Raw genomic sequence first — 144,179 nt, forward strand, 5'->3', positions numbered from 1 at the left:
TGAAGACAAGTAGAGGCAGTGGGTGACGTATCTTATGATGGAAAGCAACAGAAGAGAGGTGACGGGGAGAGATAGTGGGCCAGATGCACTAAGCTTCTAAAGCGACCACCAGCCAATCAGCTCCTACATGACAGTTTTCAAACCCAGCCTGTGACATGGCAGTTAGGAGCTGATTGGCTAGCTGTTTATCACTCTCCATTTGATCACTTTTGAAGCTTAGTGCACCTGGCCCAGTGGGAGAGGTATTGGGTGAGGGGAATGGGTGATGAGAGAGGCAGATGATAACAGATACATAAAATATGACATTGGATAAGAACCACTTGGCCGCTCCCATTTACATATTCAATTCTTGTCAGGAGCCAACTGACATAACCTTCAACTATATTTTTGGACTGTGGGAGGACACTAGTGAGCTCAGCGAAAACCCATGGGGAGAACATACAAACTCCACACATTTAGGGCTGTGGTGAGAACTGGACCCAAATGCTGTGCTCCCTGACGCAGCACATCTCACTATTGACGCATCTGTACTCCCTGACGCAGCACATCTCACTATTGACGCATCTGTACTCCCTGACGCAGCACATCTCACTATTGACGCATCTGTACTCCCTGACGCAGCACATCTCACTATTGACGCATCTGTACTCCCTGACGCAGCACATCTCACTATTGACGCATCTGTACTCCCTGACGCAGCACATCTCACTATTGACGCATCTGTACTCCCTGACGCAGCACATCTCACTAATGACGCATCTGTACTCCCTGACGCAGCACATCTCACTATTGACGCATCTGTACTCCCTGACGCAGCACATCTCACTAATGACGCATCTGTACTCCCTGTCGCAGCACATCTCACTATTGACGCATCTGTACTCCCTGTCGCAGCACATCTCACTATTGACGCATCTGTACTCCCTGACGCAGCACATCTCACTAATGACGCATCTGTACTCCCTGTCGCAGCACATCTCACTAATGACGCATCTGTACTCCCTGACGCAGCACATCTCACTATTGATGCATCTGTACTCCCTGTCGCAGCACATCTCACTATTGACGCATCTGTACTCCCTGTCGCAGCACATCTCACTATTGACGCTCCGTGAGCATGTAACCCAAAACAAAGGAAAGCAGTGAATATTGAATACACATACACACACACACAAACATACATACATACATACATACCACACGTACATGCACATACAGCGTAAACGCTCTAATAAATACCCTATGATGGGGGACATAGCTTTGGAAATGGAGCTGGATTCCCATAGTTACAGTATAACCGCACAAGTCTCATCCTAATGTGTTTTACTAAGAAGTTCTGTAATTGCAGAATGACTCCGACCTTCACACATAGGACAGCAGGGATGTGCAGTCAGGGGAGGCAGGGGAGGCAGAGCCTCCCCTGTCATTAATGATTAACCATAATTAAAATAATACAAAGTGAATACTTATGACACATATTATGTGTCATAAGTATATGCTGTATATTATAATCATTTTTACCCCTTTAAAAAAAAATATATATATATTGGTCTAGGAGGCACCAAGTGCGGTGCCTCCCGCTAACAATGATAAATGTCTAGACTCAGGGGGCGGGCAGTGGGTGAAGCCGAGCACTGGGCTGTAAAAGCCCATTCAAAAAAGCTGTAGAAACGGCACCTGTGGCAGTGCCTCAGTGACGGGGACGTGCTTTTCTGCCTATATGAAAGTACGCCTCTGTCACTGAGGTAGATGTGATTGGGCAGGCACATCTGCCTCTGTGACAGGGACGTGCTTTCATAACGGAGAAAGCACGTCCCTGAAGTCTGTCACCGAGGCACTTCCAGTGGAGTATCTACAGGCTGGCATCCAAGGCTGCTCAACTGCCTTTGGATGACTGCTCCTCACCGCCTGCGCCGCCCGCTCCTTGTCACCACCGCCGGCTCAAGCGACTCTGACTGTGTGGATTGCAGCCAGTGGGGGCTGGCAGCAGGGAAGTTGGGTGGCTTACCTAACGACCCCGATGGGTGCCAGACGCCGGCTAGGCGCCTGCAGCAATACATATTGCACTAACCCAGCGTCACTAGTCCTGGCTGGGCTCCCATTAATTTTATTATCACCCGTCTGGCTCCGCCTTCTGCCCTTTAGGGAGAGAGCAGAGCAGCCACATCATGCGGAGTGCTGAAGACTAAAAGTAGAAGGTGCGTGGTATATGGGGTAAGGTGAAAGTTACTGTATATTGTACAAAAGGGGCACAGCGGTGGAGGGGTTACAGGTATATATTATATAAATTAGTGTGTGGGCGAGTGATAGGTATACAGTATTTGAGATGTTTTTTGGGGGGATAGGTATCTAGGATACAAGGGGTGTGTAGGGTTGATATAAATGTAGTATAAACTTAATGGAGGGGTCATATATACTGTATGTTGTGTTGGGTGAAATATATGTAGTATTTAAGTATACAGTATGTAGTATGTAGTATTTGTTAGGGGTGATTGTTATGTATTATATAAGGGGCTGTAGCCCACAGAGGTGGCATTCTGGTTGCCCAGAAACCCTCTCACAGCCACGAGGCTGAAGTTGGCTTCTTATTCGAGCTCCAGCTTCTTATTCGAGCTCCAGCTTCTTATTCAGAACAATCACTTTTACAAGGGTTAATGAATCATGGACCAAAAATGTGACTGCAGAAATCAACACAGGGGGGTTGCCTACATATGACCCACTTGCAATTTCTTTTGACCAACAATGATTTGGGCAGAAAATGGGCACAAAAATGGGCATGGGTCCCAGATATCATTTTGAATAAGTAGCTGGTGTCCTGCAAGGGTTAAACAGCGTTGGTCAAAAAATATTACACTGGAAACCCACACAGGGGGGTCACTTACATATGACCCACTTGCCATTTCTTTTGACCAACAAGGATTTGGGCATAAATAGGGCAGTAAAGTGGGCATGGGTCCCAGAATCATCATTTTGAATAAGTAGCTGGTGTCCTGCAAGGGTTAAACAGCGTTGGTCAAAAAATGTTACACTTGGAATCCACACAGGGGGGTCACTTACATATGACCCACTTGCCATTTCTTTTGACCAACAAGGATTTGGGCAGAAATAGGGCAGTAAAGTGGGCATGGGTCCCAGATTTCATCATTTTGAATAAGTAGCTGGTGTCCTGCAAGGGTTAAACAGCGTTGGTCAAAAAATATTACACTGGAAACCCGCACAGGGGGGTCACTTACATATGACCCACTTGCCATTTCTTTTGACCAACAAGGATTTGGGCAGAAATAGGGCAGTAAAGTGGGCATGGGTCCCAGAATCATTATTTTGAATAAGTAGCTGGTGTCCTGCAAGGGTTAAACAGCGTTGGTCAAAAAATATTACACTGGAAACCCGCAGAGGGGGGTCACTTACATATGACCCACTTGCCATTTCTTTTGACCAACAAGGATTTGGGCAGAAATAGGGCAGTAAAGTGGGCATGGGTCCCAGAATCATTATTTTGAATAAGTAGCTGGTGTCCTGCAAGGGTTAAACAGCGTTGGTCAAAAAATATTACACTGGAAACCCACACAGGGGGGTCACTTACATATGACCCACTTGCCATTTCTTTTGACCAACAAGGATTTGGGCAGTAATAGGGCAGTAAAGTGGGCATGGGTCACAGAATCATTATTTTGAATAAGTAGCTGGTGTCCTGCAAGGGTTAAACAGCGTTGGTCAAAAAATATTACACTGGAAACCCGCAGAGGGGGGTCACTTACATATGACCCACTTGCCATTTCTTTTGACCAACAAGGATTTGGGCAGAAATAGGGCAGTAAAGTGGGCATGGGTCCCAGAATCATTATTTTGAATAAGTAGCTGGTGTCCTGCAAGGGTTAAACAGCGTTGGTCAAAAAATATTACACTGGAAACCCGCAGAGGGGGGTCACTTACATATGACCCACTTGCCATTTCTTTTGACCAACAAGGATTTGGGCAGAAAATGGGCACAAAAATGGGCATGGGTCCCAGATATCATTTTGAATAAGTAGCTGGTGTCCTGCAAGGGTTAAACAGCGTTGGTCAAAAAATATTACACTGGAAACCCACACAGGGGGGTCACTTACATATGACCCACTTGCCATTTCTTTTGACCAACAAGGATTTGGGCAGAAATAGGGCAGTAAAGTGGGCATGGGTCCCAGAATCATCATTTTGAATAAGTAGCTGGTGTCCTGCAAGGGTTAAACAGCGTTGGTCAAAACATATTACACTGGAAACCCACACAGGGGGGTCACTTACATATGACCCACTTGCCATTTCTTTTGACCAACAAGGATTTGGGCAGAAATAGGGCAGTAAAGTGGGCATGGGTCCCAGAATCATCATTTTGAATAAGTAGCTGGTGTCCTGCAAGGGTTAAACAGCGTTGGTCAAAAAATCTTACACTGGAAACCCGCACAGGGGGGTCACTTACATATGACCCACTTGCCATTTCTTTTGACCAACAAGGATTTGGGCAGAAATAGGGCAGTAAAGTGGGCATGGGTCCCAGAATCATTATTTTGAATAAGTAGCTGGTGTCCTGCAAGGGTTAAACAGCGTTGGTCAAAAAATATTACACTGGAAACCCACACAGGGGGGTCACTTACATATGACCCACTTGCCATTTCTTTTGACCAACAAGGATTTGGGCAGTAATAGGGCAGTAAAGTGGGCATGGGTCCCAGATATCATTTTGAATAAGTAGCTGGTGTCCTGCAAGGGCTAAACAGCGTTGGTCAAAAAATATTACACTGGAAACCCACACAGGGCGGTCACTTACATATGACCCACTTGCCATTTCTTTTGACCAACAAGGATTTGGGCAGTAATAGGGCAGTAAAGTGGGCATGGGTCACAGATGTCATTATTTTGAATAAGTAGCTGGTGTCCTGCAAGGGTTAAACAGCGTTGGTCAAAACATATTACACTTGGAATCCACACAGGGGGGTCACTTACATATGACCCACTTGCCATTTCTTTTGACCAACAAGGATTTGGGCAGAAAATGGGCACAAAAATGGGCATGGGTCCCAGATATCATTTTGAATAAGTAGCTGGTGTCCTGTAAGGGTTAAACAGCGTTGGTCAAAAAATATTACACTGGAAACCCACACAGGGGGGTCACTTACATATGACCCACTTGCCATTTCTTTTGACCAACAAGGATTTGGGCAGAAATAGGGCAGTAAAGTGGGCATGGGTCCCAGAATCATCATTTTGAATAAGAAGCTGGTGTCCTGCAAGGGTTAAACAGCGTTGGTCAAAACATATTACACTGGAAACCCACACAGGGGGGTCACTTACATATGACCCACTTGCCATTTCTTTTGACCAACAAGGATTTGGGCAGAAATAGGGCAGTAAAGTGGGCATGGGTCCCAGAATCATCATTTTGAATAAGTAGCTGGTGTCCTGCAAGGGTTAAACAGCGTTGGTCAAAAAATCTTACACTGGAAACCCGCACAGGGGGGTCACTTACATATGACCCACTTGACATTTCTTTTGACCAACAAGGATTTGGGCAGAAATAGGGCAGTAAAGTGGGCATGGTTCACAGAATCATCATTTTGAATAAGTAGCTGGTGTCCTGCAAGGGTTAAACAGCGTTGGTCAAAAAATGTTACACTGGAAACCCGCACAGGGGGGTCACTTACATATGACCCACTTGACATTTCTTTTGACCAACAAGGATTTGGGCAGAAATAGGGCAGTAAAGTGGGCATGGGTCCCAGATTTCATCATTTTGAATAAGTAGCTGGTGTCCTGCAAGGGTTAAACAGCGTTGGTCAAAAAATATTACACTGGAAACCCGCACAGGGGGGTCACTTACATATGACCCACTTGCCATTTCTTTTGACCAAAAAGAATTTGGGCAGAAATAGGGCAGTAAAGTGGGCATGGGCCCCAGAATCATTATTTTGAATAAGTAGCTGGTGTCCTGCAAGGGTTAAACAGCGTTGGTCAAAAAATATTACACTGGAAACCCGCAGAGGGGGGTCACTTACATATGACCCACTTGCCATTTCTTTTGACCAACAAGGATTTGGGCAGAAATAGGGCAGTAAAGTGGGCATGGGCCCCAGAATCATTATTTTGAATAAGTAGCTGGTGTCCTGCAAGGGTTAAACAGCGTTGGTCAAAAAATATTACACTGGAAACCCGCAGAGGGGGGTCACTTACATATGACCCACTTGCCATTTCTTTTGACCAACAAGGATTTGGGCAGTAATAGGGCAGTAAAGTGGGCATGGGTCACAGATGTCATTATTTTGAATAAGTAGCTGGTGTCCTGCAAGGGTTAAACAGCGTTGGTCAAAACATATTACACTTGGAATCCACACAGGGGGGTCACTTACATATGACCCACTTGCCATTTCTTTTGACCAACAAGGATTTGGGCAGAAAATGGGCACAAAAATGGGCATGGGTCCCAGATATCATTTTGAATAAGTAGCTGGTGTCCTGCAAGGGTTAAACAGCGTTGGTCAAAAAATATTACACTGGAAACCCACACAGGGGGGTCACTTACATATGACCCACTTGCCATTTCTTTTGACCAACAAGGATTTGGGCAGAAATAGGGCAGTAAAGTGGGCATGGGTCCCAGAATCATCATTTTGAATAAGTAGCTGGTGTCCTGCAAGGGTTAAACAGCGTTGGTCAAAACATATTACACTGGAAACCCACACAGGGGGGTCACTTACATATGACCCACTTGCCATTTCTTTTGACCAACAAGGATTTGGGCAGAAATAGGGCAGTAAAGTGGGCATGGGTCCCAGAATCATCATTTTGAATAAGTAGCTGGTGTCCTGCAAGGGTTAAACAGCGTTGGTCAAAAAATCTTACACTGGAAACCCGCACAGGGGGGTCACTTACATATGACCCACTTGACATTTCTTTTGACCAACAAGGATTTGGGCAGAAATAGGGCAGTAAAGTGGGCATGGGTCACAGAATCATCATTTTGAATAAGTAGCTGGTGTCCTGCAAGGGTTAAACAGCGTTGGTCAAAAAATGTTACACTGGAAACCCGCACAGGGGGGTCACTTACATATGACCCACTTGACGTTTCTTTTGACCAACAAGGATTTGGGCAGAAATAGGGCAGTAAAGTGGGCATGGGTCCCAGATTTCATCATTTTGAATAAGTAGCTGGTGTCCTGCAAGGGTTAAGCAGCGTTGGTCAAAAAATGTTACACTTGGAATCCACACAGGGGGGTCACTTTCATATGACCCACTTGCCATTTCTTTTGACCAACAAGGATTTGGGCAGAAATAGGGCAGTAAAGTGGGCATGGGTCCCAGATTTCATCATTTTGAATAAGTAGCTGGTGTCCTGCAAGGGTTAAACAGCGTTGGTCAAAAAATATTACACTGGAAACCCGCACAGGGGGGTCACTTACATATGACCCACTTGCCATTTCTTTTGACCAACAAGGATTTGGGCAGTAATAGGGCAGTAAAGTGGGCATGGGTCACAGATGTCATTATTTTGAATAAGTAGCTGGTGTCCTGCAAGGGTTAAACAGCGTTGGTCAAAACATATTACACTTGGAATCCACAAAGGGGGGTCACTTACATATGACGCACTTGCCATTTCTTTTGACCAACAAGGATTTGGGCAGAAATAGGGCAGTAAAGTGGGCATGGGTCCCAGAATCATCATTTTGAATAAGTAGCTGGTGTCCTGCAAGGGCTAAACAGCGTTGGTCAAAAAATATTACACTGGAAACCCACACAGGGGGGTCACTTACATATGACCCACTTGCCATTTCTTTTGACCAACAAGGATTTGGGCAGTAATAGGGCAGTAAAGTGGGCATGGGTCACAGATGTCATTATTTTGAATAAGTAGCTGGTGTCCTGCAAGGGTTAAACAGCGTTGGTCAAAAAATATTACACTGGAAACCCGCACAGGGGGGTCACTTACATATGACCCACTTGCCATTTCTTTTGACCAACAAGAATTTGGGCAGAAATAGGGCAGTAAAGTGGGCATGGGTCCCAGAATCATTATTTTGAATAAGTAGCTGGTGTCCTGCAAGGGTTAAACAGCGTTGGTCAAAAAATATTACACTGGAAACCCGCAGAGGGGGGTCACTTACATATGACCCACTTGCCATTTCTTTTGACCAACAAGGATTTGGGCAGAAATAGGGCAGTAAAGTGGGCATGGGTCCCAGAATCATTATTTTGAATAAGTAGCTGGTGTCCTGCAAGGGTTAAACAGCGTTGGTCAAAAAATGTTACACTTGGAATCCACACAGGGGGGTCAGATACATATGACCCACTTGCCATTTCTTTTGACCAACAAGGATTTGGGCAGTAATAGGGCAGTAAAGTGGGCATGGGTCACAGATGTCATTATTTTGAATAAGTAGCTGGTGTCCTGCAAGGGTTAAACAGCGTTGGTCAAAACATATTACACTTGGAATCCACACAGGGGGGTCACTTACATATGACCCACTTGCCATTTCTTTTGACCAACAAGGATTTGGGCAGAAAATGGGCACAAAAATGGGCATGGGTCCCAGATATCATTTTGAATAAGTAGCTGGTGTCCTGCAAGGGCTAAACAGCGTTGGTCAAAAAATATTACACTGGAAACCCACACAGGGCGGTCACTTACATATGACCCACTTGCCATTTCTTTTGACCAACAAGGATTTGGGCAGTAATAGGGCAGTAAAGTGGGCATGGGTCACAGATGTCATTATTTTGAATAAGTAGCTGGTGTCCTGCAAGGGTTAAACAGCGTTGGTCAAAACATATTACACTTGGAATCCACACAGGGGGGTCACTTACATATGACCCACTTGCCATTTCTTTTGACCAACAAGGATTTGGGCAGAAAATGGGCACAAAAATGGGCATGGGTCCCAGATATCATTTTGAATAAGTAGCTGGTGTCCTGCAAGGGTTAAACAGCGTTGGTCAAAAAATATTACACTGGAAACCCACACAGGGGGGTCACTTACATATGACCCACTTGCCATTTCTTTTGACCAACAAGGATTTGGGCAGAAATAGGGCAGTAAAGTGGGCATGGGTCCCAGAATCATCATTTTGAATAAGTAGCTGGTGTCCTGCAAGGGTTAAACAGCGTTGGTCAAAACATATTACACTGGAAACCCACACAGGGGGGTCACTTACATATGACCCACTTGCCATTTCTTTTGACCAACAAGGATTTGGGCAGAAATAGGGCAGTAAAGTGGGCATGGGTCCCAGAATCATCATTTTGAATAAGTAGCTGGTGTCCTGCAAGGGTTAAACAGCGTTGGTCAAAACATATTACACTGGAAACCCACACAGGGGGGTCACTTACATATGACCCACTTGCCATTTCTTTTGACCAACAAGGATTTGGGCAGAAATAGGGCAGTAAAGTGGGCATGGGTCCCAGAATCATCATTTTGAATAAGTAGCTGGTGTCCTGCAAGGGTTAAACAGCGTTGGTCAAAAAATCTTACACTGGAAACCCGCACAGGGGGGTCACTTACATATGACCCACTTGACATTTCTTTTGACCAACAAGGATTTGGGCAGAAATAGGGCAGTAAAGTGGGCATGGGTCACAGAATCATCATTTTGAATAAGTAGCTGGTGTCCTGCAAGGGTTAAACAGCGTTGGTCAAAAAATGTTACACTGGAAACCCGCACAGGGGGGTCACTTACATATGACCCACTTGACATTTCTTTTGACCAACAAGGATTTGGGCAGAAATAGGGCAGTAAAGTGGGCATGGGTCCCAGATTTCATCATTTTGAATAAGTAGCTGGTGTCCTGCAAGGGTTAAGCAGCGTTGGTCAAAAAATGTTACACTTGGAATCCACACAGGGGGGTCACTTACATATGACCCACTTGCCATTTCTTTTGACCAACAAGGATTTGGGCAGAAATAGGGCAGTAAAGTGGGCATGGGTCCCAGATTTCATCATTTTGAATAAGTAGCTGGTGTCCTGCAAGGGTTAAACAGCGTTGGTCAAAAAATATTACACTGGAAACCCGCACAGGGGGGTCACTTACATATGACCCACTTGCCATTTCTTTTGACCAACAAGGATTTGGGCAGTAATAGGGCAGTAAAGTGGGCATGGGTCACAGATGTCATTATTTTGAATAAGTAGCTGGTGTCCTGCAAGGGTTAAACAGCGTTGGTCAAAACATATTACACTTGGAATCCACAAAGGGGGGTCACTTACATATGACCCACTTGCCATTTCTTTTGACCAACAAGGATTTGGGCAGAAAATGGGCACAAAAATGGGCATGGGTCCCAGATATCATTTTGAATAAGTAGCTGGTGTCCTGCAAGGGCTAAACAGCGTTGGTCAAAAAATATTACACTGGAAACCCACACAGGGGGGTCACTTACATATGACCCACTTGCCATTTCTTTTGACCAACAAGGATTTGGGCAGTAATAGGGCAGTAAAGTGGGCATGGGTCACAGATGTCATTATTTTGAATAAGTAGCTGGTGTCCTGCAAGGGTTAAACAGCGTTGGTCAAAACATATTACACTTGGAATCCACACAGGGGGGTCACTTACATATGACCCACTTGCCATTTCTTTTGACCAACAAGGATTTGGGCAGAAAATGGGCACAAAAATGGGCATGGGTCCCAGATATCATTTTGAATAAGTAGCTGGTGTCCTGCAAGGGTTAAACAGCGTTGGTCAAAAAATATTACACTGAAAACCCACACAGGGGGGTCACTTACATATGACCCACTTGCCATTTCTTTTGACCAACAAGGATTTGGGCAGAAATAGGGCAGTAAAGTGGGCATGGGTCCCAGAATCATCATTTTGAATAAGTAGCTGGTGTCCTGCAAGGGTTAAACAGCGTTGGTCAAAACATATTACACTGGAAACCCACACAGGGGGGTCACTTACATATGACCCACTTGCCATTTCTTTTGACCAACAAGGATTTGGGCAGAAATAGGGCAGTAAAGTGGGCATGGGTCCCAGAATCATCATTTTGAATAAGTAGCTGGTGTCCTGCAAGGGTTAAACAGTGTTGGTCAAAACATATTACACTTGGAATCCACAAAGGGGGGTCACTTACATATGACCCACTTGCCATTTCTTTTGACCAACAAGGATTTGGGCAGAAAATGGGCACAAAAATGGGCATGGGTCCCAGATATCATTTTGAATAAGTAGCTGGTGTCCTGCAAGGGCTAAACAGCGTTGGTCAAAAAATATTACACTGGAAACCCACACAGGGGGGTCACTTACATATGACCCACTTGCCATTTCTTTTGACCAACAAGGATTTGGGCAGTAATAGGGCAGTAAAGTGGGCATGGGTCACAGATGTCATTATTTTGAATAAGTAGCTGGTGTCCTGCAAGGGTTAAACAGCGTTGGTCAAAACATATTACACTTGGAATCCACACAGGGGGGTCACTTACATATGACCCACTTGCCATTTCTTTTGACCAACAAGGATTTGGGCAGAAAATGGGCACAAAAATGGGCATGGGTCCCAGATATCATTTTGAATAAGTAGCTGGTGTCCTGCAAGGGTTAAACAGCGTTGGTCAAAAAATATTACACTGAAAACCCACACAGGGGGGTCACTTACATATGACCCACTTGCCATTTCTTTTGACCAACAAGGATTTGGGCAGAAATAGGGCAGTAAAGTGGGCATGGGTCCCAGAATCATCATTTTGAATAAGTAGCTGGTGTCCTGCAAGGGTTAAACAGCGTTGGTCAAAACATATTACACTGGAAACCCACACAGGGGGGTCACTTACATATGACCCACTTGCCATTTCTTTTGACCAACAAGGATTTGGGCAGAAATAGGGCAGTAAAGTGGGCATGGGTCCCAGAATCATCATTTTGAATAAGTAGCTGGTGTCCTGCAAGGGTTAAACAGCGTTGGTCAAAAAATCTTACACTGGAAACCCGCACAGGGGGGTCACTTACATATGACCCACTTGACATTTCTTTTGACCAACAAGGATTTGGGCAGAAATAGGGCAGTAAAGTGGGCATGGGTCCCAGATTTCATCATTTTGAATAAGTAGCTGGTGTCCTGCAAGGGTTAAGCAGCGTCGGTCAAAAAATGTTACACTTGGAATCCACACAGGGGGGTCACTTACATATGACCCACTTGCCATTTCTTTTGACCAACAAGGATTTGGGCAGAAATAGGGCAGTAAAGTGGGCATGGGTCCCAGATTTCATCATTTTGAATAAGTAGCTGGTGTCCTGCAAGGGTTAAACAGCGTTGGTCAAAAAATATTACACTGGAAACCCGCACAGGGGGGTCACTTACATATGACCCACTTGCCATTTCTTTTGACCAACAAGGATTTGGGCAGAAATAGGGCAGTAAAGTGGGCATGGGTCCCAGAATCATTATTTTGAATAAGTAGCTGGTGTCCTGCAAGGGTTAAACAGCGTTGGTCAAAAAATATTACACTGGAAACCCGCAGAGGGGGGTCACTTACATATGACCCACTTGCCATTTCTTTTGACCAACAAGGATTTGGGCAGAAATAGGGCAGTAAAGTGGGCATGGGTCCCAGAATCATTATTTTGAATAAGTAGCTGGTGTCCTGCAAGGGTTAAACAGCGTTGGTCAAAAAATATTACACTGGAAACCCACACAGGGGGGTCACTTACATATGACCCACTTGCCATTTCTTTTGACCAACAAGGATTTGGGCAGTAATAGGGCAGTAAAGTGGGCATGGGTCACAGATGTCATTATTTTGAATAAGTAGCTGGTGTCCTGCAAGGGTTAAACAGTGTTGGTCAAAACATATTACACTTGGAATCCACACAGGGGGGTTGCCTACATATGACCCACTTGCAATTTCTTTTGACCAACAATGATTTGGGCAGAAAATGGGCACAAAAATGGGCATGGGTCCCAGATATCATTTTGAATAAGTAGCTGGTGTTCTGCAAGGGTTAAACAGCGTTGGTCAACAAATATTACACTGGAAACCCGCACAGGGGGGTCACTTACATATGACCCACTTGCCATTTCTTTTGACCAACAAGGATTTGGGCAGTAATAGGGCAGTAAAGTGGGCATGGGTCATAGATGTCATTATTTTGAATAAGTAGCTGGTGTCCTGCAAGGGTTAAACAGTGTTGGTCAAAACAAATTACACTTGAAACCCACACAGGGGGGTTGCCTACATATGACCCACTTGCAATTTCTTTTGACCAACAATGATTTGGGCAGAAAATGGGCACAAAAATGGGCATGGGTCCCAGATATCATTTTGAATAAGTAGCTGGTGTTCTGCAAGGGTTAAACAGCGTTGGTCAACAAATATTACACTGGAAACCCGCACAGGGGGGTCACTTACATATGACCCACTTGCCATTTCTTTTGACCAACAAGGATTTGGGCAGAAATAGGGCAGTAAAGTGGGCATTGGTCCCAGAATCATTATTTTGAATAAGTAGCTGGTGTCCTGCAAGGGTTAAACAGCGTTGGTCAACAAATATTACACTGGAAACCCGCACAGGGGGGTCACTTACATATGACCCACTTGCCATTTCTTTTGACCAACAAGGATTTGGGCAGAAATAGGGCACTAAAGTGGGCATGGGTCCCAGAATCATCATTTTGAATAAGTAGCTGGTGTTCTGCAAGGGTTAAACAGCGTTGGTCAACAAATATTACACTGGAAACCCGCACAGGGGGGTCACTTACATATGACCCACTTGCCATTTCTTTTGACTAACAAGGATTTTGGCAGAAATAGGGCACTAAAGTGGGCATGGGTCCCAGAATCATCATTTTAAATAAGTAGCTGGTGTTCTGCAAGGGTTGAACAGCGTTGGCCAACAAATATTACACTGGAAACCCGCACAGGGGGATCACTTACATATGACCCACTTGCCATTTCTTTTGACTAACAAGGTTTTGGGCAGAAATAGGGCAGTAAAGTGGGCATGGGTCACAGATGTCATTATTTTGAATAAGAAGCTGGTGTCCTGCAAGGGTTAAACAGTGTTGGTCAAAACATTTTACACTTGAAACCCACACAGGGGGGTTGCCTACATATGACCCACTTGCAATTTATTTTGACCAACAATGATTTGAGCAGAAAATGGGCACAAAAATGGGCATGGGTCCCAGAATCATCATTTTAAATAAGTAGCTGGTGTTCTGCAAGGGTTAAACAGCGTTGGTCAAAAAATATTACACTGGAAACCCGCACAGGGGCGTCACTTACATATGACCCACTTGCCATTTCTTTTGACCAACAAGGATTTGGGCAGAAATAGGGCACTAAAGTGGGCATAGGTCCCAGATGTCATCATTTTGAATAAGTAGCTGGTGTCCTGCAAGGGTTAAACAGCGTTGGTCAAAAAATGTTAAACTGGAAACCCGCACAGGGTGGTCACTTACATATGACCCACTTGCCATTTCTTTTGACCAACAAGGATTTGGGCAGTAATAGGGCAGTAAAGTGGGCATGGGTCACAGATGTCATTATTTTGAATAAGTAGCTGGTGTCCTGCAAGGGTTAAACAGCGTTGGTCAAAACATATTACACTTGAAACCCACACAGGGGGGTTGCCTACATATGACCCACTTGCAATTTCTTTTAACCAACAATGATTTGGGCAGAAAATGGGCACAAAAATGGGCATGGGTCCCAGATATCATTTTGAATAAGTAGCTGGTGTTCTGCAAGGGTTAAACAGCGTTGGTCAACAAATATTACACTGGAAACCCGCACAGGGGGGTCACTTACATATGACCCACTTGCCATTTCTTTTGAGCAACGCTGTTTAACCCTTGCAGGACACCAGCTACTTATTCAAAATGATGTAATCTGTGACCCATACCCACTTTACTGCCCTATTACTGCCCAAATCCTCGTTGGTCAAAAGAAATTGCAAGTGGGTCATATGTAAGTGACCCCCCTGTATGGATTCCAAGTGTAACATTTTTTGACCAACGCTGTTTAACCCTTGCAGGACACCACTTACTTATTCAAAATGATGACATCTGGGACCTATGCCCACTTTAGTGCCCATTTTCTGCCCAAATCATTGTTGGTCAAAAGAAATTGCAAGTGGGTCATATGTAGGCAACCCCCCTGTGTGGGTTTCAAGTGTAATATGTTTTGACCAACACTGTTTAACCCTTGCAGGACACCAGCTACTTATTCAAAATAATGACATCTGTGACCCATGCCCACTTTACTGCCCTATTACTGCCCAAATCCTTGTTGGTCAAAAGAAATGGCAAGTGGGTCATATGTATCTGACCCCCCTGTGTGGATTCCAAGTGTAACATTTTTTGACCAACGCTGTTTAACCCTTGCAGGACACCAGCTACTTATTCAAAATGATGACATCTGGGACCTATGCCCACTTTACTGCCCTATTTCTGTCCAAATCCTTGTTGGTCAAAAGAAATGGCAATTGGGTCATATATAAGTGACCCCTCTGTGCAGGTTTCCAGTGTAACATTTTTTGACCAACGCTGTTTAACCCTTGCAGGACACCAGCTACTTATTCAAAATGATGACATCTGGGACCTATGCCCACTTTACTGCCCTATTTCTGCCCAAATCCTTGTTGGTCAAAAGAAATGGCAAGTGGGTCATATAGAAGTGACCCCTCTGTGCGGGTTTCCAGTGTAACATTTTTTGACCAACGCTGTTTAACTCTTGCAGGACACCACCTACTTATTCAAAATGATGATTCTGGGACCCATGCCCACTTTACTGCCCTATTTCTGCCCAAATCCTTGTTGGTCAAAAGAAATGGCAAGTGGGTCATATGTAAGTGACCCCCCTGTGTGGATTCCAAGTGTAACATTTTTTGACCAACGCTGTTTAACCCTTGCAGGACACCAGCTACTTATTCAAAATGATGATTCTGGGACCCATGCCCACTTTACTGCCCTATTACTGCCCAAATCCTTGTTGGTCAAAAGAAATGGCAAGTGGGTCATATGTAAGTGACCCCCCTGTGTGGATTCCAATTGTAAAAAAATTTTTACCAACGCGTTTTAACCCTTGCAGGACACCAGCTACTTATTCAAAATGATATCTGGGACCCATGCCCATTTTTGTGCCCATTTTCTGCCCAAATCCTTGTTGGTCAAAAGAAATGGCAAGTGGGTCATATGTAAGTGACCCCCTGTGTGGGTTTCCAGTGTAATATGTTTTGACCAACGCTGTTTAACCCTTGCAGGACACCAGCTACTTATTCAAAATGATGATTCTGGGACCCATGCCCACTTTACTGCCCATTTTCTGCCCAAATCCTTGTTGGTCAAAAGAAATGGCAAGTGGGTCATATGTAAGTGACCCCCCTGTGTGGGTTTCCAGTGTAATATGTTTTGACCAACGCTGTTTAACCCTTGCAGGACACCAGCTACTTATTCAAAATGATGATTCTGGGACCCATGCCCACTTTACTGCCCTATTTCTGCCCAAATCCTTTTTGGTCAAAAGAAATGTCAAGTGGGTCATATGTAAGTGACCCCCCTGTGCGGGTTTCCAGTGTAATATTTTTTGACCAACGCTGTTTAACCCTTGCAGGACACCAGCTACTTATTCAAAATGATGATTCTGGGACCCATGCCCACTTTACTGCCCTATTTCTGCCCAAATCCTTGTTGGTCAAAAGAAATGTCAAGTGGGTCATATGTAAGTGACCCCCCTGTGCGGGTTTCCAGTGTAAGATTTTTTGACCAACGCTGTTTAACCCTTGCAGGACACCAGCTACTTATTCAAAATGATGATTCTGGGATCCATGCCCACTTTACTGCCCTATTTCTGCCCAAATCCTTGTTGGTCAAAAGAAATGGCAAGTGGGTCATATGTAAGTGACCCCCCTGTGTTGGTTTCCAGTGTAATATGTTTTGACCAACGCTGTTTAACCCTTGCAGGACACCAGCTACTTATTCAAAATGATGATTCTGGGACCCATGCCCACTTTACTGCCCTATTTCTGCCCAAATCCTTGTTGGTCAAAAGAAATGGCAAGTGGGTCATATGTAAGTGACCCCCCTGTGCGGGTTTCCAGTGTAATATTTTTTGACCAACGCTGTTTAACCCTTGCAGGACACCAGCTACTTATTCAAAATGATGATTTTGGGACCCATGCCCACTTTACTGCCCTATTACTGCCCAAATCCTTGTTGGTCAAAAGAAATGGCAAGTGGGTCATATGTAAGTGACCCCCCTGTGTGGATTCCAAGTGTAACATTTTTTGACCAACACTGTTTAACCCTTGCAGGACACCAGCTACTTATTCAAAATGATGATTCTGGGACCCATGCCCACTTTACTGCCCTATTTCTGCCCAAATCCTTGTTGGTCAAAAGAAATGTCAAGTGGGTCATATGTAAGTGACCCCCCTGTGCGGGTTTCCAGTGTAAGATTTTTTGACCAACGCTGTTTAACCCTTGCAGGACACCAGCTACTTATTCAAAATGATGATTCTGGGACCCATGCCCACTTTACTGCCCTATTTCTGCCCAAATCCTTGTTGGTCAAAAGAAATGTCAAGTGGGTCATATGTAAGTGACCCCCCTGTGCGGGTTTCCAGTGTAAGATTTTTTGACCAACGCTGTTTAACCCTTGCAGGACACCAGCTACTTATTCAAAATGATGATTCTGGGACCCATGCCCACTTTACTGCCCTATTACTGCCCAAATCCTTGTTGGTCAAAAGAAATGGCAAGTGGGTCATATGTAAGTGACCCCCCTGTGTGGATTCCAAGTGTAACATTTTTTGACCAACACTGTTTAACCCTTGCAGGACACCAGCTACTTATTCAAAATGATGATTCTGGGACCCATGCCCACTTTACTGCCCTATTACTGCCCAAATCCTTGTTGGTCAAAAGAAATGGCAAGTGGGTCATATGTAAGTGACCCCCCTGTGTGGATTCCAAGTGTAACATTTTTTGACCAACGCTGTTTAACCCTTGCAGGACACCAGCTACTTATTCAAAATGATGATTCTGGGACCTATGCCCACTTTAGTGCCCTATTTCTGCCCAAATCCTTGTTGGTCAAAAGAAATGGCAAGTGGGTCATATGTAAGTGACCCCCCTGTGCGGGTTTCCAGTGTAATATTTTTTGACCAACGCTGTTTAACCCTTGCAGGACACCAGCTACTTATTCAAAATGATATCTGGGACCCATGCCCATTTTTGTGCCCATTTTCTGCCCAAATCCTTGTTGGTCAAAAGAAGTTGCAAGTGGGTCATATGTAGTCAACCCCCCTGTGTGGGTTTCAAGTGTAATATGTTTTGACCAACACTGTTTAACCCTTGCAGGACACCAGCTACTTATTCAAAATGATGATTCTGGGACCCATGCCCACTTTACTGCCCTATTTCTGCCCAAATCCTTGTTGGTCAAAAGAAATGGCAAGTGGGTCATATGTAAGTGACCCCCCTGTGCGGGTTTCCAGTGTAATATTTTTTGACCAACGCTGTTTAACCCTTGCAGGACACCAGCTACTTATTCAAAATGATGATTCTGGGACCCATGCCCACTTTACTGTCCTATTTCTGCCCAAATCCTTGTTGGTCAAAAGAAATGGCAAGTTGGTCATATGTAAGTGACCCCCCTGTGCGGGTTTCCAGTGTAAGATTTTTTGACCAACGCTGTTTAACCCTTGCAGGACACCAGCTACTTATTCAAAATGATGATTCTGGGACCCATGCCCACTTTACTGCCCTATTACTGCCCAAATCCTTGTTGGTCAAAAGAAATGGCAGGTGGGTCATATGTAAGTGACCCCCCTGTGTGGATTCCAAGTGTAACATTTTTTGACCAACGCTGTTTAACCCTTGCAGGACACCAGCTACTTATTCAAAATGATGATTCTGGGACCCATGCCCACTTTACTGCCCTATTTCTGCCCAAATCCTTGTTGGTCAAAAGAAATGGCAAGTGGGTCATATGTAAGTGACCCTCCTGTGCGGGTTTCCAGTGTAATATTTTTTGACCAACGCTGTTTAACCCTTGCAGGACACCAGCTACTTATTCAAAATGATGATTCTGGGACCCATGCCCACTTTACTGCCCTATTTCTGCCCAAATCCTTGTTGGTCAAAAGAAATGGCAAGTGGGTCATATGTAAGTGACCCCCCTGTGCGGGTTTCCAGTGTAATATTTTTTGACCAACGCTGTTTAACCCTTGCAGGACACCAGCTACTTATTCAAAATGATATCTGGGACCCATGCCCATTTTTGTGCCCATTTTCTGCCCAAATCCTTGTTGGTCAAAAGAAGTTGCAAGTGGGTCATATGTAGGCAACCCCCCTGTGTGGGTTTCAAGTGTAATATGTTTTGACCACACTGTTTAACCCTTGCAGGACACCAGCTACTTATTCAAAATGATGATTCTGGGACCCATGCCCACTTTACTGCCCTATTTCTGCCCAAATCCTTGTTGGTCAAAAGAAATGGCAAGTGGGTCATATGTAAGTGACCCCCCTGTGCGGGTTTCCAGTGTAATATTTTTTACCAACGCTGTTTAACCCTTGCAGGACACCAGCTACTAATTCAAAATGATGATTCTGGGACCCATGCCCACTTTACTGCCCTATTTCTGCCCAAATCCTCGTTGGTCAAAAGAAATGGCAAGTGGGTCATATATAAGTGACCCCCCTGTGCGGGTTTCCAGTGTAACATTTTTTGACCAACGCTGTTTAACCCTTGCAGGACACCAGCTACTTATTCAAAATGATGACATCTGGGACCTATGCCCACTTTACTGCCCTATTTCTGCCCAAATTCTTGTTGGTCAAAAGAAGTGGCAAGTGGGTGATATGTAAGTGACCCCCTAGTGCGGGTTTTCAGTGTAATATTTGTTGACCAACGCTGTTTAACCCTTGCAGAACACCAGCTACTTATTCAAAATGATGATTCTGGGACCCATGCCCATTTTTGTGCCCATTTTCTGCCCAAATCATTGTTGGTCAAAAGAAATTGCAAGTGGGTCATATGTAGGCAACCCCCCTGTGTGGGTTTCAAGTGTAATATGTTTTGACCAACACTGTTTAACCCTTGCAGGACACCAGCTACTTATTCAAAATAATGACATCTGTGACCCATGCCCACTTTACTGCCCTATTACTGCCAAAATCCTTGTTGGTCAAAAGAAATGGCAAGTGGGTCATATGTATCTGACCCCCCTGTGTGGATTCCAAGTGTAACATTTTTTGACCAACGCTGTTTAACCCTTGCAGGACACCAGCTACTTATTCAAAATGATGACATCTGGGACCTATGCCCACTTTACTGCCCTATTTCTGCCCAAATCCTTGTTGGTCAAAAGAAATGGCAAGTGGGTCATATGTAAGTGACCCCCCTGTGCGGGTTTCCAGTGTAATATTTTTTGACCAACGCTGTTTAACCCTTGCAGGACACCAGCTACTTATTCAAAATGATATCTGGGACCCATGCCCATTTTTGTGCCCATTTTCTGCCCAAATCCTTGTTGGTCAAAAGAAGTTGCAAGTGGGTCATATGTAGGCAACCCCCCTGTGTGGGTTTCAAGTGTAATATGTTTTGACCAACACTGTTTAACCCTTGCAGGACACCAGCTACTTATTCAAAATGATGATTCTGGGACCCATGCCCACTTTACTGCCCTATTTCTGCCCAAATCCTTGTTGGTCAAAAGAAATGGCAAGTGGGTCATATGTAAGTGACCCCCCTGTGCGGGTTTCCAGTGTAATATTTTTTGACCAACGCTGTTTAACCCTTGCAGGACACCAGCTACTTATTCAAAATGATGATTCTGGGACCCATGCCCACTTTACTGCCCTATTTCTGCCCAAATCCTCGTTGGTCAAAAGAAATGGCAAGTGGGTCATATGTAAGTGACCCCCCTGTGCGGGTTTCCAGTGTAATATTTTTTGACCAACGCTGTTTAACCCTTGCAGGACACCAGCTACTTATTCAAAATGATATCTGGGACCCATGCCCATTTTTGTGCCCATTTTCTGCCCAAATCCTTGTTGGTCAAAAGAAGTTGCAAGTGGGTCATATGTAGGCAACCCCCCTGTGTGGGTTTCAAGTGTAATATGTTTTGACCAACACTGTTTAACCCTTGCAGGACACCAGCTACTTATTCAAAATGATGATTCTGGGACCCATGCCCAATTTACTGCCCTATTTCTGCCCAAATCCTTGTTGGTCAAAAGAAATGGCAAGTGGGTCATATGTAAGTGACCCCCCTGTGCGGGTTTCCAGTGTAATATTTTTTGACCAACGCTGTTTAACCCTTGCAGGACACCAGCTACTTATTCAAAATGATGATTCTGGGACCCATGCCCACTTTACTGCCCTATTTCTGCCCAAATCCTCGTTGGTCAAAAGAAATGGCAAGTGGGTCATATGTAAGTGACCCCCCTGTGCGGGTTTCCAGTGTAACATTTTTTGACCAACGCTGTTTAACCCTTGCAGGACACCAGCTACTTATTCAAAATGATGACATCTGGGACCTATGCCCACTTTACTGCCCTATTTCTGCCCAAATCCTTGTTGGTCAAAAGAAGTGGCAAGTGGGTGATATGTAAGTGACCCCCTAGTGCGGGTTTTCAGTGTAATATTTTTTGACCAACGCTGTTTAACCCTTGCAGAACACCAGCTACTTATTCAAAATGATGATTCTGGGACCCATGCCCATTTTTGTGCCCATTTTCTGCCCAAATCATTGTTGGTCAAAAGAAATTGCAAGTGGGTCATATGTAGGCAACCCCCCTGTGTGGGTTTCAAGTGTAATATGTTTTGACCAACGCTGTTTAACCCTTGCAGGACACCAGCTACTTATTCAAAATAATGACATCTGTGACCCATGCCCACTTTACTGCCCTATTACTGCCAAAATCCTTGTTGGTCAAAAGAAATGGCAAGTGGGTCATATGTATCTGACCCCCCTGTGTGGATTCCAAGTGTAACATTTTTTGACCAACGCTGTTTAACCCTTGCAGGACACCAGCTACTTATTCAAAATGATGACATCTGGGACCTATGCCCACTTTACTGCCCTATTTCTGCCCAAATCCTTGTTGGTCAAAAGAAATGGCAAGTGGGTCATATGTAAGTGACCCCCCTGTGCGGGTTTCCAGTGTAATATTTTTTGACCAACGCTGTTTAACCCTTGCAGGACACCAGCTACTTATTCAAAATGATGATTCTGGGACCCATGCCCACTTTACTGCCCTATTTCTGCCCAAATCCTTGTTGGTCAAAAGAAATGGCAAGTGGGTCATATGTAAGTGACCCCCCTGTGTTGGTTTCCAGTGTAATATGTTTTGACCAACGCTGTTTAACCCTTGCAGGACACCAGCTACTTATTCAAAATGATGATTCTGGGACCCATGCCCACTTTACTGCCCTATTTCTGCCCAAATCCTTGTTGGTCAAAAGAAATGGCAAGTGGGTCATATGTAAGTGACCCCCCTGTGCGGGTTTCCAGTGTAATATTTTTTGACCAACGCTGTTTAACCCTTGCAGGACACCAGCTACTTATTCAAAATGATGATTCTGGGACCCATGCCCACTTTACTGCCCTATTACTGCCCAAATCCTTGTTGGTCAAAAGAAATGGCAAGTGGGTCATATGTAAGTGACCCCCCTGTGTGGATTCCAAGTGTAACATTTTTTGACCAACACTGTTTAACCCTTGCAGGACACCAGCTACTTATTCAAAATGATGATTCTGGGACCCATGCCCACTTTACTGCCCTATTACTGCCCAAATCCTTGTTGGTCAAAAGAAATGGCAAGTGGGTCATATGTAAGTGACCCCCCTGTGTGGATTCCAAGTGTAACATTTTTTGACCAACGCTGTTTAACCCTTGCAGGACACCAGCTACTTATTCAAAATGATGATTCTGGGACCTATGCCCACTTTAGTGCCCTATTTCTGCCCAAATCCTTGTTGGTCAAAAGAAATGGCAAGTGGGTCATATGTAAGTGACCCCCCTGTGCGGGTTTCCAGTGTAATATTTTTTGACCAACGCTGTTTAACCCTTGCAGGACACCAGCTACTTATTCAAAATGATATCTGGGACCCATGCCCATTTTTGTGCCCATTTTCTGCCCAAATCCTTGTTGGTCAAAAGAAGTTGCAAGTGGGTCATATGTAGTCAACCCCCCTGTGTGGGTTTCAAGTGTAATATGTTTTGACCAACACTGTTTAACCCTTGCAGGACACCAGCTACTTATTCAAAATGATGATTCTGGGACCCATGCCCACTTTACTGCCCTATTTCTGCCCAAATCCTTGTTGGTCAAAAGAAATGGCAAGTGGGTCATATGTAAGTGACCCCCCTGTGCGGGTTTCCAGTGTAATATTTTTTGACCAACGCTGTTTAACCCTTGCAGGACACCAGCTACTTATTCAAAATGATGATTCTGGGACCCATGCCCACTTTACTGTCCTATTTCTGCCCAAATCCTTGTTGGTCAAAACAAATGGCAAGTTGGTCATATGTAAGTGACCCCCCTGTGCGGGTTTCCAGTGTAAGATTTTTTGACCAACGCTGTTTAACCCTTGCAGGACACCAGCTACTTATTCAAAATGATGATTCTGGGACCCATGCCCACTTTACTGCCCTATTACTGCCCAAATCCTTGTTGGTCAAAAGAAATGGCAGGTGGGTCATATGTAAGTGACCCCCCTGTGTGGATTCCAAGTGTAACATTTTTTGACCAACGCTGTTTAACCCTTGCAGGACACCAGCTACTTATTCAAAATGATGATTCTGGGACCCATGCCCACTTTACTGCCCTATTTCTGCCCAAATCCTTGTTGGTCAAAAGAAATGGCAAGTGGGTCATATGTAAGTGACCCTCCTGTGCGGGTTTCCAGTGTAATATTTTTTGACCAACGCTGTTTAACCCTTGCAGGACACCAGCTACTTATTCAAAATGATGATTCTGGGACCCATGCCCACTTTACTGCCCTATTTCTGCCCAAATCCTTGTTGGTCAAAAGAAATGGCAAGTGGGTCATATGTAAGTGACCCCCCTGTGCGGGTTTCCAGTGTAATATTTTTTGACCAACGCTGTTTAACCCTTGCAGGACACCAGCTACTTATTCAAAATGATATCTGGGACCCATGCCCATTTTTGTGCCCATTTTCTGCCCAAATCCTTGTTGGTCAAAAGAAGTTGCAAGTGGGTCATATGTAGGCAACCCCCCTGTGTGGGTTTCAAGTGTAATATGTTTTGACCACACTGTTTAACCCTTGCAGGACACCAGCTACTTATTCAAAATGATGATTCTGGGACCCATGCCCACTTTACTGCCCTATTTCTGCCCAAATCCTTGTTGGTCAAAAGAAATGGCAAGTGGGTCATATGTAAGTGACCCCCCTGTGCGGGTTTCCAGTGTAATATTTTTTACCAACGCTGTTTAACCCTTGCAGGACACCAGCTACTAATTCAAAATGATGATTCTGGGACCCATGCCCACTTTACTGCCCTATTTCTGCCCAAATCCTCGTTGGTCAAAAGAAATGGCAAGTGGGTCATATATAAGTGACCCCCCTGTGCGGGTTTCCAGTGTAACATTTTTTGACCAACGCTGTTTAACCCTTGCAGGACACCAGCTACTTATTCAAAATGATGACATCTGGGACCTATGCCCACTTTACTGCCCTATTTCTGCCCAAATTCTTGTTGGTCAAAAGAAGTGGCAAGTGGGTGATATGTAAGTGACCCCCTAGTTCGGGTTTTCAGTGTAATATTTGTTGACCAACGCTGTTTAACCCTTGCAGAACACCAGCTACTTATTCAAAATGATGATTCTGGGACCCATGCCCATTTTTGTGCCCATTTTCTGCCCAAATCATTGTTGGTCAAAAGAAATTGCAAGTGGGTCATATGTAGGCAACCCCCCTGTGTGGGTTTCAAGTGTAATATGTTTTGACCAACACTGTTTAACCCTTGCAGAACACCAGCTACTTATTCAAAATGATGATTCTGGGACCCATGCCCACTTTACTGCCCTATTACTGCCAAAATCCTTGTTGGTCAAAAGAAATGGCAAGTGGGTCATATGTATCTGACCCCCCTGTGTGGATTCCAAGTGTAACATTTTTTGACCAACGCTGTTTAACCCTTGCAGGACACCAGCTACTTATTCAAAATGATGACATCTGGGACCTATGCCCACTTTACTGCCCTATTTCTGCCCAAATCCTTGTTGGTCAAAAGAAATGGCAAGTGGGTCATATGTAAGTGACCCCCCTGTGCGGGTTTCCAGTGTAATATTTTTTGACCAACGCTGTTTAACCCTTGCAGGACACCAGCTACTTATTCAAAATGATATCTGGGACCCATGCCCATTTTTGTGCCCATTTTCTGCCCAAATCCTTGTTGGTCAAAAGAAGTTGCAAGTGGGTCATATGTAGGCAACCCCCCTGTGTGGGTTTCAAGTGTAATATGTTTTGACCAACACTGTTTAACCCTTGCAGGACACCAGCTACTTATTCAAAATGATGATTCTGGGACCCATGCCCACTTTACTGCCCTATTTCTGCCCAAATCCTTGTTGGTCAAAAGAAATGGCAAGTGGGTCATATGTAAGTGACCCCCCTGTGCGGGTTTCCAGTGTAATATTTTTTGACCAACGCTGTTTATCCCTTGCAGGACACCAGCTACTTATTCAAAATGATGATTCTGGGACCCATGCCCACTTTACTGCCCTATTTCTGCCCAAATCCTCGTTGGTCAAAAGAAATGGCAAGTGGGTCATATGTAAGTGACCCCCCTGTGCGGGTTTCCAGTGTAACATTTTTTGACCAACGCTGTTTAACCCTTGCAGGACACCAGCTACTTATTCAAAATGATGACATCTGGGACCTATGCCCACTTTACTGCCCTATTTCTGCCCAAATCCTTGTTGGTCAAAAGAAGTGGCAAGTGGGTGATATGTAAGTGACCCCCTAGTGCGGGTTTTCAGTGTAATATTTTTTGACCAACGCTGTTTAACCCTTGCAGAACACCAGCTACTTATTCAAAATGATGATTCTGGGACCCATGCCCATTTTTGTGCCCATTTTCTGCCCAAATCATTGTTGGTCAAAAGAAATTGCAAGTGGGTCATATGTAGGCAACCCCCCTGTGTGGGTTTCAAGTGTAATATGTTTTGACCAACGCTGTTTAACCCTTGCAGGACACCAGCTACTTATTCAAAATAATGACATCTGTGACCCATGCCCACTTTACTGCCCTATTACTGCCAAAATCCTTGTTGGTCAAAAGAAATGGCAAGTGGGTCATATGTATCTGACCCCCCTGTGTGGATTCCAAGTGTAAAATTTTTTGACCAACGCTGTTTAACCCTTGCAGGACACCAGCTACTTATTCAAAATGATGACATCTGGGACCTATGCCCACTTTACTGCCCTATTTCTGCCCAAATCCTTGTTGGTCAAAAGAAATGGCAAGTGGGTCATATGTAAGTGACCCCCCTGTGCGGGTTTCCAGTGTAATATTTTTTGACCAACGCTGTTTAACCCTTGCAGGACACCAGCTACTTATTCAAAATGATGACATCTGGGACCTATGCCCACTTTACTGCCCTATTTCTGCCCAAATCCTTGTTGGTCAAAAGAAGTGGCAAGTGGGTGATATGTAAGTGACCCCCTAGTGCGGGTTTTCAGTGTAATATTTTTTGACCAACGCTGTTTAACCCTTGCAGAACACCAGCTACTTATTCAAAATGATGATTCTGGGACTCATGCCCATTTTTGTGCCCATTTTCTGCCCAAATCATTGTTGGTCAAAAGAAATTGCAAGTGGGTCATATGTAGGCAACCCCCCTGTGTGGGTTTCAAGTGTAATATGTTTTGACCAACACTGTTTAACCCTTGCAGGACACCAGCTACTTATTCAAAATAATGACATCTGTGACCCATGCCCACTTTACTGCCCTATTACTGCCAAAATCCTTGTTGGTCAAAAGAAATGGCAAGTGGGTCATATGTATCTGACCCCCCTGTGTGGATTCCAAGTGTAAAATTTTTTGACCAACGCTGTTTAACCCTTGCAGGACACCAGCTACTTATTCAAAATGATGACATCTGGGACCTATGCCCACTTTACTGCCCTATTTCTGCCCAAATCCTTGTTGGTCAAAAGAAATGGCAAGTGGGTCATATGTAAGTGACCCCCCTGTGCGGGTTTCCAGTGTAATATTTTTTGACCAACGCTGTTTAACCCTTGCAGGACACCAGCTACTTATTCAAAATGATATCTGGGACCCATGCCCATTTTTGTGCCCATTTTCTGCCCAAATCATTGTTGGTCAAAAGAAATTGAAAGTGGGTCATATGTAGGCAACCCCCCTGTGTTGATTTCTGCAGTGAAATTTGTGGTCCATCATTCATTAACCCTTGTAAAAGTGATTTTTCTGAATAAGAAGCTGGAGCTCGAATAAGAAGCTGGCCGAATAAGAAGCCAACTTCAGCCTCGTCTCACAGCCCAAGTTTTTTTGTGAGCTGCTGATGTTCTGCTGCAGCTGCTGAGGGGTGGTAGGTTTCTAGTTTATAAGGGTTATATAATATGTAAGTGGTACTACTAGTGGTGTAGCTTGTGAGGATAGTGTGAGAACATGGGGCCTAATTATTATAGGTAACATACTGTATTAAGTGCACTCTGGTGGCGGCTTGGTGGAGCCTGCGCTGATGGGGTCAGCGGAGAGCGCTGGGTCCAAGTTGCTTCTGTGCTGACAGGAAGGAGCTGCTCTGCCGGTCTCTGCTGCTTATGCAGGTGGCAGCTCCTACACCTGCCTGTCAGTGCAGAAGCAACCAGGACCCAGCGTTCCCCACGGAGTCCGTCGGTGCTGGCTCCACCAAGACAGTGCCTCACTGACCAGTAACCTCACCGCACGTCACTGTAGGACAGATTGTATCACTCCCCGAGGCTCCCATCACTGTACAAAGTAACAACATCGGGAGCTGCGCTCACATAGTACATACTGAGTCTACCATCGCTGCCCATGCCGTCATCGCCACTGTATTAAGAATGAAATACCTGTATATTAATATAGTATCATCATTCCATCCAATCACTAGAGAACGGGTTACTTATCATCCTGCTGAGGTGCAGAACAGCGATATAGGGGGGCACAGCACAGGACCTCACCTTTAAAACATCAGTGACGAGATTGCTATCCGGGCACAGGAGACCCTTACCTGCTACTGTCACCTGTCCCAGGTCCTCTCTGTGCTGCTGTCTGTGGATAGTAGCGCAGAGCGCTGTGACTTATATGTACATTGCCTACAAGCCCCTCCAGAAGCCGACTTCAGCCTCGTGTCGTTATGTCAGTGACGAGGGTGATCCCCGGGCACAGAGCACAGGAGACTTACCTGCTATAAGCAGCCGCATCGCTAAAGTCACCGCTCCCGCTGTGTGTCCTGTCTGCGCTGCCGTGTGCCGTGTGCCGTGTGCCGTGTGCTGCTCATCATCGGACTGTAGATGAAGAAAGTGTAGTGTACAGCACCGCCCACTCCCAGTCCCATCTCACTGTACAGCACCGCCCCGCCCACTCCCATCTCACTGTACATGACCGCCCCGCCCACTCCCAGTCCCATCTCACTGTACAGTGAGACAACTTTGTACATGACTGCCCCGACCGGCCACTCCCACATGTGCACAGGACACGATTTCACAGTGTACTGAGTGTGACTGTGCCTCTGTCATTCTTCCTCACAGACTGTCCCCATGCTGACTGTCTGTACTACATAAGTAACCTGCAGCCTCTATATTCTTGCTTGCAATATGTTCCATGGGTTTTAACAATTTTTTTCACTATTGGATAAAAACTGCATTTTTCTAGGTTTCTGGTGAGCAGATCTCTATTTTCCATTCATTTGGGAAACGAATGTATTTATTTCTGTATGTGATCCAGCACCCTAAGGATGAAACTGAGTGGTGTGCGGGATTTCTCTGACCTAGGCATATAGTTCATTAGACTTTTAATTGAAGAGATTCGGTTGTTACAGTGACTATTATATGCTCCCATGGGGTCTTCATGGCGATGTCCGAGATCTCAGAGACTGTGAGGCAGAGATTCATTTTGCCTGAGAGCAGGGCTGGAAGTGGTCCTAGGCAGGTGGTGGTTCTCATTACCCTCTGCCACCTAATCCCCCATCCCCTCATTAGGTCATGAAAACAAACAAACAAACACACACACACACACACACACACACACACACACACACCCACCCCCCAAGGGGCTAACATTCTGTTCTACAGACCTGTTAGACATTGGTGGGAGAACATGGAAACTCCACACAGATACAAAACCTATGCCTTCAGTGCTGTAAGTTGGCCATGATGCCATACTGTGGCACAATGCTGCCCAAATAGTGTATATGAAATAAGAATATATATTATATGTGTCCACAGAGAAGGATTTTGAAACTAAATGTATAATTGTACCTTACTATAAGCTCTGATATAGTATTAATTACCTCAGGTTATATAACAATGTAACAATCAGGGTGTGAAGAAATGAGAGTAATACAGTATGTACTAATAATGCCACAGTGGAGATTCTCTGCCCGTGTCCTGTTGGGTTATGGAATATAAAGTCCTAGTATCAAATATCTACTCCCGGTATACGCTGCCTAGTCTATATAATCTGTGTTTATAATCATAATGGTTACTAGTATTACTGCCTCACAGCGCTGAGGTCATGGGTTCCATTCCCACCATGTGTTATATATACGGGGCAGTACGGACGGTGTAATGGTTACATTACTGCCTCTCAGCGCTGAGATCATGGGTTCTATCCCCACCATGTGTTATATATACGGGGCAGTACGGACGGTGTAATGGTTATATTACTGCCTCACAGCACTGAGGTCATGGGTTCCATTCCCACCATGTGTTATATATACGGGGCAGTACGGATGGTGTAATGGTTACATTACTGCCTCTCAGCGCTGAGATCATGGGTTCTATCCCCACCATGTGTTATATATACGGGGCAGTATGGACGGTGTAATGGTTATATTACTGCCTCACAGCACTGAGGTCATGGGTTCTATCTCCACCATGTGTTATATATACGGGGCAGTACGGACGGTGTAATGGTTATATTACTGCCTCACAGCACTGAGGTCATGGGTTCTATCCCCACCCTGTGTTATATATACAGGGCAGTACGGACGGTGTAATGGTTATATTACTGCCTCACAGCACTGAGGTCATGGGTTCTATCTCCACCATGTGTTATATATACGGGGCAGTACGGATGGTGTAATGGTTACATTACTGCCTTACAGCACTGAGGTCATGGGTTCTATTCCCACCATGTGTTATATATACGGGGCAGTATGGACGGTGTAATGGTTAGTATTACTGCCTCACAGCACTGAGGTCATGGGTTCTATTCCCACCATGTGTTATATATACGGGGCAGTACGGATGGTGTAATGGTTACATTACTGCCTCACAGCACTGAGGTCATGGGTTATATCCCCACCATGTGTTATATATACAGGGCAGTACGGACGGTGTAATGGTTATATTACTGCCTCACAGCACTGAGGTCATGGGTTCTATCTCCACCATGTGTTATATATACGGGGCAGTACGGATGGTGTAATGGTTACATTACTGCCTCACAGCACTGAGGTCATGGGTTCTATTCCCACCATGTGTTATATATACGGGGCAGTACAGACGGTGTAATGGTTATATTACTGCCTCACAGCACTGAGGTCATGGGTTCTATCCCCACCATGTGTTATATATATGGGGCAGTATGGATGGTGTAATGGTTAGCATTACTGCCTCACAGCACTGAGGTCATGGGTTCTATCTCCACCATGTGTTATATATACAGGGCAGTACGGATGGTGTAATGGTTACAGAACTGTGGTCATGGGTTCTATCCCCACCATGTGTTATATATACGGGGCAGCACGGACGGTGTAATGGTTACATTACTGCCTCACAGCGCTGAGGTCATGGGTTCTATCCCCACCATGTGTTATATATACGGGGCAGTACGGACGGTGTAATGGTTACATTACTGCCTCACAGCACTGAGGTCATGGGTTCTATTCCCACCATGTGTTATATATACGGGGCAGTACGGACGGTGTAATGGTTATATTACTGCCTCACAGCACTGAGGTCATGGGTTCTATCCCCACCATGTGTTATATATATGGGGCAGTACGGACGGTGTAATGGTTACATTACTGCCTCACAGCACTGAGGTCATGGGTTCTATCTCCACCATGTGTTATATATACGAGGCAGTACGGACGGTGTGATGGTTACATTACTGCCTCACAGCACTGATGTTATGGGTTCTATTCCCACCATGTGTTATATATACGGGGCAGTACGGACGGTGTAATGGTTATATTACTGCCTCACAGCACTGAGGTCATGGGTTCTATCCCCACCATGTGTTATATATACGGGGCAGTACGGATGGTGTAATGGTTAGCATTACTGCCTCACAGCGCTGAGGTCATGGGTTCTATCCCCACCATGTGTTATATATACGAGGCAGTACAGATGGTGTAATGGTTACATTACTGCCTCACAGCACTGAGGTCATGGGTTCTATTCCCACCATGTGTTATATATACGGGCAGTACGGATGGTGTAATGGTTAGCATTACTGCCTCACAACACTGAGGTCATGGGTTCTATCCCCACCATGTGTTATATATACGGGGCAGTACGGATGGTGTAATGGTTAGCATTACTGCCTCACAGCACTGAGGTCATGGGTTCTATCCCCACCATGTGTTATATATACAGGGCAGTACGGATGGTGTAATGGTTAGCATTACTGCCTCACAGCGCTGAGGTCATGGGTTCTATCCCCACCATGTGTTATATATACGGGCAGTATGGATGGTGTAATGGTTAGCATTACTGCCTCACAGCGCTGAGGTCATGGGTTCTATTCCCACCATGTGTTATATATACAGGGCAGTACGGATGGTGTAATGGTTAGCATTACTGCCTCACAGCACTGAGGTCATGGGTTCTATTCCCACCATGTGTTATATATCCGGGGCAGTACGGACGGTGTAATGGTTACATTACTGCCTCACAGCACTGAGGTCATGGGTTCTATCCCCACCATGTGTTATATATATACGGGGCAGTACGGATGGTGTAATGGTTACATTACTGCCTCACAGCACTGAGGTCATGGGTTATATCCCCACCATGTGTTATATATACGGGGCAGTACGGATGGTGTAATGGTTACATTACTGCCTCACAGCACTGAGGTCATGGGTTATATCCCCACCATGTGTTATATATACAGGGCAGTACGGACGGTGTAATGGTTATATTACTGCCTCACAGCACTGAGGTCATGGGTTCTATCTCCACCATGTGTTATATATACGAGGCAGTACAGATGGTGTAATGGTTATATTACTGCCTCACAGCACTGAGGTCATGGGTTCTATCCCCACCATGTGTTATATATATGGGGCAGTACGGACGGTGTAATGGTTACATTACTGCCTCACAGCACTGAGGTCATGGGTTCTATATCCACCATGTGTTATATATACGAGGCAGTACGGACGGTGTGATGGTTACATTACTGCCTCACAGCACTGATGTTATGGGTTCTATTCCCACCATGTATTATATATACGGGGCAGTACGGACGGTGTAATGGTTACATTACTGCCTCACAGCACTGAGGTCATGGGTTCTATCCCCACCATGTGTTATATATACGGGGCAGTACGGATGGTGTAATGGTTAGTATTACTGCCTCACAGCACTGAGGTCATGGGTTCTATCTCCACCATGTGTTATATATACGGGGCAGTACGGATGGTGTAATGGTTACATTACTGCCTCACAGCACTGAGGTCATGGGTTCTATTCCCACCATGTGTTATATATACGGGGCAGTACGGACGGTGTAATGGTTATATTACTGCCTCACAGCACTGAGGTCATGGGTTCTATCCCCACCATGTGTTATATATATGGGGCAGTATGGATGGTGTAATGGTTAGCATTACTGCCTCACAGCGCTGAGGTCATGGGTTCTATCCCCACCATGTGTTATATATATGGGGCAGTACGGACGTGTAATGGTTAGCAGGTACTTATGTAATATCTGGGCTCCCGCTTTTCTTATGAGACCGCGTCCCCTCGCGGGGCTCGCTATGCTCGCCACACTATATAAAATCAACTCCATGCGTAGTTGGATAGTAGGGGTATGAAAAAATGGGGTGCATTTAACATGGGAGCCCAGATAATACATAAGTACCGGTTAGCATTACTGCCTCACAGCACTGCGGTCATGGGTTCTATCCCCACCATGTGTTATATATACGGGGCAGTACGGACGGTTTAATGGTTACATTACTGCCTCACAGCACTGATGTTATGGGTTCTATTCCCACCATGTGTTATATATACGGGGCAGTATGGACGGTGTAATGGTTAGTATTACTGCCTCACAGCACTGAGGTCATGGGTTCTATTCCTACCATGTGTTATATATACGGGGCAGTACGGATGGTGTAATGGTTACATTACTGCCTCACAGCACTGAGGTCATGGGTTATATCCCCACCATGTGTTATATATACGGGGCAGTACGGACGGTGTAATGGTTAGCATTACTGCCTCACAGCACTGAGGTCATGGGTTCTATTCCCACCATGTGTTATATATACGAGGCAGTACGGACGGTGTGATGGTTACATTACTGCCTCACAGCACTGAGGTCATGGGTTCTATCCCCACCATGTGTTATATATACGGGGCAGTATGGATGGTGTAATGGTTACATTACTGCCTCACAGAACTGTGGTCATGGGTTCTATCCCCACCATGTGTTATATATACGGGGCAGCACGGACGGTGTAATGGTTACATTACTGCCTCACAGCGCTGAGGTCATGGGTTCTATCCCCACCATGTGTTATATATACGGGGCAGTACGGACGGTGTAATGGTTACATTACTGCCTCACAGCACTGAGGTCATGGGTTCTATTCCCACCATGTGTTATATATACGGGGCAGTACGGACGGTGTAATGGTTATATTACTGCCTCACAGCACTGAGGTCATGGGTTCTATCTCCACCATGTGTTATATATACGAGGCAGTACGGACGGTGTAATAGTTAGCATTACTGCCTCACAGCACTGAGGTCATGGGTTCTATCCCCACCATGTGTTATATATACGGGGCAGTACGGATGGTGTAATGGTTACATTACTGCCTCACAGCGCTGAGGTCATGGGTTCTATTCCCACCATGTATTATATATACAGGGCAGTACGGACGGTATGATGGTTACATTACTGCCTCACAGCACTGATGTTATGGGTTCTATTCCCACCATGTGTTATATATATGGGGCAGTACGGACGGTGTAATGGTTACATTACTGCCTCACAGCACTGAGGTCATGGGTTCTATTCCCACCATGTGTTATATATACGAGGCAGTACAGATGGTGTAATGGTTATATTACTGCCTCACAGCACTGAGGTCATGGGTTATATCCCCACCATGTGTTATATATACAGGGCAGTACGGACGGTGTAATGGTTATATTACTGCCTCACAGCACTGAGGCCATGGGTTCTATCTCCTCCATGTGTTATATATACGAGGCAGTACAGATGGTGTAATGGTTATATTACTGCCTCACAGAACTGTTGTCATGGGTTCTATCCCCACCATGTGTTATATATACGGGGCAGCACGGACGGTGTAATGGTTACATTACTGCCTCACAGCGCTGAGGTCATGGGTTCTATCCCCACCATGTGTTATATATACGGGGCAGTATGGATGGTGTAATGGTTAGCATTACTGCCTCACAGCACTGAGGTCATGGGTTCTATTCCCACCATGTGTTATATATACGGGGCAGTACGGATGGTGTAATGGTTACATTACTGCCTCACAGCACTGAGGTCATGGGTTCTATCCCCACCATGTGTTATATATACAGGGCAGTACGGACGGTGTAATGGTTATATTACTGCCTCACAGCACTGAGGTCATGGGTTCTATCCCCACCATGTGTTATATATACGAGGCAGTACAGATGGTGTAATGTTACATTACTGCCTCACAGAACTGTGGTCATGGGTTCTATCCCCACCATGTGTTATATATACGGGGCAGCACGGACGGTGTAATGGTTACATTACTGCCTCACAGCGCTGAGGTCATGGGTTCTATCCCCACCATGTGTTATATATACGGGGCTGTACGGACGGTGTAATGGTTACATTACTGCCTCACAGCACTGAGGTCATGGGTTCTATTCCCACCATGTGTTATATATACGGGGCAGTACGGACGGTGTAATGGTTATATTACTGCCTCACAGCACTGAGGTCATGGGTTCTATCTCCACCATGTGTTATATATACGAGGCAGTACAGATGGTGTAATGGTTATATTACTGCCTCACAGCACTGAGGTCATGGGTTCTATCCCCACCATGTGTTATATATATGGGGCAGTACGGACGGTGTAATGGTTACATTACTGCCTCACAGCACTGAGGTCATGGGTTCTATATCCACCATGTGTTATATATACGAGGCAGTACGGACGGTGTGATGGTTACATTACTGCCTCACAGCACTGATGTTATGGGTTCTATTCCCACCATGTATTATATATACGGGGCAGTACGGACGGTGTAATGGTTACATTACTGCCTCACAGCACTGAGGTCATGGGTTCTATCCCCACCATGTGTTATATATACGGGGCAGTACGGATGGTGTAATGGTTAGTATTACTGCCTCACAGCACTGAGGTCATGGGTTCTATCTCCACCATGTGTTATATATACGGGGCAGTACGGATGGTGTAATGGTTACATTACTGCCTCACAGCACTGAGGTCATGGGTTCTATTCCCACCATGTGTTATATATACGGGGCAGTACGGACGGTGTAATGGTTATATTACTGCCTCACAGCACTGAGGTCATGGGTTCTATCCCCACCATGTGTTATATATATGGGGCAGTATGGATGGTGTAATGGTTAGCATTACTGCCTCACAGCGCTGAGGTCATGGGTTCTATCCCCACCATGTGTTATATATATGGGGCAGTACGGACGTGTAATGGTTAGCAGGTACTTATGTAATATCTGGGCTCCCGCTTTTCTTATGAGACCGCGTCCCCTCGCGGGGCTCGCTATGCTCGCCACACTATATAAAATCAACTCCATGCGTAGTTGGATAGTAGGGGTATGAAAAAATGGGGTGCATTTAACATGGGAGCCCAGATAATACATAAGTACCGGTTAGCATTACTGCCTCACAGCACTGCGGTCATGGGTTCTATCCCCACCATGTGTTATATATACGGGGCAGTACGGACGGTTTAATGGTTACATTACTGCCTCACAGCACTGATGTTATGGGTTCTATTCCCACCATGTGTTATATATACGGGGCAGTATGGACGGTGTAATGGTTAGTATTACTGCCTCACAGCACTGAGGTCATGGGTTCTATTCCTACCATGTGTTATATATACGGGGCAGTACGGATGGTGTAATGGTTACATTACTGCCTCACAGCACTGAGGTCATGGGTTATATCCCCACCATGTGTTATATATACGGGGCAGTACGGACGGTGTAATGGTTAGCATTACTGCCTCACAGCACTGAGGTCATGGGTTCTATTCCCACCATGTGTTATATATACGAGGCAGTACGGACGGTGTGATGGTTACATTACTGCCTCACAGCACTGAGGTCATGGGTTCTATCCCCACCATGTGTTATATATACGGGGCAGTATGGATGGTGTAATGGTTACATTACTGCCTCACAGAACTGTGGTCATGGGTTCTATCCCCACCATGTGTTATATATACGGGGCAGCACGGACGGTGTAATGGTTACATTACTGCCTCACAGCGCTGAGGTCATGGGTTCTATCCCCACCATGTGTTATATATACGGGGCAGTACCAGTGGTGCAAGTAGAAAAAATTTCTTAGTGGTACTGTGCCGCGCGCTGAAGGCGCGCGCCGAAAAATGGTTGTGGTTTTGGGCGTGGTTATGGGCGTGGTCATATGACACAAGGGGGAGTGACTACATTGTGAGGGTACGAGTTCCTCAATCACTCAGACACCGAGCAGATGAAACCAGAAGAATGGTTTATTTTCCACAGCACGCACAAATAGACAATAAACAGTGGCAAAGGTAAATTGCAGAGTAGAAAGATATTCAGGTAGCAGGCCCAAACAGACAGTCCTTGTATAGTCACAGTCCCAGATCAGTTTCACAGGGCAAACTATCACTTAATCCCCACAGCAGTGATAGCATATAAGTCCACACGATACCTTGTGTAAATCCACACAACACAGACGCTCCACACCAGAGCTTGGTAGGATGCCCCCTTCCCGGGCAAACGATGTGTTCCACAAGATCCAGTGAAGGGTAGGACCCCTGAGACCGGATTGCGACTAACATACTGAGCTGGCAGGTGTACAAGTCATTTTAAAAACTTCCAATTTCCCACGCTTCTCCATACCATCAGTGGGCTTGCACTCAATCCCTATTGGTGGATTCAAGTCAGGTTTATCCCCCCTCCCAGGTACTGCTGCTGCCCATCTGCTTCTGCCCCCTGCTGGGGTCGGTTCCAGAAAGTCTGGAAGTAGCCAAGATATGCATAGCAGAGTCAACACAAGATATAAAACACAGTCTGATTACATTATGTGGTGGTCACCCCCTGTGGACAACCCTCCTGTTGATAGTAGGGGAATTTGATCACCCCCTGTGGTGATTGTCCTTCAGCTATCCCCCTCATGTAAACAGCAGGAACAATAATCGGCTGATTACATTATGGGCTGATCACCCCCTGTGGTGGCCGGTTCCACAAAGTCTGCTAGAGCCCAGAGGTTTGCAAAGAATTGTAAACCCCCCTGTGGAGATTGCCCCTCAGCTTCCACCCTCCTGTGATAGCAGGAACAAAAGTATGGTAATGGGACATAACCTTTTGGTGACTTATTTCCTGGGTATTTCCTGGCAGACCATATTAGGGCGAGAGCGATCTGATCTGGAACTACACACACATATAGGGAGTATATAGACATATATGGAGAACAAGAGGGTACCGACGGACTAAAATAGTACATTAATTACTACACCTAATAAAATATAGTAATTACAGATTTACAGTGAATCTGATAACCTCACATACATGACAAAACTTTAGAACATGATGACATTTCTTTTTGGGCTTGTGCATTGCATCCTGAACACAAAATGTAGGGGCCAGGATCAAAGTGTAGGAGCCAGACAAACCGTAAATAGGGATTTGCACGCCGAAGTCGCGCGGCTAAAATCTACAGAGGACTGCCTGTTACGTCACACACCCAATACATATTACCCATGCCATAATGCCCGTTACACATTATGCCACACATCGTAAATGCCCATTACACATGCCACACACATGTTTGTCGGCCCTACACTGCGCCGGGTAGCACCCTCATTACACAATACCGTTACACACTGCGCCAGGTAGAGCTCCCGTTACACTCTGCCCCAGGTAAAAAGCCCTCGTTACACTCTGCCCCAGGTAAAAAGCCCTCGTTACACACTGCCCCAGGTAAAGCCCCAGTTACACTTTGCCCCAGGTTAAGCCCCCGTTACACACTGCCCCAGGTTAAGCCCCCGTTACACACTGCCCCAGGTTAAGCCCCCGTTACACACTGCCCCAGGTTAAGCCCCCGTTACACACTGCCCCAGGTTAAGCCCTCGTTACACACTGCCCCAGGTAAAGCCCCCATTACACACTGCCCCAGGTTAAGCCCCCATTACACACTGCCCCAGTTAAAGCCCCTGTTACACACTGCCCCAGGTAGAGGTCCCAAATACACACTGCCCCAGGTAGAGGTCCCAAATACACACTGCCCCAGGTAGAGGTCCAAATACACACAATGTTTAGCTCTGGTAGAAAAAAAAATGAAAACACCCACACACACACTTGTAAGTATATAACCAGGGTGTGAGTGGGTTAATACTCACTGGTGTGGTTGCTGGGCTCCGTGCAGCAGCATGAAAAGGGGGGGCTCAGTAACCCGAGTGCAGGGAGTAGAGTTCCTTGCCTCGTAGTCGTAGCACGGCAGGAACAGAAAGTATTTCATAGCAGGGAGGGAGGATGTCATGAAGCAGCACCAGCCCGTGCGCAGGGAGAGACAGGCAGTGATGTAAGCAGAAGCCCAATCCTGCCTGTGCTGCAGCTACTGAGGGACGGAGGGGATATTATCAGCTGCTGGACAGGGCTTCCGGCGTCGCTGCCTGTCAGGCAGTTTAACAGGCGTAGCGTAGTGGCAGGAGAGGAGACAGAAGACCCTGCGCGCCGCCTCAGGCACCGGCTGTGCAGTGAGTGGCAGGGGTCATTTGTTATGGCGGTACGGGGTACCGGCACCATATGTTTTAGCGGTACGCCGTACCACCCCGTACCGCCATACTTGCACCACTGGGCAGTACGGACGGTGTAATGGTTACATTACTGCCTCACAGCACTGAGGTCATGGGTTCTATTCCCACCATGTGTTATATATACGGGGCAGTACGGACGGTGTAATGGTTACATTACTGCCTCACAGCACTGAGGTCATGGGTTCTATTCCCACCATGTGTTATATATACGGGGCAGTACGGACGGTGTAATGGTTATATTACTGCCTCACAGCACTGAGGTCATGGGTTCTATCCCCACCATGTGTTATATATACGGGGCAGTACGGATGGTGTAATGGTTACATTACTGCCTCACAGCGCTGAGGTCATGGGTTCTATTCCCACCATGTATTATATATACAGGGCAGTACGGACGGTATGATGGTTACATTACTGCCTCACAGCACTGATGTTATGGGTTCTATTCCCACCATGTGTTATATATATGGGGCAGTACGGACGGTGTAATGGTTACATTACTGCCTCACAGCACTGAGGTCATGGGTTCTATTCCCACCATGTGTTATATATACGAGGCAGTACAGATGGTGTAATGGTTATATTACTGCCTCACAGCACTGAGGTCATGGGTTATATCCCCACCATGTGTTATATATACAGGGCAGTACGGACGGTGTAATGGTTATATTACTGCCTCACAGCACTGAGGCCATGGGTTCTATCCCCACCATGTGTTATATATACGAGGCAGTACAGATGGTGTAATGGTTATATTACTGCCTCACAGAACTGTTGTCATGGGTTCTATCCCCACCATGTGTTATATATACGGGGCAGCACGGACGGTGTAATGGTTACATTACTGCCTCACAGCGCTGAGGTCATGGGTTCTATCCCCACCATGTGTTATATATACGGGGCAGTATGGATGGTGTAATGGTTAGCATTACTGCCTCACAGCACTGAGGTCATGGGTTCTATTCCCACCATGTGTTATATATACGGGGCAGTACGGATGGTGTAATGGTTACATTACTGCCTCACAGCACTGAGGTCATGGGTTCTATCCCCACCATGTGTTATATATACAGGGCAGTACGGACGGTGTAATGGTTATATTACTGCCTCACAGCACTGAGGTCATGGGTTCTATCCCCACCATGTGTTATATATACGAGGCAGTACAGATGGTGTAATGTTACATTACTGCCTCACAGAACTGTGGTCATGGGTTCTATCCCCACCATGTGTTATATATACGGGGCAGCACGGACGGTGTAATGGTTACATTACTGCCTCACAGCGCTGAGGTCATGGGTTCTATCCCCACCATGTGTTATATATACGGGGCTGTACGGACGGTGTAATGGTTACATTACTGCCTCACAGCACTGAGGTCATGGGTTCTATTCCCACCATGTGTTATATATACGGGGCAGTACGGACGGTGTAATGGTTATATTACTGCCTCACAGCACTGAGGTCATGGGTTCTATCTCCACCATGTGTTATATATACGGGGCAGTACGGACGGTGTAATGGTTACATTACTGCCTCACAGCACTGAGGTCATGGGTTCTATTCCCACCATGTGTTATATATACGGGGCAGTACGGACGGTGTAATGGTTATATTACTGCCTCACAGCACTGAGGTCATGGGTTCTATCCCCACCATGTGTTATATATATGGGGCAGTACGGACGGTGTAATGGTTACATTACTGCCTCACAGCACTGAGGTCATGGGTTCTATCTCCACCATGTGTTATATATACGGGCAGTACGGACGTGTAATGGTTAGCAGGTACTTATGTAATATCTGGGCTCCCGCTTTTCTTATGAGACCGCGTCCCCTCGCGGGGCTCGCTGTGCTCGCCACGCTTCGGGCACGGTGGCTCGCTGTGCTCGCCACACTATATAAAATCAACTCCATGCGTAGTTGGATAGTAGGGGTATGAAAAAATGGGGTGCATTTAACATGGGAGCCCAGATAATACATAAGTACCGGTTAGCATTACTGCCTCACAGCACTGAGGTCATGGGTTCTATCTCCACCATGTGTTATATATACGAGGCAGTACAGATGGTGTAATGGTTATATTACTGCCTCACAGCACTGAGGTCATGGGTTCTATCCCCACCATGTGTTATATATATGGGGCAGTACGGACGGTGTAATGGTTAGCATTACTGCCTCACAGCACTGAGGTCATGGATTCTATCCCCATCATGTGTTATATACAGGGCAGTACGGACGGTGTAATGGTTACATTACTGCCTCACAGCACTGAGGTCATGGGTTCTATCCCCACCATGTGTTATATATATGGGGCAGTACGGATGGTGTAATGGTTACATTACTGCCTCACAGCACTGAGGTCATGGGTTATATCCCCACCATGTGTTATATATACAGGGCAGTACGGACGGTGTAATGGTTATATTACTGCCTCACAGCACTGAGGTCATGGGTTCTATCTCCACCATGTGTTATATATACGAGGCAGTACAGATGGTGTAATGGTTATATTACTGCCTCACAGCACTGAGGTCATGGGTTCTATCCCCACCATGTGTTATATATACGGGGCAGTACGGATGGTGTAATGGTTACATTACTGCCTCACAGCGCTGAGGTCATGGGTTCTATCCCCACCATGTGTTATATATACGGGGCAGTATGGATGGTGTAATGGTTAGCATTACTGCCTCACAGCACTGAGGTCATGGGTTCTATTCCCACCATGTGTTATATATACGAGGCAGTACGGACGGTGTAATAGTTAGCATTACTGCCTCACAGCACTGAGGTCATGGGTTCTATCCCCACCATGTGTTATATATACAGGGCAGTACGGATGGTGTAATGGTTATATTACTGCCTCACAGCACTGAGGTCATGGGTTCTATCCCCACCATGTGTTATATATACGAGGTAGAACAGATGGTGTAATGGTTACATTACTGCCTCACAGAACTGTGGTCATGGGTTCTATCCCCACCATGTGTTATATATACGGGGCAGCACGGACGGTGTAATGGTTACATTACTGCCTCACAGCGCTGAGGTCATGGGTTCTATCCCCACCATGTGTTATATATACGGGGCAGTACGGACGGTGTAATGGTTACATTACTGCCTCACAGCACTGAGGTCATGGGTTCTATTCCCACCATGTGTTATATATACGGGGCAGTACGGACGGTGTAATGGTTACATTACTGCCTCACAGCGCTGAGGTCATGGGTTCTATTCCCACCATGTGTTATATATACGGGGCAGTACGGACGGTGTAATGGTTACATTACTGCCTCACAGCGCTGAGGTCATGGGTTCTATCCCCACCATGTGTTATATATACGGGGCAGTACGGACGGTGTAATGGTTACATTACTGCCTCACAGCACTGAGGTCATGGGTTCTATTCCCACCATGTGTTATATATACGGGGCAGTACGGATGGTGTAATGGTTAGCATTACTGCCTCACAGCGCTGAGGTCATGGGTTCTATCCCCACCATGTGTTATATATACGGGGCAGTACGGATGGTGTAATGGTTATAGCATTACTGCCTCACAGCACTGAGGTCATGGGTTCTATCCCCACCATGTGTTATATATACGGGGCAGCACGGACGGTGTAATGGTTAGCATTACTGCCTCACAGCGCTGAGGTCATGGGTTCTATCCCCACCATGTGTTATATATACGGGGCAGTACAGACGGTGTAATGGTTAGCATTACTGCCTAACAGCGCTGAGGTCATGGATTCTATCCCCACCATGTGTTATATATACGGGGCAGTACGGATGGTGTAATGGTTACATTACTGCCTCACAGCACTGAGGTCATGGGTTCTATCCCCACCATGGCTATAACTGTGCTGAGTATATGTGCAGGGCAGTACGGATGGTGTAATGGCTAGTATTACTGCCTCACAGCACTGAGGTCATGGGTTCTATCCCCACCATGTGTTATATATACACCATGTGTTATATATACGGGCAGTACGGATGGTGTAATGGTTAGCATTACTGCCTCACAGCACTGAGGTCATGGGTTCTATCCCCACCATGTGTTATATATACACAATGTGTTATATATACGGGCAGTACGGACGGTGTAATGGTTAGCATTACTGCCTCACAGCACTAAGGTCATGGGTTCTATCCCCACCATGTGTTATATACAGGGCAGCACGGATGGTGTAATGGTTAGCATTACTGCCTCACAGCACTGAGGTCATGGGTTCTATCCCCACCATGTGTTATATACAGGGCAGCACGGATGGTGTAATGGTTAGTATTACTGCCTCACAGTGCTGAGGTCATGGGTTCTATCCCCACCATGTGTTATATATACAGGGCAGCACGGATGGTGTAATGGTTAGTATTACTGCCTCACAGCGCTGAGGTCATGGGTTCTATTCTCACCATGTGTTATATATACGGGGCAGGACGGATGGTGTAATGGTTACATTACCGCCTCACAGCACTGAGGTCATGGATTCTATCACCACAATTTGTTATTTACACGGGGCAGTACGGACGGTGTAATGGTTAGCATTACTGCCTCACAGCACTGAGGTCATGGGTTCTATCCCCACCATGTGTTATATATACAGGGCAGCACGGATGGTGTAATGGTTAGCATTACTGCCTCACAGCACTGAGGTCATGGGTTCTATCCTCACCATGTGTTATATATACGGAGCAGTACGGATGGTGTAATGGTTAGCATTACTGCCTCACAGCACTGAGGTCATGGGTTCTATCCCCACCATGTGTTATGTATACGGGGCAGTGCGGCCTCACAGCACTGAGGTCATGGGTTCTATCCCCACCATGGCCCTAACTGGGGCAGTACGGACGGTGTAATGGTTAGTATGTAACTTCCATATTACCTGCTGAATGTGGACTGTTCTAGTCCTACTCACCTGAGTCTTCTAAACCTGTCCCATGGTCTTCCTGCAGCATGGTCACACCTGGTGCCAATCACATACTGGCACACGGTCCTGGCTGGCAGGGGCACAGAGAATGTGACCATTTGCACCTTGCAGTATCGTGTCTGGTCTCCCATAGCGGCCATATTTGTGGAGTTCCATCTGTGTGAGTCGCAGTTGCTGATGTTGTAGTGTGCACGGTCCCTCCAGCAGATCTGCCCGGTACGGTGGCCATTTCCGCTGTTACCCAGCCCACCTCACACACAGACCTATATAATAAATACGCAGCCGATGTAACAAGCAGACGCGTCTCTTTGTGCAATAACAATGCAGAAGGTTGACATGTTTTTTTTAATTCCCCCCCCCCCCCCCCCTCTGTGGTTCCAGAACAGGAAGTAGTTCATGCCCTACCCTCCGCTAGGCCATGGAGGGAGAATACAATGCCGAGCTATACGAGGGGCTGCCGTACACTTAGGGTGATATTTAATAGAATGCGAGTAGTTTAGTAAGGTTCCGAAATCGCACCTTATCACATTTTTTGGAAGAACTGAACTACTTAATGAGATGCAAATTCGTGGCAAAAAAATGCGGTCTGGTGCGATTTTTTTCGTCATGAAAAATGTGCGAATTTGAGGACATGTGCGATTTGGGAGACGTGGTAATGTGCATTTTTGTGGGGGAAAAAAATGGCGTGGGATCTCCCATCCTGGCCATCCCCATGCTCATCGAGCCGAACTTGGTACTAAAAAAAATGGGGGTCAAAAAGTGTAGGGGTCCCCCGTATTTCTGAAACCAGCCCCGGACCCTTGAACTGGTCCAGGTTCCAAAAATACGGGGAGAAAAAAAATGGGGGTCCCCCATATTTTGGAACCAGCACCGGGCTCCAACAGCCAGTGGTGTCCTGCCACAGCCGGGGGGACACTTTTTACATAAGGTCCCTCAGCCGTACCATGGGCATCGTGGCTGGTCAGCCCTGGTTGGGGTACCTGGGGGAGTGGGGACCCCCCAATAAAGGGGTCCCCCCCCCCCAGGCTTCACCCGTCCGGGGCTGTACCTGGCCGGTTGCTTTTTGCAGGTTAACTACAAGTCCCAGCAGGCCTCCCACACATGCTGGGACTAGACGAACCACAAGTCCCAGCATGTGGGGCATTAATGGGACCCTCTTAGACTTGGCCACCTGTGACTGCGGGGTGAGCCAGCTTCCTCCGTTGTAATGAGAGCAGAGAATCGCGCTGTCAGAGAGCTATAGAAGCACTCAGCTGATTGGCTGTAGGCATCTCCATGGAGACGCCTACAGCCAATCAGGGCTGAGTGCTTCTATAGCACAATGACAGCGCGATTCTTGCCTGGATTGGTAAGTATAGTGGTGTAAACTTTTTTTTACAATTTTTTACACGTATCAGCGGACAACACCGGGTGGGTGAAGCCTGCAGGGTGGGGTGGGGGGAGAATGGGGGACATCCCCCTTTTTTCAGTGGGTCCCCAATCCCCCATCCAGGGCTGACATGGTATGGCCCTGTATTTTTGGAACCAGGACTGGTCAAAGAGTCCGGGGCTGGTTTAAGAAACACAGGGGACCCCTAGGCTTTTTGTCCCCTGTATTTTTGGAACCAGGTCCGGCTCAATGATCCCGGGGCTGGTTATGCTCAGGAAGGGGAACCCCACACCATTTTTTTTTCCCTTTAATTTTTCAAATTTTGGGGGACATAACCATGAACTGGTCTGTGCATGGTTCTGTCAAAATCGCTTGTTACAACCTGGTCTTTTTGTGTGGCGATTTTTGGCAATGTTTTTCCGAAATCGCATCCCATTCATTTTGTGATTTGTATACTTAATAATGGGAAAACATCTGGATGCAAATTGAAAAATCACCAGTTCAGAATGTGCGAATTCGCAGCAAAAAGTGAGATTTTTAGCGCAATACACATCCCATTAAGTTGGTGATTTTCTTTCGGTTTTTTGACTAAAAATCACAGAAAAAACAAAGTAGCATCCCATTAAATGTCACTCCTAGTGGCCAGTTAGACGACTAAAAAAAAATACAACCCATACCCATCCAGGCAGCAGTGTGCACAATACTAGTGGGCTGTGCTGCCATCCAGTGGCTGAAATTAGGTACAGCAATTATTGTACATTTTACTCTCTCAAAGGCCTGATTCGAGGTCTCATGCTCATGGAAACTAGCACGTTACTAACACTAAGGGGGTAGCCTGACTACAGATATCCCCACCATATATCCCCATCTATATATGGATAGCCGGGAGATAGTACCAGCTACACAGGATCTCCCGCTGGTTAGAGTAAAACATACATTTCTTTTATAAAGACAATTGTCCCCTAACTCAGGTAAATCCAGCATGCTGTTTTGGTATACACAGGCAGATGTATGGAGCCTTAACAAGAGATAAACGTGAGGGTGATCAATGTCCAGCCAATAAGCCCCTAACTGAAATTTAAAACCAGCCTGTAATGTGACAGTTAGGGGCAGATGGGCTGGGTGTTTCTCTCATCCATCCATCCCTGTTTGCTAGTAACTGTCATACAGAATATACACAGGAAATGTCACTGACCTATCAGGTACTTGTGTTCTCTCAGCTGAATCCTGATATTAGTTATGGCGTCCCCCGGCTCAGGTGTTGGCGAGCGTATAGTGATGTGTGGGGCTTATTACCCCGGTGCAATGTACGTTACTGTTCTATGGTGAGCGATGTAATGAGAGGGGGGATAACAGCAGCACATTTATTGCAGATGTAAGTAACAGACCTGGTCATTACATACAGTCAGGGCAGCAGAGAGGAATGCCGGGCCCCGGTAACATTTTGGGGGCGTGGCCTAAGTGTGGGAGGCGTGGGCACTGATCCATGATTATGACGCACCTGCAATGTGGCGGAGGCTGGCACCATCTGCACGGGTGACTTCAGTGATGCAATATGTGAGCTACGTATGATTCAGTCACACTTCCCGGGAGGCCTCGTCTTCTATCTCAGCACCTGTGTGCTCAGGAAGAATTGTGTCCGTTCCCTCAGTGCATCGTCTGTTGAACTTCCTCATTTGCCTAAGGAAGAACAGCCTCTGCTGCACTTTGCCAACTATAGTATCAGTGTTGGGCCCGGGAGATTGTGGTTCCTAGGAACATGAAAGAGTCCACTAGTGACCCCACACTGTCAGCGGAGGAACACCAATGGCCTTCTGTCACACTCTGGGGATTTGCAGGGACTGGCAAACGGGAGTTAACCTTGGAGGAGCCGGGACTCGGGTGGCGGAGGTTTGGCAGCGCATAACAGGTAATGAGGTAAATGCAATGGTAGTACAACAATAACAGTCTGTATAATGATGAATGGACTGGGATAGAGAATTTGCATAAACAACGGTAACGAGGTTGAAGATGATGAAGAGTTTGGAGACCGCTGTAAAAGTTCATAGTAATAATAATAAGGACCTTGAAGATGTCTGTAGAAACGTGGGGCTGTGAAGACGTGGGGCTGTAAAGACGTGGGGCTGTAAAGACGTGGGGCTTTAGCACTTTGAACAACTGTGATACTTGAACAAGACCGTGAATAACTTTAGCACTCTTGAATAACTTTAGCACTCTTGAACATGACTTGATAACTTTAGCACTCTAGTAAGACTTTAACACACTGTGGATACTTTACAATAATAAGGTAGTGTGCAAAGTGTGAAGAAGATTCGTTAAAGCGTTCGAGTTATCGTGGAACATCCATCCATATACACATCATTCCATTATACTTATGTAGAAAAGAACGGTCGCTGGGAGCGGCGCTGGCAGTTTTAGCAGATATTTTGAGGATCTCTCGCAGCAACGTCGGCACTCAAAGGGTTAATAAGTGCATCTTAGGGGAGGGTGGGGGGGGTGGGGTGTGAGGTCGTTGCCCCGGGCACCGTGTCCCCTAGCTACTCATGGAATCGGTACATCTGTCAGAATGAACTTAGGTCTACAGTCATTAGGTCGACCCCACTAGGTCAGTGAAAAACCCCATGTCGACCTTATGACCAGTCGACCTTCCTCATGTCGACCTTTATGCAAATTCGACCTTAAGTCATGTCGACCTTTGCCTATGTCGACCTTCCTTCCAGTCAACCTAAGTTCATTCTAGATGACCGCTTCATATATATATATATATATATATATATATATATATATATATATATATATATATATATATATATATATATATATATATATATAATCACAAATAGCAAAAAAATACTGACAGTTTCTCAAGGCACTCCTCACTCTCAATTCTGTTTTATATCATATACTCCTTATTTCTCAGTATACATAGAAAACAAAGAGAGAAAATATACATAGGGTGATATGGATTCTAGAAGAGAAAAGTCCCCAAGTGGTGAACTCTGACACTCTGAGCTCGAATGGGGGAGGAGTCAACTCCAAATCACGATCATCTATCCCAGAATGATTTGTCCACAGAACTTTAGACAAAAACAGCAAAAGCTGGAAAACCACAGGAGTCCCTGGATGCTGGATATAGATGTTATTCCTGGTGATAGGTCCACTGTGCGCAAGTCCCTACGGCCGTGGCGGTGATCAGAACAGTGGGGCGGGCGGTGGTGATCATCGGTGTCCAGCGCCGCAGCGGGCGGGCAGTAGCGGCAATTACAACTTTAAAATAACGTGTCAAATGACTCTCCGGCTTTTCATTGGCTGAGATAGAGCACTCTATGCCAATGCCGCCTCTACTGCCAACGTGGTATACAGTCATTAGGTTGACAAGCATTAGGTCAACAGTCAAAAGGTCAAGATGGGGTTTTTCACTGTTTTTTGAGCCGACGGGCGGTATTTCATGCATCCACTAGGGCCTGGTGGGAGAATAAAATAGTGTGCCCAAAGCATGGCGGGCGCAGCGACATGGACGCTGAAACGCGGTGCTGAGTTTGTGTCCATTTCGACATTTGGGTCAGAAAAACAGTGAAAAACCCCATGTCGACCTAGACCCATTTCGAACTGTCAGCATGTTCACCCAATGCTTGTCGACCATCTTCTTGTCGACCTAATGATCCATACCGGCCAACGTATTGCTTCTGCTTCTCCCCATCTCTGGATCTCACTCTCTGAAGAACTCCAAGCATGTTCCCAAGACCCACTTCTTCATACCCAGCCATCGCTCACCCTAAACTATGCATACGGTCTACCCAATATGTCACCCGTCTGCATGTCCCTCCCCTATAGAGTGTAAGCTCTTACGAGCAGGGCCCTCTCTCCTCATGTGCTTTCCCTTCTTCCTTATACTGTCATCTGGCCCATACATTGGCACCTAATCCTTAGTTTCTGCAGACCTGCCGTGTATGGAGTGTTATGACCACTGATGTTTATACCAGGTCTTGTTCTGTAAGTCAGCGGTTTTCTGGTTTCGTTTATTTGTACATGTACATCGTTAGGTGCTGCGGAACCCTTGTGGGTCACATTAATTAGGGGTAATAATCTCCTCCCCACAACATCACCGACCCCGTGGGTTTTGCCACCCTGCTGCATATTTGGGTATTAGGACCACCGATGGAGTGTATAACCCCACCCCATGTGCTACCATAAGTCACTGGTTCTTGTCCTGTGTAGGTGCGCTGCGGACACCTTGCGGCACCATATAAATATTACGAACGAACTTTCTGTATAATAAATCCAGGATAATATATACTTTAAGTTCACGTTATTGAATGTTTTTATTAATTTAACACATTTAAAACAAGCAGTAAAAACACAAAGTGTAACATTCAAACACAAACATAGTTAATGTAAGATCCTGTACAGTACTATACAACTAGGGCGAGCGTTAGACAACAGGCGTGGAGGAGGGGGACAGTAAGCTGGGCGTTCGTTACTTGCTGGGGAGGACCCCAAATACTTTGGCCTTCTCCTTATATTTCCCCAGTAGCTCTCTTAGATCCACCACCAGATTTTCCTTCATGAGCTCCTCATACTCGATCTCCGTCTTCAGACGCTTCTCCTCCAGGCATTTCTGAAAGACATCAGAAATCCACCAAGTAAACCCCCATCCGGGTATCGTCCCATTGGTTCTCAGAGTTGAAACTGTGTTTACCATAGCAACCCAACACACACACACACACGGTACACAGCCTGGCAGCCGATGACAACGGCGACCGGTAGTACAGACTGCGCACTGCAGAGATGGCGCACCAACTACTCGCCTCTACTGAAGAAGCGGGCGGACTTGGAGGCGGGGCCCAGGGCAAGACGCAGGTCCTTGTACACTACAGTACTGTAACACGCCATGCATATAGAATCTATATATAAATGATGTATGCAATTAAACGGGATGTCTAAGAAAAACCCAGTGACCTAGTGGAATGAGCAGCCCGGGGCAGGCAGATCCGCCACTGCATGCACGTGGTGGATGGCCAAACAGAACCATCTGGACACGGTCTGCTTCTATGCCAGCCAGCCTCGATTGCAAAACCCATTTAAAGGACAGTAAAGGAGTCAGACCTTCCAATTATGGAGTCTGGGAATGAAGACACAGCCGGGAGAGGATGCTCTGCCCAACCGAACATTCAAATCACATCTTTCATAGGGGCAGATGTATTAAGCCTTAACAAGAGATAAATCCAAGTGTGATAAGGAGAGATAAACGCCCAGCCAATCAGCTCCCAACTGCCATGTTACAGCCTGTGTTTGATAAAAGTCAGTGAGGAGCTGATTGGCTGGGCATTTATCTTTATCACCCTTGCATTTATCTCTTGTTAAGGATTAATACATCTGCCCCATTGTCTTATAACTGCGGCCCTGATGCTGGAGGTAGGCAACAGCTGTCACGTTGCCTGACTGTACCTGGATTGGATGAGGGCGAAGCAGAGAGCCCGGAACACCACTGAGGGGGGATTCAGAATAGATCTCAACAGTAAAATACTCTCTCTAATGGACAAAACCATGCTGCACTGCAGCTGGGGCAGATGCAACATGTGCGAAGAGTTAGATTTGAGTGGGGTATATTGTTTCTGTGCAGGGCAAATACTGGCTGCTTTTCTTTTACCCTGCAATTTAGATTTCAGTTTGGACCCCCCCCCCAAATCTAATTCTCTCTGCACATGTAAAAGAAAATAAAGCGGATTAAAGCAGCCACTGTAATAAGGTGCCCATTCCTCAAAACGACACTGCCTGGGGTGGGTACAGGAGAGGAGCCTGGACTGCTGGGAAGTAAAAGCTTTAACTGTTTGGTGCCCGGGGAAGACGGAGTCATGTCTATGGGGGTATGAGACTACATGCAATGTGCTGTGATGGGATCAGCTCCAGATCCCAAGGGTCATCGCGGACTGTATGGTCCCTGACAATCTATTTGCTTTAAATGAAGTCATTGGAACATTCCATATGCAGCTGTGATGTTGTTAGCTCCTATACTAGATAAGGGAACGTTAGCTACACCGGCCCATAATGCTAACACCAATACTAATGCCCCTGAGCTCCGGTAAATAATCTTTGTGGCTGTTTACACCACCTCCTCCCGCCAGATGTGTGACCGGGCTGCTGCCCCTGCAATGGCGTAGCGTTGGGCTAGTGGTTCCTCACCTCTATCGCCGCTATGTGGGAAGCCACCGCCGTCACCACCCGGGCCAGCTTACTCGCCACTTGTCTCATCTCCTCTTCCGTCTGGTGCTCAACAAGCTGCAGCCTGAGGAGACAAGAGGACAAATCAGACAACGTGTGCACAGGACCATGGCTTGGGGTCCTCTCAACCACCTCCGCTGAATTACACTCACTCCTGCTGGGCCTTCTGGAGGTCCTTCATGGCCTCCTCCAGGCTCTTGTTAACACCAGACTCCAGCAGCTGGCGATGTTTCTCCAAAGACGCGATTTCCGCAGCCCATCGCTTCTCTTCCTGGTCAGCTTCCTGAGAACAGGGCATGGGTCAGAAGGTAAAACATCGCCGAACCCTGTACCCGCCCCGCACTATGGCTGAGGCCTCACCTCTACTTTCTGCAGATTAAGCTCATCCAGCTTCTGAGCCTCTTCCTTGCGATGCTTCACCTCATTTCTCTTCTCTGCAATCAGAGAATTCAGCTGGAATAAAAAAGACAACATTCCCTTAGTTGCTGGTGTGGACCCATTACTGTACACCACAGGTGGTCAGTCAGCATCAGGGTCCGAGCCCTAGACCCCCATCCTTTTCCCTCCGGGAATATCATGGTCTCTGTAGTTAGATGGGGCATCTGGGACTCACCTGCTCCAACATGTCTTCAGATTCCATTTGCTTGTTGGTGGCATGTGCGATCTGTCCTTCCAGCTGTGTTAGGATCTCCAACAGTGGAATCTGCATCATAAAATGTAAAATAAATAAATAAACTGAACACTTTCTGTGATAGTTGAGAACAATGCCTACACTCCTCTGGAATTAGCTACAGGAGTACTTCCAGAGGATTGGAAAGTAGCACAGGCAGTCCCACTACACAAAAGGGGAAGCAAGGAAGAGGCATGTCAGGGCTGAAACTAGGGCTTAGGCAGCAATTTGGCTCTGCTGCCCCACCCACTCCCCCCTGCATGTATGGGTACCACATCCAGCACCCGGGCTCATGCAAACTACTTTGCCCTACTAGTTGTGGGACATTTTTGGAAACACTTAACAGAAACTATAGAATCGCAATTCGGAATTTCAGGAAGTGGGATGGATGCTGCACTTAATACTTGCCTCAGAGGCCACCCCACATAGATCAATTAAGGTAGAACTTAAGCTGGTTACACACTAGTAGATATATCTGCAGATATAGTTAAACAGATCAGTCAGCGTGTTCGCCATACACACTGCCCAATCGTTTGTGATTGACATAACTGGGTGGAAGAATGCCCAGTGAGCTGTCAATCACCAGCGTCTCCTGCAGTGGCTGTATGGGTGGTTGGCAGATCACCCGTACACACAGAACTATGTCGATATATCTTAGATATAAATTGTCTACAAACACAGGGGGCCCAGCACTCACTGCAACAAACTGACTCACCTTAACATTCAAATAATTAAATAAATAATGGGGTTTTAGTTGCAGTGAAATGGGGTTCCTTGGCGATGGGCTGCAAGCTTTAATGCATTGATCAATTCATGAACTAAAACCCCATTATTTATTTATTTGATTATTTGAATTTTAAGGGGAGTCAGTTTGTTGTAGTGAGTGCTGGGCTGTGTTTGTATTTACTAGAGTGTGTGGTCACAGGCCACTGCACCCCATCCTGGGAAGTGTGGGTGCTGTTTGCACCCACACTGTGTTGCACAGCCGACGCGATATATCAGACCGACGGCCTTCAGATGTATTGATGGTACACACTGCCGGATGGTCAGTCGATATATCGGCCATTCAAATCGAACAGTGTGTACGCAGCTTAAGGGTGTTAAATGCTATAAAATACTAACTTGTGATATATTATACTTTAAAAAATACAGGCAATGAGCTTTTTTGAGGTTGGTAGTGCTCCCTAGAGTCAGATATATATAACAATTCAGCGGCCAGAGTACATAAAGGAACAAAGAAAACAGTAACTAACAGCTGAATACAATATAGGACAGGTACAGGGTATAGGACCATAGCTGCAGTGATCACGAAGTTGAGGTCCCACATCACTGTTTCTGGGTCCCATCATAGTATGCTTTTATGCTCCCCATATAGAACCAGTCCACCTACATATCCACAATAGATAGGATGGAAGTTGGGGCAGTACTGGGGGCAAAGTAGGGGGTTAGGCGCAGGCAATGCTGGGGTTAGAGAAGGGATAAGGTTAGATAGTATCTGGGACGGTACTGGGTGGGCAAGGAGGGGGTTAGGGGCAGGAAGTGCTGGAGTGTAATGCTGTGTACACACGGTCCGATTTCCTTTCCGATGTTGACGATATAGTCAACATCGGATCGGCATCAGACCTGAAGCAGATCGCAAGGGTTTTAACCCTTGCGATCCCAATCCGATCCCGATGCGTGTTCACGTATCGGAAGCCAGAAAGTCTTGGCTGCCTTGTCTATATAGTGCAGATCTGCACTATATAGTCAAGATTGGATGCAAATCGGATGTGCCTTAAGATCCTATCCGATCAGATCGTGGATAGGATCTTAAGGCACATCTACCGTGTGTACACACCATAAGGATGGGATAAGGGTAGTCACCTGGCCGGTGCTGTGTATCACCAACTGTCACATTTTAAAACTCCATAGGTGACCTGGAAAACATGAACTGCTGGGGGAACTTGAGGACCACTGAGCTGGAACACGGTAACTGGAAAGACTAGGACAGCTTTACCGGTATAGGGGCAGATGTATTAGGCCTGGTAAAGGGGAAGTGGATGGAGATAAATCACCAGCCAACCAGCTGTGTCCAAAAAATGACAGTTGGGAGCTGATTGGCTGGTGAATCATCTCCTTCCACTTCCTCTCTTTACCAGGCTTAATACATCTGCCCCAGTGTTTGAAGCAGAGGAGTGGAAACCTGATAGTACTGGAGTATTGAAAGTGGGATGGTTTTCTTGTGTTTGCAGGAGGAGCAAACCAAGGACAGTGAACGCTTTGTGGGCGCACTCTTTAAGTAATATCTTAAATGCGTATAATGGAATTATTTTAAAATTTAACTTTTAATGGAAACAGCTTAAAAAGAGTAGGGCGCAATGAAAATTATAGTATATATAATATTAATGGTTTTGTTGTGTGGTTATTTTTTTGATGTTAAATACTTACATCCAAATAAATCACTTTAAACCACACGTTTTGTGTATCATTTACTGCATGTGATCAACACAGGTATATAGACCTGGGTGACAGTAGGCTGCAAAAATGAGTTTTATCCCCCGGGGTAGGGATTTACTTCTGGGGGGGATTTAGGCTGCCCCACGTCACTTGTACGAAAAAATTAATAATAGTAAGGTTATGCCTAATGGCCGATTTTACAACACTGATAGTAGGCGGCTCCAAAGCTGCTTATCAAATGATCGTGCAACCCCAAATAGGTAATACCACACCTGGACTTCTCCAGGGGTCTCCCACCCGGATACTGCCCAGGCCCTTCACTGCTTGGCTTCCAAGTTCGGAAGGGTTTTGGGCAGACCAGTGAGGTATAATGGTATAATGGGTAGGGGTGCAAATCACAGACAGCTGCTCCAGTTAACTATCGATGTCATGGATAATTGCACAAACATGTAGTATCAGATTACCCCTCAAAACTAGAGTGACATACTGTGGTTAGATAGGTGGTATAACAGTAGATAATCTAGCACAGTGCAGACGAATACATAGTAACTTGATGATATCCAAAAGTAGCAATAGTAGGCTGGTATAGCACAATACACTTAATTGGGATCAAATATGCAAAGTCGCACTTGTGAAACAGTTATTCTGAATTGTACTTCCACAATTGAGTCACAAAGAAACAGTGTATCCAAAAAGAGCACTTAGACTGAGTGGTGTTTGCAGGGATTACTGATACCTGTATAGCTGACTAAATAGCTTTAGTTTAAGTCATTCAGTTCCGTCAATATAGTTAACTGGGCGGTATTGATTTCAATTGATCCATTTGATATAATCCACTCAGATATATTAGTTACTATCTCAGATTGAAGTTGGTGCGCTGTAATGTATACAACCAGAATAAGTCTCACGTATCTGGGTCATTACCATATTTTGTACAGTTGAGAGAGTGGGTGAATGTCTAGGGGAGCAGCGCTCAGAGGCAATGCCGTCCGAGATTGCTCCTGTACCTGAACCTGCTTTGATCCCGGCAGGTAACCGTGGTGTCCCGCGCAGAGCTGCGTGGCTGGAGGGGGCTGAGTGACGTCCGTCTCAGCCAGCGCCGAGCACTATTACGAGTCCTGCGGGGAATAGGTCAGGAGAGGCTGGCGTGGAGTCGTCCTGCTGTTGGACGCTGCATGACGAAGCCTGTCGTAGGCGAAACACATGTCCACAGCGGCCCCCCACGTCACCTTCTTGGAACCAACAGCAGGACAACTCCAAGCCAGCCTCTCCAGACCTATTCCCCGCAGGACTCGTAATAGTGCTCGGCGCTGGCTGAGACGGACGTCACTCAGCCCCCTCCAGCCACGCAGCTCTGCGCGGGACACCACGGTTACCTACCGGGATCAAAGCAGGTTCAGGTACAGGAGCAATCTCGGACGGCATTGCCTCTGAGCGCTGCTCCCCTAGACATTCACCCACTCTCTCAACTGTACAAAATATGGTAATGACCCAGATACGTGAGACTTATTCTGGTTGTATACATTACAGCGCACCAACTTCAATCTGAGATAGTAACTAATATATCTGAGTGGATTATATCAAATGGATCAATTGAAATCAATACCGCCCAGTTAACTATATTGACGGAACTGAATGACTTAAACTAAAGCTATTTAGTCAGCTATACAGGTATCAGTAATCCCTGCAAACACCACTCAGTCTAAGTGCTCTTTTTGGATACACTGTTTCTTTGTGACTCAATTGTGGAAGTACAATTCAGAATAACTGTTTCACAAGTGCGACTTTGCATATTTGATCCCAATTAAGTGTATTGTGCTATACCAGCCTACTATTGCTACTTTTGGATATCATCAAGTTACTATGTATTCGTCTGCACTGTGCTAGATTATCTACTGTTATACCACCTATCTAACCACAGTATGTCACTCTAGTTTTGAGGGGTAATCTGATACTACATGTTTGTGCAATTATCCATGACATCGATAGTTAACTGGAGCAGCTGTCTGTGATTTGCACCCCTACCCATTATACCACCATACCTCACTGGTCTGCCCAAAACCCTTCCGAACTTGGAAGCCAAGCAGTGAAGGGCCTGGGCAGTATCCGGGTGGGAGACCCCTGGAGAAGTCCAGGTGTGGTATTACCTATTTGGGGTTGCACGATCATTTGATAAGCAGCTTTGGAGCCGCCTACTATCAGTGTTCTAAAATCGGCCATTAGGCATAACCTTACTATTATTAATTTTTTCGTACAAGTGACGTGGGGCAGCCTAAATCCCCCCCAGAAGTAAATCCCTACCCCGGGGGATAAAACTCATTTTTGCAGCCTACTGTCACCCAGGTCTATATACCTGTGTTGATCACATGCAGTAAATGATACACAAAACGTGTGGTTTAAAGTGATTTATTTGGATGTAAGTATTTAACATCAAAAAAATAACCACACAACAAAACCATTAATATTATATATACTATAATTTTCATTGCGCCCTACTCTTTTTAAGCTGTTTCCATTAAAAGTTAAATTTTAAAATAATTCCATTATACGCATTTAAGATATTACTTAAAGAGTGCGCCCACAAAGCGTTCACTGTCCTTGGTTTGCTCCTCCTGCAAACCCAAGAAAACCATCCCACTTTCAGTCTAGCTACTGAACGCGGGGCGCACCACCAACACCACAACTACCAGCATCAGCCTGGAGTAGTTTTTATGTTGGTTAGAGATTATTCAACAAAATATTAAATCATTTATTTCTCAGCTGTAGCGGGTCCACTCCCCCTTTTTTCAGTACTGGAGTATTACCAGGGAGCAGGAGGGAGGCCGCCATCTCAGGAAGAGGTATGGCTCACAGACTGGACAGTATCTAGGTAAGCATGCACTGTCAGCATTGACACAAGCAAAGGACGACACAAGCAAAGGGTAGACATGAGCTTTTCACATTTGTGTGTTAATGTGGACAGCAGAGCCCTTTATTCCCAATTAGTGTGCCGCAAAGCATCCCATGGCTCGCCATCTCTCAGACCACTATACTGCATGAGAAACGTTGCCCCCAAAAAACCCGAAATCGTGAAAAAATAATAATAAAATCATGTCGACCATCGGCATTTTGTCAATGTACAACCCAGTGCATGTTGACCTTCTCACTGTTGACCCATCATCTGGATCCTGCTCAGCAAATGTCAGTTATGTTAGCGCAGGTGGTTACTTGTATAATGCGCCTCACTATCTCAGGCTGTGCACCAATAGCAGGATCCCGAGCACCCCTGCGCACCAATAGCAGGACAAGAGCCGAGAAGGAGGAGCTTTATCAGGGCTGGGAGAAAGGTGTAGTGAAGAGACTTAGAACCAATCAGGGGTGCCAGATGATGCTCCGACAGGCGGTACCCCCACTTACAGGGGCTATTCTCCCTCATGGCGGTCTAGGACCCCCACCATAGAGGGAGAACAGAAGCTGTGTTGAGCGCTGCGAGCCCACAAGGGGCGTCTTAGCACTCGTCCCCTTGTCGGAGTCCCTGCGGTCAAGACTACGATGTCGGGATACTGACAGTCGGAATCCCGACTACCGGTGCATCATACCACACCCTCAACCAGCACCCTCCATCTGTCAAACAGCCTGTAAAATGGCAGTTAGACACCGATTGGTTGGTAGTGTATCCCTCTCCAAGCGTTACCTCTGCCTTCAATACAAATGATCATACACCTTGTATAAAACAAACTCTGGATACCCAGTAAAACAAACCCCTCTATATATATAGTCAGGCGATTACTCCTTAGATACTCCAGACACATGGGAGTATGAAGTTCATTAAAAGCCCTTACGTTGATCTTGTTCCTACATTGGTTCAAGCTGCCCTGATCGCCGTCCAGGTTCCACTCAATCTGGAAATCGCGTCCGTTTGCATTCTCCGCCGTGGGAGGTATCAGCCGCGCTTTTCGCGCCACCTTGTGAAACTCCGCTATTTGTGTCTCCACCTGTAGAACAGACCGCACTGGATTAAGCACGGTTCCCAAATAAATGTACCCTTTATAGTTTACAAACCCCCCAAGCTCTCGGAACTGATTATAAAGAAAGGGAGGGGGAGGGGCAGGAACAGCGAACCCCAAAGAAATTTTATAGATAGAGAGATATTCTCGGCTGCATCTTGTGACACGGAGATAAACGTGGGAACAGCATTAGAACGTTATAGAGAAGGGAGACCATCAGTCATGGTGGGTACAGAGTGTGGGATATTAGGTGGCTGTCTGTACGGGGATATTGGCGCTTACCGATTCTTTGAGTTTAGCGAATTTCAGCTCCTCGCTCCACAGATGCTGTTTGTCATCATCCAGCTCTCTGGTCAGTTTGGTGATGGTCTCCTGCAGCTCCGTCTCCTCATACTTAATCCTCTCTATATCCGCTACAGAGTATTTCTGGTTGTCCAGAATGTTCTTCAGTCGAAGGTTCTCCTGCTTTATGGCCTCCCGCTCCAGCTCTGGGGGTGGACAGACAGATCACAGTAACCAGCCTCCAGGTGCAGCCAGGGACCATCACTGGTTCTGTGTCACTAATGCTACCAGTTACGCAGGTCATGGTTTGGTTGCGTCACTAATGCTACCAGTTACGCAGGTCATGGTTTGGTTGCGTCACTAATGCTACCAGTTACGCAGGTCATGGTTTGGTTGCATCACTAATGCTACCAGTTACGCAGGTCATGGTTTGGTTGCGTCACTAATGCTACCAGTTACGCAGGTCATGGTTTGGTTGCGTCACTAATGCTACCAGTTACGCAGGTCATGGTTTGGTTGCGTCACTAATGCTACCAGTTACGCAGGTCATGGTTTGGTTGCGTCACTAATGCTACCAGTTACGCAGGTCATGGTTTGGTTGTGTCATTATTGCCACCAGTTACGCAGGTCATGGTTTGGTTGTGTCACTAACGCCACCAGTTACGCAGGTCATGGTTTGGTTGTGTCAGTAACGCTACCAGTTACGCAGGTCATGGTTTGGTTGTGTCACTAATGCCACCAGTTACGCAGGTCATGGTTTGGTTGTGTCACTAATGCTACCAGTTACGCAGGTCATGGTTTGGTTGTGTCACTAATGCTACCAGTTACGCAGGTCATGGTTTGGTTGTGTCACTAATGCTACCAGTTACGCAGGTCATGGTTTGGTTGTGTCACTAATGCTACCAGTTACGCAGGTCATGGTTTGGTTGTGTCACTAATGCTACCAGTTACGCAGGTCATGGATTGGTTGTGTCACTAACACTACCAGTTACGCAGGTCATGGATTGGTTGTGTCATTATTGCCACCAGTTACGCAGGTCATGGTTTGGTTGCGTCACTAATGCTACCAGTTACGCAGGTCATGGTTTGGTTGTGTCACTAACGCTACCAGTTACGCAGGTCATGGTTTGGTTGTGTCACTAACGCTACCAGTTACGCAGGTCATGGTTTGGTTGTGTCATTATTGCCACCAGTTACGCAGGTCATGGTTTGGTTGCGTCACTTATGCTACCAGTTACGCAGGTCATGGTTTGGTTGTGTCATTATTGCCACCAGTTACGCAGGTCATGGTTTGGTTGTGTCACTTATGCTACCAGTTACGCAGGTCATGGTTTGGTTGCGTCATTATTTGATTTTGGTTCGAGAAATCTAAATGAGACCTTGAAATCAGACAGGGTTGCAGACTACTCACCTAAGGCTTCCACTTCCTCGCTGATGCTGCCGACCCGCTGGTCTAGCAATGCTGAATGAGACTCCATCTCCGTCAGGTAGTTCTGGTATTTCTGCATATCCGCCTGCAGCAATATCTTCATCTTCCTCTTAGAGGCCAAAGGGTCCTAAAACAGCAAACATTTACTCACTCTTATTATTCCCAACATCCAGCATGCGGTACCCCGGGAGAGGACGGTCTCATCTGACACAGGAGTGGAGTATACAGCCAAGAGGAAACACAGAAGAACATCAGACATGTGGGAAACAAATGTGTGTGTGTGTGTATGTATGTATGTATGTATGTATGTATGTATGTATGTATCTATCAGACATGTGGGAAACAAACGTGTGTGTGTGTGTCTGTGTATGTATGTATGTATGTATGTATGTATCAGACATGTGGGAAACAAACGTGTGTGTGTGTGTGGGTGGGTGTGTGTATGTATGTATGTATGTATGTATGTATGGGGTGGGACCCCAGAGCAGATCAGACACGTACCGGTTCACTCTCCTTTTCTCTCTCTATCCTATCTATTTCCTCCGCTAACCTCCGCGCCTCAGCGTGCAGCGACTCCAGGTGAGACTCATCCACAGCGTACAAATCCTCTGCCAGGGCAGAAGTCGGAGTGAATTAGACGTCCGGGGGTCACGGCGCGGACGCCTCTTACACATAACGTACAGTGAGGACACCAGACAGATTACAGCCACTTACTGAGTTTGGAGCACACTTCTAAATCAAGGTCCTCAAATGTATCCTCGCCCCCCATGAACTGCTCGTAGCACTTGGCAGTGTAATCCATAAATACCTGCAAGGACAGGACGGCATTTCCAGTCACCTCTGTGTAACAAGCTGCATGTCATTATAGGAAGGAGCAGGACAGTGCTGGTCACACTGGGTAAGTCCTTCATATCTCACAACACAGCGGTAATGGAGGGGAGCGGTAACCGTGTTCTATTGCCGTCACCTGCGCGGCACAGCCCACCTCACCCATACTGGGGGCACTCTATGAGAATTGCTCTGTTTGGTTTTTACTGCACGGTTATAGAATTGCTCCCAATATATCTGCATTGTATTATATTTTAGGACAAATGTCCCGTCAGATACAAATCCCATTCCCCTTAGTATTGTGGATCAGCGCTGAGGATGGCACATCTCTAGAATGCAGTTACCTGGTTGAAGTCAATTCCATTGTCGCTCTGTTCTCCCAACTGAGGCTCCTCAAACCCCTGCTCCTCGCCCCTCAGCACACAGCAGAACTGCCAACAGAGAACAGCGTCACGTGGGTGATTGGTGCACAGTATGTGTGTAATCGGGCACAATAACGCGTAACGGTGCCGATGTCGCATCGTTCAGAATATCGCCCAGTGTCCATGCTCCAAACAAACGGGAAACGGTCATTGGGTCGGAACAATTAAGGCAGACACACATTGGGACGTCCACTGACAGTCGACAGACAAAAGGTCGACACAAGCATTAAGTCAACACTGGGAAGGACAACAGTCAAAAGGTTGACATGGGGGTTTTCACATTTATTTGAGCCAACATGCGGTATTTCATGCCCCACCATCCACTAGGGCATGGAGGGAGAATATAACAGTGCGCCTGAAGAATGGCGAGCGCAGCGTCTGGACGCGGTACACCGGTATGGTGTCCATGTCGACATTTAAAAAAAAAAGACTGGGGAAAAGTCGACTGTCACAATGTCAGCTTAATGCTTGCGTCAACTTTAGGGATGTCAACCTTTTCCCTGTGTCAACCTTCAGTGGTCAACCCAGTGTATGTTGAGCTTAGTTTGGTTGACCCAATGACCCTGTGCATGCAGCTCAGTCCGACATGGTCAGCGGCTGCATCTCCCGGTGACGTCACTGAACAAAAGTTTCTATACCGTTTGTTCCGCGGCAGCACCAATATCATTCCCGATTGCCTAGTGTATGTGCACCGTTACAGCAAAGTAGTAACTCCACTTGGTAAATAACAAACGGAGGAGATGCGATATAGTATGGTAGATGGTAGTCTCATCAGGCCAGCGAGTACAGAATACCAGTGCGGTCTGTACTATTACAGCAATGTCACATAATACACATCGCTGTATTGGAAGTTACGTAGCCACCCTGGCACTGTAGGACTAAGGAAACCATTGCACAATGCAGGAGGAAATGTCATCATGGAAATATAGACATTTTAAAGAGACTCTGCCCAGGCAGACAGAAGCCAGCTCCGGAGGTGATCTGGCCAGCAAATAATAATGTAGGGGACAGCGCAGCAAGATATTGATCTCCAGGAAATGCTCTGCCCCCTAGTGACATAACTGAAGTACTGTCTTACTGGATTCAGTATGAAATCCCGGCGTTCAAAATCCCGACGCCGGAATCCCGACACACACATGGATCGCCCCCCCTTGCTGGCTCGCCACGCAGCTGGCACGCTAATTTATTCTCCCTCCAGGGGTGTCGTGGACACCCCTGGAGGGAGAAACTGTCGGGATTCTGAACGCCGGGATTTAAACTGCATCCCGTCTTACTTGCTTTCTCTAGTCACCCATGGTGCTTATCATAGTCCCTATCAGTGCAGAAATAATGACGACAGAGGGGTTTCAGTCCTCACTGGGTGATACTGCCATGGGGACCCCCCCCCCCCCCCACCTTACGCTAGTTACAGTTGAATATAGTGAAGGGGTGAACTATACACACCAGTTTATATTTGTCCCACAATCTGGGCTTTTGCCGCTGGGAACCTATCATGATGTGTATATAAAGGACTGGCTGCTGTCATTACACAGGACACATGGTCTTGATCTCCACCAAGTGGCCAAGTCTTTCTAGTCATTATTTCCCAGTGCGGCTGCCTTGTCTTAGATAGATGAGTACCGTTCTGTACTCTGTGCCAATCAATTCCCTAGGAATGTGTGACATCACTGACCAATGGGGCTGCCCACAGTACGGCCGCCTACGCTGTCCCAGATTCATCAAGAAGCCATGACTGAGAACTGTACCTTGACACAGTCTATTAACCAGACCAGGGCAGCAACGATCTGTGGCCACGTATGGGGGGCACCGACTGTATACATGGAGCTTTTTGACAAAGCAAATGGATACCTAGGGGCAAGAGAAGAGAAATCGTCGTGTTATTGTATTCATGTTACTCAGAACACTTCATTTCATCACTGCGTAGTGTCGGGAAATCTGCACCACCCCAGAGATTGAGATGTGACATAAACAAGGGATTGATCAAGGGTGTTTTGGGGAACTGCACTATATATTAGGGATAGATAATTAGGTCAATTAGATATAGCAGGGGATATACCGGATTTAAATTGCTTGAATTATTTTGTATATTATACACCACATACCACAAGGTCCTAGGTTGTAATAGTGGTGTTCAGTGGTGCACCCCCGAGTTGGGCCAAGTCATATTATCAAAAAAAAAAAAAGAAAAAGAAACTCGGGTGGGGTGCACTCTAAATCCCCTAACTAGTTGTTCTGTTAGATTCAATTATGATTTTTTGTATATTTTTTCTGCTGTGCAAATTTTATTTGTATTTTTATTATAATAAAACATGTTTTATACATATATTAGTGGTGTTTTTATTACTAATATTGCTGTGTAAAAAGTTGATTATTCAAAATCCCAGAGATTTATATAGAAATAATTAAATCAGACACCGGTGTCTCAATAGTGTGTGTCCACTCATCAATAAGCATTGGTGTGATAATAACCAAATAATTATTACTGTAATGACCATCATATCACCCTATCATATGCACCATAGAAACCCCACCCGAGTTTCTTTTTCTTCTTTTTTTGTTAACATAAAAAAGGGAACATGAATAAAGGAAGGTGGTGGAACTTAATAGCCCTCTTTCCATTTCCAGGCAAATTGGAACTTGGGCATGGAACTCAAATTAGCACTGGCTGAGCCGTTGGTGCACTTGTATATGCTGTACCTGTCCACATTCATTACATGTAGGTTAGTTACACATGCATGCAATACGTGTAGATACACATGTAGAGAAGAGACATGTACCCCAGTTCCTTAAATACTTTGGGGATTTCCTCCTCGAACTTAGAGTCTGGAATTTCATAGTTTGGGCAGATAAAGCTGTAGATGAAGGCAAAGATCTTCAGGAAGTCCTTTGTGGAGGGGCCTTGTAAGGACTTGACCGTGAGGGTCTGCGAGTAGCCGTTCTCGTTCAGGAACTGTGGGACACAAAACACAAGGGGTGGGAGGGAACGTCAGCAGGATAAACAGACCCAGGTAGTCACAAGGATATAATGGGAGAGCTAGGCAGGGCGCACCTCACACAGCTGGCGGATACACTGCTGGATAAAGGATTTGTCATGTAGAGGTCGGGGGTCTTTTATCTTTTCAGAGACCCCAAATGCTCCATACTGGCTGTTTCTGTTACCGCTGGCCCTACATAAAGGAATAAATGAGACATGGTCAGTGTACAATAGTCCCCCAAAGAGGTAGTAACTTATACACCACACTGTAAAATGAAACTGCTGACTGCACCCATTGGAGACAGTTGTGTGCTCAAGTAGTCATAAAATAATTAAGGCAATACATTGGCTAGGCACCAGTGACATCACCGAGTGCAGCCTATCCACTCACTGAGATCCAGTGACATCACGGAGTGAGCAGCCTATTCAGCAGCTAGAAGACATCACTGAGGCAAGACAATGAAACACTAATATGGGCTGTACCACATAGGGATGCAATGATTGTACCTCTTGCCGAAGAAGCTGGTCTTTCTTTCAGAAGATGCCGAGTGTGACTTGGTCGTACTTGGTCTAGTCAGCCCAGGACGCTCCTTACTACAGGTGGAAGTGTAAAAATATATCTTTATTTAGGAATGAGACGACGGCATGATTCTACCATACATGGTTTGCGATACAACGCAGTTTCTTCATAGAAGATCTTATAATAATAGAAAAAAACAAAATTACTGCATGCTCACTCCAGGCTGCAAACTCTGCATACAACGCTACTTGTACTTACATCTGAACCCATTGGGATCACTGAGCCTTCATTACAAGTATCAGACAATCAGTAAAAATCTTCATTTGCTGATGACACCACCGTCAGGTCTAATGAGGGGCTGGAATGAATCTGCCTACAGCCGGGAGGTGGACTGGCTGTCACTGTGGTGTGGCAGCAACAATCTTGCCCTGGACTCACTTAAAACATTAGAGATGATAGTGGACTTCAGAAGGAACCAAACTGTTATGTCTCTGCTCCTGATCACTGACAATGTGGTGTCATTAGTGGACTCCTTCAAGATCTTGTGTTCCAAGATCTCCCGGGGCCTAAAATGGGGGTCCAGCTCTACCGCCATCATTGGGAAGGCAGCAGAGACAACTCAGGAAGTACAACGTCCCACAGAAGCGGTTGCTCCTCTTCTACTCTGCGATTGTGGAGTCTGGTACGGATCCACCAGTGAGGGGGACAGACGCAGGCTACAAAGGGTGGTAAGGCAGGAAAGATCATCTGTACTGACCTCCCCTCTGTATGCTTCCATCTGGCAGACACTTCAGGACCTTTACGCCACACTAGAAGCTTAAAAAGCCTCTTTCCCCAATCGGTCCACCAACCGAACATAGCATGCCCCAAAACCAAATAACTGAGGTAATATACACTGTGCTCCCCGTGGTCTATGTATCTTGGATGTCTCCTGGCAGTTGCAATGTTAACTGGAAACATATTCCTAGTATACATAGGTATATCTGACCAATAAATCCAATTCGGATTAATAACCTCCATTATCTTTATAAGCAGGACCGCAGCAACACTAGCCTGTCCGCAAATTATCAGAGCCTCCATTACACACAGGAAGGAAATCCCATAGGAAGAAATAGGCGTTAGCAGGGCACATTGTGAGTCCCACCAGAGTCTCTCTCCTCCTTCTGGTATGACTGGGACACCATTGAGTCATTGTATGGCCAACTCCATCCGTCCACAATCTTACGCGTGACCTACTCTCCTGGGTGCTGGAGTAGTCGTTCTGCCTGCACAAGTCCACGACTGCTTACTTCATTACAGAAGGTCTTTGCAGCTCTCTAATGGTCAATGTTGCCAACAATGGTGATGTCACCTAACAGATGTGTGTATGGGTTTCCCCACAACAGAGACTTCCTTCAGCATTGCTCTTAATGCTAGGACTTTGATCACTAGTTTGACTCCCAATTGGAAACACAGATTCCAAAGCAGGTAATGAAGAGTCACGGCCTCCAAGCCTGAAGGCAATGGCGAAAGAAAACTATCTGTTAGGACAGCATGGTTGGTATATAGGTTAGCATTACTGTCTCACAGCACGGAGGACATGAGTCCTGTTCCCAGGCATCTCTGTGGAGAGGTCTCCACGTGTTTTGGGGGGAGCGGGGGGGTAGGGACTGATACACTTTATACAGCACTGAAAAACAGGTGTGCACTGAATAACTGGTAATGGTAGTTATTTATATAAGTAACATACATTATCCCACCCTTTTTATCTGAGGCAGGTGATCGGCTGTTGCCCGACAGCTGGAACACTGCAGGGGCTTATGTCGGACGGCTTCCTGGCAACAGGCACTCAGTGTTATGGTCCCAGCTCTTCCTAGGCAGCCGGGACACTGTCTGTTGGTGTATGAAGTCGCACAGCTGTGCTAACGTCACCATTTGATGGCTGGTCTGGCTGTGAGCTCCCGATTGCTGCTTCTCCTGTTACTCATCATTCAGCCGGACCCTCACTTGCTTGTGATAGTTTCAGTCTGCAAATGGTTGCTGTAGTGTATGCTTCCTGGCTCAGTTCTATGTCCTGCCCTAGTTTGGGTGAACACTCCAGACTATTCCTGTGGATGCCTGCGCCTTGTTCTCTAAATGGAATTGGGAACCTCAGTTAACCCTGCATAACCTATAGTCTGTCAATTAGATCAAGTTCTTCAGTATATTTACTCTGCTCTGCTCTTGCCATTCTTCCCTGCTGTGGATTTGGGATCCTGTAGCCACTCCTGCTGCTACCTAGTGATCACCTGATCATTGTATAAGCCCCTAATGTTGCAAGTGTAAGACCAGGCAGCATCCTAAGTACCAGCAAGTGAGTCATATGCTAAGAAAACTACAAGAGGCTATTATTGGCCAAATACCTAGCTTGTATTACTCTAGGGATCTTATACAATAGCTCAAAAGTTTCCTTCTGACATGGACACCCAGCTCTAAAGCATGTGCAGCCCTAACACATACAAAATGCACTCCATAAATGGGATTACCACCAGTCCCAGTGCGTCTAGATGTCATTTTTTTCAGTAAATAAACCATCTTTTACATATGATAAAATTACGATACTGCTGTCTGCGTGCATATACAACATCTCCATCACTTTGGCACACAAATAAATGTATTGTTCATTTTGACATGTGACTCGTTACATTTCTGTCCCCAGTCTGAGGGCTTTGATACTAATGGCTCACCTGCAGAAAACACGTGACGGAGTAATGGGGCAGTTTCAGCGCATTTTCTAATTGTTCTCACTAGGTCGCTTAGAGCAGTGGTGTCAAACTCATGGCCCTCTAGCTGTTGTGGAACTACACGTCCCAGCATGCCCTGTCAAAGATTTAATATAATTGATAGCTAAAACTGTGGAAGGCCATGCTGGGACGTGCAGTTCCACAACCGCTGGAGGGTCATGAGTTTGACAACACTCAGTGTGTAGGGGCTATAGTGATGCGTGGCTCTGTGCGTCGCTATCGCCCGGCGATTAATATCCAGCATGCTGGATAACTCTGGTTAAATCGCCGGTCAGGGACAGTGGTCCCACCGGAAAACACTGGCCCTGAGACATCGCTCAGAACACAACACTGACAACGCTGTGTGCTGAGCAATATCTCCCCGTGTGTAGGCCCCTTATGCGTATGTCTGCTGGTCTTCCTGAGTAACTGAGGACACAGATCAAATTCCATCTGGTGATAATGGGCATTCCCAGTCGCTGCCAGCTTGCTCCATCACTCATGTCCTTGAGATAGGTCAGTGTTGTGTTGTCTACCCTCCCGGAATGGCCAGGAGTCTCCCGAAAATCAGGTCCACCTCCCGGCCTCCCGGAAAAATGGGCAGCCCTCCTGTATTCAGGGGGACCCCCACTGCGCCCCCCGATCGCAGCCATCGTATCCCTACCTCGGCATTTTAATGCCGCAATCCGCGAGTCTCAGAGGAGGGGGCGGAGCCAAAATGGCACAATCGCATCATTTTAATTAATGCCATCACACTCAAGCCCCGCCCCCGAACGGCTGCAGAAAGTCTCCTCTCCGGGCTTCTCATGGAGAGGAGAATATAAAAGTCGGCAACGTAGGTAAAATTTCCATCATAGAACTGGTCACCACCATTACCTGTCCTACACCATCCTACATCACTGTGACTGTTACATTATGCTCATCAGTAGCATAAATACACTGAAATGTTAGTTATGTGAAGTGTAATTTGTATGTATTATGTCCTATATATCATGGAATGACTCATTTCAGCCACAACGGACACATACTGTAGGGGCAGTTTGCGGTAGGTGTTTTCCCACCGTTGGGTTCTTCCAGGCATAATGTTAGTAAATATCCAATTAAGAGACCAGAGATGAGCCTGTGAGTATCGACGGAGGGAGCGGCTAACGTGGATACACCGGGGATCTACCAATTGCTGTGTGACAACCATAACCCACTCCATAGGTGACAGGTGGGCTCCAGTATGGAGAGGCTCACATGCAGCGGTCCAGGGACTTACGTCTGGGGGGTGGTCAGACACCTGTTGGTATCTTGGACCCGTAATGGAGCCACAGATTGTCTGCTGGTCACCGAACTTCTCCGCATGGTGGCTGTAGAGAAAAAGGTTATAAGTTACAGTGTCTGTTCTATATGGGGCTCTGCCACTCAGTTACCTGCTAGCATGTGTAAGAACGCATTGTCATGTACCTGATCCCACCCTGTACCCCTCTACACACCTGCCCCCAGCATGTACCCCTCTACACACCTGTCCCAGCATCATGTACCCTTCTACGTACCTGCCCCCCAGCATGTACCCCTCTACACACCTGTCCCAGCATCATCTACCCTTCTACGTACCTGCCCCCCCAGCATGTACCCTTCTACACACCTGCTCCCACCATGTACCCCTCTACACACCTGTCCCAGCATCATGTACCCTTCTACGTACCTGCCCCCCAGCATGTACCCCTCTACACACCTGTCCCAGCATCATCTACCCTTCTACGTACCTGCCCCCCCAGCATGTACCCTTCTACACACCTGCCCCCACCATGTACCCCTCTACACACCTGCCCAGCATCATGTACCCTTCTACATACCTGCCCCCATCACATCAACTTCTATGTACCTGCCCTCCATCACGTCCCCGCCCCCCTATCATGTACCCTTCTACGTACCTGCCCCCCATCATGTACCCTTCTACGTACCCGCCCCCCCTATCATGTACCCTTCTACGTACCCGCCCCCCTATCATGTACCCTTCTACGTACATGCCCCCCCATCATGTACCCTTCTACGTACCCCCCATATCATGTACCATTCTACGTACTCGCCCACCCCATCATGTACCCTTCTACGTACTCGTGCCCCCCCCCCCTATCCTGTACCCTTCTACTCACCTGTTACCCCACAACATACCATTCTGTCCCCCTCCACAGTAATAGATTGTTAGCTCCTAGGGATAATCCTGCACAATAGGACACCAGACCCCTTTATACCTCCCTAGGTGACCATTACCTCACACAGTAACATCAGAGTGTCAGCTCCTGGGACTAATCCTGCACAGTATGATGCCAGACCCCATACTTCCCTAGGTGACTGTCCTCACTCACAGTAATATTAGAGTGTCAGCTCCTGGGACTAATCCTGTGATGCCAGACCCCATACTTCCCTAGGTGACTGACCTCGCTCACAGTAATATTAGTCAGCTCCTGGGACTAATCCTGTGATGCCAGACCCCATACTTCCCTAGGTGACTGACCTCGCTCACAGTAATATTAGAGTGCCAGCTCCTGGGACTAATCCTGCACAGTATGATGCCAGACCCCATACTTCCCTAGGTCACTGTCCTCGCTCACAGTAATATTAGAGTGTCAGCTCCTGGGACTAATCCTGCACAGTATGATGCCAGACCCCATACTTCCCTAGGTGACTGACCTCACTCACAGTAATATTAGAGTGTCAGCTCCTGGGACTAATCCTGCGATGCCAGACCGCATACTTCCCTAGGTGACTGACCTCGCTCACAGTAATATTAGTGTGTCAGCTCCTGGGACTAATCCTGCACAGTATGATGCCAGACCCCATACTTCCCTAGGTGACTGACCTCGCTCACAGTAATATTAGTGTGTCAGCTCCTGGGACTAATCCTGCACAGTATGATGCCAGACCCCATACTTCCCTAGGTGACTGACCTCGCTCACAGTAATATTAGTGTGTCAGCTCCTGGGACTAATCCTGCACAGTATGATGCCAGACCCCATACTTCCCTAGGTGACTGACCTCGCTCACAGTAATATTAGTGTGTCAGCTCCTGGGACTAATCCTGCACAGTATGATGCCAGACCCCATACTTCCCTAGGTGACTGACCTCGCTCACAGTAATATTAGAGTGTCAGCTCCTGGGACTAATCCTGCACAGTATGATGCCAGACCCCATACTTCCCTAGGTGACTGACCTCGCTCACAGTAATATTAGTGTGTCAGCTCCTGGGACTAATCCCGCACAGTATGATGCCAGACCCCATACTTCCCTAGGTGACTGTCCTCGCTCACAGTAATATTAGAGTGTCAGCTCCTGGGACTAATCCCGCACAGTATGATGCCAGACCCCATACTTCCCTAGGTGACTGTCCTCGCTCACAGTAATATTAGAGTGTCAGCTCCTGGGACTAATCCTGCACAGTATGATGCCAGACCCCATACTTCCCTAGGTGACTGACCTCGCTCACAGTAATATTAGAGTGTCAGCTCCTGGGACTAATCCTGCACAGTATGATGCCAGACCCCATACTTCCCTAGGTGACTGACCTCGCTCACAGTAATATTAGAGTGTCAGCTCCTGGGACTAATCCTGCACAGTATGATGCCAGACCCCATACTTCCCTAGGTGACTGACCTCGCTCACAGTAATATTAGAGTGTCAGCTCCTGGGACTAATCCTGCACAGTATGATGCCAGACCCCATACTTCCCTAGGTGACTGACCTCGCTCACAGTAATATTAGTGTGTCAGCTCCTGGGACTAATCCTGCACAGTATGATGCCAGACCCCATACTTCCCTAGGTGACTGACCTCGCTCACAGTAATATTAGAGTGTCAGCTCCTGGGACTAATCCTGCACAGTATGATGCCAGACCCCATACTTCCCTAGGTGACTGACCTCACTCACAGTAATATTAGAGTGTCAGCTCCTGGGACTAATCCTGCACAGTATGATGACAGACCCCATACTTCCCTAGGTGACCATTACCTCTCACAGTAATATTAGAGTGTCAGCTCCTGGGACTACATCTATACAGTAGGCATAGTCCTGAGGTGACACTCCCCTGACATTACTGTTACAGTGTCAGCACTTTTAGTACTAGCTGTAAGACAGCCACAACACCTCATGCGGCTTCTGGAGTGCCAGCTCTTGGGGCCAGCCTCCCGGCAATATACGGGGGCGCCCCGCTACTCACCGCTCCGGTCTCGCTCACTCCATATACAGGGGACAGGACGGATGACGTCAGCACCCAGAGCTCTCAGCGGTTGTGTTCAAACTTCCCGCCTTATTATACTAGTCACGTGACACTGCTGCTGGGTGGAGCAAGATGGCGTCTTTATTATTGAGGCGGCGCCATATTTGTGCTCCCGGAAGTCAGTGGCTGTGAGAGAGAGAAAGACGAGAGGAAAGGAAATGGCGGAGGAGGACGAAGATCAGACGGTAGGAAGATGCCAGACTGGCTTTATTCTGTTGTAGCTCAAACTTAATATATTTTAACTCTGAGAGGGGTGAGAGGGGGCTGCGCATGCTTATACCTGGACTGTAGCTGGCAGCGGTGGGTGAGAGGGGGCTGCGCATGCTTATACCTGGACTGTAGCTGGCAGTGGTGGGTGAGAGGGGGCTGCGCATGCTTATACCTGGACTGTAGCTGGCAGTGGTGGGTGAGAGGGGGCTGCGCATGCTTATACCTGGACTGTAGCTGGCAGCGGTGGGTGAGAGGGGGCTGTGCATGCTTATACCTGGACAGTAGCTGGCAGCGGTGGGTGAGAGGGGGCTGCGCATGCTTATACCTGGACTGTAGCTGGCAGTGGTGGGTGAGAGGGGCTGCGCATGCTTATACCTGGACTGTAGCTGGCAGTGGTGGGTGAGAGGGGGCAGTGCATGCTTATACCTGGACTGTAGCCGGCAGTGGTGGGTGAGAGGGGGCAGTGCATGCTTATACCTGGACTGTAGCTGGCAGCGGTGGGTGAGAGGGGGCTGCACATGCTTATACCTGGACTGTAGCTGGCAGCGGTGGGTGAGAGGGGGCTGCGCATGCTTATACCTGGACTGTAGCTGGCAGCGGTGGGTGAGAGGGGGCTGCGCATGCTTATACCTGGACTGTAGCTGGCAGCGGTGGGTGAGAGGGGGCAGTGCATGCTTATACCTGGACTGTAGCTGGCAGCGGTGGGTGAGAGGGGGCTGCGCATGCTTATACCTGGACTGTAGCTGGCAGCGGTGGGTGAGAGGGGGCAGCGCATGCTTATACCTGGACTGTAGCCGGCAGCGGTGGGTGAGAGGGGGCAGCGTATGCTTATACCTGGACTGTAGCCGGCAGCGGTGGGTGAGAGGGGGCTGCACCTGCGTATACCTGGAGTGTAGCTGGCAGCGGTGGGTGAGAGGGGGCTGCAAATGCTTATACCTGGACTGTAACCGGCAGCGGAGGGACCTGTTGCTGCAGAAACTAACTTGCCTAATACCATACTAACAAAGTACAATAGACATTATATATATATATATACACACTCTGTCATTGAGCACTGTGGATTCCTTGTGGCGCCATACCATAATAATATTATTTATGTATATAATCTGTGTGCAGTTTTCTGTATTTTCTGTAATTAACGCCACATTTCACTGTCAGTTTGAGGAGGAGAATGATGAGTCGGCAGGAGGAGCGGAAGGCGGACAGGGGCGGAGAAAGAGACTCTTCTCTAAAGAGCGTAAGTGGCGGTTCCTGCGCTGGTGCTGATGGAACGCGGCTGTAACCTTTGTTTTTCTGTAGATGAGGAGCTGGATTTGGTACCCTGCTAAGTCTTTTCCTGATTGTGTCCATTTATTATCTAGTGTTTGTGCTAAATATGACGATATTGCAGCCATATAAATCCTGTGTTACACTGATACTTGTGAACCTCATTCTATCATTTTATTATTGAATTAGTTACGTCCGGTTAGCAGGTTATACATCGTTCTGTAGATTACAGACGGAATTTAGTGCCTGCAATAATAATTGTTAGTGCCCCCTAGTTACCGCATTCATCGTCCCTGTAGCGGAGCTTGCGGGCACTGCCCTGATCGGCCAGGGTGACTGAGCTTGTGGGCGCTGCCATGATAGCCCGGAGTAGCGGAGCTTGCAGGCGCTACACTGATAGGCCGGGATGGCGGAGCTTGCGGGCACTGCCCTGATAGGCCGGGATGGCGGCGTGTATCACTAATGATATGCTGGTGTTATCCTTTCCTGCAGTGCGGTGTATGATGTACGGCTTCGGCGATGACCAGAACCCATATACGGAGTCTGTGGATATTCTGGAAGACCTGGTGATAGAATTCATTACAGAAATGGTGAGTACACGCTGACACAATGAGGGCACGACACCTGCGCCCATCACATGGTTCTGCAAATGCTTTGGTATAGTGGAACGGTTCTGCAGCTAATAACATCATACAAGTGACTTTGTCCATATACAGAGATAGACGCAGTACACCATTCGCCTACAGTATACCTATAGCTTGCAATACTAACACTCGCTGCTCTCTGCAGACCCACAAGGCCATGTCTATTGGGCGACAGGGCCGAGTCCAGGTGGAGGACATCGTGTTCTTGATTCGGAAGGATCCCCGCAAGTTTGCCAGAGTAAAGGACCTTCTCACCATGAATGAAGAGCTGAAGCGGGCCAGAAAGGCGTTTGATGAAGCAAACTACGGTTCCTGAGCGGGGGGCGGACAGCCGGGGCCTGTGCTGGGGAGTACCGGCTATGGGACCTCCATCTGCAGTCACTCTGTAAGGGGAAATAAAGACTAGTCATTGAATTGTCCATTTGCAGGATGTTTGTGGATGTACCTCTGCAGGCTGGATCAGGCTATGCTGAGAGCTGTAGTTCTTCTACACTATGACCCTAAGGGCCGCATGTTTCTCTAAACCTCACAATGTCTCCGCGTTACCTACCGCCCCCCCTCTATGCTCCGGCATGCCCAGTCACTGGGAGTACCAGTATCTGCGAGAGCTAAGCTAGTACTGTCACCAATGTACACCTTGTTAATGGCAGCCCGCTCCAGGCTCATCGTTCTAGTATATTACATCTACAGTGTCTAAGCCTGCAGTCATAAGGTCAACCACTATTGGTCGACAAGGTCAACATGAGTTTCATGGCTTTTTTTGGGGGGGGGGCGGGGGTGTCTGTCGCTATAGCTCAGTGTGGACACCGTCGGAGCGTACCGTGTCCCCACTCGCCATGGTTCAGGCACGGTCCTTCTCTGCGCCTGGCACACTGTTCTAGTCTCCCACCATGCCGTAGTGGATGGTAGGGTATGAAATACTGCCTGTCAACACGTCGGCTTTCATTTTTTTAATTTTTTTTGACCCTGTCGACCATATGACTGTCGACCTAGACACTGTAGATGTAATGACTGCATACCCATCTGTACAGATCTGTTTGTGGCTGACATCATGGACACATGGGAGGTGCTGCCACGTGTACCACACAGGCCATTGTGAGCCAGGAAAGTGCATTTGTTCTCTGATCCCAGGCGTCTGGTGAGATGTACAACGAGTGTCTACCACATGGGGCTGAGAGATAGGGATGATGGGGGAATGGCAGTTAGGGGCTGACTGTGTGTCCTCTGTTCTCATGTATATCTCTTTAATGTGTGTGGGTTTTTTTATGTTTTTTTTTTTTTTTTTAATAAAATGAAACCTAGCTGTAAGACTTCTCCCTTATTTCACCTTTGTTCTCCTGTGTTTGGAACGAGAGGGTAACACAGATTGAAGTTAATGGGGGGCCGGTTAGTTTTCTCCCTGTGGTTACATTTGCACCTTGTGTGCTGTATTTTCCACGTAGCAGCGATTGTTCTGTCGGTGGATGTGGACGTGGCTGGTACTGGGCGCCCAGCACTATACATCCCCCTGGGCACGGTGACATAATCCCGGCTGTCTCTCCTGGGATAAGGATTTGCTGAGGACAATTACCTCGTTATAGGCAGTGTGGCGGGTGATCTCCGTTATATGTTCTCCATAATTGGGATAAAGGTCCGTGGTGGTCACACTGAGGTTATAAGGGGGTCACTGGTGGCCAGATGCTGGATTAGTGTAAGTGTAAATTCTTATGTGGCCTTGTAGATTTAATTCCTGGAGAGAACAGATCCGTATTCAGGTACAAGCCGCCCCTCTCCCCTTCTCTGTTGCTGTCTGGACACCTGTACACTGTCCTCATATAGGGCCCGATTCAAATCCATTTGCAGGGCTACCGATTATTGGAAGACATATCCGGGGTCCCCCTGCGAACACAGCCGGCCAGCATTTGGAGGAGGGTCCTAGACGTTTCCAGGGAGGATCTGGAAAGACTGGAAAACCCAGGTGTTTTCTGGGAGGACACCTGTCCTCAGCATCTTTGTAGAGCAGAGTAGGTCCGAAGCTACTGAGCCGCTGCACACGTAGGGGGGGGGGGGGGGATCCATTAGATGGGATGTGAATGGGTTTCCTCCCTGATCGCAGCCATGCACATGGGCGAGATTTCGCTCTGGTGGGGCAGCGGCTAACTGATAGCATGTGCTCCAAGGATTCACAGCCCCAGCGATACGGTCTGAAGGTCAGGCTTCAGCTAAATACCAAAGGGGAATGAGTATTTTCAGCAATACGACTGTTGGTAAATCGAGCCGGCGGCCGTGGAACTTATGACTGCGGCAGAGTTCTATCGATGGCGCGCTCAATCCCACACCCTAATTCCAAGGTTGACATTTGTAAAAACAGTAATTCGGCTGATTGTAAATCAGAGGAACGGGCTGATCCCAGCCGTAGTTCAGATCCGATGGGTGTATTTCCCCCGATGTCTCATACGATGCACGGGAGTGCACATCTTACAACACAGCCGGGGAACTAAAACAAATGATACAGTTATTACGGTTATTCCGAATCTCTGCCTGTTAGGATTCATTCCAGCAGCTCCCATGTAGTTCACTGGTAAATCCAATGGCAACAATAGAACAAGATAAACACTTTATTCAGCACCGTCTAGAAAATAATGCTGCTTTCCCACTGCAGACCAGTTTAAAGTACTGGTAATCGTAAATAGTATTTAAAACGGTATTAGCATTCCCACTGCAGCAGATTACCGTTTTAAATACCATTTAAGTACCATTCCCATTGCAGTGAACCGTGTAAAATGTAGAGTGCCTAACCCCCCCAAGTGTAAAGAGTGCCTAACCCCCGTACCTTCCCTGTGCCCCCACCTCCCCTCCCCTTGTACTTACCTGCATGGGGATGCAGGGCAGTGGGGAGGCAGCGGGGGTCCATGCAGGGTACAGGCAGTCCCAGTGCCTGATGAGAACTAATAGTTCTCACTTTGCGCATATGTAATGAGCGGCTCTTTATTATGCACGTGCACTCATTACACATGCACAAAGTGAGAACTACTAGGTCTCATCAGGCAATGGGACTGCCTGGAGGCTAAATAACGTTTAAGAGGCATTCCCACTGCCTCTTAAATGTTATTTTAACATGTAGGACTCTGCTTTATAAACGGGTTGAAATACCATTTAGCTTTAAACGGTATTTCAACTCTGGCACTTTCCCACTGCAGCCTTAAAACGGTAAATTGCGCTGAAAATCGGCAATTTACCGTTTTTTAGCTGCAGTGGGAAAGGGGCATCAGTGATAGTATCTGACTGGCAACATCCCATGTGAAAATAGAACGCCCATCTTAGTCTATTTCCCCCATCGGGTGTACACCTTATACAGGATCATACAAAATTAAATCGCAACAATTGTCTACAATATTGCACAATGTGTGTGGGCCGTCACACTAGTTCTGACCAATAATAATCATACATTTATAAACAGTGGATTTTGCAGCGATAATAAAAATAAACACTATACGTGATCAATACGGACCACGGCGTGTTTTGTGGAGGATGATTCTGTGCAGACTCCATAATGCTCCTCCAAGGAGGCTTCATGTTCCATACTAAGATGGCCTCCAACCTAAGTATAGCTTGTCGCTGTGTTAGGGCTCCACAATGGCCGACAGTTCTCTACCACTTAGCTAGCCTACCGGTACCAGCATACACTCACTGGCTGGTGATCTGTAGGACCCCTAGCTCCACTCCAGCTACCAGTGTGTATAACAGTGAGTACGGCTGTACCAGTATAACCTGCATTCCGGCACCGCCTAGATAGGACAACACTAGCCCTGTGCTGGCAAAGCGGGCGGGGTGATTTAACACCAAGGCGGCTGTTAATACATCGCCCCGGCCGCTAATTACTGGGGGGAGCGTTACTCGGTGGGCTGTCTCTAGCGCACATTAGGTATACATCATACATCCCATCTTTCAATTAGGTGGGGGGACACTTGCCTGAGGTGCGCTGAAATAATTTTGGGGTGTGACCTAATGAAAGGGGTGTGTGGCCTACACCTTGTTTTTCACCACTGTGGGGGTATGCCCAGCAGCTCCGGGAGCTGCTGGCTATGCCCACAGCCCCCCTGGCTGCAGGAATAGACACTGAGCACAGCGTCTATTCAGGGTGACGGGGGACTCCCAACTGGGTGACGGGGGACTCCCAAGCTGTAGGACACTGCGGGAGGGACGTGGGAACTTCCCAAAAAAACAGGACAGTCAAGCGATAAGCGGGACAGTTAGGAGGTATGCATACATTAGGAAAAATTTAATACCCCCCCAGTCAACGAGAAGAAATACACTTAACGCTAGTTCATACATCTGCCCCAAAGTCTCCGTAATCCTATAAATGTGTGATATAGGTCAGGGTTGCCGACTTTAATATTCTCCTCTCCGGGAGAAGCCCGGAGAGGAGAGTTTCAGCAGCTGCTCGGGGGGCGGGGCTCAAGCGCGACGTCACTTAGCCCCGCCCCCATTATGGAAAACCATTGAATTCACGGATCTCCATGGAGGGGGAGGGGCTAAAATGACGCGATTTTGCCATTTTTGTTCCGCCCCCTCCACTGAGACCTGCGTATTTAAATGCCGCGATCGGGGGCGCAGCGGGGGGTTCCCGCTGAATCCGGGAGGGCTGCCCACCCTTCGGGACCCGATTTTCGGGAGACTCTCGGCCATTTTCGGGAGACTCGGGAGACTCCCGACGATTCCGGGAGGGTAGGCAACCCTGATGTAGAGTGACCCTATTAAGGATGACCATCAATGTTTCCATCAGTGGTCAAGCTTAATAACGATTTGAAACATCGATGGTTGATAGCCATCCCTATTCACGATTTAATTAGTGGAGTTGAAGGTACATAATTGTGTGAAACCATCGATTGTTTTACTGTGAGTGAATTTTTATCAGCAATGGTGGCCTCCAGATGAACAATCGATGGCGACACCCGCGCCTCATGCGCTGACGCTGAAGCGGAAGGATTGGGGAGTAGTAAGATGGCCGCCGCTACGGAAGCCGTGGGGAGCCCGGCCGCAGAGAATGCGTTACGTCGCTGTCACTGGCCGAGCCCTCAGTGCCAGAAGCGTCCATGCAGCAGCGGCCCGCCCAGTGCGCATGCGCAGTCCCGTCACACGCAAGAGCTGTAATACCGGTGGCGGCGAGGGCCCGATACCGGCCAGAGAGAGCGGAGCACGGACACTACCGGGCCATCTACAGGACAGGGAGCAGGTGAGAGGCCGACGGCCAGGGCAACAGGGCCCGGGAAACCCGGAGGTAATCGCCGCGTCAGGCCCGAAGGCCCAGTACACCCCCTGCGTCAGGCCTCGGGCCCCAACAGCCACTGCGTCAGGTCGGGGCCCCACTAAACACTCTGCTGCAGACCCGGGGCCCCTATAACCACTACGTCAGGCCCGGTAGATCAGTATTCTCTATGCGTCATGTCCCGGGGTCCGGGACTCCACCTGCGTCAGGCCCGAAGGTCACAATGCACCCAGTGCGTCAGATCAGGGGCCACAATGACATCTCTGTGTCAGGCCTGGGGGGCCACAGTGCACCCTTTGCGTCAGGCCTAGGGGGGCCACAGTGCACCCTCCCTTTGTGACAGGTCCCGGGGTCACAATAATCCCTCTGTGTTAGGTCAGGGTGTCCGCTATCCACCACATAACAGTTACCTATAGATGAGTTGTGTAACGTTATTGTTGATACATTTAAGGGTAAATTACTAGATGTGATCTCGCTACATCTGCTGTACAGAACACCCAGAGTGACCCCCTAATAATGTCACTACAGTATGGCGGACACCTGCACCCAGAGTGACCCCCTAATAATGACACTACAGTATGGCCGACACCTGCACCCAGAGTGACCCCCTAATAATGACACTACAGTATGGCGGACACCTGCACCCAGAATGACCCCCTAATAATGACACTACAGTATGGCCGACACCTGCACCCAGAGTGACCCCCCCCCTAATAATGACACTACTGTATGGCCGACACCTGCACCCAGAGTGACCCCCTAATAATGACACTACAGTATGGCCGACACCTGCACCCAGAGTGACCCCCCCCTAATAATGACACTACTGTATGGCCGACACCTGCACCCAGAATGACCCCCTAATAATGACACTACAGTATGGCCGACACCTGCACCCAGAATGACCCCCTAATAATGACACTACAGTATGGCCGACACCTGCACCCAGAGTGACCCCCCCCTAATAATAACACTACAGTATGGTGGACACCTGCACCCAGAGTGACCCCCTAATAATGACACTACAGTATGGCCGACACCTGCACCCAGAGTGACCCCCCCCTAATAATGACACTACTGTATGGCCGACACCTGCACCCAGAATGACCCCCTAATAATGACACTACAGTATGGCCGACACCTGCACCCAGAATGACCCCCTAATAATGACACTACAGTATGGCCGACACCTGCACCCAGAGTGACCCCCCCCCCTAATAATGACACTACAGTATGGCCGACACCTGCACCCAGAGTGACCCCCCCCCTAATAATGACACTACTGTATGGCCGACACCTGCACCCAGAATGACCCCCTAATAATGACACTACAGTATGGCCGACACCTGCACCCAGAATGACCCCCTAATAATGACACTACAGTATGGCCGACACCTGCACCCAGAGTGACCCCCCCCCTAATAATGACACTACAGTATGGCCGACACCTGCACCCAGAGTGACCCCCTAATAATGACACTACAGTATGGCCGACACCTGCACCCAGAGTGACCCCCTAATAATGACACTACAGTATGGCCGACACCTGCACCCAGAGTGACCCCCTAATAATGACACTACAGTATGGCCGACACCTGCACCCAGAGTGACCCCCTAATAACGACACTACAGTATGGCCGACACCTGCACCCAGAGTGACCCCCCCCCCCCCTAATAATGACACTACAGTATGGCCGACACCTGCACCCAGAGTGACCCCCTAATAATGACACTACAGTATAGCCGACACCTGCACCCAGAGTGACCCCCTAATAATGCCACACAGTATGGCCGACACCTGCACCCAGAGTGACCCCCTAATAATGACACTACAGTATGGCCGACACCTGCACCCAGAGTGACCCCCTAATAATGACACTACAGTATGGCCGACACCTGCACCCAGAGTGACCCCCTAATAACGACACTACAGTATGGCCGACACCTGCACCCAGAGTGACCCCCTAATAATGACACTACAGTATGGCGGACACCTGCACCCAGAGTGACCCCCTAATAACGACACTACAGTATGGCCGACACCTTCACCCAGAGTGACCCCCTAATAATGACACTACAGTATGGCGGACACCTGCACCCAGAGTGACCCCCTAATAACGACACTACAGTATGGCCGACACCTTCACCCAGAGTGACCCCCTAATAATGACACTACAGTATGGCGGACACCTGCACCCAGAGTGACCCCCTAATAACGGCACTACAGTATGGCGGACACCTGCACCCAGAGTGACCCCCTAATAACGACACTACAGTATGGCCGACACCTGCACCCCGAGTGACCCCCTAATGACACTACAGTGTGTTTGTATGTCCCCTTTATACTGGGTACTCACTAGATGATATTTTGCCGCTACCAACGGGTCAGAAAATATTGTCTCTAAACCTTTATATCAGTAAGTCGGGTCACGCCTGGGGTTGCGATTCCAGGTTCGGTGCCTTCACTTTAACCCTGGGTTGCCCATTGTACAGAGGGAGACCTGGGTTTCATTGCCGGTCTCCCTCTGTTTAATCGAATTGCCGGGCTGCTCGATCCGAGATATAAAGTTTAGATCTTTCACACCGGACCTTGACCAGGGTTGTTGTATCTGCATCCCGGGCCTGACCTGGGTTATGCTGGCCATGGGAAAGGGGTACTATCCATGTCTGATACTGTGCCCCCCTGCATGTTGTCAGTAACATCCTCCGTTGTTGGCATCTCCGCCTGGTCCTTTGTTCCCAATGTTATGCAGGGTACACATCACTTAGTGTTTGCCCAGCATTTGTGTCGGTTATGTGGTGAGGGACTGAATTTGTCACATTCTTTATTAAGCGTTGTTTTTGTTTATAACCATGACCATAAATAATAATTCATATAATTTGAATTGATCCTGGATCACCAGCCGAGGGCGCCCCTGTAAGTAGTCAGTCACCCCTATATATACTAGATACTGCCCACTTTGAGGCCCATTTATTAATGATCAGGATTGTGTCCTGATGTTTATAGTTCTATTTGCAGACATGGGGGATTCTGTACATCCCTGCGATCCTGCCGTGTCTTCACGTACCCGTCCTAGTCACTGGTGCGCAGGGTAATTACGGGAATGCCCGCGCCTAGCGGCGTCCACTGTAACTAGCTGCAGACGCGTGTGGCACAGGGTAACCTCCACTGTAATATATATTTGTGTGTTATTTTGTAATATATACTTATCTGTAGTCATCAGAGTTGTCGCACCAGTTTAATATAGCAATTAGCAGATGATAAGTTCTGTGTAATTATATAGGAAGTATCCCGGTATCCTGCATGTAAGGTATATTTACCATGGTCCGGGGACGTGGTGCCTGCACTAACTGGACATTTCTATGGGACCCAACACTAAAATGCACCAAATTAGCTGGGGTTACAATGCTGCCAAAATGGTACATCATGGGCAGTGCCCACAAGCAGTTTCTAATTGAGTTGACCCACAAAGTGAAGAATTGTTCCCCATAGTAATAGCCATCAACTGTGCTCCCTGTATTTGCCGTGCATTGCCTGGTATTCATGCGATAACACATGGGGGACTTATCCATGACCCCATGTGTTATCCTGCCATCACCGGTCCCTGTGCAGCCTCTGATTGGATGCCTGGTATTCATGCGATAACACATGGGGGATTTATCCATGACCCCATGTGTTATCCTGCCATCAACGGTCCCTGTGCAGCCTCTGATTGGATGCCTGGTATTCATGCGATAACACATGGGGGACTTATCCATGACCCCATGTGTTATCCTGCCATCACCGGTCCATGTGCAGCCTCTGATTGGATGCCTGGTATTCATGCGATAACACATGGGGGACTTATCCATGACCCCATGTGTTATCCTGCCATCACCGGTCCCTGTGCAGCCTCTGATTGGATGCCTGGTATTCATGCGATAACACATGGGGGATTTATCCATGACCCCATGTGTTATCCTGCCATCAACGGTCCCTGTGCAGCCTCTGATTGGATGCCTGGTATTCATGCGATAACACATGGGGGACTTATCCATGACCCCATGTGTTATCCTGCCATCACCGGTCCATGTGCAGCCTCTGATTGGACGACACCTGCACCATGACCCCATGTGTTATCCTGCCATCACCGGTCCATGTGCAGCCTCCGATTGGACGACACCTGCACCATGACCTCATGTGTTATCCTGCCATCACCGGTCCATGTGCAGCCTCTGATTGGATGCCTGGTATTCATGCGATAACACATGGGGGACTTATCCATGACCCCATGTGTTATCCTGCCATCACCGGTCCATGTGCAGCCTCTGATTGGACGACACCTGCACCATGACCCCATGTGTTATCCTGCCATCACCGGTCCATGTGCAGCCTCTGATTGGATGCCTGGTATTCATGCGATAACACATGGGGGATTTATCCGTGACCCCATGTGTTATCCTGCCATCACCGGTCCATGTGCAGCCTCTGATTGGATGCCTGGTGCTTTGTAATGGCTGAAGATGCATCTAATTGGATCCCTCCATCATTTCTCTATTATACAGTGTGTTGTAGAATCCTTCACTCCTCTCCGTCCGCTTCTATCTCCGCTGTAGTTTATATTGCCAGTAGCCTGTTCTGTATGTCAGATACACACCACGTTATACAGATGTGTTGTCTGTATCTGTTGCTATACAATGTGTTATAGTTATTGACGGTCCTACTACGGGCCATACACACGGGCGATTACAGCCCCATTTCTAAGTGACCTGTCTAGAATGCTGAGAAATGAAGCGCGGATCTGTGTGTGTGGTCCCCGGCGATGGGCGTTCCTGCTCGTTGCTATGACGCCTGACTAGGATTATACTGTATGCGGTATAAATAGTCACTGTCAGTGTTCTCTGAATGGAGACCATGGGCAGTGGTAGATGTACACGAGGGGAAATTTACTAAGATGGGACTTCTATTTCACATGAGATGTTGCTATGGGAAACCAAACAGATACTATCTATTATCTTCTAGAACAGGCATGTCCAACGTTGGCCCTCCAGATGTTGTGAAACTACACATCCCAGCATGCTTTGCCACAGTTTTGCTATTAGAGAATGCTAAAACTATTGCAAAGCATGCTGGGATGTGCAGTTTCAAAACATCTGGAGGGCCAACGTTGGACATGCCTGTTCTAGAAGGTACTAAATAAATAAGTAGCATCTGATTGGTTGCCTGTAGCAACATCCCATGTTAAATAGATCTCCCATCTTAGAAAATTTCCCCCATGGAGTTTTGCCTATGTCGTTTCTGACCAGGTGCATATTGATCAGTGTGTGCGATCGGTAATTCATAAAACAAGATGATCAATGGTAAAGCAGACACTTTGGGGATATTCAATGTGGGATTCCGACTGTCCAGATGTCGCAAGAGTCGGAATCCCGGGTCATTTTTGTCCATCTCGCCTGCAGCGCTACAGGTGGAATTCAATGTTCCGCCTATCAAGTGGCTAAAAGGCGTCGAGAACGGACGCGGATTGGGGAAACGGTCGTGAATTCGACTATCCACAACCGTTTCCGACAAAGCAGATCCGACTTGTTTTAAAGTCGGATCTGTTTCTTCGAACTCCGCCTTCAATGCCATAGGAAACGGCAGCATTGAGTAGGCGGCAGGTCTATCTCCCCTGTCGGAAATGGCGCCCAACATTGAATACCCCCCTTTTACAGCTAGAAATCATTCCATGTGTATATTGTGCTATATTGTTCATTCTGTAGCTTCGGGGGAAATCGTTCGATATTGCGTCTGCCTTTATCACATTAGCCCTTATTCAGATCTGATCGCAGTACAAATTTGTTTGGAAAATGGGCAAATCATGCTGCACTGCAGGTGGGGCAGATGTAACATGTATAGAGAGAGTTAGATTTGGGTGAGTTATTTTCTTTCTGTGCAGGGTAAATACTGGCTGCATTAATTTTACACTGCAATTTAGATTTCAGTTTCAACACACCCCACCCAAATTTAACTCTCTCTGCACATGTTACATCTGCCCCACCTGCGTGCACATGGTTTTGCCCATTTTGAGAACAAATTTGTCCTGCGACCAGATCTGAATAAGGGCCATAGTGTGTGTACATGGGGCTTTACTGTAGTTTATGTTTGTATTCAGCCCCCTGTATGTTTATTCTGCTATGTTATTTATGTATCTGTATTGTGTATAAAGGGTCATACACACAATGAGATATTGGCTATGTGTGATTCCCCATGAAGTGCGACTTGACCTATGGCCAGAGGCACTGTATGCGGCAGTCAGAATTGCCTTGCGGGGCTGTGCAATGGTATCTCACGAAGTACAAACCCTGCCAAAATCGCTCCCCTTGTATGCACTTTTACTTAGTTCCAAAAATGTATTGGCGTCTGTGGGGTGCTGGTATACACTTGATGCCGGCATAGCCCCTGTAAACCTTCCTCTCCGTCGTCTCATGCACAGGTTAAGGATGTGCGGGAGCCTGCGTCGTTCATCGGATACAGCGTACACTTTCAGCGATATGATGAACTACGATACCACTCATTATATCACCTAGTACAGAGCTCTAGTGAACTTGTGCGTTTCGGAGCTGCAGATCTGCACGTGTGTTTCCCCATTGTGACCTAGTATGTACAGAGCTCTAGTGAACTTGTGCGTTTCGGAGCCTCAGACACGTGCGTGTGTTTCCCCATTGTGACCTAGTGTGTACAGAGCTCTAGTGAACTTGTTCGTTACGTGCGTTTCGGAGCTGCAGACACGTGCGTGTGTTTCCCCATTGTGACCTAGTGTGTACAGAGCTCTAGTGAACTTGTGCGTTTTTGCAGACCTGCGCATGTGTTTCCCCATTGTGACCTAGTGTGTACAGAGCTCTAGTGAACTTGTCCGTTACGTGCGTTTCGGAGTCGCAGACATGCGCGTGTGTTTCCCCATTGTGACCTAGTGTGTACAGAGCTCTAGTGAACTTGTCCATTACGTGCGTTTCACAGACCTGCGCGTGTGTTTCCCCATTGTGCTTATTGCCCTGTGTCTTATATAGTAATAACTGGAATAACACAAATAAAATGATCTCATTAAACCATCACGTTGGAACTTAAGGGGTGATTCTGTTTGGCTCGGTAAGCTGCAAATACCGCAACTTACCGAGCACCAGCGACGCCACCCCGCCAAATAACTGCCGATTCCCCTCGGTACCATGTAAAGGGATATAGAACGAAGACACACCCACTTGCATGGCTCCGCTGCAGCAGAAACCATGTGATCCTCGCAGACCATCGAATGATTTCTCCTGGCTTCGCAAATACGTCAATCTGAACCGACTCCTATTTGCACACGCCTGCCCGAAGACAGGGCGGGTAACTGCCCGTTTGCGTAACATGGGAACACCAGTGTTCCTTAGGGCGATACCCAGGCCCGCCCCGATCCTTGTGAAGGGCTTGTCACTATGTAAGTCACCAAAGCCATTCGCAAAGGGATATGTATGTGCGCATAATATATCCTGCACAGAGCCCCAAATATCGGTATGGGGCCAAATTCGCCCCGTTCCGAGTCCGTTAGAATCAGGCCTTAATGACCGTTGCTGTGACCTCTGACCCATGTCTCCACGGGCGTCTGTTATTCCCATATGATGACAGAGACTGCGCGTAACCTCCCAATAGTCCCATGAATGCATTATACACATCCCAGCATGTATAACTGTATACAGCGGCTGTTCCCATACTGCATGGGGTCATAGGCATGTCACCCCTGAATAGAGGAAAGGGTGCACAGGCCACATACGGGGAGACGTCCCAAACTATACAATAGTAATGATAGCGCCAGTAGTGATGTCATCACGTTCTCCTGGTGGCGCACACCACGTCACCCAGCAACCATTGCTAATGATATAACACTACAATAAACAGAAATCTTCCTACCAATAGAAGCACATGTACAATGTCACCGGTATACACCAGAAACAACAGTGTATAGCAACAGGCCACACGATACTGCTGTAGTGATGGCCATAATATACATTATGTAATAAAGTATCCAAATGTAGATCTTGGACAGATCAGTTATGTTGGGAAACCCTATCGTTCAGCGACCGTCGAACATGGAGTTCAGGTGCCCGGGGATTAACGACCCGCTGGAGAGTACATCGTTAATGATCTCGTGCGTACATACAAGACTATATTGTTTTGAAGACAAAAGATTCCAATTCATATCAAAAACTTCCTGCACAGAAAGGTGGTCCCACGTGTATATAACTGCTGGACCCTCGTGGCAAAATGGGGATGTGACAGGCACACCCTTTGTCGCAAGCCACACCCCTCTTCGGGACGTCCGTGCCCCGCCCCTGTCCTGCTGGGAGCACTGTGTGTGTGTGTGTGTGTGTGTGTGTGTGTTATTGATAGCTCTGTTGGGCTACTTAGTTATATAACACAGCTGTAAATAACTGTAATTGCCTTTCTCCGTCTGCTACTGTTGCAGCTGATCCGTCCTCTCTGACAGGGACAGATTGCTCTGCTTATAGATCTTGTGCCATCCTGGAGAGATGGGCAGTATTAAGGCAGCAATGTAGTGGGATAAGTAATGTATTAAGCCTGGTGAAGAGATAAAGTAGAAGGTGATAAAGCACCAGCCAATCAGCTATGGACTTCATTGTCTGCTACGTTCTCTTCTAATTAATAGCTTAATACAGTGGTGGCCAACCTGTGGCTCTTGAGCCTCATGCGGCTCTCCCCCTTGTAAAGTGCGGCTCCTGCTCCACTGCTGCCTGCCGTCCACCATCTGTCCCAGTCCCCCCTGCTGCCGGTTCCTTGAATCCCTTCACCTTCTGAGGGGAGGAGAGCGCGCATCGCGCATCTCTCCTACCCCTTACTGTGCATTCTTGTGACTGGGCCATTGTGACCATTGTGACCATACTGACCCTCCTTGTGACCGCCAATCAGAGCTCGTGGGCCAGCAGCCAATCAGGAGCCGGCCAGCGAGCTTTGATTGGTGGGCGGCCCAGTCACAGGGAAGTGAGGGGGAAGGAGACGCGCGGTGTGCTGTGCTCTCCTCCCATCGGGACATGACAGGAGGACTGCAGGGGGACACCAGACTGTCCTCTCCCCGCCTGGCAGCAGCAACAACAACGGTGAGTGCTGCTGCTGGGAAATTTGCACTGTGGGGGCATAGCAGTTTGTGGCACTGTGGGGGCATAGCAGTTTGTGGCACTGTGGGGGCATAGCAGTTTGTGGCACTGTGGGGGCATAGCAGTTTGTGGCACTGTGGGGGCATAGCAGTTTGTGGCACTGTGGGGGCATAGCAGTTTGTGGCACTGTGGGGGCATAGCAGTTTGTGGCACTGTGGGGGCATAGCAGTTTGTGGCACTGTGGGGGCATAGCAGTTTGTGGCACTGTGGGGGCATAGCAGTTTGTGGCACTGTGGGGGCATAGCAGTTTGTGGCACTGTGGGGGCATAGCAGTTTGTGGCACTGTGGGGGCATAGCAGTTTGTGGCACTGTGGGGGCATAGCAGTTTGTGGCACTGTGGGGGCATAGCAGTTTGTGGCACTGTGGGGGCATAGCAGTTTGTGGCACTGTGGGGGCATACCAGCTTTTTGGCACTGTGGGGGCATACCCGGCACCGTGTGGTGCATACCTGGCACCGTTGGGGGCATATGTGTATCTGGCACTATTGGGGGCATATGTATATATGGCACTGCACTATTGGAGGCATATTTGTATCACACCCACCCAAGGGGTCAAAATAGACCACGCCCCTTTTTTGGGCGCATGATGTCGGCTCTTTAGCTTGACTATCGATATTTTTCGGCTCTTTACCTCTGACCGGTTGGCCACCCCTGGCTTAATACATCTGCCCCAATATGAGAGGGAGAAACAGTGACTGCAGACATAACACAGGTACCAGGAGTTGGTGACGTACTATTACATGTGTGATGTCACCGTTTATAACTTGTGTCTTGAAGATTATGTAAGGCGTCATGCTGGCGGGGGAACCATGTGTATACAGAAATATCCCTGGTGCTTTCCTTAATCACAGGATTTACCATTCCCTGTCTCTGTGAGGGATTATAGTGTCAGGACCGTGTTCTGCGTGTGCTATGAAGGCTTTACACTGGGTGACATCTATACTGCACTGCTGTCCTTTCCTGACGCCGGCTATACTGTACTGCTGTCCTTTCCTGACGCCGGCTATACTGTACTGCTGTCCTTTCCTGACGCCGGCTATACTGTACTGCTGTCCTTTCCTGACGCCGGCCATACTGTACTGCTGTCCTTTCCTGACGCCGGCCATACTGTACTGCTGTCCTTTCCTGACGCCGGCTATACTGTACTGCTGTCCTTTCCTGACGCCGGCTATACTGCACTGCTGTCCTTTCCTGACGCCGGCTATACTGCACTGCTGTCCTTTCCTGACGCCGGCTATACTGCACTGCTGTCCTTTCCTGACGCCGGCTATACTGCACTGCTGTCCTTTCCTGACGCCGGCTATACTGCACTGCTGTCCTTTCCTGACGCCGGCTATACTGCACTGCTGTCCTTTCCTGACGCCGGCTATACTGCACTGCTGTCCTTTCCTGACGCCGGCTATACTGCACTGCTGTCCTTTCCTGACGCCGGCTATACTGCACTGCTGTCCTTTCCTGACGCCGGCTATACTGCACTGCTGTCCTTTCCTGACGCCGGCTATACTGCACTGCTGTCCTTTCCTGGCGCCGGCTATACTGCACTGCTGTCCTTTCCTGGCGCCGGCTATACTGCACTGCTGTCCTTTCCTGACGCCGGCCCGGCCGCACTGCTGTCCTTTCCTGACGCCGGCTATACTGTACTGCTGTCCTTTCCTGACGCCGGCTATACTGTACTGCTGTCCTTTCCTGACGCCGGCTATACTGTACTGCTGTCCTTTCCTGACGCCGGCCATACTGTACTGCTGTCCTTTCCTGACGCCGGCCATACTGTACTGCTGTCCTTTCCTGACGCCGGCTATACTGTACTGCTGTCCTTTCCTGACGCCGGCTATACTGCACTGCTGTCCTTTCCTGACGCCGGCTATACTGCACTGCTGTCCTTTCCTGACGCCGGCTATACTGCACTGCTGTCCTTTCCTGACGCCGGCTATACTGCACTGCTGTCCTTTCCTGACGCCGGCTATACTGCACTGCTGTCCTTTCCTGACGCCGGCCATACTGCACTGCTGTCCTTTCCTGACGCCGGCCATACTGTACTGCTGTCCTTTCCTGACGCCGGCCATACTGTACTGCTGTCCTTTCCTGACGCCGGCCATACTGTACTGCTGTCCTTTCCTGACGCCGGCTATACTGCACTGCTGTCCTTTCCTGACGCCGGCTATACTGCACTGCTGTCCTTTCCTGACGCCGGCTATACTGCACTGCTGTCCTTTCCTGACGCCGGCTATACTGCACTGCTGTCCTTTCCTGACGCCGGCTATACTGCACTGCTGTCCTTTCCTGACGCCGGCTATACTGCACTGCTGTCCTTTCCTGACGCCGGCTATACTGCACTGCTGTCCTTTCCTGACGCCGGCTATACTGCACTGCTGTCCTTTCCTGACGCCGGCTATACTGCACTGCTGTCCTTTCGGGAAGTGGTCATCTATTAGAATGAACTTAGGTCGACCCCACTAGGTCGACTGGCAGGAAGGTCGACCTGACTTAAGGTCGACATGGGCCAAGGTCGACCTGACTTAAGGTCGAATTTGCAAAAAGGTCGACATGAGGAAGGTCGACTGGTCATAAGGTCGACATGGGGTTTTTCACTGTTTTTTGAGCCGACATGTGCCGACAGGCGGTATTTCATGCCCTTCCATCCACTAGGGCGTGGAGGAGGTTATTAAAGCTGTGGCGAGCTAAGCGAGTCAACGTGCCCGAAGCATTGCGAGCGAAGCGAGCATTGCGAGGGTCCGATTCTCATTGCCAACTGTGTCCATGTCGACATTCGGATAAAAAAAACAGTGAAAACCCCATGTTGACCTTATGACCAGTCGACCTTCCTCATGTCAACCTTTATGCAAATTCGACCTTAAGTCATGTCGACCTTGGCCCATGTCGATCTTAAATCAGGTCGACCTTACTGCCAGTCGACCTAGTGGGGTCGACCTAATGACTGTAGACCTAAGTTCATTCTGACAGATGTATCGATTCCGTCCTTTCCTGACGCCGGCTATACTGCGCTGCTGTCCTTTCCTGACGCCGGCTATACTGCGCTGCTGTCCTTTCCTGACGCCGGCTATACTGCGCTGCTGTCCTTTCCTGACGCCGGCTATACTGCGCTGCTGTCCTTTCCTGACGCCGGCTATACTGCGCTGCTGTCCTTTCCTGACGCCGGCTATACTGCACTGCTGTCCTTTCCTGACGCCGGCTATACTGCGCTGCTGTCCTTTCCTGACGCCGGCCCGGCCGCGCTGCTGTCCTTTCCTGACGCCGGCCCGGCCGCGCTGCTGTCCTTTCCTGACGCCGGCCCGGCCGCGCTGCTGTCCTTTCCTGACGCCGGCCCGGCCGCGCTGCTGTCCTTTCCTGACGCCGGCCCGGCCGCGCTGCTGTCCTTTCCTGACGCCGGCCCGGCCGCGCTGCTGTCCTTTCCTGACGCCGGCCCGGCCGCGCTGCTGTCCTTTCCTGACGCCGGCCCGGCCGCGCTGCTGTCCTTTCCTGACGCCGGCCCGGCCGCGCTGCTGTCCTTTCCTGACGCCGGCCCGGCCGCGCTGCTGTCCTTTCCTGACGCCGGCCCGGCCGCGCTGCTGTCCTTTCCTGACGCCGGCCCGGCCGCGCTGCTGTCCTTTCCTGACGCCGGCCCGGCCGCGCTGCTGTCATGTCCTAACTTATGCTATATGACACTTGTACAGAATGTGAGAGGATTAGCGCAGACGGCGTTATGTGCAGATCATATGTGAACAATCTATAGTACCAAGTACTTATAACAAATGTATGTAGTTATTGGTTATTCAGTATATGTAACTGGGTGAGAAAAGGGGGCGTTTGCGAAGAAACAAACAAAAGACAAACTCCGCGCACAGAGCAGCACGAGACAACCGCGGGGGAGATTCTTGTGGTAAACTTGTGGTAAAAACCCCGTTATCTGGGTTTTTACCACATTTTGGGATGCTCTAAGCATCCCCCACCGGGTAACCACGGCGGGGGGCATCACCAGAAAAATCTGGCGATGCCCCATAGAAGCCTATGGGCTTCTAACGCGCCGCCCCGCACCGACTCACCGCTGCCCCGCACCGACCCCCCCCTCACCTGTGTCCGGGCAGCACAGTGTTGTGCTGCCCGGACCTGTGACCTCCTCCCTGCACTGATCCTCTTCCGGATGCAGGGAGGAGGAGAGCCCGGCGCAGCAGCAGCGTCGGGTAAGGGAGGGAGGGGGGAGCCGCCGGGACCCGCTGACTCACCGAAAAGGACAGCTCTTAACGCAAGAGCTGTCCTTTGCCATAATTATCGCATATGTTACAGCATATGCGATAAGTATGTATGCGGTAGCCGGCGATAGGGGGTGGTAAGAGGGCGTGGATGTTGGAGCATCTCCCCCCCCCCCCCCCCCGCATCTGCACAACACCCAGACACCGCTGCCGCCATATCCTGTAATTATGTTGCACGTTTTGCAGCACTTCACAAATCCCATCCAGATGTTTTCTCATTGAACACCTCAAAATCACAAATGTAATGGGGTGCGATTATTCAAATCACACCCTAAACATTACCAAAAAGGTTATCCCTTGGCTGCTGGGACAACCGTGCAGCTGTGCTGTCCTTACCTCAGGATATAAGATGGCCGCTCCTCTCATGGCCTGTGTAATGTTGTCTTCTGCAGCAATCATGTCGAGCGCAGGAAAGGAAAACGTTCGGATGAAGAGCTACAAGAACAAGTCTCTGAACCCCGATGAGATGCGGCGGAGGAGAGAGGAGGAGGGGCTACAGCTGCGCAAACAGAAACGGGAAGAGCAGGTGGGTCACACTTCCTGCCCATGTGATCAGCGGGCGGCCAGTGTAAGGGGTGCGGTCTGGGAGCTGCCAGGTTGATGTTTCCAGAAGCTGATCTCTGTCTCTTCCTCTTAGTTATTCAAACGCAGGAATGTCGCAACCGCAGAGGAAACGCCAGAGGATGAAGGGATGTCTGATGGGAACCTCCATGATGCGCAGATAAATAACATGGAGATGGCATCGGTGAGTGAGCACATATAGGTGTGTCCTATACTGGTCTATGGCCTGAGCTACATGTGACAGGGACTAGGAGTTATATACCCTAAGGAGCAGGGTCCCCAGCAGCACAGAGTATATCAGGACATAGGGGATGTGTCAGTGAGGACAGGGCTGCATGTGACACGGGCAGTGACCTGATGTGAGGGGAATGGAGGCAGCAGGAAGCCACAGACTGAGAGTTCTATAGTGGGAGGAGCAGGGTCCCCAGCAGCACAGAGTATATCAGGAGATTAGTGATGTGTCAGTGAGGACAGGGCTGCATGTGACAGGGGCAGTGACATGATGTGAGGAGGAGAATGGAGGCAGCAGGAAGCCACAGACTGAGAGTTATATAGTGGGAGGAGCGGGGTCCCCAGCAGCACAGAGTATATCAGGAAATGAGTGATGTGTCAGTGAGGACATGGCTGCATGTGACAGGGGCAGTGACATGATGTGAGGAGGGGAATGGGGGCAGCAGGAAGCCACAGGCTGAGAGTTATATAGTGGGAGGAGCAGGGTTCCCAGCAGCACAGAGTATATCAGGACATAGGGGATGTGTCAGTGAGGACAGGGCTGCATGTGACACGGGCAGTGACCTGATGTGAGGAGGGGAATGGAGGCAGCAGGAAGCCACAGACTGAGAGTTATATAATGGGAGGAGCAGGGTCCCCAGCAGCACAGAGTATATCAGGAGATGAGGGATGTGTCAGTGAGGACAGGGCTGCATGTGACAGGGGGCAGTGACATGATGTGAGGAGGGGAATGGGGGCAGCAGGAAGCCACAGACTGAGGGTTATATAGTGGGAGGAGCGGGGTCCCCAGCAGCACAGAGTGTATCACAGGTCACTGTTATTACAGCGTGTGTCTCCACAGAGCGCGGTGATCACAGCTGATATGATCGATATGATCTTCTCTAACAATCCAGAGCAGCAGCTCGCTGCAACCCAGAAATTCCGGAAACTCCTCTCTAAAGGTAACTCTGGGGGAAGGTGTGTGTGTGTGTGTGGTAATATGTACATTATGTGTGTTTGTGTATGTAGGGGGGGGGGTGTAATATGTTGTGTGTAGTCTATGGGCTGCAGTCACTGCACAGGTAACTTAGTAACTTACGCAATGGTGGATAGAATCTGTCTGAGCAGGTCCGCACTGTGGTCTCTGGGCTATGTCCATGACCTGGGACTATTGTATGAGCGACGTGTAGGGGACTGTATGGGGAGAGTGACCTGTAGGGGACTGTATGGGGAGAGTGACCTGTAGGGGACTGTATGGGGAGAGCGACCTGTAGGGGACTGTATGGGGAGAGCGACCTGTAGGGGACTGTATGGGGAGAGCGACCTGTAGGGGACTGTATGGGGAGAGCGACCTGTAGGGGACTGTATAGGGAGAGCGACCTGTAGGGGACTGTATGGGGAGAGTGACCTGTAGGGGACTGTATGGGGAGAGTGACCTGTAGGGGACTGTATGGGGAGAGTGACATGTAGGGGACTGTATGGGGAGAGTGACATGTAGGGGACTGTATGGGGAGAGTGACCTGTAAGGGGCTGTATGGGGAGAGTGACCTGTAAGGGGCTGTATGGGGAGAGTGACCTGTAGGGGACTGTATGGGGAGAGTGACCTGTAGGGGACTGTATGGGGAGAGTGACCTGTAGGGGACTGTATGGGGAGAGTGACCTGTAGGGGACTGTATGGGGAGAGTGACCTGTAGGGGACTGTATGGGGAGAGTGACCTGTAGGGGACTGTATGGGGAGAGTGACCTGTAGGGGACTGTATGGGGAGAGTGACCTGTAGGGGACTGTAAGGGGGAGAGCGACGTGTAGGGGACTGTATGGGGGAGAGCGACGTGTAGGGGACTGTATGGGGGAGAGCGACGTGTAGGGGACTGTATGGGGGAGAGCGACGTGTAGGGGACTGTATGGGGGAGAGCGACGTGTAGGGGACTGTATGGGGGAGAGCGACGTGTAGGGGACTGTATGGGGAGAGCGACGTGTAGGGGACTGTATGGGGAGAGCGACCTGTAGGGGACTGTATAAGGGAGAGTGACCTGTAGGGGACTGTATGGGGAGAGTGACCTGTAGGAGACTGTATGGGGAGAGCGACGTGTAGGGGACTGTATGGGGGAGAGCGACGTGTAGGGGACTGTATGGGGGAGAGCGACGTGTAGGGGACTGTATGGGGGAGAGCGACGTGTAGGGGACTGTAAGGGGGAGAGCGACGTGTAGGGGACTGTATGGGGGAGAGCGACGTGTAGGGGACTGTATGGGGGAGAGCGACGTGTAGGGGACTGTATGGGGGAGAGCGACGTGTAGGGGACTGTATGGGGGAGAGCGACGTGTAGGGGACTGTATGGGGGAGAGCGACGTGTAGGGGACTGTATGGGGAGAGCGACGTGTAGGGGACTGTATGGGGAGAGCGACCTGTAGGGGACTGTATAAGGGAGAGTGACCTGTAGGGGACTGTATGGGGAGAGTGACCTGTAGGAGACTGTATGGGGAGAGCGACGTGTAGGGGACTGTATGGGGGAGAGCGACGTGTAGGGGACTGTATTGGGGGAGAGCGACGTGTAGGGGACTGTATGGGGGAGAGCGCCGTGTAGGGGACTGTATGGGGGAGAGCGACGTGTGGGGGACTGTATGGGGGAGAGTGTATGGTGCACGTTGGTTGGTGCGATACAGGATGTGAGTCCTGTGTTTGGTCCTGGATGACCTCACGGTCCGGAGTCTGCGTGGATGACATCAGAGTCTCCTGTAGATGACACATTAATCTACTTCTGCCGCCAGTGCTCACTGTGCACACCCTGCTTTTACACCTGTATCCCAATTTCTGTTCTCAGAACCTAACCCCCCGATAGATGAGGTTATTGGGGCACCGGGGGTGGTGGCCCGATTTGTGGAGTTCCTGAAGAGGAAAGAGAACTGTACATTACAGGTGAGTGCGAGTATGAGTGGTCCCTGACAGGGACTTGCAGTTCCTGTCCCAGTGTCATCCTCTTACGGTCTCCTCTGTGATTCTCCCAGTTTGAAGCAGCTTGGGTGTTGACGAACATCGCCTCCGGGAACTCCCTGCAGACGCGGATAGTGATCCAGGCAGGGGCCGTGCCCATCTTTATAGAACTACTCAGCTCAGAGTTTGAAGATGTACAGGAGCAGGTACCAAACCCCCTCCCTGGTGTTCTGTGCCCCTCTCCCCCCGGCCCCGGACAGCCTCCCTGGTACTCCGCGCTCTCCCTCCCTGGACTGCCTCCACGCTGGTGCTCTGCTCCCCTCCCGCTGGGCGGCCTCTGCGCTCTCCCTCCCTGGACTGCCTCCAAGCTGGTGCTCTGCTCCCCTCCCGCTGGGCGGCCTCTGCGCTCTCCCTCCCTGGACTGCCTCCACGCTGGTGCTCTGCTCCCCTCCCGCTGGGCGGCCTCTGCGCTCTCCCTCCCTGGACTGCCTCCACGCTAGTGCTCTGCTCCCCTCCCGCTGGGCAGCCTCTGCACTCTCCCTCCCTGGACTGCCTCCACGCTGGTGCTCTGCTCCCCTTCTGCCAGACGGCCTCTGCGCTCTCCCTCCCTGGACTGCTTCCACGCTGGTGCTCTGCTCCCCTCCCTCCACATGGCCTCCACGCTGGTGCTCTGCTCCCCTACCGCTGGGCGGCCTCTGCGCTCTCCCTCCCTGGACTGCCTCCACGCTGGTGCTCTACTCCCCTCCCGCTGGGCGGCCTCTGCGCGCTCCCTCCCTGGACTGCCTCCACGCTGGTGCTCTGCTCCCCTTCCGCCAGACGGCCTTGGCGCTGGTGCTCTGCTCCCCTCCCCCCCCCCTGATGGCCTTGGCCCTGGTGCTCTGCGCCCCTCCCCCTGGGTGCTCTGCTCCCCTCCCCCCTGACGGCCTCCCGGGTGCTCTGCTCCCCTCCCCCCTGACGGCCTCCCAGGTGCTCTGCGCCCCTCCCCCCTGACGGCCTCCCGGGTGCTCTGCGCCCCTCCCCCCTGACGGCCGCCCGGGTGCTCTGCTCCCCCCCCCCCCCCGACGGCCGCCCGGGTGCTCTGCTCCCCCCCCCCCCCCCGACGGTCTCCCGGGTGCTCTGCTCCCCTCCCCCCTGACGGTCTCCCGGGTGCTCTGCTCCCCTCCCCCCTGACGGCCTCCCGGGTGCTCTGCTCCCCCCCCCCCCCTGACGGCCTCCCGGGTGCTCTGCTCCCCCCCCCCCTGACGGCCTCCCGGGTGCTCTGCTCCCCCCCCCCCTGACGGCCTCCCGGGTGCTCTGCTCCCCTCCCCCCTGACGGCCTCCCGGGTGCTCTGCTCCCCTCCCCCCTGACGGTCTCCCGGGTGCTCTGCTCCCCTCCCCCCTGACGGCCTCCCGGGTGCTCTGCACCCCTCCCCCCTGACGGCCGCCCGGGTGCTCTGCACCCCTCCCCCCTGACAGCCTTGGCACTGTGCGCCTATGAATCTATAAACGGATGCCATATAACATTACCTGGTGATGACTGTTTGGTGTGTTCCTCTAACAGGCAGTCTGGGCCCTGGGTAACATAGCTGGAGACAGCACGGTGTGCAGAGACTATGTGTTGGACTGTAACATCCTACCCCCTCTCTTACAGTGAGTATTGTAGTCTGATCCCCAGTCTCATACATACCATGATCCCTGGTTCAGCCTTGTATAGCCTGCAGGAGGAGCACTCGCCAATCTGCTGCTACTGTACATCAGTGATACCCCTTTCACACTAGCCACCTGACCTGGCATTAAGCGTGTGATGTCATCGGGAGGCGGGGCCGGGGCGGCACTGGGAGATTACAGTATCTTCCAGCGGCGCCTTTACAGTGCAATGAACGGGACGCGTCGAACCGGGTTACACATTCACACTGCCCCAGGACTTGCGAGCGTTCTGGGTCCAACCCTGGTTAAGACCCGGGATGAAATATTGGAATGCTGGTCCTGGGATAATAGTTTCGGACCCTTTCACACTGACCAGTTTCCTGGGTTGTTGCGCAATAACCCGGGAAATATCGGTCAGTGTGAAAGGGGTATATCTGGTCCCACCTCCCTTTTACAGTCTCATCCTGACACTATTTTATTCTCCCACCGCGCCCTAGTGGATGGTAGGGCAGGAAATACGGCCCGTCGGCTCAAAATACAGTGAAAAACCCCATGTCGACCTTTTGACTGTTAACCTAACCCATGTCGACCCAATGCTTGTCGACCAACATACTGTAGACCTAATGACCGTATCCCTATGTTACATGTATGTAACATTATACCGCAGTGATTGCATGTGTAGAACATGTTACATGTATGTAACATTATACCGCAGTGATTGCATGTGTAGAACATGTTACATGTATGTAACATTATACCGCAGTGATTGCATGTGTAGAACATGTTACATGTATGTAACATTATACCGCAGTGATTTGGGGGCTTTTTATTTTGCAGGTTACTCTCAAAACAGAACCGTCTTACGATGACTCGGAACGCGGTCTGGGCCCTGTCCAACCTGTGCCGGGGAAAGAATCCTCCCCCAGAGTTTGCTAAGGTGAGTGTATGTGTGTATACGGTATGTACGGGGGGATGTCTCGCACCGGTCTTCTGCAGGGGGGGGGTCTCGCACCGGTCTTCTGCAGGGGGTGGGGGGTCTCGCACTGATCTTCTACAGGGGGGGTCTCGCACCGGTCTTCTGCAGGGGGTGGGGGGTCTCGCACCGGTCTTCTGCAGGGGGTGGGGGGTCTCGCACCGGTCTTCTGCAGGGGGTGGGGGGTCTCGCACCGGTCTTCTGCAGGGGGTGGGGGGTCTCGCACCGGTCTTCTGCAGGGGGTGGGGGGTCTGAGACCGGTCTTCTGCAGGGGGAAGTCTCGCACCGGTCTTCTGCAGGGGGAAGTCTCGCACCGGTCTTCTGCAGGGGACGGGGGAGAGGTTATTGTACCTGTCTGCTGTGAATCAGTCCATGAGGGGAAGGCCTCTTATTCTGCCGTTACTGTGCTCTCTGCCGTATGGCTGACACTGTATATAGCAGTCCCTCACTGGAAGTGTTACTGTGCTCTGTGCCATGCCCCTCACCGGAAGTGTTACTGTGCTCTCTGCCATGCCCCTCACCGGAAGTGTTACTGTGCTCTCTGCCATGCCCCTCACTGGAAGTGTCACTGCTCTGTGCCATGCCCCTCACTGGAAGTGTCACTGTGCTCTGCCATGCCCCTCACTGGAAGTGTTACTGTGCTCTCTGCCATGCCCCTCACTGGAAGTGTTACTGTGCTTTCTGCCATGCCCCTCACCGGGAGTGTTACTGTGCTCTGCCATGCCCCTCACCGGAAGTGTCACTGTGCTCTGTGCCATGCCCCTCACCGGAAGTGTCACTGTGCTCTGTCATGCCCCTCACCGGAAGTGTCACTGTGCTTTGTGTCATGCCCCTCACCGGAAGTGTCACTGTGGTCTGTGCCATGCCCCTCACCACAAGTGTTACTGTTCTGTCATGCCCCTCACCGGAAGTGTCACTGTGCTCTCTGCCGCAGGTCTCCCCGTGTCTGAACGTCTTATCCTGGCTGCTGTTCGTTAGTGACACCGATGTCCTGGCCGATGCCTGCTGGGCACTCTCCTACCTGTCTGACGGGCCAAATGATAAAATCCAGGCGGTCATCGATGCTGGGGTGTGCAGGCGATTGGTGGAACTCTTAATGTAAGAGAACGTACAGTGTCATGGGGGTGGTTGGGGTCACAGATGAGAGTAATGTGTGCATGGGTGTTACTGTGCACTGACCCCGGTGACTGCTCTCTGGGGGGTATCCAAGTGCATGGTACGTATGGGTTATACATACACCTGACAGCGCTGGCTTCTCTGTCCACAGGCACACAGACTACAAAGTGGTGTCACCTGCCCTGAGGGCCGTGGGCAACATCGTGACTGGAGATGATGTTCAGACACAGGTAGGGTAGAGCATCTGTGTCCTCAGCACTTCCTCAGATACGTTACCAGGCTGAGTACAGGCGTGAGCCACACTCTGCCCTCTGGTGGTGAAATATCTGAACAGCATCTAGCCTTTTATACCTTTCTAGTAGCTCAGTTTGAAGGAATTGTAGCAGGCCGGTGACAATGACAAGAGAGAGCGCATCTGTCATTATGGGTTTGTGATTCCTATTAAGGGACTTCTCCTCAATTCCGCAGGTCATTCTGAACTGCTCAGCGCTGCAGAGTTTGCTGCACTTACTGAGCAGCCCCAAGGAGTCCATTAAGAAGGAGGCCTGCTGGACGATATCCAACATCACTGCGGGCAACAGGGCCCAGATCCAGGTAACTTCTATCTGCTGCCTGTACGGGGGAGGGGGCTGCTTCAGATGTGAGAGCTCCCGGACCACCGCATAGGATACTGCTGCTTAGGGGTCATTGTCCGGTGCTGCCCCTGCAGGCTCGGTAATATCACTGTCCTGGGCTGTGTGCAGCGCTACCATGCAGGAGACCACTGACCGGGATCACACCGACACTGTACAGATGGCTCCTAACATGTTACAGCTATGTGGAATACACTGTAATGCCTGACACCACGCCTCGCACTGCACTAATAGTCCGAGACTCCTCCTTATAGTCTTGTTATTTCCGGTATAAAGCTGGGAGGAGCCATCGGGGGTCGCTGCGTCCCTTGCTCGCCCTTCCCGCGGCTGATGTGTTGCTCATTTACTCCACAGACTGTAATTGACGCAGAGATCTTCCCTGCTCTTATCAGCATCCTGCAGACGGCCGAGTTCAGGACCAGGAAGGAGGCGGCCTGGGCCATCACCAACGCCACCTCCGGGGGCTCCGCAGAGCAGATCAAGTAGGTGCCCCCTGCTCAATCCACAGTCTCTCGTATGGGCCAATAGGAGACGGCGTCTTGCAGCGCACACGTGTATATGTGGGTGGGTTTGTATGTGTTTGCACAGAATTGCAGTTTGTTCTCCTTTTAAAGTCTATTCTGGCTAAAGTCACCTTTATTGAAGGTTGTGGATGGAACGGTCGACATGAGAGGTTGCGACATGAGTTTACGGTTTTTGTGTCATTGTTGACACCTGTCGACATGGACCCCCGATTAGTATAGAACATACTCTCGCTCCACTCGCCAGGCTTTACCTTTCCCAATCGGAGTTTACGTGGATGTTTTAATGTATAGAACAAAGTCCAAAAGAGAAGAATAACTGTTGTTGACCCCTTTTGGTGTAGACCTAGACGACCTTTCCACCTACAGACAGTTCCGCCCTTATTTGGGCTCAGCAGTAATCTGTGTTATAAAGATGCCCTCATTACTGAGCCCTAAGGCAGAACAGTCTGGTTTCAGGTGATAATGATAAAGTCTCTTCCCTCACTCACCCAAGCCCTGGATTGCAGCAAATCTGCATAGAGGAGTGCTGAGGAGTCCCAGAAATCGTTGGGTTTTTCGGATCGGGATGTTCAGGGTTTGTGTAGGTCTATGTCCTCACCCAGCCGTTGGTTGCTCCTCTCTGTATTCCAGGTACCTGGTGGATCTGGGCTGCATCAAGCCTCTGTGTGACCTCCTCACCGTCATGGACTCCAAGATCGTGCAAGTGGCTCTGAACGGCTTAGAGAATATCCTGAGGCTGGGCGAGCAAGAGGCGAAACGCAACGGGACCGGCATAAATCCCTACTGCGCTCTCATCGAGGAAGCCTATGGTAAGACGTGTGCGGCTAAGCGCTTCTCCAAATAACGAGAACCTTTCCCAGATCCCTGGTGACTGTCGGTTTGTCTTTTCTTGTGTCTAGGTCTAAACAAAATAGAGTTCCTTCAGAGCCACGAGAACCAGGAGATCTATCAGAAGGCGTTCGATCTTCTCGAGCATTACTTCGGCACGGAGGACGAGGACAGCAGCATCGCCCCACAAGTGGACCTGACGCAGCAGCAGTACATCTTCCAGCAGCGAGAAGCTCCCATGGAGAGATTCCAGCTCTAACTCCACCGGCTGCAGGCTCAGCATGCCTCAGAGCTAGATCTCCCGGTCCCCTACCTAACCCTCGCTCATCTGTTTGCTGTGTGCGCAGTTTCTTTCTCTCTCACTCTCATGCTCTCTCTTCTTTGCTCTTCTGACCTCTCTCTCTGTCTCTCTCTCTCCACCTCTCGCTCTCTTCTTTGCGCTTCTGACCTTCTCTCTCTGTCTCTCTCTCTCTCTCTGTCTCTCTCTCTCTCTCTCTCTCTCTCTGTCTCTCTCTCTCTCTCTGTCTCTCTCTGTCTCTCTCTCTCCACCTCTCGCTCTCTTCTTTGCTCTTCTGTCTCTCTCTGTGTCTCTCTGTCTCTCTGTCTCTGTCTCTCTCTCTGTCTCTCTCTCTGTCTCTCTCTCTCTTTACCTCTCGCGATGCTTTCTTTTCAGTTTGTGTCCAGTAGGAGTCATTTCTAGCCTTCTGCTCTTCAAACTTTTTATTTTTATTTTCTTTTTGAAGTCTTTTTACTTTTTCCGTTCTTCCCACTGTGCGCACCCTCTTCTGGCTTCCTCTTTGACGTACGGAGCGGTCAGCAGAACCGGAATTCTCCAAGCGGTCATTACAAGAGAGGGGGCCTAGCCTCTGAGCCTCTGCAAGCACCCTGATCATATGGTGGAACCCACCTGATTGCTTTCACATATCTCCATTTCACCTCGGACTCGAATAATGTACTCTTACAAGGACACAGATAGAGACTCCAATGACAAAAAGGAAAAAGACGAGACCAACTGCACACATTGACCGTAGAGACAGGCGACCTCCTGGACCCCGGAGCCTCATGCCAGGACTTGTACACGATACGCTAGAGGGTAGAATCGCCATCCTCATACCGCTGCCTGGCTTCCATTGAACCAGAAAGTCTGAGGAAGACCGACAACCCTGCGCAGAAATAATTGGCAAAGATTTGGAAACCGAGAGACATACGGCGCTAATGAGCTTCACCGTTCTTCTGCACCTAAAGCCTTCCGTGGATTCCGAGAAGACTTTATTCTGACCACCTTAATCCGTGGCATGGTGGCCCAGCCACCGCAATGGTCTAATGGCTGCCTTCAGTTTTCATTGTGTTACTTAATCGTTTGTTTGTGTCTCTCTTCCCTCGGACTCCATGAGACTGTGGACTGTTGTAATCAAACTCTCCCCAGAGACACGACTGACTTGGAATTATTTGTTGAGACTTTTCTAGTGACTCTTTAAATTAAAAAAAGAAAAATGTACAAAAAAAAAAAAGGACAAAAGAATCCACCTCCCGTCCCTCCAAAGTGACCTGAAAATGTGATCAGACTGAACCTTTTCTCCGTGCACCACGGAAACCGCTTCAGGTCACCGCGTCCTGAATCTGGTCTTGACGGGCAAAGTCGTCTCCTCTCCCCTTCATCTGTCTGGTTTACAAAATGAAACCCAGTGTAGGTTAGAGTATATATATAAATATATATTTTTATTTTTCGTTAATGCAGCAATTTTTTTATTTGCTGTGTAAATTATTGCATTATTTTAATGTAATCATGTTGTATGTTCCCAAGGCCATTTTATAGGTCGGAGGCTGGCGACCGTATAGCCGATCCCTGATTGGACGCACGCCGCGTCCCGCCGGGGATCTCGTGCTGTTCTGCATTTGCCACAATAAGTAAAATGTGCTAATTTCTCTCCCATCCATCATATGATTAATCTCTGTGATCAATACATTAAAGCACAAAGCACGTCCATTCCGGCCTCTAGCCTTTGTTCGTATGTCACTGTAGGGTGCGCCCCACTCAGTTATATGTTAGTCGTCTTGCTGAAACTATCACCAAAGGTCTAAATGCTAAAGTTGTAGTTGGTGGAGTCCTCTCGCAGGAATGCACATGTACGTGCTGTGTGTCAGGCTGATAAGACCATAGGAGTGTTCCACCTTCAGTCCACTTTCATCTGTTGGCTTGTGTACCTGCCCATAACTTTAGTTCTTGGCTTCCTCCTGTGCATTGCAGCAATATGTTCCTATCATCAGGCATGTCATGTTATTGGGCTCCTGCCCACTGCATCAGATGTATCCAGCGAGCGTAGCTTTGGGCGGTGACTCTGCCTGATGATAGAGCGACTTAGCTGAAAAGGAAGGGAGCTAAAAAGACCAAAGTATTTGGGAAAGTTTTGGGCGAGCATGTACACGGCAATAAATGAGTCATTCGTGGCTATATCCATGATTACTACCTGCTGTTTATACGTTCTTCCAGATGAAGGTAACAAAGTAACGTATTCAGTATCCTTTAATTAGGAATCTCCATGAGTGGCCAATCTCCAGCCTCCGGGGGGGGGGGGTATTTGTCCCTTTTCCCTGTGACCAGTACAGATTGGTCTATTTGCCATGTATACACTGACTGTGTACAGTACAGAACAGGCTCCCCTTCTGGTTACGTCTGTGATGTGTGTACAATGAGACAGCAAATACACTGTACCCCAGCGCTTATATAGTGAGGGGACAATCTTCTCAGATTAATATTAGCTGGTGCTGTATCGCCTCTGATCTGCCTGGTTATAGAACCGTCATGGTGCCTCCACCACCGCCTCACCAGCATTGTGACCCCTGACCCTTCATCCCTAATGAACCTAGATTAAGGTCCTAGGAGCCAAACATGGATCTAACCTGGAGCTGTTCCTCTATGGTGACTAACCAGTATTCCCTATATCCTTTACATTGTCCTGTACCCTTATAGCCACTTTGCTCTGAGCTTACTTGAAGGAGGATCAGTGAATACTGACAAAAGATGCGTTTTGCCCAATAGCTTAGCGCAGGCTGTTGCCACGGAACCTGGAATAAGACATCACACCTGCCATGTCTAACAGTCAACATAAATACATAGATGATGCAGAGAAAGTCCCGCCCCCCCCCCCCATCCCCCACCACCAGACTGCACAGACCGCGGTCTGGGTCCATCCCAAGCAATAAGGCCACGCGGTGTCTCCTCCCGTCGGCCATGGGTTCCGATGCTGCCGCTATTCCCGCACCCTGCCAAGGAAACTACTATTTATTTTTTATTTGTGCCACAGACTTTGCTCGTGTCTTAGAAACACAGACACTCTACATCCTTCCATGTATTCTCATTTACCTGCTAAACTTGAGTAACAGACTGGTATCAGGAGCCAAACGTTAAAGGCCAATCGCATTACAATGGGCGGAAGAAGCCTTCAGGTTCTCTCTGAGCCCAGAATACTGCACTACGGGGAGAGCCAAGGACAACTCACAGCAATTCTTACCTTGACTGCACTTTTCAAGCTCCTTTTTTGTTTGTTTTTTTGGACTGGACTCGCGTCCTTTCTGTGGGAAACTGATCTATATATAGATATATTTTTTGTTTGTTTCAACTTGGGACAGATGTTTTTTTTTTTTGGACATATAACTTCCAAAGTTACTGCTAACGCTGTAATCTGTGCTACATAAACCGCGGCCGAGCAGAGTCCTCGCTGTATCGCAGGGTGACCTTTAACCCTTTGGCTGCTGACCTCGTCGCACTACTACTGCCGGTGGCGATTATTGCGGCCACTTGTAGACTTCTGAATAGAAATAGTATTGTTTTGTATTGCTTTCATTTACAGGAGGGATACCTGCATTTTATGATTCTTTCGTGTATGTGCAGAAGTACTGGTTACAATAATGCCACAAGCTTAAAATGTATACGGCACCTTCCCGAATTACCCCCTCCTGGCAATAAATTGAGACCTTTTTTTTAAAGGGCGGCTTGTGGATTTTCAGCTGGGTCCTAAAGCTCGGGTGTTAAGATGCATCCTTTTAAGCGGAAGCCCCTTCTATAACTGGTGATTGATGGCGTGAATGGGTATGACCGCCTGCTTGTATTACAAGCACCAAATCTGTGTCTACACGGAAAGCATCACAACTTGCAGGAACGTTGCGATATGTAGACGTTGCAATATGTAGACTTTCTAATCTAATCATGGTAATGACACCATTGACAATCTTGAGTTTTATCCCATTCCGTTTTTATGTGCTCGAAGATCACTACAAGCAACAGAGAGTATTATATAAACCCGGTATCGCAGCATTGTACCCGGTGTCCAATTTTTCATCCTAGTCCTCCCATAACTGACACCTGATAGAAATAGCGGGTTCAGATAGTCACATGACCCATATTGGTACATGACGGAACGTGTGTGGGATGGTGTGCCATCGGCTTAGTCTCTCAAACAGTAGACATTTGGTTAGAGATCGAAGTCAAAACTGCACTAAAATATGGTAGGTTAAGAGATATAGTAATTGTAGCCCTATAATTGTACATGAGCCCCCTTCCATCTTCTTGAGATTATTTAATGTGTATTATCCCACCGCTGCCACCAATGTTAGAAGAATTAGTTCTAGCAATAAAAGGGTTAACTTTCAAAACAAACCGCTAGAACCTGATTTTACAGTCAATTTTCATTTCCTTTTATGGAGGAATTATAAAACGGATTTCTCCCTAATTAGATGTTTTATTAAACAGATAACTTTGGAGGAAGAAATTACTTTTTTTTTTTATTGGAAAAAAATATATAAAAAAAATAAATAAATACAACAACGAAACACTGAACAGATTCAAAGCACATAAACCATTTGTAGCATCTAGTGATAATCCCAACGAATCGGAATATTCTGCCTCAACCACAGTAATGATTGCAATCACCTATTCAAGTGAATAAAATCACTTTCATCTTTGTGACGTCTCTGCTTATTGTGTGGTGTCCGTGCTCCTGGAATCGGCTTCCCCCAATACTGGTGTGATGGTTCTATGAAAGGGGGGGGGCGCACTGTCATGTTCTACATGAGAATTATCATACCCGTCCTATATTAGATCTCTGTACAGCAGGCATTCCCAACCACGGTCCTCAAGGCACACCGACAGTGCAGGTATCACTGATATCCAGGCTTCAGCACAGATGGTTTAATCAGAATCCCTCAGATACTAATTAAGTCACCTGTGCTGAAGCCTGGATATCTACAAAACCTGCACTGTTGGTGTGCCTTGAGGACCGTGGTTGGGAATGCCTGCTGTATATAAACCTAAGGTTCTAATGAGCGCTGCGGGAGTTTCGTGTTCAGGAGGGCTTCACCCCAGAGGGGAACACGGTCTTTAGGACGACATGAATTAAGTTGACATGGTTAAGGTCAACAGGTTTGGAAGGTTGACATGAGTTTTACATTTATTTATTTTTTGATCCGGCAGCCGGTATTTCATGTCCTACCATCCACTACGGTGGGGTGGGAGAATAAAAGGGTGCGCATGAAGCATGGCGAGCGCCGGCGGGACACTTAGACGACGCCCATGTTGACCTTCGGGGCAAAAACAACATGGAAAACTCATTGACCTTTTGACTGTTGACCTAATGCTTGTCGACATTCAGACCATGTTGACCTATTTCAGATGTCAACCTTCAGTGGTCAACCCAATGACCCTCACGGAAACCTACACAAACAACTTACGCCTGCCGAAGTGAATCCGTTATGGCAATACTTAGCATGAGGTGTAGATGCACCATAGACCCAAGAAACGCCAATCCAAGGGAATGGTTACGGCACCAGGAGTGTCCAAACTGCGGCCCTCCAGCTGTTGTGGAACTACACATCCCAGCATGCCTTGACATAGTTTTAGCATTCCCCAATAGCAAAACTGTGGCAAGGCATGATGGGACTTGTAGTTTTACAACAGCTGGAGGGCCATAGTTTGGGCATGCCTGCTCTAGCAGATGCAGCCAGTTAGCAGACACTTTTTTTTATCATGCCTATAGTAACATCTGTCGCTTGTAAAAACTCACACTTGAGTGAATGTATTCCTACTTCTGTACTGGTCATCAGCATTGCCAAGCCTGCAGATCCCCACACGCTCTGGTGCTACTGGCCTGTCCCTGGCTGATATCAGAGACCACTGCCGTCAGCATGTTGGAGATTTAATAAAGGTTAAAAATAAAAAAGTGAAATCCAACTGAAATGGAGCTTCGGAAACCATCAAAGTTTGTTTGATTTAAATTGGATATTTACAAACAGTGGGTTTTATAAGAAATTGATCAGGAATCGGCCAAACATCGCCGTTCTAACTACAACCATCAGCAACAAATGGATTTCATTTTAAACCAGGTGGAATTGTCAGAATGCTCATTGTGATGGTAAGAACAATGGTTTTCTATAAAATAAAAAACACCTTGTTTTCTGTTGTTCGCACAGAAGGCTGGTGAAGGCGTAACTTTGGTCCTTTCATATGGCCCCTTTCGCTCTTCCCCCTAAGGTAATTATATGGCTGTGCTATCTTATCACCTTATATAAATATATGCATGCATGTCATCTGACTTTCTCATTAAGGGGTTGATCCTATTAACCCCAAAGGGTGCAAGTTGTCATACGGGAGCCATTTTAACGCTGAAAACAGCACCCGATTTAATCCTAACTCAATTTGCTTGCACCCCTATGGAGGTGCGAGCACTTTTCAGCGAATTCGGCCCGCCGTAAAGTGCGCCCTGTTTTGTGATGATTCGTACTTGTGGAATCATCCCCAAGTACGAAACCAGTAAGGTTCTAATCCTTACTGTGCAGGAGCAAATGGCTCTACCAGTGCGGTGTCTGCCTCCAGTGAGACAGGTTCTAATCCTTACTCTACCAGTATGGTGTCTCCAGTGAGTCAGGTCACAGGTTCTAATCCTTACTCTACCAGTATGGTGTCTCCAGTGAGTCAGGTCACAGGTTCTAATCCTTACTGTGCAGGAGCAAATAGCTCTACCAGTACCTGTGACCTGACTCACTGGAGGCACCATACTGGTAGAGTAAGGATTAGAACCTGTGACCTGACTCACTGGAGACACCATACTGGTAGAGCTATTTGCTCCTGCACAGTAAGGATTAGAACCTGTGACCTGTCTCACTGGAGGCAGACACCGCACTGGTAGAGCTATTTGCTCCTGCACAGTAAGGATTAGAACCTGTGACCTGACTCACTGGAGGCACCATACTGGTAGAGCTATTTGCTCCTGCACAGTAAGGATTAGAACCTGCGACCTGTCTCACTGGAGGCAGACACCGCACTGGTAGAGCTATTTGCTCCTGCACAGTAAGGATTAGAACCTGTGACCTGTCTCACCGGAGGCAGACACCATACTGATAGAGCTATTTGCTCCTGCACAGTAAGGATTAGAACCTGCGACCTGTCTCACTGGAGGCAGACACCTTACTGACAGAGCTATTTGCTCCTGCACAGTAAGGATTAGAACCTGTGACCTGTCTCACTGGAAGCAGACACCGCACTGGTAGAGCTATTTGCTCCTGCACAGTAAGGATTAGAACCTGTGACCCGTCTCACTGGAAGCATGCACCATACTGGTAGAGCTATTTGCTCCTGCACAGTAAGGATTAGAACCTGTGACCTGACTCACTGGAGGCAGACACCGCACTGATAGAGCTATTTGCTCCTGCACAGTAAGGATTAGAACCTGTGACCCGTCTCACTGGAGGCAGACACAGCACTGATAGAGCTATTTGCTCCTGCACAGTAACTGCAGATTATAACTGTATAACTCTTAGCTCTAAACCATTACTATTGGGCAGAGCTCTGTAATGTAGTAACCTCATATAGCTAGTATACGCACATAGCTCTATCAGTGAGGTGTCTGCTTCTAGTGGAACAGGTCATGGGTTCTAATACAGGGTGTGACACTAGCAAAAATTATGTTAGAAATGAAATAATAATAATTAAAATGCGATGGCAGATAAAAAGCATTTGGCCCATGTAGACCCCCTGTGTACACACATACCGTACATACACACACACACACACACACACACACACGGGTTATTTTTTGTTGTGAGCCAATTAACCTACCAGTGTATTTGTGGATTGTGGGAGGAAACCAGAGTACCCAGAGGAAACCCACTCAAGCAAGGGGAGATTATACAAACTCCACACAGATGATCGATCCCATGCCCTCAGTGCTGTGAGGCAGTAACGTCAAGTTCCTGACACTATTCCTATGATATACATGGATGTTATCACTTGTCCTGTAAATGTAATGACCCCGTCCCTATGAGAGTGAGGGGCAGTGACAGGACACACACATTACTTACACATTATTATTTATTATAAAGAACCGCTGAATGGTTTAGGAGGGGACAGCGTTATCACACGTTGCTGACGCAGTTCACGATAGATCCGTAGTTACTTCCAGCAGATTAAATAACGACAATGAATCTGAAGCACTTTCCGAAATAAGTTCTGGTGATCCCCGATTGGCTAGAACAGGAGATCAGCGGTTAGCTGTTTCTATGGAAGCATCAGTCAATCCAGTGATCTATAGGAAATATTTAACCTCATTCACCTTTCAACAGGCCAGCACTTATAGACAGAACCCAGAAATGAGTATGACTCCACGGTGTGACACTACGCCTCCTAGTGGGGATGTAGCGTATAAGCATCCTGTGACGGTCCACCAGACCCCATAACCTCTATATGTGCTCAGTAATTAACATGGTGAAGCAAGCGTTTGCACTACTGCTGAAATGTACACATTAGGGACGGGTGAAACACGTGTGGCGACCTCGGTATCTGGATGGAGACTATTTCTCGGGTTCCGACTTGATACGAGCTCGCTTCTCCAGGTTCATGTAGGCCAAGGATTGGTTCTGCTTTGCCGCCTGTGATAGGAGAACACAACGTAAAACAAGACGCCGTTAAATACGCAGACTAAAATATTGCAAAAAAAATAATCAAAGAGAGATCACTGCATGCTCTAATGAGAGGAAATACACTAAAGGCGTCTGATTCTGCGTCGGATGTGTCCTTTCCTTGTGTAGATCCAGTGTGACGCCCACCCTGACGGGTATATTTACCAAGATTCACATTTGCAATCTTAAGTGTGTTTGGCCACAGTAATTTACTGAAGGAAAACACGGGAGTTGCATTGAATTGAACTTTCAGTACGTATGGTATCTCAAATACAAACTCAGAAAGACTTTCCATAGGAAACGTCAGTACATGGAGATTCACCAAGATCAGCGTTTGCATACTCGGATCAAAGCGTATTATTGAAATAGAGGCCCCCCTCCCCCCCATAGCAAGTGTGTGATCTCCGTGGTGCCTCTGTGTACAAGTACTTATTGTCTCTCCCTTGTAGTATTACAGTCATGAAGCTCACAGCGCCCTGTTCTGGTGGAATTAAAGCCATCACCTCAGCACCCACTGCTGATGCTGGACCTAAGCTTTAGACACAAAGTTGAAGTGATTCAGAAAGGGAATAAACCTAGTGAGATAACACTATATTATCTGACCAGCAGAGGGCAGCAAAGATCTATTAAATAAACGGTACTTGTGTAGTTTCACGGTGGCACGGCCTGCGGATCGCATCATATGCAAATCACATGCAATTTACATATGATTTGCATGTGATGCAATCTAGCACACCCCCACTATCCACGTCAGTCCGAAGCGTGGCGAGCGCACGCTGTACACGTCCTCCCGACCTGTTCATACCCCCACCATCCACGTCGGTGTGGAGTTGTCTTTATAAACGTGGATAGTGGGGGTGTGCTAGATTGCATTGCCACCATGAAACTACACAAGTACCAAATAAACTAAGGCCCAGATAACAAATATTCATATTTTTCTGCTGATCATATCCTTTAATATCAAATAAATTAGATATTATATTTGATCTACCCGTAATAACAAACCAACATCTGTCAATCTAAAGTGTTCTCACCCACAATAAGTGTAAAATTAGATAGATAGAATTAATATTTCACGGAGTATAAGATTATACCTGAACAGAATTGAAGTGAAATTAAATAAATTCAGCTGCTAACACAAAGACTCCTCCAGAACGTCATAAGCCAGCACCATAGACAGTGATTATACATTAATTACCTGCTCAGTGATACGTGCACAATTGACAGGACATCTTACAGTGAACATTTGTGTCATTATAACACACTTTCACTATAAGAGCACAAATGTTATGTCTATCTCTGTTGGATTTTTAATCCCTAGATGTTCACTGCTACTTCCCGTAATATATGGAAATTTGATCAAATTTGAATTAAAAGTTACGTTTTAAATTTGTGCCTCCCCCATTCCAGGCCCTTTTCTTTTTTATACAACACTCTTCCTGACTATCCCTGTGCCCTGAGGGCAGGTAACAAGCCTGGGACATGTAGCTGTAGTATATAACAACTGTCACCAGGGGGCAGGATATCTGGTTCTCCTCACAGCACACACTGACTGAGAGCTATCCTGACAAGCAGGAATGCTGTGGTGAGCTGAGGACAGAAGCGGAGTGCTGCCAGAGGGACCGGTGCCTATCGCCTAATCGGTGTCTGGGAGCGATGAAGTGGCCCATCTGCCTATTTATAGTCCTCACTTGTACCATGGGGCCCGCTTCTCTCCAATTATCCATGTTGGGCTGTCTGCATTGTTCTTCCGCAGGCTGACAGGCAGGTACCCTGCGCCCCATTACACCCTAATGTTACATATATTCACATGTGTCCGTATTAATGCAGGGAATGCGAGGGCTAAGACATAAGGGCAGGCTGGTGAACATTTCATAGTCTAACTGTCTCCGATGAGATCTGCGCATGCGTAAATCTGGTTCACATAAATCGCAAACAGCGCCACCTAGGCTGGACCGGATTGGCCCCTGCTGCAGCTGTTTGATGCCATGGACGGGTGAGGCAATGGGCAGCATTCTCTAAAACTTTTTGATGCGTGCCAAGACCAGTGTCTGCATAGTCACCTGTGGGTAGATGGGAGGGCTGCCCATACCAGGAGCCTGGCCTCCAGGTGTGCTGTATATACCCACATAACAGGGGGACTGAACTTCACACATAATAAGAGGTGCGTCCGTGCTGAGACTTCTAGTACCACACAGCATTTCTCTGTCTCCTGTCACAGCATGGCAGCACCAATACGTTACATTTTATATCCAGATTAATGTGCGTTACTTGTGATCACCAGCACGTCCTCTTTTCCATAATATCCAGAACAAAAATGCTGCTGCTGATTTCCCTGCAGGAACAAGAGGTCACATCCTGGGTGCGGAGAGCAGCCAAGATCCCAGCTTGTTCTATACCACAGGGCCGGCGTTCTCTGCCGGGAGCTCAGACAGCTGTGTACTACTCAGGAGAAGCCGGTAATAAGAGCTCACTGACCAGGATGGACCTTCTCTGCCGGGAGCTCAGACAGCTGTGTACTACTCAGGAATAAGCCGGTAATAAGAGCTCACTGACCAGGATGGACCTTCTCCGTCCTTCACTGCCAGGAGCTCAGACAGCTGTGTGCTACTCAGGAGAAGCCGGTACTAAGAGCTCACTGACCAGGATGGACCTTCTCCGTCCTTCTCTGCCGGGAGCTCAGACAGCTGTGTGCTACTCAGGAGAAGCCGGTAATAAGAGCTCACTGACCAGGATGGACCTTCTCTGCTGGGAGCTCAGACAGCTGTGTGCTACTCAGGAGAAGCCGGTAATAAGAGCTCACTGACCAGGATGGACCTTCTCCGTCCTTCTCTGCCAGGAGCTCAGACAGCTGTGTTCTACTCAGGAGAAGCCGGTAATAAGCGCTCACTGACCAGGATGGACCTTCTCTGCCAGGAGCTCAGACAGCTGTGTTCTACTCAGGAGAAGCCGGTAATAAGCGCTCACTGACCAGGATGGACCTTCTCTGCCGGGAGCTCAGACAGCTGTGTGCTACTCAGCAGAAGCCGGTAATAAGAGCTCACTGACCAGAATGGACCTTCTCTGCCGGGAGCTCAGATAGCTGGGTGCTACTCAGCAGAAGCCGGTAATAAGAGCTCACTGACCAGGATGGACCTTCTCTGCCAGGAGCTCAGACAGCTGTGTGTTACTCAGGAGAAGCCGGTAATAAGCGCTCACTGACCAGGATGGACCTGCTCTGCCGGGAGCTCAGACAGCTGTGTGCTACTCAGGAGTTGCCGGTAATAAGCGCTCACTGACCAGGATGGACCTTCTCCGTCCTTCTCTGCTGGGAGCTCAGACAGCTGTGTGCTACTCAGGAGTTGCCGGTAATAAAGCGCTCACTGACCAGGATGGACCTTCTCCGTCCTTCTCTGCCGGGAGCTCAGACAGCTGTGTGCTACTCAGGAGAAGCCGGTAATAAGCGCTCACTGACCAGGATGGACCTTCTCTGCCGGGAGCTCAGACAGCTGTGTGCTACTCAGCAGAAGCCGGTAATAAGAGCTCACTGACCAGGATGGACCTTCTCCGTCCTTCTCTGCCAGGAGCTCAGACAGCTGTGTGTTACTCTGGAGAAGCCAGTAATAAGAGCTCACTGACCAGGATGGACCTTCTCCATCCTTCTCTGCCAGGAGCTCAGACAGCTGGGTGCTACTCAGCAGAAGCCGGTAATAAGAGCTCACTGACCAGGATGGACCTTCTCTGCCGGGAGCTCAGACAGCTGGGTGCTACTCAGCAGAAGCCGGTAATAAGAGCTCACTGACCAGGATGGACCTTCTCCGTCCTTCTCTGCCGGGATCTCAGACAGCTGTGTTCTACTCAGGAGAAGCCGGTAATAAGCGCTCACTGACCAGGATGGACCTTCTCTGCCGGGAGCTCAGACAGCTGTGTGCTACTCAGGAGAAGCCGGTAATAAGAGCTCACTGACCAGGATGGACCTTCTCTGCCGGGAGCACAGGCAGCTGTGTGCTACTCAGGAGAAGCCGGTAATAAGCGCTCACTGACCAGGATGGACCTTCTCTGCCGGGAGCACAGGCAGCTGTGTGCTACTCAGGAGAAGCCGGTAATAAGCGCTCACTGACCAGGATGGACCTTCTCTGCCGGGAGCTCAGACAGCTGTGTGCTACTCAGGAGAAGCCAGTACTAAGAGCTCACTGACCAGGATGGACCTTCTCTGCCGGGAGCACAGGCAGCTGTGGGTACTTGTGGAGTATCACGGCTCCCATGACCTTGATCGTATGCAAAAAAAATCGCATCGCATACAATCAAATCGCATGCGATGCGATCGCACCTGATTTTGCACTGAAATGCATCAAAATGTGTAGTAAACATGTTAATTGGCCCCCAACTGTCATTTTTCACTGTGTAACACCCCCAATATCAACGCCAACCCGAAGCGTGGCGAGCGCAGCAGTACGCATCCTACGGCCTTTTCATACCCCCACTATCCACGTCGGCGTGGAGTTGAGAATAGAAAGTGTGGCGAGCGCAGCGAGCCACCGAGCCCGAAGCATGGCGAGCGCAGCGAGGGGACGCGGATACCTTCACAGCTATACGCATCCCCTCGCGGGCTTCACAGGTATCCGCGTCCCCTCGCCACACTTTCTATTCTCAACTCCACGCCGACGTGGATAGTGGGGGTATGAAAAGGTCGGAGGACGCGTACCGCTGCGCTCGCCACGCTTCGGGTTGGCGTTGATATTGGGGGTGGTACACAGTGAAAAATGACAGTTGGGGGCCAATTAACATGTTTACTACACATTTCAATGCATTTCAGTGCAAAATCGGGTGCCATCGCATCGCATCGGATGCCATCGTATGGCATCCGATGCGATGGCATACGATTTTTGAACAAAAATGATCAAAAATCGGTAAAAATCACATCGCATACCATCGTATGCCAATACATATGGCATACGATGCCATACGATGGGAGCCGTGATACTCCACAAGTACCCAGCTGTGTACTACTCAGGAGAAGCCGGTAATAAGAGCTCACTGACCAGGATGGACCTTCTCTGCCGGGAGCTCAGACAGCTGTGTACTACTCAGGAGAAGCCGGTAATAAGCGCTCACTGACCAGGATGGACCTTCTCTGTGCCGATCCAGGTGCTACCAGCAGCACAGCCACCTGGGCGGGATGGACCGCGGTGCTACGCACAGGCAGACAGCAATACGGACGCCTCATGTCATTACTTTACAGCTAACGGGGGAAGAACCACTAACAGGCCCCCGTAACACAGAGACAGTGCCAGACACTCACCTGCTTCCCAGAGATCACCATCCCAATGCAGCCCAGGATGGTTAGAAGCATCATGAAGACGGCAAACTTGACGCGCACCTTGCTCTTCGCGGCGTCCACCATATCATGGCTGGTAGAGAGAACATACAGAGTACAGTAACCAGCGAGTAATCTCTTATGGAAGCCCTAAGATGCGTTAGTAAGTATTAACCCCAAAGACGCACGTGGCGTTCTTGCTGCGTTTCCCTGCAGGTAGCGTGACAGGAACGGCGCAATAACAACGCCAGCTATGCGCAGGAAAACGTACAGAACAGAGCGGCGTTTACTCAACTGAATGACACAGAAATGCCTTACGCTTGAGGGCATGCTGGGAACAGTAGTTCCACAATAGCCAGAGAGCCCCCGTAAATCATGAGGGCCGTACCCTGTAGTATGTGGGGAATGCACAATGTAACTACAGGACTAAGGGGCAGATTTAACAGCAAGTGATCTTCTGGTTATAAACGGAATGTGGTGATCCAGCCAATCAGCTCCTGTCGGTTATGGGTTTGGAAAATGACAGTTAGGAGCTGGAGCGCCAATGCTCAGCTGGGGAATCAGCATAATAAACAGATCTGCTACTTACGAGATGTATTCTGGAATATCGGACTCTTGCTTGAAGCGTCCGCCCCACAGCAAAATCTTCTTCTCAAAGTCGGTGGGTTTGTATCCGGGAATCTTGAAAGACGGCCCTAGGGAAGATGGTAGATGGTAGATGGGTGACGGGGCGGTGGGCTGGTCGGATTACTATTACATTACAGGAATACGTCCCATGCTGGAGTTCCCGCATCATCGCTTTACTGAGGGGGTGCGTGGTAATTTACTACATGGGGTAATGGTCTCAGGGTGTAATATCATATCAGACACTTATACCCCTTTCAGACAGAAAATCCCCGAAAACCCAGGTATTTTCCGGATACAAACACCTGGGTAGAACTAGGCTGAAAGGTGCTGACCCCCTTTCACACAGCAACAAAACCCCCGCTATTTCCCGTGTCGTCCCCTTTCACACAGAAGCTGGATTTTTCCTGCAAAACTCTGTGTGTCATAAGAAAAGGACAGTTTCAAAGGCACACAGAGATGAGGTCATGAAAAGTGGGAGGTGACTGCTCACTGCACTGCATTAAACATGGCTGACAAGTTGCTGAACCCGGAGGCTATGAGTGCTCTGTGTGTTTTGCTGCTTACAGCAAATCAGAGCATTATGCAGATGCTTACACTGTGCTACCTGGCTCACGGACCTCCTGGTCTTTCCAATGCAGCACAGCACATGTCTGACACCTCTGCCACGCCCGCTCATCCAATAAGGAACCCAGAACTAACCAGCCAATCGCGCAGCGCCATGCTGCACAGCCAATAAGCGCATTTTATCAATAAAAATCCTGTGTCGGAGCCTTTCACACAGCCGGGAACACGGGTGAGACACTTGAAAAACCCAGGTAAATACCTGGGTCAAAGTCCAGGGAATTTAGACCCGTGTTTACCCTTTCAGACAGAAAAAAAAACCCAGATCGACGCGTCAAGAGCCGGGAAATTACCGGGTCTTTTTTCTGTCTGAAAGGGGTATTATTTACAATTACTAGAAGACATTATGGGAAGGGGGGATCACAGGAAATTGTCAGGTTGCTATTTTGAGGTGAGGAAAGATCCCCCCCACCTCATCCCCTCCCCTGCCTCCCCAGGATGGTATGGTTTCCCCCTAAAACAGGGCAATAAGAATTCCAGAAGGCGGCAGTAGAGGGACCAGCGTGCGCCAGGCGGAACTCACCCGGATCCTCAGGTTTGCTGCACAGCGGTCTCCTGCTCCGATCCTGTGCACACAGAGGCCGGGGAACTCTGCTCCAGGCTGCCGATCTCTCTGGAGAAATAGAGCGTGGACAGAGGCATATTAATCTGCTGGATTACTCATTAATTTCCATTGTTATACATTTATATACAGTATTGTGGCTCCATGTACTTTCTGTGATGGTGCCAGCTACAAGCAGCGGCTCGGCATTCCCTGAGGAGTACCGCCATTGTTCTGTTGGTATACAGAAGGTGTGAGTGCCACATATCTCCAGCGTACACTGTACAGAAGGTGTGAGTGCCCCTATATAACCCTATAACCACATATCTCCAGCGTACGCTGTATAGAAGGTGTGAGTGCCCCTATATTACCCAATTACCACATATTTCCAGCACACGCTGTATAGAAGGTGTGAGTGCCCCTATATAACACTATTACCACATATCTCCAGAGTACGCTGTACAGAAGGTGTGAGTGTCCCTATATAACCCTATAACCACATATCTCCAGCGTACACTGTAGAGAAGGTGTGAGTGCCCCTATATAACCCTATTACCACATATCTCCAGCGTACGCTGTATAGAAGGTGTGAGTGCCCCTATATTACCCAATTACCACATATTTCCAGCACACGCTGTACAGAAGGTGAGTGCCCCTATATAACACTATTACCACATATCTCCAGCGTACGCTGTACAGAAGGTGTGAGTGTCCCTATATAACCCTATAACCACATATCTCCAGCGTACACTGTAGAGAAGGTGTGAGTGCCCCTATATAACCCTATTACCACATATCTCCAGCGTACGCTGTATAGAAGGTGTGAGTGCCCCTATATTACCCAATTACCACATATTTCCAGCACACGCTGTACAGAAGGTGAGTGCCCCTATATAACCCTATTCCCACATATCTCCAGCGTACGCTGTACAGAAGGTGTGAGTGCCCCTATATAACCCTATTACCACATATCTCCAGCGTATGCTGTATAGAAGGTGCGAGTGCCCCTATATAACCCTATTACCAGATATCTCCTGCGACACCAGAATACACCTGCTGTTATTAAATAGGGGGAGTGCAGTTATTATATAGGGGGGGAGTGCAGTTATTATATAGGGGGGAGTGTAGTTATTATATAGGGGGAGTGTAGTTATTATATAGGGGGGAGTGTAGTTATTATATAGGGGGAGTGCAGTTATTATATAGGGGGGAGTGCAGTTATTATATAGGGGGGAGTGCAGTTATTATATAGGGGGGAGTGCAGTTATTATATAGGGGGGGAGTGCAGTTATTATATAGGGGGGGAGTGCAGTTATTATATAGGGGGAGTGCAGTTATTATATAGGGGGGGAGTAGTTATTATATAGGGGGGAGTGCAGTTATTATATAGGGGGGGAGTGCAGTTATTATATAGGGGGGGGAGTGCAGTTATTATATAGGGGGGGAGTGCAGTTATTATATAGGGGGAGTGCAGTTATTATATAGGGGGGAGTGCAGTTATTATATAGGGGGGAGTGCAGTTATTATATAGGGGGGGAGTGCAGTTATTATATAGGGGGGGGGAGTGCAGTTATTATATAGGGGGAGGGGTGCAGTTATTATATAGGGGGGGCAGTAATTATATAGGGGGAGTGCAGTTATTATATAGGGGGGAGTGCAGTTATTATATAGGGGGGGAGTGCAGTTATTATATAGGGGGGGAGTGCAGTTATTATATAGGGGGGGAGTGCAGTTATTATATAGGGGGGAGTGCAGTTATTATATAGGGGGAGTGCAGTTATTATATTGGGGGAGTGCAGTTATTATATGGGGGGGGGAGTGCAGTTATTATATGGGGGGGGGGAGTGCAGTTATTATATAGGGGGGGTGCAGTTATTATATAGGGGGGGAGTAGTTATTATATTGGGGGAGTGCAGTTATTATATAGGGGGGAGTGCAGTTATTATATAGGGGGAGTGCAGTTATTATATAGGGGGGAGTGCAGTTATTATATAGGGGGAGTGCAGTTATTATATAGGGGGAGTGCAGTTATTATATTGGGGGGGAGTGCAGTTATTATATAGGGGGGAGTGCAGTTATTCTATTGGGGGAGTGCAGTTATTATATAGGGGGGAGTGCAGTTATTATATAGGGGGAGTGCAGTTATTACATTGGGGGGGAGTGCAGTTATTATATAGGGGGGAGTGCAGTTATTATATAGGGGGGAGTGCAGTTATTATATAGGGGGGAGTGCAGTTATTATATAGGGGGAGTGCAGTTATTATATAGGGGGAGTGCAGTTATTATATAGGGGGAGTGCAGTTATTATATAGGGGGGAGTGCAGTTATTATATAGGGGGAGTGCAGTTATTATATAGGGGGGAGTGCAGTTATTATATAGGGGGGGAGTGCAGTTATTATATAGGGGGGGGGAGTGCAGTTATTAGATAGGGGGGGTGCAGTTATTATATAGGGGTGTGGACATGCTTATGGGTAATTATATTACAGTAGTCCATATACCAGTGTGTTACTGCCCAGTCTGTGTTATAACTGTGGTTTCCAATTGTAAAGCACATGGAATATGCTGCACCTATATAACACATTGGACATAAATAAGTACAATGTAAAGTTGCAGTTATTATCATGTAGGGGTCACTGCAATCACATTGCATAGTGCCAGTGTGTGTGTATAGTGCCGGTGTGTGCGCGTATAGTGCCGGTGTGTGCGCGTATAGAGCCGGTGTGTGCGCGTATAGAGCCGGTGTGTGCGCGTATAGAGCCGGTGTGTGCGCGTATAGTGCCGGTGCGTGCGTATATAGTGCCGGTGCGTGCGTATATAGTGCCGGTGCGTGCGTGTATAGTACCGGTGTGTGCATGTATAGTGCCGGTGTGTGCGTGTATAGTGCCGGTGTGTGCGTGTATAGTGCCGGTGTGTGCGTGTATAGTGCCGGTGTGTGCGTGTATAGTGCCGGTGTGTGTATATAGTGCCGGTGTGTGTATATAGTGTTCATTCTAGCACCCGCCATATTTGAAAACCCATGCAGTTCCTCTTCCCTGCCTGGGGTGTCGCTGTCTGCTGTAGTGCTTCTAGCACAGTGTGGTCTGTATATCAGCACTGTTATGCAAACCAGACCTGTGCTAGAAACACCAGAGCAGACAGTGACACCCCAGGCAGGGAAGAGGAACTGCATGGGTTTTCAAATACAGCGGGTGCTAGAATGAAGACTATGTATAGTGCCGGTGTGTGTATATAGTGCCGGTGTGTGTGTATAGTGCCGGTGTGTGTGTATAGTGCCGGTGTGCGTGTATAGTGCCGGTGTGCAGCAGGTAGTATATAGGGGTAGTGTTACATAAGGATGCTGGTTGGGGGCGGGGCTCCTGCGCCATGTGTGACAGCGCCACCTACAGGTCTCAGCTAAGGGACTGCACTTAGCGCAGTGGGGCCCTACATGGCGTCCAGTACTCCGCGGAACACAAGACCACCTACCAGCCAATGAGCGTAAGCCGCTCCTCCGCAGCGCCGCGGCCAACATCCTCAGCTCTCGGACTCAAAGTCGAACTCTCAGGCTCAATGTCGCCCACAGCGCCCTGTCTGACTCCTCTGTACACCCCCCGCCCAGGCCCAGCAGCCAATTAAACACGAATAAGAGTCACCATCGGCCAATAGGGTGAGGGATCTTTCCGCTCCAACCAATGAGATTGGCACAGTACATAACGCTGGCCAATAAAAGGTGAGAGAAAGTTGTCATTCAGCCAATAGGCGATAGACTTCTGAAGTGCTTCAATTTAAGTGTCCTCATTCCGGCGGCCATATTGCTGTAGTCAGTCGCTGGTGTCCATAGGAATAATCAAAGGGAAAATGGCTGCCTGCATGCACGGTGATGGAGACATCCCAGGCAATCCCATAGTGTCACCCATAGTAACGTTACATAATATAACTCCGCCGATCGCTGAGTCTTCCTGGGCCCGGGTCTCTCAGCCACAGAGGTGTAATAACACAATCTCCCCTCAGGCCGCGCGTATTCTGCTGCTCTGTGTGGTAATATCCAGGTGCAGGCGTTCTCCAGGGCACCTATGCGGGAGGGCAGAGGTCAGGGACAGCGAGGCCCCCCGGCTTTCCCAATATGGCGGCGCCCATTGAGGAGGTGAGCTGCGAGGATTTCGCAGAATTTCAGGTGAGATCTGGGGGGTTCACATCCTCTGATACTGGAGGGTGGGAGCAGGGAATGGATGGGGCCAGGGAGGCCCCACAGTCCCCCATCTGCCGGGTTACCCCGAGTCCCTGTTTGGTCAGTATGACCCCATATATGTGCCCCCCTGTGACCTACAGCCGGGTGTCCTGTGCATATCTATCTATCTATCTATCTATCTATCTAGATGTAGTACATGCGCATGTTTTTTTTGTGTGTGTGTGTGTGTGTGTGTGTATGTGTGTATATATATATATATATATATATTTATGTGTGTGTGTATGTGTGTATGTATGTATGTATGTATGTATGTATATGTATATATATATATATATATATATATATATATATATATATATATATATATATATATATATTTGGCGCTCATTGGATTTTCAATAATCATGCCACACACAAACAATGTCAATTAATGTTTCTGATATAACTCCTTTGTCAAAATTGTAGAACCAGTTATATCTGACAATTGACATGGTTTGTCTGGCGTGTTTATGGAAAGTCTGAGTGAGTGCCATAATACACCCCCAGCTCTATCTTTCACGTGCCGCACCCCCGGTATCAACTCAGTAAGAGATTTTCATTGTGACGGTTCTTGGGCTGCTATATACATACATATATATCTATCTATCTATCTCCCAACAATGCCTGGTGCTTTTCCAAATATAAGATAAAGACACACGGGAGACTAAACGGCACTCAAACAAAATAATTCCACAAGCGAGACCGCAAGTCTCTGATCAAGAGTCCTTGCCTGTATATAAGCACCTGAGTCCTATGTGCGTATGTGGGGCTCCTCCTGTGGTGGATTATCACTGACCCCAGCAGGGGGTCGGGGAAGAGATGGAAACGTTGAGGCTCATCAACATAAAGGTGGCATTGGATAATTATTATCATTATTTATATGGTGCCACAAGGGATCCGCAGAACGTGCCAAAGTAATTACAGTCGTTTGTCCCCCTGGCCTGCCCCCTAGTGTGCGCACTGCCCCAACTTTATTTTTGTTTGAACTTGTTTTACATAACTTGTATATCTCGGGTCCTCTGAGCATGTTCCTGTGTCTTCCGGTGTTCCAACATTGCCCACATGTAATTTTGTGACTGGTTTCCACTGATACTTGTTTTACTACCCAGCAGTTACAGTGGGTATTACATCACATCAATCTCTGTGATCTGACTCGTCTTCTGTCTCCATACTTCTCTGCACAGGACATGCTTCGGGTAATGAGGACCTTAGATGATCGCATAGTCCATGAGCTGAACACAACCATCCCGACTGTATCGTTTGCTGGGAAAATTGATGCCAGTCAGACCTGCAAGCATCTCTACGAGTCTGTAAGTGATCGATCCTGCGCGCATACTCCGATACGCTGAGTGACCGCAGTCACTGCGCCATATTCTGATACTGAGTGATCACAGTCACTGCGCCCATCCTCCAATATGCTGAGTGACCGCAGTCACTGCGCCCATGTTCTGATACTGAGTGAATAGTCACTGCACCCATACTCCGTTATGCCCAGTGACCGCAGTCACAGCTCTGAGTCCGTAAGTGATAGATCCCGCACCCATACACCGATACGCTGAGTAACCGCAGTCACTGCGCCATATTCTGATACTGAGTGACCGCAGTCACAGCTCTGAGTCTGTAAGTAATAGATCCCACCCCCATACACTGATACGCTGAGTGACCGCAGTCACAGCTCTGAGTCTGTAAGTAATAGATCCCACCCCCATACACCGATACGCTGAGTAACCGCAGTCACTGCGCCATATTCTGATACTGAGTGACCACAGTCACTGCGCCCATACTCCAATATGCCGAGTGACCACAGTCACTGCGCCATATTCTGATACTGTGACCACAGTCACTACGCCCATACTCCGATACACTGGGTGACCGCAGTCACAGTGCCCATACTCCGATACGCTGAGTGACCGCAGTCACTGCACCCATACACCGATACACTGAGTGACCGCAGTCACAGTGCCCATACTCCGATACGCCGAGGGACCGCAGTCACAGCTCTGAGTCCGTAAGTAATAGATCCCGCCCCCATACACTGATACGCTGAGTGACCACAGTCACTGCTCTGAGTCCGTAAGTAATAGATCCCGCCCCCATAAACTGATACGCTGAGTGACCACAGTCACTGCTCTGAGTCCGTAAGTAATAGATCCCGCCCCCATACACTGATACGCTGAGTGACCACAGTCACTGCTCTGAGTCCGTAAGTAATAGATCCCGCCCCCATACACCGATACACTGAGTGACCGCAGTCACAGCTCTGAGTCTGTAAGTAATAGATCCAACCCCCATACACCGATACGCTGAGTGACCGCAGTCACTGCTCTGAGTCTGAAAGTAATAGATCCCACCCCCATACACTGATACGCTGAGTGACCGCAGTCACTGCTCTGAGTCTGTAAGTAATAGATCCCGCCCCCATACACTGATACGCTGAGTGACCACAGTCACAGCTCTGAGTCTGTAAGTAATAGATCCCGCCCCCATACACTGAGTGACCACAGTCACTGCTCTGAGTCTGTAAGTAATAGATCCCGCCCCCATACACCGATACGCTGAGTGACCGCAGTCACTGCACCCATACACCGATACACTGAGTGACCGCAGTCACAGCTCTGAGTCTGTAAGTAATAGATCCCGCCCCCATACACTGATACGCTGAGTGACCACAGTCACTGCTCTGAGTCCGTAAGTAATAGATCCCGCCCCCATAAACTGATACGCTGAGTGACCACAGTCACTGCTCTGAGTCCGTAAGTAATAGATCCCGCCCCCATACACTGATACGCTGAGTGACCACAGTCACTGCTCTGAGTCCGTAAGTAATAGATCCCGCCCCCATACACCGATACACTGAGTGACCGCAGTCACAGCTCTGAGTCCGTAAGTAATAGATCCCGCCCCCATACACTGATACGCTGAGTGACCACAGGCACTGCACCCATACACCGATACGCTGAGTGACCGCAGTCACTGCACCCATACACCGATACACTGAGTGACCGCAGTCACAGCTCTGAGTCCGTAAGTAATAGATCCCGCCCCCATACACTGATACGCTGAGTGACCACAGTCACAGCTCTGAGTCTGTAAGTAATAGATCCCGCCCCCATACACTGAGTGACCACAGTCACTGCTCTGAGTCTGTAAGTAATAGATCCCGCCCCCATACACCGATACGCTGAGTGACCGCAGTCACTGCACCCATACACCGATACACTGAGTGACCGCAGTCACAGCTCTGAGTCTGTAAGTAATAGATCCCACCCCCATACACTGATACGCTGAGTGACCGCAGTCACAGCTCTGAGTCTGTAAGTAATAGATCCCGCCCCCATACACTGATACACTGAGTGACCACAGTCACTGCTCTGAGTCTGTAAGTAATAGATCCCGCCCCCATACACTGATACGCTGAGTGACCACAGTCACTGCTCTGAGTCTGTAAGTAATAGATCCTGCCCCCATACACTGATACGCTGAGTGACCACAGTCACTGCACCCATACACTGATACGCTGAGTGACCGCAGTCACCGCTGAATGTCAACTTGAACTAATCTTTTTCTGTTTTTCATTTTCCAGAATGTGTTTCGCCTGTTGCATGATTTTACTTGTTTTCTTTCCCATCCCCAGCTCCAGAACGCTCACGGCGCCCGGGAAAAGGCCATAAAGCGCTGTATATCTCAGTCCTTCACCAATGTGAATAGGCTCCAGGAGGAGCGACTAAAGGACAGTGATAACTTAGCATTAAGAAAACAGCTCCGCAAGGAACAGACCAAGGTGAGCGCAGGATGTGGGGGGAGATCTATCACCCGAATCGGGCAGCTTTCTGTACACCAGTCCATTTCTATCAGCCCCTCCAAGCAGTGAGCTGTCCCTGTCCTGTTAGAGTCTAGCCACATAAGCTGACATTCTGCAGCTGCTATTAGTATTGTTAATACACATTCTAGGGCACCACAGTGTGTCCGCCGCACTGTACAGAGGGCACCACAGTGTGTCCGCCGCACTGTACAGAGAATACAGTAGCCAAATATCACCACAACTCTCGGCACAGACACTGGTGCAAAGGGTGCAGTGGGAATATTCATTGTAAGCACAGGTAACGGATCCCGGTCACTGAAGACTGAAAGGAAAGACCGAGAGGAGTCTATGGTCATAGAGCACAAGGAGGAGGTGCGTGTGTGTGAGAGCAGTAGGTAATAGGACAGGAGGGCCCTGCTCGTCTCTTCATGGTGGGGTTACATTTTGCTTAGTGATGATCCTGTACTAGAAATCTCTGCTGTTGCCGATGTACATTGGAGCTGCAGCTGTTTCCTCTGTGCCCTCATCCATAGCCTCAGCGTTCAGTCTCTTCTCGTTATGGTAACCACTAGTGTGTGTGTCTATAGAATAAATTACAGTGTGTGTGTGTCTATAGAATAAATTAGTGTCCTGATGCGGCAGAACAAATTCAAGACACATCAATAGAATGAAATATTTTATTTCTTTTATATAAGTACATTTTCACCATTAAATATTGATAGCACCCCTATGTGAGTGTCTGAGCGCCTGTGTATGTGACCATGTGTCGTAGACAGTGTTGTCACTCACGGACAGATTAGGGTGTGTATATAATGTGTGTGTGTCACGAGTTCCCTGGTCTTAGTGCAGCCTGCATTTCTATACAATAAAGTGTAATACGACTGCGTCATTGCGCCTTCAGCCTTGTGACTCATTAAGGGCAGAGATGAGTAAGGAACGGAATACGGTGACGCTATATAAGTAACGTGCAGTCCGGTGACTGCACCTCCGCAGTATGGACCTTCAGGCAATGCCTGCAGCGCTAAGACTTCAAACACTGGAAAGAGTGCGCTGTGTGATAAATAGGCACCTCTGTATTCCACCATATTACCTCTGTATTACACCATATTACCTCTGTATTACCTCTGTATTATTATAATTTTATTTATAAGGCGCCACAAGTGTTTCGCAGCGCCGTACAAAGGAACAGTACAGGGAGACAAAACTTAACATTACATGGAATAAATAACCAAAACAAATAAAGATCGCCACAGTTCAATACACATTACAGCTTAGATATAAGTAGGGTACTTGTGTAGTTTCACGGCGCCACTTCCCAGCGGATCACATGCAAATCGCATACGATTCGATCTGCGATGCGATTTAGCACACCCCCACTATCGACATCAGCCCGAAGCGTAGCGAGCTCTGTGAGGGGACGCAGTACGTGTCCTCCCGACCTGTTCATACCCCCACTATCCACATCAGCCCGAAGCGTAGCGAGCTCTGCGAGGGGACGCAGTACGTGTCCTCCCGACCTGTTCATACCCCCACTATCCACATCAGCCCGAAGCGTAGCGAGCTCCGAGAGGGGACGCAGTTCGTGTCCTCCCGACCTGTTCATACCTCCACTATCCATATCAGCCCGAAGCGTAGCGAGCTCTGCGAGGGGACGCAGTACATGTCCTCCCGACCTGTTCATACCCCCACTATCCACGTCGGTGTGGAGTTGATTTTATAAAGCGCGGCGAGGGGACGCGTCAAGTAATCCATGTTCCCTCACGAGGCTTGCTGTGCTTCAGGCTCCTTTTCCGCGTGTGCTCGCCATGCTTCGGGCACTTTATAAAATAAACTCCACGCCGATGTGGATAGTGGGGGTATGAACAGGTCGTGAGGACGCGTACCGCTGCGCTCGCCATGCTTCGGGCTGATGTGGATAGTGGGGATGTGCTAAATTGGATCGCATCGTTTGCAAATCGCATGCGATTTGAATGCAATTTGCATACGATGCGATCTGTTGGGAAGTGGCGCCGTGAAACTACACAAGTACCATAAGGGTAAGTAGTGAGGACTTGATCAACGTACTACTAGAGGCTTGAGGCCAATGATGGAGATGAGTATGCGGACAAAGATGGTCACTGAGTGTTGGAGTATAGGAGAGCTGTGAGTGACATGTGAAGAGAAGAGGGCTTTGACAACAGGAGGGAAGAGGGCCCTGCTCTGAGGAGCTTACAATCTAGTATTACATCATACTACCTCTATTACATCATATTCCATATACAGCGGCAGAGGGCCATGTTACACAGCTTGTACCGTGTGATGTGACGGACAGGAGCCCCCTCCTCATGTCTTCTCTGTTTCCTAGCTGAAATTGCTGCAGTCTGACCTGAACGTGGAGGAGGTGATGAATGACCGGAGCTGGAAGGTAAGAGACACAGGACATGTTCCTGCTCATGGTCTGATCCCCTCCCCTTGTTATAGTCACCTCCCCCTCTGTGTACATTCCCCGCTTTATTGTAGTCATGACACTTCCCCTCCCCACGTCATTGGCCAATCATAGTCACCTCCCCCTCTCCCCCCACCCACCTCTCCTTGTTATAGTCCTAATCTCCTTTACTCTCACTGGTTCTACGGGGTAATTCTGGTTGGCTCTGTAAGCTGCAAAGCTCGCAGCTTACCAGGTCCTTGTAACGTCATGTGACATCAGCCACCTTGTCCCAGCAGCGTTCCCATAGGTCACAGGTTCTATTCTTCCTCTATGAGGGTCGTGGACCCCCGGAATGGAGCATAGCCCCTGTCAGTCGGGATCCCGATTGCCGGGCAGTCATCCGGCACCTGCGACCACAAGACTCGCCCTGCCTGGAACATGTAATACAATAGAATACATATAGATCTATAACGGTTATATCTAACTGCGTCAGTCTCCACTTATCACCGTCTCCGTGTTCCCCAATTGCAGGTATTTAACGAACGCTGCCGGCTCCACTACAAGCCGCCCAAGGGGCAGTAACTCAGGGACACTTCCGACGGCGCGCTCCGCTAGCGGACATTGGCGCGCTGAGCCCCTAGGACGGATGATGGGATGAAGTCGGTATTATTGCGCCTGACTGGACATAGCTGAAACTATTCCAACTCCGTTCACTACAGGAACCGAGCCTGTGACGAGCTGCCATGTTGTATGAAATTACTGACCATGTTTTTATAACCATTAAATATCATTTTCTGAGGGAGCGTGGCCATGATTTCCTCCTCACCGCAGCCACGTGATTGGATGTCAGATGTTACAGGACGCGCTGGTCTGACCCTTCCTCCGGTGCAGATGCTGGGTGTTACTCCCGGGTGTCATCTGGTGACGGTTCCATGTCGGCTCATATCCGACCTAATGTATACACATGGTATATTCACAGCCAAGATCAGTGTTCCCAGGCTGTTGTGGATCACGGCGCCCCTGGGCCAAACGTTTCTTTTTGAGGAATTCTGAAATTTTTTTTATAAAATCAAGTCAATTGTGTTTATCTGTCATCATTAAGCTGAGCCGACACTAGCTGATATGTCGGCGGATCGGACTGACCTGGGTCACGTCGTCTAGTGTTATCCCCACTATGCCACGGACGAGGCGCACTCCCACCTGGAGCCAGCGACATCCTCCTATACACTAGGCCGACTAAGCACACATTGGACCTGATTTCCCTTGAGCTTCCTCGGAGGGCTACATATGATTATAGGCACTTGGGCCCTTTTTACATGTGATAAGTTCCCCCGGGGCAGCTGTCAGGAAGGTTGAATGTTCAATGAATGGGTGGCCGCCCATTCATTTGAATGGGAGTTTTGGTAGAGGCAATCGGGTAGGAGAGTTCAAAAGTCCCAATCAGAGGGTGACGACACCTGTCCTGCTGCGATCCGAAATGCATGGGATTGCGCAGGTCAGTTTCACATGATTTCTCGGCAGGTTCCGACGCAGTCAGGTGAAATCAGGCCCAGATTGGACAAGTGTATCTGGGCCTCATTTCCCTGGGGCTAGTGTCTGAAAGGTAATACATTAGGGGTAAGTATTAGGATGTGCGATACTCTGGTGATACTGTATCAGGGACGTCATGTCACTGGAACTCTCCTCAGCCATTCAAGGCACGGAGAGGGCTACATCCAATCAGGGCTGAGCTCAGCCCTGATTGGTTGAGGGTCCTCCCAGTGACTGATGTACAAATGACATCAGCGCGTGTCCATTTTGCAGCGTTTCAAAGAGATTTGAAATTCATATGCTTCCATTCATTACTAGATTTTTGTTCACACCGGACAGATAAATGTATATGTGTGTATCCAGCTTTACGCGTTCTCTGCTATGCTGCCCATTCATTGCACCATGTATAGACACCTTAACATGGATTATCTACATCATCCCTATCATACGGTCATGGAAGGAGTCATCCTCAAACTGGTCAGCTCTGGGCTCGACTCCCCAGGTTCCCACATTCCCAACCACGGCCCTCAAATCACACCAAGCGTGATATCTAGGCTTCAGCACAGGTGGCGTAACTAGTACATCAGTTATTTTGAATCAACCGTCTGGCCTGGATATCATGAAAACCTGCACTGTAAGCATGCCTTGAGAACGGAAGTTGGTAATGCCCTAGTGAGTTGGACCGGGTCACATCCAAAAAAGGGCATCCCTTTGCCCCAGGCCAACCAGCACTAGCCTGGGTTAACGAGGTTATAGTAATATGTAAAATATTGAAAAAAAATTATACATACACACATTAAATATATGCAGGTGAACTACAGGTCCCAGCAAACCTGCAGGGAATGCTGGCACAAACCACAAATATCAGCATGCCTGGGTAGTAACATCCCAAATCTTTGCACCCCACCCGATAGGATTCCTCATAGCAGAGGACTCCATGCTTTCTAGATTTGCCACTTTCTCTACAGGTAACATGGCATTGTCCAGTACCCTGCAGACAGTGCCAGGCAGGGGCACTCACTGGTGCTGTATGTTGTGGGTACTTACATGTCCAGAATGTCCCACCTGTATGCTTCACCCAATACCCCCAGCAGTTCACTGTAGCCTGCACTGGGGAATACACTGTGCTTTCAGCATTGTGGTGAGATACAGTAGTCTGCAGATGTTTAAATGACCTCAGTAGATGGTGGAACAGGAGGTAAGAACACATTCCCCAGGACAGCCCCCTCTCAGGCTTCAGTAACCCACAGATAATATACGCTACAGGGTTTCTCCTTTGTGGTATTAAGCCAGTTCAGCTACAAATTCCTCTATAGCAGGGGCCCCCAGACCTCACCCCGTATATAACACACAAAGGCTTAAGATGACAGGTCACGGCTCTGTGAGAGTTTGTTGTGGTGAAACCTGTATTGTTACGGAGACCAAGTCTGTCCCTGTCATCACTTACTCAACACCCCCGCCCTGAGCCCACCTGTCCCCTCTCCTGGCTACATTCCTGAGAATATCAGATCATACAAATACCGTATGTATTTTCTCTCTCCGCACTGGGTGTAAGGGCTGGCTATCCGGTCACTACCCTCTCAGCTATGGGAGCCAGAGGTCAAAGGTCCTTGACTACTGGTTTCTTTCTTATGGGTTTAGGTACCCTGTAATTGGACGCAGCATATATCCTTGTGGTGCCATACAAAAACCTTGCCGATGATAGATTAGACAGGGGATCCACATGACAAGGCACTGCTAGTGACATTCCCCACCAGCCGAGCCAACAGAAGATATCATGATCAACCCGTGGGAGCAATGGTGATCTGGGCAAGTACCAGCAGCATTGGACATAACTATATATTACTTGGCAGCGGGATTGGCTCAGTGCGTGCTATGGAATAGACCCAACTCTGAGAGGGTGTGGGTGGGAATTGAGTCTCAGTTTCTCGGGTTCCACTCGGTTTCTACTCTCTTATGGTTATCCAAATCGGTCCGTAATAAAAATGCAAAAGCCCACCCGGTTATATCACATTCTCTAGAAATCTGGGACTCTGCCAATAAAAGATTTAATTTTGCACCTTCCCCCAGCCCACTGATCCCTTTATTTAATAACCCGAAATTTCGCCCAGGTTGCTCCCCATATACATTTAGAAGCTGGTGGAAATATGGCATTAGATTCCTTAATGACATTTCTCAAACTTCTTCCTTCCCCACTTTTGCGGATATCCAAGCAAAACACCCTATTCCTCATAAATCTTTCTTTCAATACCTCCAAATCAGACATTTTCACTCCGCAGTTAATAATCAACTTACTACTAGACCACTCACCTCTATTGAACACCTAGCTCTTTGTAATACATCTGCAAAAGGCCTAATCTCAACTATATATCTTTCTTTGTTACCTCAGGCTTCTAATATTAAAGATGCGTATGTGAAGGCATGGGAAGCAGATCTGGGTGAAACGATACGGGATGAGGAATGGTCTGACATTTATTCTAACGTTGCTTCTAGTTCAATTTGTGTAAAACTGAAAGAAAACGCTTATAAGTTACTCTATAGATGGTATTATGTTCCAGTTAGACTTAATAAGATGAATGCAGATATATCCCCCCTATGCTGGAGATGTGGAACAGCGGATGGCACTTTCTTGCATATATGGTGGGACTGCCCAGTTTTGTCGCCTCTTTGGCAGAAGCTAACTACTTTAGCTAATTCCATTTTATCTTTGCAAGTTCCATTTAAGCCCGGTTACTTCCTCCTCTCTATGGATATTCTAGAAACAACTCGTGCTAAGAATAAATTGTTCACCCACATGGTCCTGGCGGCCAGAACTTGTATCGCGGGTCACTGGAGATCTGCAGTTGTACCGTCCCTGGATGAGGTGACTGCTAAGATCTGGCATATCCATTCAATGGAGTATATGACGAGTATCTTAAAATGTTCTTCTGCAAAATTTATCAGGGTCTGGGAGCCTTGGACCACGTATTTTAATATTCCTCCAGCCTTTCATTAGAAAGACTAGTCCCCCCCCCCTTTTTCCCCTCCCTCCTTTGTTCCTTCCTTTTCTTTTTCACCCCCTTTCTTCCTTATAAACTTTTCAAAATTCTTTCACACTATGGTTCAAGTACTTGTGTGTTAGTTTTATTTGTGTATACTTACATGTATAGTTAGAAACGTGAATGTAGATATGTAGGTACATATAAGTATTAAAATATGCAGGTATAGACGTAGGCAAATATAGGCATGTAAGTAGGTAGGTGTATATATTTTGTGTTGTTAATATCTATCTATTAGCGGTATATGTATTGTTTATATATTCCTATAGTTGTCTGTAAACAGTATATAATATCTCCCTTAAAAACAATTATTTGATCCTGACTGTCCTACCTTTACATGGATTCTGCAATTTCACTAACTGTACCCATTTGGACCCTTGCTTTCTCTTCATATCGTACAATCTTTTTATGTCTTTCATGTATCTTTGATACCTTTAATAAAATTTATTGAAATATCTGGACATAACTATAATCAGGGGTGACCAACTCAGTGCTTGAGAACTACCAACAGGTTACATTCCCCCAGATCCCCTAGCTGGTGCACAGCTGTAGTCATTACCAACACCCCCTAGCTGGTGCACAGGAGCAGTCATTGCCAACTGTCACATTCCCAGACCCCCTAGCTGGTGCACAGCTGTAGTCATTACCAACACCCCCTAGCTGGTGCACAGGTGCAGTCATTACCAACTGTCACATTTCCCAGACCCCCTAGCTGGTGCACTGCAGTCACTACTAACTGTCACGTCTCCCATACCTAGCTGGGGTGCAGGTGTACTCCTTATGGTCACATTTTTCAGACCACCTAGCTGGGGCACACAGGTGAAGTAATTACTATCACAACTGCACCAGTTAAGCGTGCACCCCCCCCCCCCCCCCCCCAACTTACAGTATAGCAGGCAGTGAGGCTCCCATCCAGTGCAGGAGGTCACTGTTCCAGCAGAGAAGTTTATGTTGTATAATCTGTGATTTCTATACACACCCTGCAGGCGGAGGGTGCGACCGGCATCGCTGCCTATGTTACGCTACAATCAGACACCAGGACCCCCTACGCGATACTTTTTTTATTAAAGCATTTATTTGAGGCGTTCCATCACTTTGTTGCCTAGAGAGTAATTTGCTGAACCAGCAACAACATTACATTTGTTAGATAATCATGGACAGATACATGAAGCACATATGGCCGCTGGTTACGGACATGTAATCGCACTTACAGAACCCAGTATAAAAAGCACATCACTCCGGTTTCAATCCCAGAAGACATTGCAGGCAGCGGCCCGTTCCCAGAGGTTGCGGGGGGAGGGTGATATAGGAGTCTGTTACAGGAGATTAGCAGTTAGATGACAGCAGCGAGGCCCCTCCCACTGCGCCGGCCTCAGAAGTGCAGAATCTCCTCTTGCTTGGTCTTTCCGCCCTGGCAGCCGCTGAGCGTCAGCTTCCCCTGCTCATGAGGCAGCGCTTTGTGCACACGTACGTGGATGCATTCGCCATCGGCCACTTGGACCTAAGAGACAAACAGATACGTTACAGCACCTCTGCTCCCCTCTGCCCCATCCCAAATAATGATCCTCGTCCCCTCCGCAGTCATCACTACAGGGAGGGTATACTATAAACTGCATCTGTAACATGGCAGCTTCCACTGCGTGAGATTGGGGAATTCTGACCAGTGGGTCCTGCGCCATGCGTCTTCACAGCACACCAAGTCCAGGTATTAAGGCTAACCATATTTCACCACGGGTGACTTAGCCACCTGTGCTCAAGCCTAGAAATGTCTAAACCCTGGACTAGGTTTATACCAGATGTATGTAATGTAGGTACAAACAGCAGAGACCCAATTATAACACTGTACTCAGAAGGTGCAGGCAGCCAGCTGCACACCCCAACACCTCCCCCAGAGTCATTACCTTGACGAAGTAGTTGGTCCCACTCACGACCTGAGTCTTGTAGTCGATGGCGGTGAACGTGGTGAATGTTCTCCCTTCTCGCGCTTCCACCTCCGCCTTCACCTAAACACAATAGCAGTCAGAAAGGTGATATAACGGGGTAACAGGGGAAGCATGCAGCATGCCATCATAGCCTGGGTAAAGTTACTTCCACATAACAGACTAGATAATGGGCACCTGCAACATGGCAGACACTGGCCAGCCAGTGATTGTGTGTGGTGCCCGGCAAGCAGTTACCCAATCACCATTGTGAGACGAATAACGGAATTCTATCTATCTACCCCCAGAAACAGAAGAGGGGGTATCTATGCAAGACCTGCCCCTGCATCATTGGAAGGAGAAGCTTCTGCTGGATCATTATAACTCATGACAGGATCAGCAGGAACTGGTGGTCACTTAGTCATCTCAGTACAGCACCGAGGTCACATGACTAAGGGTCACATGACTGCATTGTACGGGGATGAGTCACCTGCAGTGGTTACAGTGTTTTCATGTGCAACTGCCAAAACACAGATCCTCAATTTCTACTGTACACAGCTGCCCCCCCCATTCCCTACTGTACACAGCTGCCCCCCCTCCATCCCTGCTGTACACAGCTGCCCCCCCCCCTCCATCCCTGCTGTACACAGCTGCCCCCCCCCCTCCATCCCTGCTGTACACAGCTGCCCCCCCCCCTCCATCCCTGCTGTACACAGCTGCCCCCCCCTCCATCCCTGCTGTACACAGCTGCCCCCCCCCTCCATCCCTGCTGTACACAGCTGCCCCCCCCCTCCATCCCTGCTGTACACAGCTGCCCCCCCCCCCCTCCATCCCTGCTGTACACAGCTGCCCCCCCCCCCCTCCATCCCTGCTGTACACAGCTGCCCCCCCCCCCTCCATCCCTGCTGTACACAGCTGCCCCCCCCCCCTCCATCCCTGCTGTACACAGCTGCCCCCCCCCCTCCATCCCTGCTGTACACAGCTGCCCCCCCCCCCCCTCCATCCCTGCTGTACACAGCTGCCCCCCCCCCTCCATCCCTGCTGTACACAGCTGCCCCCCCCTCCATCCCTGCTGTACACTGCTGCCCCCCCCTCCATCCCTGCTGTACACAGCTGCCCCCCCCCCCCTCCATCCCTGCTGTACACAGCTGCCCCCCCCCCCTCCATCCCTGCTGTACACAGCTGCCCCCCCCCCTCCATCCCTGCTGTACACAGCTGCCCCCCCCCCTCCATCCCTGCTGTACACAGCTGCCCCCCCTCCATCCCTGCTGTACACAGCTGCCCCCCCCTCCATCCCTGCTGTACACAGCTGCCCCAATCCCTACTGTACACAGCTGCCCCAATCCCTACTGTACACAGCTGCCCCAATCCCTACTGTACACAGCTGCCCCCCCCCCCATCCCTACTGCACACAGCTGCCCCCAATCCCTACTGTACACAGCTGCCCCATAGCCTGCCATCTATCCTCGCTGCAACAAAGTGCTACACATTGTGTACAGTGCAGAGTACACTTTATAGTGTGAACAGCAGATAGGGTGGAGAGCTGTATAGGAGACACTGGTCACGGTAGAGACCAGATCCCCTTCAGTTTTGATGCAAGTAAGGGGGGAGAGTGAGTAGGGCAGAGGATGGGCAGAGACACACATACTTGTAGCAGGGTCACAAATATATATACACACATACACGTAGCACTGACACACAGATATATACACAGACTGACACACACCCGTGTACCTGGTCACAGAGGCTCTGCACCGTCTCGTCCGCAGGTTTGGCTTTCCCGAGTCCCCCGCACATCGCCATAGTGTTACTGTGGGTATCACTGTGTGCTGTGGGTATCACTGTGCTGTGGCCGATGCAGGTACAGAGTACGTCACCCGTCCCAGCTATATGACTCCTCCTGGATGCACCATATCCGGGCACGGACGGGGGATGTAAGGGGGCAGCAGGAGCACTACATCCCAGGCCTCTCCCTGTGATCCCCCCCTCTCTGCCCCTGGGCGAGTGGTACAGTCCCCCTCAGTCACGTGGTGCCGGCTCCTGCGAAACAAACTGATACAATGTATAAGCGGAAGAGACTGCGCGGGTTCCCGTCACCCCCCGCGGTGGGACCCTCACGTGACCCTGGCTGCACTCTGGCAGCAGCATATACTACTGTAGTTGCCAAGTCAGCTTGAAACAAGCGGATTTTGGGCTTGGTTTTTTTCGTGAGTTGCTGTTTTTTGATGGCTGCTTGTTGCTTGTTTTTGGGCTTATAATTTTTTTAGTAGCTTGTTTTGGGCTTGTTTTATTTTGTGCTCGGTGTTTTTCTCTGTAATTCAGTTATTCAGCACAGAGATAAGTGACAAACACAGGTGAGAACTAGGCTTATAGAAATGGTAATGACTCCCATTATCTATGTTGCTGCTTGTGTGTAGTCACTAGGACTAATCTGATTTTAACAATGACGCTTGTAGTAAGATTGTTCTATCTTTTATTAAGCTGTCCACACATGGTACAATTTAACAGGTGCGATGTGCGCTCCCGCGCACATTGCACAGCACAAAAAGTATGTGCTTACTAGGTTGCATCTCATTGCATTGCATTCAAAACGCATGCGATCTAGTGCAAAACGTACTGCACCTGTCGCACCATGGGCGGGATGTACTTTCCTATTTTGCCACATTATTTCATGTTTTCCGTGGCGGCACAGTGTTCTCTAATGTATTAATAAGGTTTCCCACACAAAAAAAACCGCATCTCTCCCACATTGTGAGATACCGCGAGTCTTCCGTCGCGGTATTTCCAGCCTATTAATTCAAATGTACAGATCGCGGACTCGGATGTACTAATAGCAGCCGCGGAGGACAATAGAGATTTTAATTTCGCTATATATAGCTGGCGAATTTGCAAAGTATAGCACTTTTCCTTTAATTTATTCACAAAGCACACAGTTTAAAACGCAGATGGCACAGAACTTACATTAATGAAGACCACAGTTGTGCTCCCTGCCATCCTCTACGCTCAGCCATCCACTCTATCCCGTTCCTGTGCTCCCTGCCATCCTCTACGCTCAGCCATCCACTCCATAACCCGTTCCTGTGCTCCCTGCCAGCCTCTACGCTCAGCCATCCACTCTATCCCGTTCCTGTGCTCCCTGCCAGCCTCTACGCTCAGCCATCCACTCTATCCCGTTCCTGTGCTCCCTGCCAGCCTCTACGCTCAGCCATCCACTCTATCCCGTTCCTGTGCTCCCTGCCAGCCTCTACGCTCAGCCATCCACTCTATCCCGTTCCTGTGCTCCCTGCCAGCCTCTACGCTCAGCCATCCACTCTATCCCGTTCCTGTGCTCCCTGCCAGCCTCTACGCTCAGCCATCCACTCTATCCCGTTCCTGTCCTCTCTGGCTTTTACTGTGCATGACAGCATCCACAGATGGGGATGCACATGCTCAGCAATCATGCAGCCAGCTAGACTAGTGGATTGCGTTCTCAGCTGCGACCGCAAGTAACATAAAATTGTTACATACGGGGAAGACGAAGGCGGAAACAGCCTGGAACGCCACGAACAGGCTGCAAAAGCAGCGCGAGCTGACCGCTACAGCAATGCGGTAAATCAGAGGTTCCCAATCTTTTTTGATTCACGGCACCCTAGAGAATCAGAATTTTTTTCACGGCACCCCTAGGTCAAAAAAAATTAATTAGATTGGGTTTATATGCGATTCTTAGCGGCAGTTATGTGGTAAAGGGCAGGATTTGCTTCTGTTTGTACACATTCTATGATTGGCAGCCACCAGCACTGGTTTTGCTCCTAAATAATTAACCATTAATAATTTGAGTTGGTCCTGGACTACCAAGCCGCGGCACCCCTGCATGTGTCCCGAGGCACCCCAGGGAGCCACGGCACACAGTTTGGGAACCACTGCGGTAAATAGTACATCCCGCCCCATGTATGGTAAATATTTCTCAGTGCGTACAAAGGACAATGTTCACTTGAGATATTTCTTTAGAGAAAAAATGAAAGTAAAATATCTCATATTGGGGCAGATGTATGAAGGCGCGCTATGGGGGAGAAGGGGGAATCAGTGCATGTTATGTGCACCGATACACACACAGAGCGCGGCACAGATACACACACAGCGTATATTGGGGCAGTTCTGAGATGCGTGGGACTGTGGTATTTAACATGGTATTAATCAGCCCCAGAACCTGTGTAAGTCATAGGTGCTCCAGATATAAGGGATATTAGGGAAAGCCAGGAATGAGATAATCGTGTATCCAGATTTCCCCCGGGACACCGCCTCACCCGTCATCATCTACTTCCTTGTCCATTTCTTATTGCCGGTGTCCCTGGCAATGTTCCCTCTAATTTTACGAAGGCTGTGTGCTGCAAAAGATTTTGGCTGTGCAACTTTGGAAGGAATTAAAAAATTTTGTGCGTCACTTATATATAACTGGAAAATGACGTTCAGCATTTGTGTTAAGTTTACTTCAAAATGATATTAAACATTTAAACCTTCAAAACACAGCACACAATGTAGTTAATGGGTGAAACACACATTAATTGAGTCCACAACTGCAAAAAGGGACCACTGCTGCTTTGTGCGCTCTGTTGTAATGTCTGTGCGCATGCTCGTGGAGTTGTGTGCGCGCGCACGTGCGCACAGCTTAATAGGAACACTGGTCCTTGGGAAAAAATACCATCGCCTATGTCAACGGCATCAATATATAACAGACTGATGTCACCTCTATCGGATCAGGGACATTGGTGGTTGCTGCCCAGGCCTTTATCCGTTATCGTTAAGGTGGAAATTTACTAAGATGGGCGTTCTACTTATGATGGGATGTAGCCCATAGCAACCAATCAGATTGTATCTATTATCTTCTATCTAGAAGATGCTAATTAGTAATAAGTATATTAGGTCTACACTGTCTAGGTCCAGTTAAATGGTCGACATGTGCTAGGTCAACATGAAAACGGTTGACAAGGAAAAAGGACGACATCGTTTTTTTCTTTTGGTTGACATGGACACTGTGTATGTGTAATGGGTCCTCGCTGCTCTCGCCCACTGAGATGGTCAAGTGAGAGGAAGTCGGGTTTGTTTAAATCATGAAAAACTCATGTCAACCTTTTTTTAAGTTGACCTTTTGTCCATGTCGACGCGATGCCTGGATACCAGTAACTCGCCGGCTCATCTCTTGCCTCACTCTCAGGTAGCGCCCTTACACACACATCTTGGGGCCAATTCAGACCAGGGGGCAATTGCTGGGATCCGTAAGCACACACACCCTCGCAGCGTAGCGGGGGGACTCGCATGCACATCAACCCAGAAATGTTGTTATGTCTGAAAGGCACCAAACCGGCACTGTGTTCCCAGGCCCCCAACCCTGTAATTCACCTGGGTTTTTCTTAGCCAGGTGCGCACCCCGAAAGGGGTGTGGTCTATGTCATAGGGGGAGTAGCCGCATGGGGATGCCGCGGTCACAGGCCACGCCCCTGTTTTGTCACTACAGGGGCATGGCCAGATGTGTAAGCTGCTGGATATGCCCCCAGCCCCTCTGAAAAGAAGCTGTCTATTCCCCGCTCTGTAGCGTCGGGCAAGGGGGACTTTCAACTGCCCCCCCACCGCGGGACACTGCCGGTTGGATCATCCCAATAAACGGACTGGACAGTGCAGAACCTTGTTTACTAGATATATGTCCTACATGTTTTACTAAAAAACTTTGCTGAAAAGGAAATCTGCTGTGGTATTGTCACTGGTATATGATACATGGAATGTAAGTTATTTACGATTGGAAACACACCCAGTCCATTAGGGCTGACCCCCACCTGTGCATGACCTCATTATATTGTGCCTCCATTGCCCCTAATGATGACACTGCCTTAAAAACAGGAAAACCATCTTATGTCTGAAAGGGGTCATCCCCGGAATCTCCTGGGTCAATATTGGTGATTTTGCTGCGGGGATGCGAACATCCCAAAATGCAGAGTCGCGCCAGGACTGAACCCTTTCATAGTCCCACACTGTAAGGACACGTGTAATACAGACAGTCCCGGCGTCCCCTCACTCTCAGGACACGTGTAATACAGACAGTCCCGGCATCCCCTCACTCTCAGGAAACGTGTAATACAGGCAGTCCCGGCGTCCCCTCACTCTCAGGACACATGTAATACAGACAGTCCCGGTGTCCCCTCACTCTCAGGACAAGTGTAATACAGACAGTCCCGGCGTCCCCTCACTCTCAGGACACGTGTAATACAGACAGTCCCGGCGTCCCCTCACTCTCAGGACACGTGTAATACAGACAGTCCCGGCATCCCCTCACTCTCAGGAAACGTGTAATACAGGCAGTCCCGGCGTCCCCTCACTCTCAGCACACGTGTAATACAGACAGTCCCGGCGTCCCCTCACTCTCAGGACAAGTGTAATACAGACAGTCCCGGCGTCCCCTCACTCTCAGGACACGTGTAATACAGACAGTCCCGGCGTCCCCTCACTCTCAGGACACGTGTAATACAGACAGTCCCGGCGTCCCCTCACTCTCAGGACACGTGTAATACAGACAGTCCCGGCGTCCCCTCACTCTCAGGACACGTGTAATACAGACAGTCCCGGCGTCCCCTCACTCTCAGGACACGTGTAATACAGACAGTCCCGGCGTCCCCTCACTCTCAGGACACGTGTAATACAGACAGTCCCGGCATCCCCTCACTGTCAGGACACGTGTAGTACAGACAGTCCGAACGTCCCCTCACTCTCAGGACATGTATAATACAGACAGTCCCGGCGCCCCCTCACTATCAGTACACGTGTGATACAGACAGTCCCGGTGTCGCCTCATTCTCAGGACACGTCTAATACAGACAGTCCCGGCATCCCCTCACTCTCAGGAAACGTGTAATACAGGCAGTCCCGGCGTCCCCTCACTCTCAGGACACATGTAATACAGACAGTCCCGGCGTCCCCTCACTCTCAGGACACGTGTAATACAGACAGTCCCGGCGTCCCCTCACTCTCAGGACACGTGTAATACAGACAGTCCCGGCGTCCCCTCACTCTCAGGACACGTGTAATACAGACAGTCCCGGCATCCCCTCACTCTCAGGACACGTGTAATACAGACAGTCCCGGTGTCCCCTCACTATCAGTACACGTGTGATACAGACAGTCCCGGTGTCGCCTCATTCTCAGGACACGTCTAATACAGACAGTCCCGGCGTCCCCTCACTCTCAGGACACGTGTAATACAGACAGTCCCGGCATCCCCTCACTCTCAGGACACGTGTAATACAGACAGTCCCGGTGTCCCCTCACTCTCAGGACACGTGTAATACAGACAGTCTCGGTTTCTCCTCACTCTCAGTACGCGTGTAATACAGACAGTTCGAACGTCCCCTCACTCTCAGGACACGTATAATACAGACAGTCCCTGCATCCTCTCACTATCAGGACACGTAATACAGACAGTCCCCTCACTCTCAAGACACGTGTAATACAGATAGTCCCGTTGTCCCCTTTTTGCGTACAAATCAGAATATCCCCCTGTATCTGTAGTTTCTGACTCATCCGTTGGGAAGCTGACAACTTTATCTAGAAATAACTGGGGAGGAAATTGTGTTCTACATTTTATTTATAATTTTCCAATATCATCAGTGCAGACAGACCAGCATCGCCCACTGGCGGAACGCAACTTCACAGCACAGGAACGGTATATAACAAAGCAGTAATTCACAGGTCTAAACAGACAGACACACACAACAGACATACAAGCACACACACGCACATATACATATTCAACATTTATTACAAGGCAATATTTCCCCTATAATGGATCCATTGCTTAAACAGATTTTCTGGATATATCTGACATTGAACAGGAAATCTCTGGAGACTATGTGTGGGTCTAACCGAAACAAACCACGACGTATGTAATCCTAAATGTCATTCATTTAACATTAATACACAAGGTGGAGAGAGAAGTCTCCAATATTGTTAGTGTGCGTCCCTTCGAAGGATCCACCAACGCTTTCAAGAACTGTCCTTCGTCTTCCAGAAGTAAGAAGTCTTTGTTCCTATCGAACCATCCTCGGGATTCGCACAATATACTGTGGTATATTCATTTTACTGACGATGCAAACAATGGGAAGGTAACAAATTTGTTAAGAGTTAATCATGTTATCTGTGATGACTCCATCAATGTCATTCCTCAGATTCTCCACTTGAGTTGAAGGAACCCCGATACTTTGGTCATCTGGGATGACTTGGCTAATATACTCCTGCGACTGTGATGCATCGATGTTGGAGGCCGTTATAAAGCTTGACTCGCTACCTCCATCACTGTTTTGGTGCCGGAGCAAAGCCCTGTGCCTCATTAAACTGTCATCGCTATTCTTTCCCTCCAGCAAGTTCTTTGGTTTTGTGCCCTTGTTGGACACTGAATTCTTTGAGGGTTCCTCAAAGCTCAAAGACATGGTGACTGTGCCACTGCCAAAGCTCACCTTCTGTTTGCAAGCTCTGG

General features: G+C 48.4%; 8 protein-coding genes and 2 pseudogenes across 10 annotated transcripts in view; 4 read left to right on the top strand and 6 right to left on the bottom strand.

Moving 5' to 3' along the window:
• The window catches only part of LOC146059362 (uncharacterized), a 57,513-nt gene extending 29,016 nt beyond the window's left edge, over nt 1-28,497 (bottom strand). Inside the window, exon 1 of the mRNA XM_083171516.1 lies at nt 28,395-28,497. Within this exon, the coding sequence (XP_083027642.1) occupies nt 28,395-28,413 (19 nt within the window). The 5' untranslated portion in view covers nt 28,414-28,497. The remainder of the gene's footprint in view (nt 1-28,394) is intronic.
• A 21,590-nt stretch (nt 28,498-50,087) lies between these two features.
• Nucleotides 50,088-72,658, bottom strand: NDC80 (NDC80 kinetochore complex component). The gene is made up of 17 exons (XM_083171510.1): nt 72,503-72,658; nt 69,562-69,652; nt 65,547-65,633; nt 65,115-65,232; nt 64,843-65,015; nt 63,811-63,913; nt 61,988-62,074; nt 61,530-61,623; nt 61,317-61,423; nt 60,798-60,942; nt 59,387-59,592; nt 58,940-59,092; nt 52,626-52,715; nt 52,373-52,465; nt 52,165-52,295; nt 51,974-52,076; nt 50,088-50,408 (listed from the first exon to the last, which is right to left on the bottom strand). The coding sequence occupies exons 2-17, from the start codon at nt 69,645-69,647 to the stop codon at nt 50,268-50,270; spliced, it is 1,917 nt and encodes a 638-aa protein (XP_083027636.1). The 5' UTR covers nt 69,648-69,652; nt 72,503-72,658; the 3' UTR covers nt 50,088-50,267.
• Nucleotides 55,379-55,497, bottom strand: LOC146061888 (5S ribosomal RNA; annotated as a pseudogene).
• On the top strand, nt 57,147-57,265 carry LOC146061268 (5S ribosomal RNA; annotated as a pseudogene).
• Nucleotides 72,592-75,101, top strand: TAF13 (TATA-box binding protein associated factor 13). Its single transcript, XM_083171519.1, has 4 exons — nt 72,592-72,747; nt 73,931-74,009; nt 74,531-74,628; nt 74,828-75,101. Exons 1-4 carry the CDS (start codon nt 72,721-72,723, stop codon nt 74,996-74,998), a joined length of 375 nt encoding a protein of 124 aa, XP_083027645.1. The 5' UTR covers nt 72,592-72,720; the 3' UTR covers nt 74,999-75,101.
• Nucleotides 75,102-79,721: 4,620 nt separating this feature from the next.
• Nucleotides 79,722-107,707, top strand: KPNA1 (karyopherin subunit alpha 1). Of its 3 annotated transcripts, none has more exons than XM_083171513.1 (14): nt 79,722-79,942; nt 93,737-93,870; nt 93,982-94,089; nt 94,963-95,077; nt 96,936-97,030; nt 97,120-97,251; nt 98,586-98,674; nt 99,509-99,608; nt 100,579-100,742; nt 100,912-100,990; nt 101,229-101,354; nt 101,747-101,874; nt 102,547-102,725; nt 102,816-107,707. In XM_083171513.1, the coding sequence occupies exons 2-14, from the start codon at nt 93,742-93,744 to the stop codon at nt 103,001-103,003; spliced, it is 1,632 nt and encodes a 543-aa protein (XP_083027639.1). In that variant the 5' UTR covers nt 79,722-79,942; nt 93,737-93,741; the 3' UTR covers nt 103,004-107,707. The 3 variants fall into 3 exon arrangements, with proteins under 3 accessions (XP_083027639.1, XP_083027637.1, XP_083027640.1); XM_083171511.1 differs by having other exon boundaries at nt 79,726-79,897; XM_083171514.1 differs by having other exon boundaries at nt 79,730-79,897; nt 94,978-95,077.
• Nucleotides 107,708-111,088: 3,381 nt separating this feature from the next.
• LOC146059364 (protein FAM162A-like) lies at nt 111,089-122,403 on the bottom strand. The gene is made up of 5 exons (XM_083171518.1): nt 122,245-122,403; nt 118,761-118,850; nt 117,579-117,684; nt 116,975-117,083; nt 111,089-111,663 (listed from the first exon to the last, which is right to left on the bottom strand). Exons 1-5 carry the CDS (start codon nt 122,288-122,290, stop codon nt 111,586-111,588), a joined length of 429 nt encoding a protein of 142 aa, XP_083027644.1. The 5' UTR covers nt 122,291-122,403; the 3' UTR covers nt 111,089-111,585.
• Nucleotides 122,404-122,638: 235 nt separating this feature from the next.
• MIX23 (mitochondrial matrix import factor 23) lies at nt 122,639-129,994 on the top strand. Its single transcript, XM_083171517.1, has 5 exons — nt 122,639-122,932; nt 124,171-124,296; nt 126,621-126,767; nt 129,133-129,192; nt 129,727-129,994. The coding sequence occupies exons 1-5, from the start codon at nt 122,882-122,884 to the stop codon at nt 129,775-129,777; spliced, it is 435 nt and encodes a 144-aa protein (XP_083027643.1). The 5' UTR covers nt 122,639-122,881; the 3' UTR covers nt 129,778-129,994.
• Nucleotides 129,995-134,809: 4,815 nt separating this feature from the next.
• Nucleotides 134,810-137,699, bottom strand: LOC146059366 (cystatin-B-like). Its single transcript, XM_083171521.1, has 3 exons — nt 137,417-137,699; nt 135,665-135,766; nt 134,810-135,264 (listed from the first exon to the last, which is right to left on the bottom strand). The coding sequence occupies exons 1-3, from the start codon at nt 137,483-137,485 to the stop codon at nt 135,136-135,138; spliced, it is 300 nt and encodes a 99-aa protein (XP_083027647.1). The 5' UTR covers nt 137,486-137,699; the 3' UTR covers nt 134,810-135,135.
• A 5,574-nt stretch (nt 137,700-143,273) lies between these two features.
• CASR (calcium sensing receptor) overlaps nt 143,274-144,179 on the bottom strand; it is a 100,696-nt gene continuing 99,790 nt past the window's right edge. Inside the window, exon 7 of the mRNA XM_083171509.1 lies at nt 143,274-144,179. This exon is cut by the window's right edge and continues 1,050 nt beyond it. Within this exon, the coding sequence (XP_083027635.1) occupies nt 143,821-144,179 (359 nt within the window). The 3' untranslated portion in view covers nt 143,274-143,820.

The sequence above is a fragment of the Crinia signifera genome, chromosome 2 (assembly GCF_055691185.1).
Source record: "Crinia signifera chromosome 2, ASM5569118v1, whole genome shotgun sequence".
Lineage (NCBI taxonomy): Eukaryota > Metazoa > Chordata > Amphibia > Anura > Myobatrachidae > Crinia > Crinia signifera.

Bases quoted from the DNA above. Each gene is read 5' to 3' on its own strand.
- KPNA1 (XM_083171513.1), top strand. From the start codon at position 93,742: ATGTCGAGCGCAGGAAAGGAAAACGTTCGGATGAAGAGCTACAAGAAC. The intron at 94,090-94,962 runs GTGAGTGAGCAC...CTGTTATTACAG, and splicing joins ATAACATGGAGATGGCATCG to CGTGTGTCTCCACAGAGCGC. The intron at 95,078-96,935 runs GTAACTCTGGGG...TTCTGTTCTCAG, and splicing joins CCGGAAACTCCTCTCTAAAG to AACCTAACCCCCCGATAGAT.
- NDC80 (XM_083171510.1), bottom strand. From the start codon at position 69,647: ATGCGGAGAAGTTCGGTGACCAGCAGACAATCTGTGGCTCCATTACGG. The intron at 65,233-65,546 runs GTACAATCATTG...TCCTTTATGTAG, and splicing joins ACCAGCTTCTTCGGCAAGAG to GGCCAGCGGTAACAGAAACA. The intron at 62,075-63,810 runs GTACAGTTCTCA...CTCTGTTGGCAG, and splicing joins GGTTAATAGACTGTGTCAAG to TTCTGCTGTGTGCTGAGGGG.
- MIX23 (XM_083171517.1), top strand. From the start codon at position 122,882: ATGGCGGCGCCCATTGAGGAGGTGAGCTGCGAGGATTTCGCAGAATTT. The intron at 122,933-124,170 runs GTGAGATCTGGG...TTCTCTGCACAG, and splicing joins AGGATTTCGCAGAATTTCAG to GACATGCTTCGGGTAATGAG. The intron at 126,768-129,132 runs GTGAGCGCAGGA...TCTGTTTCCTAG, and splicing joins TCCGCAAGGAACAGACCAAG to CTGAAATTGCTGCAGTCTGA.
- TAF13 (XM_083171519.1), top strand. From the start codon at position 72,721: ATGGCGGAGGAGGACGAAGATCAGACG. The intron at 74,010-74,530 runs GTAAGTGGCGGT...CCTTTCCTGCAG, and splicing joins GAGACTCTTCTCTAAAGAGC to TGCGGTGTATGATGTACGGC. The intron at 74,629-74,827 runs GTGAGTACACGC...TGCTCTCTGCAG, and splicing joins TAGAATTCATTACAGAAATG to ACCCACAAGGCCATGTCTAT.
- LOC146059366 (XM_083171521.1), bottom strand. From the start codon at position 137,485: ATGGCGATGTGCGGGGGACTCGGGAAAGCCAAACCTGCGGACGAGACG. The intron at 135,767-137,416 runs GTACACGGGTGT...TATTGTGTTTAG, and splicing joins TGCAGAGCCTCTGTGACCAG to GTGAAGGCGGAGGTGGAAGC. The intron at 135,265-135,664 runs GTAATGACTCTG...TTTGTCTCTTAG, and splicing joins GGACCAACTACTTCGTCAAG to GTCCAAGTGGCCGATGGCGA.
- LOC146059364 (XM_083171518.1), bottom strand. From the start codon at position 122,290: ATGTTGGCCGCGGCGCTGCGGAGGAGCGGCTTACGCTCATTGGCTG. The intron at 117,685-118,760 runs GTGAGTTCCGCC...CATCTTCCCTAG, and splicing joins CAGCAAACCTGAGGATCCGG to GGCCGTCTTTCAAGATTCCC. The intron at 111,664-116,974 runs GTGAGTGTCTGG...CTCCTATCACAG, and splicing joins TGGTGATCTCTGGGAAGCAG to GCGGCAAAGCAGAACCAATC.